Source organism: Barbatula barbatula, assembly GCF_947034865.1.
Source record: "Barbatula barbatula genome assembly, chromosome: 20".
Classification (NCBI taxonomy): domain Eukaryota; kingdom Metazoa; phylum Chordata; class Actinopteri; order Cypriniformes; family Nemacheilidae; genus Barbatula; species Barbatula barbatula.
Genome location: NC_136783.1, coordinates 19,359,409 through 19,503,587, shown reverse-complemented (window position 1 = coordinate 19,503,587; position 144,179 = coordinate 19,359,409). Strand labels below are relative to the sequence as shown.

General features: G+C 39.6%; 7 protein-coding genes across 9 annotated transcripts; 3 read left to right on the top strand and 4 right to left on the bottom strand.

Annotated features, from left to right (window-relative positions):
* Positions 1–20,008: 20,008 nt before the first annotated feature.
* epha8 (eph receptor A8) lies at positions 20,009–45,449 on the top strand (the record flags this gene model as incomplete). Its single annotated transcript, XM_079483814.1, has 16 exons — positions 20,009–20,065; positions 20,154–20,817; positions 33,084–33,239; positions 34,579–35,034; positions 36,189–36,313; positions 37,151–37,313; positions 39,056–39,152; positions 39,651–39,718; positions 39,901–40,026; positions 40,161–40,346; positions 40,780–40,841; positions 40,922–41,131; positions 42,182–42,331; positions 42,555–42,745; positions 43,224–43,379; positions 44,966–45,449. The coding sequence occupies 16 exons, from the start codon at positions 20,009–20,011 to the stop codon at positions 45,078–45,080; spliced, it is 2,982 nt and encodes a 993-aa protein (XP_079339940.1). The 3' UTR covers positions 45,081–45,449.
* Positions 45,450–72,879: 27,430 nt separating this feature from the next.
* On the bottom strand, positions 72,880–81,570 carry cldn19 (claudin 19). Of its 2 annotated transcripts, none has more exons than XM_079483735.1 (5): positions 80,835–81,570; positions 77,177–77,341; positions 76,687–76,771; positions 76,256–76,402; positions 72,880–73,789 (listed from the first exon to the last, which is right to left on the bottom strand). In XM_079483735.1, the coding sequence occupies exons 1-5, from the start codon at positions 81,055–81,057 to the stop codon at positions 73,741–73,743; spliced, it is 669 nt and encodes a 222-aa protein (XP_079339861.1). In that variant the 5' UTR covers positions 81,058–81,570; the 3' UTR covers positions 72,880–73,740. The 2 variants fall into 2 exon arrangements, with proteins under 2 accessions (XP_079339861.1, XP_079339862.1); XM_079483736.1 differs by having other exon boundaries at positions 72,880–74,154; positions 80,835–81,526.
* Positions 81,571–90,301: 8,731 nt separating this feature from the next.
* Positions 90,302–96,459, bottom strand: p3h1 (prolyl 3-hydroxylase 1). Of its 2 annotated transcripts, none has more exons than XM_079483927.1 (15): positions 95,937–96,459; positions 95,072–95,224; positions 94,636–94,819; positions 94,390–94,521; positions 94,108–94,247; positions 93,667–93,756; positions 93,524–93,576; positions 93,323–93,444; positions 93,037–93,197; positions 92,838–92,933; positions 92,599–92,749; positions 92,003–92,096; positions 91,847–91,922; positions 91,500–91,640; positions 90,302–91,044 (listed from the first exon to the last, which is right to left on the bottom strand). In XM_079483927.1, exons 1-15 carry the CDS (start codon positions 96,390–96,392, stop codon positions 90,538–90,540), a joined length of 2,556 nt encoding a protein of 851 aa, XP_079340053.1. In that variant the 5' UTR covers positions 96,393–96,459; the 3' UTR covers positions 90,302–90,537. The 2 variants fall into 2 exon arrangements, with proteins under 2 accessions (XP_079340053.1, XP_079340054.1); XM_079483928.1 differs by having other exon boundaries at positions 93,043–93,197.
* A 951-nt stretch (positions 96,460–97,410) lies between these two features.
* On the top strand, positions 97,411–99,746 carry cUnh1orf50 (chromosome Un C1orf50 homolog). Its single transcript, XM_079483624.1, has 5 exons — positions 97,411–97,604; positions 98,172–98,287; positions 98,533–98,619; positions 98,791–98,922; positions 99,060–99,746. Exons 1-5 carry the CDS (start codon positions 97,556–97,558, stop codon positions 99,243–99,245), a joined length of 570 nt encoding a protein of 189 aa, XP_079339750.1. The 5' UTR covers positions 97,411–97,555; the 3' UTR covers positions 99,246–99,746.
* ap5b1 (adaptor related protein complex 5 subunit beta 1) lies at positions 99,591–103,596 on the bottom strand. Its single transcript, XM_079483623.1, has 3 exons — positions 103,264–103,596; positions 102,985–103,146; positions 99,591–102,418 (listed from the first exon to the last, which is right to left on the bottom strand). The coding sequence occupies exons 2-3, from the start codon at positions 103,126–103,128 to the stop codon at positions 99,776–99,778; spliced, it is 2,787 nt and encodes a 928-aa protein (XP_079339749.1). The 5' UTR covers positions 103,129–103,146; positions 103,264–103,596; the 3' UTR covers positions 99,591–99,775.
* A 986-nt stretch (positions 103,597–104,582) lies between these two features.
* Positions 104,583–117,884, top strand: cdc42 (cell division cycle 42). Its single transcript, XM_079482877.1, has 6 exons — positions 104,583–104,665; positions 111,689–111,831; positions 112,047–112,119; positions 112,461–112,570; positions 112,706–112,903; positions 116,624–117,884. The coding sequence occupies exons 2-6, from the start codon at positions 111,727–111,729 to the stop codon at positions 116,711–116,713; spliced, it is 576 nt and encodes a 191-aa protein (XP_079339003.1). The 5' UTR covers positions 104,583–104,665; positions 111,689–111,726; the 3' UTR covers positions 116,714–117,884.
* Positions 117,885–122,961: 5,077 nt separating this feature from the next.
* wnt4 (wingless-type MMTV integration site family, member 4) lies at positions 122,962–132,006 on the bottom strand. The gene is made up of 5 exons (XM_079482876.1): positions 131,479–132,006; positions 125,275–125,510; positions 125,066–125,197; positions 124,564–124,706; positions 122,962–124,479 (listed from the first exon to the last, which is right to left on the bottom strand). The coding sequence occupies exons 1-5, from the start codon at positions 131,553–131,555 to the stop codon at positions 124,009–124,011; spliced, it is 1,059 nt and encodes a 352-aa protein (XP_079339002.1). The 5' UTR covers positions 131,556–132,006; the 3' UTR covers positions 122,962–124,008.
* Between the last annotated feature and the right edge of the window lie 12,173 nt (positions 132,007–144,179).

Genomic DNA, 144,179 nt, shown 5'->3' with positions numbered 1-144,179 from the left:
GACAGCTAGCTAAAATTACTCGCGTACTTTAACAGCTCGGCATTAGTTAGTGTACCTGTCTGCTGCGGCATTCCCAACTGAAATGAGTCACGACAAATGCGTCTCATTTACACGCTCCGTTTGATGCTAAAACTTGGCCTTGTTTCACTAATAGCTGTCCTTTATGTAACTTCACGCAGGCTCTCGATCAAACTGGAAAGTGAAACCCTAAATTAGATTTTGTTAACATCTCGATTGTCTCTCCTAGACTGCATTAAACGTTAATTGAGTCAATTTGATTTTTCTTCTGATTCGTCTTCAGATAAAATACACTAATTTCAGATGTTTCTCCAAAATGATTTCAGATAATGTTCAGAAAATCAAACAATGTACTCCTATTTGCCAAAATAATAGTTCCAAATGAGATCTCATTAAACGGACATTTCACTGGCAAAAATTCCCGTGTTTTATTCACCCTCAAGGCATCCTGACTGAATATAACTTTCAAATGACTTTCTTATTCATCCATCGATCAAAGAACTGCTCAACGCGGCTCTGTGGTCTTAACAAAGGTCTTCTGAAACTAATTGATGCGTTTGGCAAATGATGGTAACAAAAGCGTTGTTGGAACAAAACGAAAAATGTTGCGTTCTTCACCAGAACTTACGACACGCCTCCATCATTTGGGGGGAAAACAAGCCTAAGGTTCCCGTGCAGTCGATGGACAATAGAAGCTAGACATCAACGTTAATAGCGTATTTCTCTTAAACAAACGCATCGATTCACTTCGGAAAAGCTTTGTGAAGACCACATTCTCCTGAGAAAAACCCAACAATCTCTACAACGTGAGAACATCTGATACAACGTTAACACCTCTCTTGAGCTTTAAGAGCACCATCTGAGAAATAAATGCACCTCTGGGCAGCCCCAGATTCCAAACACAGCTTTAGTTGTTTGTCCAAACGATTTCACATCATGCCGATCACGTAGAAGGTAAATACAGTTTGTTTGGTTGTCACAGGCAACCCTGACCCTCATGTTAAAGCACTACAGCGCTGTCTACACGGCCGGTGGAATCGGTATTGATGGATTAAATACTTCAGCCTTCTTTGTGCCCCATGATTCCCTTTTACAAAAGGATTTGCTGCATGGACACTTTCGTCTGAATCCATCTGTCTTTTTCAAGGATTCTGCAATTCCATTTCCTTAAAATTCCATCTCCTTCTAAATGCAACGTGACTTCAGCCAAGTGCGCTGTGCCACACAATGCACGAGACGTTCGGGAACAAAAAGAGCCCAACACAAAGAAATTACAGTTTCTTTTCTGACATTTCTTTATGGCGTGTACTTCTAACATATACCCTGCCATGGCAGATACGGCGTCTCGCCTCGTAGGTCCCGCGGGTTTGATGATGGCAGATTGTGTCACGCGAGGAGGGCGTCTGCAGCTCCAGGTTGCTTTACACAGTCATCGAGCACAGCTACAAGAAAATGTCGCGTACTGTTGAAGTAAAATCTGTCGTCGGCTTTATCATGTGTTTGGATTGATGCTTGTTTGGTCTGGGTGAGAAAGAGGATGTTTTAGGCATTATGGGATGACATATTTGGTGTCTGCATAATTTAGATTTCATAATGCATCTAAATTATGTGATATAACCAGCCAACTTGAACTAATTTGATGTTATGCATTATATTAAAAAGACATTACAGATTGTCATCATAATAGATTTTTTGCTATATTCACATTCTTGTTCTGTTAAAATTAGATATACAGAACAGCATGGAAGAAACGCACATTTTAAATAGGTAAATTAAATGTTTATTATTTGAACTGCTTATCCTTTCATTGTGTAGAAACAGGTGTTCGGCTAGCATGCACTGAAAGTTTTACCTCACTCATGATTGTGACAAATACCATATTGTGCTGTCTCTGACAGCTACTCAACACATTTCATTCCTGTCTGAGTCTCGGGTCCTGAGAGGCCTGGAAGCCTGTCATATCTCGCTTTATCGGCCCATATTTTAAACCGGGTTTAGTGAAAGCCTGGACTTTGATGCTGTAGGAATGAACCAATTGTCCTTTGTGAACCAATTGAATATTGTGATTGAGCACATCATTTCCTCCAGTGAATGCCATAATGGACATGCAATGACATAAAGCTGTATCCAGTCAGATAAAATGTGAACCATTTGTCCTACGATTTCCTATGAGATTGAAAATGAGGGTTCGTTGATGAATGAATTTGAATGTATGAAACACGGTAGGCAGTCGGTGGATGAAGAGCTTGGTGGATATACAGATGTGTTTTTTCTGTAACAAGTTAAACGAAGAACAAACTTAATTACATGAATATACAATGGTTTCACAGCAAACATATCTCAAACACTGAATAGCAACACAATTACCATATAACAGTATTAATTCTGCATATGAGCTAATTATACTCTAAATGTCCACAAGGGGGCCCTAGCAACATTCAAATGCGGTATAGCGGCAACTTTCAGACTAAACATGGATTCCCGTGTAAACGTTACATAGCGTTTTGGACACTGAGTGGATTAGAGTACAGCAGTTGAACTTCGCGTCTCCTCACGTGCGCTGTGTAAACTATCTAACGTCTATTTCCGCATCACCGGATGACGCTGCTAAAGCGATGCGTGCTCTGATAGGTCCATATCATCCGGGGCATTGAAGACAGCCGGGCCTTTTGTACAGCCGCCCCCGAATTCAGGAACGGAATTCGCTCATCTAACACGGTCTATATCCTTACCTAGTCGCCCTCGGGTAGGGCTGGAAGCTGGATGAGACGGGGCACAACACAGGTGTAGATCTTCCGTTTAACATATACACTGGCAGCACGTACGCGACCATCTGCAATTGGGAACACTTAAGATACCTTGCCTACCGGCCAAAGAGCACGAGGAAGTTGGGGATCAATGATCATGACTACATCTCCAATTTCTACTGTCTTCTGTTCCGTCCTCCACTTCAAGCTTGGAGGTCTGGTAAGTAATATTTAAGAAAATGTTTCCAGAAGTGCTCAGCAAGCAATTGACTGTGGCGCCAACGTCGTTGACTCAGGATCTCTGATTCCTCGTAAATTACTTGAGGCAGCGATGCATCTCGTCGGCCAATCAGGAAGCAGAATGGGGTGATTGGGTCGATATCCGCAACATCAGAAGAGGTGTACCCTAAAGGCTTTGAGTTAAGAATACCCTCTACTGCAATCAGGACTGTCCTCAGTACTTCTTCTGTTTCAGTCTGGGCTCCAATAGTTACCCTGAGGGCTTCCTTGATCGAGCGTATCTCCCTCTCCCAGCAACCACCAAAGTGAGGGGCACTTGGCGGGTTGAAGTTGAATTTGATCTGCTGACTGGCGAGATGGATCTGTATCCTGGAGGGCAGTGAAGGAATCATTCAGTTTGCGCTCTCCTCCTTTAAAGTTTGTCCCTTGGTCGCTCAATAACTCATGTGGTTTCCCTCGCCTTGCAATGAACCGTCGAAGAGCCATTAGGAAAGAGTCGACATGGATCGCCCTTGTTGTCATACACTTAAAGACTATGCCCCACCTCTTCTCGTTTCGCCGGCCGATCTTGATGAGGAAGGGGCCAAAACAGTCCATACCAGTTGAGTAGAAGGCCGGGAGGAAGTATCTTTGTCTAGAGAGGGGTAGGTCAGCCATGAAAGGTACCTCTGGTCGGCCTCTCCATTTCTTACAATTAGCACACTGTCGTTGGTGTCGATGGACGGCTTCACGGCCTCTTAGTATCCAGTACGTTCTTCTTATTTCGGCAAACAACCGTTCCGTACCTGGGTGATGCAGCCGCTCGTCATAATCCTTTATGATTAACGTTGTAATCGGATGTCGAGGGTCAAGGACGGCTGGATGTACTACATCTGCTTCGAGTACTGCACCGTGTCGTAGACGTCCTCCAACCTTAATCAGACAAGTAGCAGTGTCAAGCTCTGGAGAAAGTGTGATGAGTCTACTTGTAGATGATACTGGTTTCCTAGACTGCAGAAGTTTCAGCTCATCTGGAAAGGACTCAGCTTGAGCTTGACGGATGATTGCATGTCGAACATCCTTTTGGAGGTCAGCACTGGAGGTGTAGGCCGCCCCGTGAAGCTCTTGACCGTAGAAGTCTAGACACTCTGCCAGTGTGTTGTATTGCTGCAGATTAACTGGGGGTGTGGTGGTAGTAGTCATTAGCCCGGAGAAGGCTGACTGTCTCAGTTCGCAGTTCGGCGCTTCCGGCGACGAAATAGGCTGCTCTGGCCAACTATCTGAGTGAAGCTTGAGAAAAGCTGGTCCTTGATGCCATCTACTTTCCTTGGAGAGGAAACTAAGAGGCTTGCCTCTGGTTATATCGTCGGCTGGGTTGTCTGCAGATCTGACATAATGCCAGATGGCCAACTCTGTCAACTCTTGAATCTCTGCTACCCTAGTTCCCACAAACACTTTATAATGACATGAGTCCGAGGTCAACCATGTGAGTACGGTGGTGGAGTCAGACCAAAGTGTCGTCAAGTGAATAGGAAGGGTAAGTTCTGTGTTCAGTAGCTGGGATAGCTGTGCTCCATTCAGTGCAGCACACAACTCTAGGCGGGGTATGGTTTGTTGCTTGCGAGGGGCCACGCGTGATCTGGCGGCAATGAAGGCTGTTTCGACTTGACCCTCCTCATACTCCATGCGTAAGTAAGCCACTGATCCATACGCTTGCTCAGATGCATCACAGAAGACATGAAGGTCATATCGACAGAGTAGCCGCTCTTCCTGTGACTGAGAGTAGCACCTTGGTAGAGATATTTCTTCTAATCCAGCAAGCTCCTTCTCCCATCCTTGCCACAATGTAATAAGATCCTGGGGTAGCTGTGGATCATCCCACTCACGTTTTTTGTCCCAGGGACGCTGTACTAGTATCTTAGCCCGGGTGGTGTAGGGAATGATATATCCGAGAGGATCATATTGGCTTGCTACTACTCTGTAGATGTGACGCATTGTCACCGGAGAGGTACGGATGGCTCGATGCTTGTAATGAAGCATATCAGATTGGCAGTGCCACTGCAATCCGAGCGTCGACTCGTTGACGTCTTGTTGGCCTTGACTGAGCCAGAGGTTACAAGTACTGGATCGGGATTCAATGGGGAGGTGACTAATTACAGACGGGCAATTGCTGGCCCATTGTCGAAGCTCAAAGCCTTCAGTGGTCAGAAGTTCGCGGAGCCGATCAACTAGATTCTTAGTCTCTTGGGGGGAGTTAAGGCTGTGTAGACAATTGTGGACGTAAAATGATTTCTCAAATACCTCTCTGAATTGGTCTCCAATCTGACTGTGATCCGTGATGTGTCGCTGCAGGGCATAATTAACGCAGCATGGGCTACAGGTGGTGCCAAAGGGGAGAACTTGCCACTGGTACACGTCGGAAGGGCACTCTGTCTTAAGATCTCGCCACAGAAAACGAAGTAAAGGCATGTCACCAGGAAGCAGCCTCACTTGGTGGAACATGCCATGGATATCACTGCTTATGACGACTGGATGTTCTCGAAAGCGGAGCAGGACGGCTACTAGTGAGGGGCTTAACGTGGGTCCAGGTAGAAGGAACTCATTCAAACTGAAAGGAGCAGTTGAAGACAATTCGCGATTTGCCATTTTGTTGTACAATATGGTGGGGAATATACCAAGATTCTGTGGAGTCCTCCACTTCTCTAGAATCCAGCTTAGTCACATAACCTGCTTCTTTCAATCTAGTGATTTCGGCCTGGACGCCTGGTCTGGGTTCTTAAGCAATCTTCTCTCAACACTCCTAAGCTGAGGGAGAACAGCTTTTTTGGGCATAGTCAAGCATGGCATGTTCTGCTTACGAAGGAGCGGGGTAGCATACCGCCTGGTCCCTTCTACTTCCACTCACACCGTCTTTTCCTGTAGGAGTCTGATGGCTTCTTGATCTAGTTTAGATCGTGTCGCTACTTTGTCACTGCAGCAGGGAATCACATCCATTTGCCACAGTCTCTCAACATGAGCAAGCAAGTCTGTGTGGGGAAGCACAGAAGTGAAGAGACACTGGTTTGTGTTCAATCCATGAATAACTTCATGAGTAGGACCCTGAATATCATCCGGGGCATTGAAGACAGCCGGGCCTTTTGTACAAGATACATATAGATCTCATAGGAAATAATACTAGGCAATACTAGTCTAAATATAATATTAAAACTGATTATTGTGTAGGGATCCCCATTCAGTCTGTAAACATAATATTGGTAAAAGTTTTAAATGAATAGTTAACTATTTATTTGACATTTAACGTGGTTTGTCTTGCAAGATTTCTGGACGATATCACAAACAAACACTGTGTCGGTTCTTTTGAATCATACGTATTTACAAATCTGTCCGAATGAGTTGTATATAAAATATACAAAATGTATTTCTATTGAGATGTAAACATGTGCTAGACCGACGTCTCTAACCTCTGCACCGTGTCTCGCGCATGCGTGCTTCGTTTGAAACTCCCTGTGGTAAAATTTGACACAAAACTTCACCGTCTAAAGACATGATTTGATCAACTCACCAGTGTTGTGCCGAGAAGTGCACCCCTGCCAGATTATGCACCCATTTGATAACGTGGCTGTTTGATTGGTTGATTCTAATCCCTCCCAAATCCTAACCCCTCCCCTAACACTTAATCCTCACCCTAACCATTGCAGGCAGGGAGGGTGCATAATCTGGCAGGGGTGTCTTTCTCGGCATTACATTGTGTGCTTTTGATGCCCTGCGCTGTATCTTATCGTAACTCCAGGCCAACAAAAGTTTGCGTATCACCGTCACACCTTCCGTAGAAAAGAACTGAAAACGACAGTCCAAACTCGATTGTGGAAATGTGCCACAAATACCTAACGCGCCTTGTTATAAACGCCCCAGATAACTTTAAGGTTGTACTGGTTTGTCTGTAAAATAATCCTTAAATGTGGAATTTAGGTAAGGGTCAGGAAATGCGATTCATACCTTGAATGAGTTCATATAAATGCCTTTACAGATTTTAAAGTCAAGTTGTAGCTATTGTAATTAGAAATTTGATTCCAATTTTATCACCATAAAGCACATGATTATTAAACGTTAGTTTGCTTATTGCTAATGTGTTGTTGATGTACATGTACTCATTTTTGTGCGCATAAGAGAAAATGGTGAATGAGATGCGTTCTCTGTAGGAACCTGACAAAAGGGAATAAAAACTCATCTCAAACTCGAGCCCAGAAAGATGGATTAAAATTGGATTAAAGCAGCACCTTGACTTTGAAATCCATCACATCCTTTCATGCAAGTAGGAGGCTTATGGAGGATTGTGAGCATATAGCTGAAAGGAGTGATGAAGAACTGACATGGTCCGAAAAGTGAGAAAGATGGAAATGGTGCTCTTTTTCAACCCCGTCCTTTTTTATAAAGCTGTCTATATTTGTCTTGTACTTTTGAAATGACCCCAGTCACCACATGGGTTATGGACACCTCTGGTCCATGAGAAATAACAGCGCTTTGATTAGTTGTGTTGTACTGCTAGCTGCTACAACAAATTCCTGCAAAGCCAGAGGAAAATAATGACAATGCATTCTGCCCCTTCATGACAGATTTTCAGGCATTCTGTTCTCTGCAAAGTTTGTGACACGGCTGTGCCTTTACAACACCGACTGTAAACGAGGAGTGAATTTTTTCGAAAGAACCACAGAACCGTGTGCAGCTGTTGGCCGGATCCTCAAATCTCAAGCACGATCCTGATGCGTCGAGTGATTAAATGATAGCTGTAATTGCTAATTTTACAGCCCACCAGTTTGTCAAAGTTTCAGAAGATGCAACGGTGAGCAAATCTAAAACTTGCTTTGACCAGTTTATGATAAGTTTTTCATCGAGACAAGCCAATTTACGTCTTATTTTAATCAGTTTTGACACCCAGGGGTCACAGGCAAGGTTATGAAATGCATTTTCAAAGAAAATGATTGCCTTATAATTTTTGCCTTTCTGAAACTGTCATATAAGGGTTTTTAGATGGATGCCAGGACTTTGCTATTATCATTGCTATGATGTTTTAGGCAGTTGTTAGTCCATTGCTAAGTTTCTGATTCTGATCACTCCATACGGAGATTAATAATAGCAAGCCATGGGGATTGAGAAACCATTAAAGTGATAGTTCACCCAGAAATTAAAATGTTTGCATCATTTACTCACAAAAAGTAGTTACTGTAGCTTGAGAAATGCCTCAGTTGTTTTGTGTCCACACACAATGGAAGTCAATGGGGTCAATTGTTGTTTGGTCACCCATCTTCTTCAAAATATCCTCTTTGTGTTCTTCAGAAGAAAAAGTCATACAGATTTGAAATGAAATGAGAATAAGTAAATTTACTACTTGTCACATTAATGCCAAATTTGCAATACTTAGTATTTAATGCTAAACTAAGATCTGGTGACAGCAGTATGAATTTATAGCTGCCATTACTATTTTCCCTGCTTATAACAGTCCTCTGATGTCTTAAATCGATCACAAAATAAGACAAAATTAGACCTAAACAGTTTCATTAGATTAAATTTCCTAAATCCCAACGTATAAGCTCTCCCTATTTTTCATAAACATTAACTCAGTAACTTCAAGTCAAAGTCACTGAGTGCAGTTGTGACACATCAGAGGAGACCTGGCCCTCCCGGCTGAGTCTGGTCTCTCCCAAGGTTTTTTTCTCCATTTATTTATCTTGAGGCTTGCCCACCGTGAGACTGCATTTATTAGATATTATTTATTAGAATGATCTTGTTTGTTCTACAGTATAAACACCATGCACCGTGCTGTGTTTTACCTTTTCTGTTTTTCTGTTTTTCTTATTTTCTCCTGTAAAGCTGCTTTGGAACAATGCACATTATTAAAAGTGCTTTATAAATCAAATTGAATTGAATTGAATGATGAAAGAATGTAAGTGAACTTTCCCTTCAATGTCCAAATGGTGAAGAACAAGATGTTGTAAATAGGCCAACTCTTAAAGAGGATTTCTACACGTAGTATTAGCACAACATCTAGCTTTACTTTATTCTCACATATCATTTTGCAATATTTAGCACGGCTTATATAAACTATACTGCTAATGACAGATGCCAGCACAGACCGATCCAGTAATCGTGTCTGAATCCATTGTTATGGATCCTCACCCAGCCGGCACGACCTGAATAATTTATTCCCTCTTCATGAAATCATAGCGAAATTCCTTTTACTGTCCAATTCAAGCTGGCAGGCAGAGGAGTGACCCCAGGCTGACCCCTGGCAGATATCGCTTGCCTTCTGTACATTCCTGCAGGGCTGCAGTCGCCATCGGCTGTCACTCAGCCAAATCAGTCTGGACCTGACATGCAGCCGCTGTCCGACGACTTCATTATGTTCCTATCTCGCTCATGTTGCCTTGACATGTCTATTGACACCCACCTCGTTTCCACCCCCTGACACCCACACACTCACCGCAATCGATAGCGGCGATAAGACAGACGGGGACGTTGACAAATGAACTTTGAGAGAGAGATGATTTGACTGCATCCAGATGTCCGCCCACCCTCCCGTTACCACCAAACGTGTCTTGAGACGTTGACACGCCTGGCTGGCGCAACGAGGTGCAGAAACCCTTGGCGAGTGACTGCCGCATGCAAATGCGGTCTGTAAAACAAGTCGAGAGCGTTTCACGGACGTGCAATGATTGCATCACATCGCATTCGTGTCAGGACCGTTAGTGAAGGGCCGGGAGATCACCCCGGGGTGTGGAGCATTAAACTGTAAAACACATTAAAACTAAATAACTGGGGGTAAAAATAAGACTAAATTGAGGTTAAGAGGTTAATAAGTTGTAGAATTGTCTAATGATAGTAAATGTACACGTTTTAGATAATACTTATGTTTTAAACTTGTACAATTCGTTGCTTTTTGACTCAAGTTATGCAAATATTATTTAGGCCCCAAATGTGTGTAGACTTTTAGTTTTTCGACAATCGTATTGCATTAAAAATAAAAGACCAGGAATTTTTTTTTGTTCAAACTACATTTGAAAATGACAAACGCTAATGTTTTGCTGAAGATATGAGATTGTAAAAATATTGCTCTACAAGTAATTGCCATTCTGCTGTAAACAAAATTATATGATGCAAGAAAAGCATAATTCATCGCATACATTTGAGTTACGACGCCACAGTTCAGTTCTTTCTATAGTGTATCATTATAACACTCGTGTCTGTGGAGTTCAGATAGGTGCCGTTTAATAGTGCTTCTCAGTAACTTTTGGAGTAATTACATCTCAGGTACTTAAGGATAAAACCTTCTACTTATCTACCTGGAACAGCCTCTCCTTATTAAGAAAAGCGGGATGTGCTCGCCTCTCCTCAGGACCACAGGCACTTGAATAAATACTGATGTTTCATCACCTCTCACAAGGGGAAGAAAACGGCACAAGTCTTAAGCAGATATTTTGTAGGGCCCAGAAGATTTGTAAAGATTTACTGTCACGGTAATCTGTTTGTACAGCAGCAATATATCAGTGGATGGCGAAGATGTGTCCCCTGAGGAATATTTCATAGATGTTGCACTTTAATACCTCAGGAGACCTAATGGAGTTGTATTATTTGAGCTTGGACATTGTCTCTGATGAGATGTTTGAGGTCATATTGAAATTGAAAAAAATGATATTTTGAGCAATGTTGTTTTGTGTTCATTCAATGGAAGTCATTGAGGCTCAGTGTTGTTTTAATTCGAAATATCTTTCGTCTTCTGCAGGAGAAAGAAATGATGACAGAATTCTCGTTTGAACATGATTTTGGAGCTGAGCGATGGGAGATTACTCAAATCTAAGCAGAATGTTCCACCTGCTCTCCATTTCATCCCGTTGCTGTATGTATTAAAGAGATCTCGTATGTGATATCTCTGTCCTGTGAGTCTGAAAAATGGGACAGCCTAAAGCAAGAGAAGAAATTACAGATCAGCTCAGTGCATTTTACAATCAGCCAGGCGATCAAGAGCCGTCCAAAAACCCGGAGCTGAATCTGTAAAGAAGTGCCCACTAAATGATATGAATATTCGATCGTTACAGCTTCCAGGAATATTGCATAAGCTAAAATAGAAGAACTTAATTTTTGTTCGCTTGTGAAACGTTGCTGTCACTCGTTATACCCGTTTCAAGATTCAATGCTTTGAGACACTAAGCACATGTCAGGACTAGATGATGATTTTAGAAGATGTTTGTTACCTCACAGGCCCCGAGATCAGCGTACCACAGCAACCATTTACTAGACCTACAGAATAAACAGACATGCTTGACAAAGGTTATCGTTGTCGAAGTCTGTATTCCAATCAGCAGGTAGAGGATTCAATTCACATCCAGGGATCTCACACTTCAGTGAATCAGGGTCGGGTGAGGTGGGGAGGGTGATTGTGTCTCTCCTCGGGATGGCCAGTGGTTCTGCCGCTTTTGTCAATCCGGATTCAAAGGATTTTCTCATCCCAGCCACTAATCTGAATTTGGATCACCAAGAGACGAGACAAGATTGCATTTTTTTTTTGCAGTTATGTTTAAGTCTATCATGTCAGAATCTTTTTAGCTCTCTTTAATGATTGTTTGTGTGTTTACAGCTGTTTGAGGCACGAGGGCTCATTCCAGGAACAACAGCAGAGATTATGAATAGATGTGTTCATGAGAAAGTCATCCCTCGGTTGACAGAAGTTTCATGTTCCCCTTTAAAAGAGGCATATAAATGACAGAACATTTAGGGTTTTATTGCGGACTAAGACACTAAATGATTCCCTCAATGGAACAGAATGAATGAGTGGTGCCGGCAGACGGTATTGATGTCCTGCACTTATCTTGATGTACCATGGTCCAAAAAAGTACAAGGATACCTTTGCTCTTGATCCACACTTAAAAATGCATGAATGTCATTGCATTAGACTCGCACATCTCAAACCGTGAGGTTTTTCTAAACTTTACCTCGAGTTGTTTTTACTTTTAACCAGCTGGTTTCAAGGTAATTTTTAGAGGATGACAGTCAGTTCCTCTTAAATTGTGTAAACTAGCATCACACTGAACTACTGTGTGTGCATGTCAAACTAACGTTTTAAGTCAATATCAACACTAAATATACAAGCAAGCATGTAAAATGATTTTCATACATTTTTTATATTTTCTAGGACCACCCCAAATTATTCTAGATACTATAGTGATGTTGATGAATTCATAAACTTTATTATTTACTATGGTATAGAAAATATGACAGAATACTCACATTTTATACTAGTTTACAACGTTTTTTCAATCAATGTATGTGACCTTAATGAAATTAGATATGTATCAATAATCGAAAAACTGTTAATATGTTAAAATGTAAAATATTGTAATTTATATTTTAATGAAAACTTTAAACACAGTTCATAGCTTTAGTAAGGACTTTAATAGTAGCTGTATACATTTAATTGGCTGTAAAAATATTTTCAAGTTTATAGTCTAAAGGCACAAGGTACTGAAAAGAACAGAACATTGAAAATCTCCATGCAAAAAGAATAATGCATTTTGGACACAGAGATTATGTAGATCAGCTCGATTTACACATAAAAGTGTTTCAATTAGATAAAAAACGATCTGAACAGAAGGATTTCCATTGTTCTTCACTGAAATATCATCGCTTTGATGGATTTCAAACGTCTAATATGTGACAGAGCTAAAACAAAACAGACATTTTATCATACACCTCATAAAAGCGCTAAGTCAACCTGAATAAACTTCAAAAGCACCAATGAAACGTATTGCTGTGGATGTGTTCGGCACGCTAGGTTTTCTCACATCTAATCATTAGTCCAAGGACAAATTCAATTTAGGTCTTAGTTTGAGGCCGGTGATGGAATAAAAACATTTTAATTACCGCAGCAGGATTTTTGTGGTCCCCGTGGGAAGCGAGAGGCAAGGATGAGGCCAGGGAAATCTGCCGCTTTGGAAGAACTTCTCGTGAACAGAGGCCAAGTTCACTGTGGTCAGGCTGGTGCTCCTCTGAGGTTAGCGTTTTCCCTTTCAATTAGACCGGACAGATTCGTAATGTATTCAAGGCCAGTGGAGCTGAATCCTGTTTTAGATTTGCTTAGGGGCATAAACATGTCGTCTTTTAATCACTGTTTATACATTTGTGTTATACCTTCTTGCGATGGCGGATCCGTAGGTTTCATTTGTAGATTATTGTCCGTGTAAGTTTTTATTTCCAGGGAAGTGGTGCAAAAGTGTGGTGGGTGGTTGCCAAGGGGTTGCTAGGATGTTCTTGATGGTAGCTATGTGGTTATTTCTCGTCTCTTGGGTCCACCCTGGTGTCTTATTCTGGTCAGTAGATATGGCTTAGATCGTCTGTCATGTTCTTGTAGCTCAGTTGGTAGAGCATTGCATTGCATTGCATTGCAAAATGTGTAAAACATTAAATCAGTGCATAAATCAGTGTAGGGTGTTCTTTGCTTGTTTTATCATCAACCGGATGTAAATCGCAGCTTAGATTGTTGAGAAAAGCGATAACGCAACCTCTCCTCAACAAGCCACGCATCGTTTATTTTGTGTAGGAAGATATACAAGCCGCTGTTTACTGGTTTGTTTTAATCGCAAGAGTGACTTATAGCAAGCACAGTTAGTACGATTTTCGTTTGAGTTACAGCCAGCAGGTTAGACCCGCTGTAGGTCACAGTACAGAAATCTCTGCCCTGTGATGCTTCAGCACTCGTTATATCTGTTCAATCATAAACCTTCTGGCCTTGTGGTCACGGTTGCTTGTTGTTAGTCTGTGCCTGTATCGTGTAATAATATTCAGTGATATCCATCCAGCTAGCAGAATGCAGATGCAAGAACAGCCTTGAGAAGCTGCAGGTCAATGCTGACACACTCCACATTAACCGACAGCCTTGAAATATATTGTTCACATATATATAATAATGCTAGTATATGGCAGCATACGTGTGTATATACTGTATGAACATGTGTTCATTACACGTAAAAATATTATGAATGTACATCGTGGGGCTGTTAAATTATTTATAGCGATTAATTGCATCAAGAATAGACGTTTGTGTTTACATAATATTTGTGTCCATTTTAATTTTGTATTTATAAAAACATAAACATACATGTATATATTGAAGAAAACACATATGTAGGGATGCGCCGATATATTGGCCGATATACAGTGTTAGGACTCTGTCCTTCCTGTCTCGAGTTTTCTAGCTCCCTGGGCAGAGTCATGACATTGCCACGTCTTTCGTGTTTCTGTTGTGTTATGTGTGGAGACATGTGGCTTTATGTTGTTACTTAATGCCACGTGTCTTCCTGTTATGTCTCTCAGCCCCACCCTCCTATCTCCTGTAATTATATTAGGGTTTCATTCCCATCGTCTGTTTTGTAATTCACCTCGTTAGGGTTTCATTCCCATCAGCTGTCACCACTCTCCCCATGTAATCACTCCTCGTTAGTGTCTCCCTTTATATGGTCTCAGTTCCTCTCTGTTCAGTGTTGGTGCATTGTCTTTATCTTTGTCTGATGTTGGTGTTTGTGTCAACGCTCACGGTAGTATCCCCTGTTTCTCGTCTTGTTGGACTACCCTGTTTCCTGTTTCGGTTTTGTGAAGTGTTTTGTTTCTAGTGTTTGTTTTCGTTCTTGTTTTTCCCCATTGCGGGTGTTTTAGTTAATAAAGTTTTTTGTTATACCTTCGTCTGCCTGCATCTGGGTTCTGTCCAAAACCATTTTGTGACAGAATGCACCAACCCATAAGAACCCAGCAGGCGGCGATTTTCCCTGCAAGCCCTCGCCAGCCTGGTCCCCTCTCCAGCATTCGCCAGGGGAACTTGGACCGGGACGAGTACCTGGACAGGTTCCTGGAAGCCGCAGTGGAGGAGCTCTTCGGGGAGGAAGAGGTGACGGCGGCGTTCAACAGCGGACTGAGGGTCCCCCTATCGCCTGCGGAGATGATGAGGCTGAGACCGCTTGGCTTCGAGGGTGTGCTCCAGTTCGCCATGAGCCGACCGGAGACCAGTGTCTCCGTCTGTCCGAGGTTGTCTTCTCCGTTGGGCCCCATCCCCGAGGATCACACCCTGGAGCTTGGGGTGGTGACCACCACCGCACCATCAGCCTCGGACCCTGCAACCTCTTCACCACCTACCAGTCTTCAGGGCAAGCGTGGAAGGAGAGAGTCCTGGGGGTCCTCTTCGGAGGCCTCCAACGCGGAGCCAGCCCCGTCCTTCACCTCCTTCCTCCAGCCGACTACCAGGAGATTGGCTCGGCAGAAGAGGAGGAGGCAACGGAGGGGGGCACGTAACCTAGCCCAGCCGGCGCTCCTGCCGGTTCTCCAGCCGGGTTCACAGCCAGCGATCCAGCAGGCGTACAGACCTGCCTCTCCGCAGGTTTCCAGACCTGCCTCTCCGCAGGCGTCAGGACCTGCCTCTCCGCAGGCGTCAGGACCTGCCTCTCCGCAGGCGTCAGGACCTGCCTCTCCGCAGGCATCAGGACCTGCCTTTCCGCAGGCGTCAGGACCTGCCTCTCCGCAGGCGTCAGGACCTGCCTCTCCGCAGGCGTCAGGACCTGCCTCTCCGCAGGCGTCAGGACCTGCCTCTCCGCAGGCGTCAGGACCTGCCTCTCCGCAGGCGTCAGGACCTGCCTTTCCGCAGGCGTCAGGACCTGCCTTTCCGCAGGCGTCAGGACCTGCCTTTCCGCAGGCGTCAGGACCTGCCTTTCCGCAGGCTTCAGGACCTGCCTTTCCGCAGGCATCAGGACCTGCCTTTCCGCAGGCATCAGGACCTGCCTTTCCGCAGGCATCAGGACCTGCCTTTCCGCAGGCATCAGGACCTGCCTTTCCGCAGGCATCAGGACCTGCCTTTCCGCAGGCATCAGGACCTGCCTTTCCGCAAGCATCAGGACCTGCCCCTCCGCAGGCGGCCGGACCTGCCCTTCCGCAGGCGGCCTTCCAGCCGGTGCCTCAGCCGGCCTTCAAGCCGGTGCCTCAGCCAGTCCTCCGGCCGGCATCACCTCAAACTTTTTTTCCCCTTGGACACACACCTCTCCCTAGCCCCTTCAAGTCCCCGCCGGTCTCGTCCGGTTGCTTCAAGTCCCCGCCGGTCTCGTCCGGTTGCTTCAAGTCCCCGCCGGTCTCGTCCGGTTGCTTCAAGTCCCCGCCGGTCTCGTCCGGTTGCTTCAAGTCCCCGCCGGTCTCGTCCGGTTGCTTCAAGTCCCCGCCGGTCTCGTCCGGTTGCTTCAAGTCCCCGCCGGTCTCGTCCGGTTGCTTCAAGTCCCCGCCGGTCTCGTCCGGTTGCTTCAAGTCCCCGCCGGTCTCGTCCGGTTGCTTCAAGTCCCCGCCGGTCTCGTCCGGTTGCTTCAAGTCCCCTCAACCTGTCCCACCCTTTTCTGGTGTCCCCAAGGTTTGGCCTCCCATTCCCCCACCCCCCCTCCCATGTTTGTTGTTTTTGTTGACCCACCCGAACCCCTTCATAGCCTCCCTTATGTTCCCCTTAGTTTGTTCTGTGTTGTGCTTGTGGTGTTTGTCTTTGTGCTTTGGTGTTTTGGCCCGCTGAAGTTTCTCCCTTGAGACGCCATGGGGCGTTTCTGGGGGCGGGGGTAATGTTAGGACTCTGTCCTTCCTGTCTCGAGTTTTCTAGCTCCCTGGGCAGAGTCATGACATTGCCACGTCTTTCGTGTTTCTGTTGTGTTATGTGTGGAGACATGTGGCTTTATGTTGTTACTTAATGCCACGTGTCTTCCTGTTATGTCTCTCAGCCCCACCCTCCTATCTCCTGTAATTATATTAGGGTTTCATTCCCATCGTCTGTTTTGTAATTCACCTCGTTAGGGTTTCATTCCCATCAGCTGTCACCACTCTCCCCATGTAATCACTCCTCGTTAGTGTCTCCCTTTATATGGTCTCAGTTCCTCTCTGTTCAGTGTTGGTGCATTGTCTTTATCTTTGTCTGATGTTGGTGTTTGTGTCAACGCTCACGGTAGTATCCCCTGTTTCTCGTCTTGTTGGACTACCCTGTTTCCTGTTTCGGTTTTGTGAAGTGTTTTGTTTCTAGTGTTTGTTTTCGTTCTTGTTTTTCCCCATTGCGGGTGTTTTAGTTAATAAAGTTTTTTGTTATACCTTCGTCTGCCTGCATCTGGGTTCTGTCCAAAACCATTTTGTGACATACAGTATCTAGATATTAATATAAAATTTCCTAAGACTGAAACGAAAGACAAAAAGTGGAAAACTGCTTTTATTTGAAAACATTCACTACAGAAAACAAGGTATCCGTTTGTTCTCTTTTTTCCCCTGAAAATCGTGTACCAAGCCTACTTTACACTAAAGATTCTTTAACCTTCAAACTTTTCTGGTATATTTTTTATTCAACAAACAAATTAGAGATGTTCCTCCCAAACGAGTCTCAGTCTAACAGGTCTCAAGACAGAAAGCATTCAGACAGCATACTGTACCTACATCAACAATGTTTTGCTTATAGCAGTAAGTAAAAGATCACGACTGAAAGACTGTACTGTACAGTATTTTAACTGTGAACAGCGTACAGCTGAAGAAGTTTAACCAGAGGAAGTGATTTATCGGCTACAATACATCAGCCTAAACTGAATTATCGTCCGATAACATAAAAAACGCCATTTATCGTCCGATACTGATAGGTGCATCACTATATATATATATAACATAAAATCAATAAATGTTTATAAAGCATTTAAATCATCCAGTAAATACAAATAAATATACATGCAGATATTTCCTAAATATATGTATGTGTTTATTAAATACAAAACAAACATGCACAGCACACAGACCTTTTATGTAAACACAATGTTTTATTCTGGATTATTGCGATTAATTATTTAACAGCCCTAGTACGTACAACATGTCCAAAAATGTGCTTTGCAGTGTGATTGCAGCATTTGCAACAATAAAAATGCAGCATTTTTCCTACATAGAATATTCAGTTTTAATGCGATTTCGTTCACTTTTTGGGTGTCAATCTGTTTTTTATGTTCAGACCTGCATGCATATAATGTTTTTTAGGAATATTAAACAATTTGTCCACTCTCCTCTGTGCCAGCTTTCCGCAGCAAAGATTCCCCCTGAGTTTCATGCGTCCATTTCTCTTATCATGCAGTCCCCTGCTTTTAATTACAGTGGAATATTCAGCGCTCGCTCGCGGCTCTGTGTGTGTGCCATCCGTAAGGCTTGGTGTGAGCTCAGAGTCGGAGAGATGAAAGACCTGCTGTGTGGCAGCACGTAGCAGCCCCTTCTCCAGAGGCTTTACCATACTCAGCTTCGAGGTCTTTCAAAGTGCAGCTATAGCCTCCAACTCGCCCGTTTCAGTATTCCATGAGCAAGCCGAAGGAGAAGAGTTAATTGCCAAAAGACAGCTTGGTCGAGACCATCACCGCCGTCATATCGAGCCACGAGACAAGATACGTATCTCAATCTGTTTGAAGGGAGAACAGAAGATGCTCTTCAATTGAACTTGAGTGTTGTTGTTTTTACTGGTCTCCCTGAAAGACACGGGGTTGAAAATTGTATATCATACTTAAGCAGTGTTTCAAATATTTATAATGATGGTGTTATGTGACCGTTTCTTGGTTCCATGGTTTCGTGTACTTTTAATAAGCATGTCCAAATTTCGCTTCCAACTGATGATTTGAAGCATTAAGACGGTTCACCTGAAATAGAAAATTCTGGAGATCTTTATACAATATTTGTTTTAAATGCCCCATCAGGTTACAATAAACTAGGACTGTTTGACGATTAATCGCGATTAATCGCATCCAGAATAAAAGTTTGTGTTTATATAATATATGTCTGTATACTGTGCATATTCATTCGGTAAAAAATATAAAAAAATAAAATAAAACATAAAACAAATTCAATGTTTATATATGATTTAAATTATGAATAAATATAAATACATGTTTGTACATGCAAATATTTCCTAAATGTATACATGATTGTCTACGTGTAGGCCTATATGTTTATAAATACAAAATTGTGCACACACATTATTATATAAACACAAACTTTTATTCAGGATAAGATTAAAGTGTTGAACGGACATCAGAATATGGTACATGTATGGTACAAAATGGATAGTATACCAAATTTTGAAGGTATTTTTTGCACACAACTACTTGGCAAACAACAGCATATGAAGGAAGATGGGTTTTATTCAAATGCATAGAAAAAGTTTACTAAAAAGAAGCAAACCTTGACTACAGTTTTATTAGTTGTCAATAATTTTTCGTTGATTCTGTCTCGTTGTAATATTTTGTTGCAATAGTGCTTGGCTCGACTCAATAATCTTTTCACATGTGTTGACATTTTTTGCCAAGCTTTCTTTGAATTCTTCCCCTAAATTTACACACTTTTTAAACATGCAACATTCATGCAAACGTTTCAGTACATATTTATAGGTGAATAAAGAGTAAAGAAATAAATTTTCCAAAGTTTGACATCACATTGAAGTGTACAATGAAAAGGGATTGGGAAACAACATATTTGCAGTTCTATGAACGCATTCGAAACATTTGTATGAGGAACAGTCTAAAATATAACTAGTTAGTGTCGCTTGACAGGTGTGGTCGCTGTTCTCTTTCATTGTATGCAAAAGAGCAGTTTGGATGTTGTGCTATAAATTACTGGCTTGGTGTTCCACAGAAGGAGTTGCAAAAGACATGAGGGTTAGTAAATGATGAAATATTATGTTAAACTATTTATTCCTGCCTGATTATTTGCATTGCATAAGAAACTGCTTAAATTGCACAAAAAGCGTCCGAGAATAACAATGTATTCTTAATGTTGTTTGGGAAACGTGGGCCATATTCATCACGATATGAAATTAATCTTATGCACGGAAACGCAACGCAAGATATAATTGTTTTAAAGAAACGCTCAAGCACATTCATAATGTGCCATTGAAACAATAATGCACTGATTTAAAAAATCTTCACACTGCAAATATGTGTAGATGATGGACCGTGTTGGAGATGTTCGAGACCCCGAGTCTCGGCAAGGCCCAAAAATACGATCTCTTTTGCATTAAAGTTTGTAGCAGAACTTTTTGGGTGGGCAGACTCTTATTCTGTCAAAACCTGACACATTTATAATCTCTCTCTCGTCTGTCTTTGCCAGTGGGATGCAATCAACGAGATGGACGAGTATTTCAGCCCCATCCACACTTACCAGGTGTGCAACGTCATGAGCCCGAGCCAAAACAACTGGCTCAGGACCAACTGGATCCAGCGAGACGGCGCTCGGCGCATTTACATCGAAATAAAGTTCACGCTGCGAGACTGCAACAGTATGCCAGGTGTGCTCGGCACCTGCAAGGAGACGTTTAACCTCTACTACTGCGAGACCGACCGTGACATTGGGACGACCATCTGGGAGAGTCAGTTTTCCAAGATCGACACCATCGCGGCCGACGAGAGCTTCACGAACGTGGATCTAGGCGTGCGTAGACTTAAGCTCAACACAGAAATGCGCGGCGTGGGACCACTCAGCAAACGGGGGTTCTACTTGGCGTTCCAGGATATAGGCGCGTGCATTGCCATTGTGTCGGTGCGGGTTTACTACAAACGCTGCACAGGCATGGCTCGCAATCTGGCCATCTTCACAGACGTTGTGACGGGGGCGGACTCGTCCTCGCTCGTGGAGGTCAGAGGTCAGTGTGTGGACCATGCGGAAGAAAGAGACACGCCCAAGATGTACTGCAGCGCTGAGGGGGAGTGGCTTGTTCCTATTGGGCGGTGCGTGTGCAGCGCTGGGTTTGAGGAGCACAGGGACAACTGTATTGGTGAGTGGCAAAGTTTGGCTTGTTTAAGTTGCACTCTTTCTTAGGTTAAAAATAACTTCGCAGCTTTCTCATTAACTTTGCAACGTTGAGTTAACTTGAACCGTCACATATGAAATTTGACGTCTGTTTGATGTCAGTTATAAAGTAATTTATCTCTAACCCACACAAAGGGGTCATATATAAAACAAATATTACCGTTTGTTTTACAAGTGACGCAATGTATATACACAATTAAAGGTTAAAAAACGTTGTATTGTATTGGCCATTTACCTGTGCGTAGTGATTGGTCGAAGTATGTGACGAAAGTAACGCCTCTAACCATATTTGGAACATCAGGCACCAAAGCAATTGTACTGATACTTTTACGAGTCTAATACATGCATGGGCAACTGATAACACACCAAAGACACAGAAAAACACGTATTCGCGCCATATGACCCCTTTAAATACACCTGTAATGATTAGGTTTAAAACAGATAAGAAATAAAGAGGCAAAGTTACAGATTACATCTTAAAAGATTTGATTAATTTACTTATGAATGTGCGTGTTACCCTTTTTGGCTTAGTTAAATAATTTAGATAATGCAAAAAAAATCTACATTTTGCAGAGATGAGTAGCCAAGAAGATTACAGCTGAAATCTCTTTAAGAAACCTCTCCAAGACAGCTGTGAGATTAAATGGAGAGCATATCGAGACTTATTGAGCCTAGAAGTCTTCTTCTTCTCCAGTGTTTCTCCTAAAAGTTTACAATATATTTAAATATGAACTTACATTATTTAAGGGCCCAGTGAGCTGTGCAATTCACATCTGTTTTTAAGGCTCTTTCTACATAATTTTATCCGCTTCAAAATCAGATCTAAGTCTAAATCTTTGCAACTTTTGCATGCTCACCCATTTGTAAAGAATAATTCTGGCTTTGTATTGAACTCTTTGAACGAAAGCGCTCATTATAAGGCTATGAACAGCTGCTGCGTCTATTTCAATAGATTCATGACTAAATGCTGTGCGTTTCTTATTAATTCAATTTCCCTCTTGTTGCCGATACTTAAGCGTTCTGTTTTAAACATATTACTCAAACCATCACAAACTCTGTCAGGTCATTTTCTGCTCGATCTGTGGTTAAAAGCACTCCCAGCAATCCATTTCTCTCTGCCCGCGTGTCAGTAAAGGTTAAATGTCTGAGCTACAGAGTCTGGCTTTTGCCGACTAAACTGGGTCGCTGTGCTAATTCTCTGTGAGCGTGCTCCTCTAGTCACGCACATCTCGGTAAAATACCAACCAGGCTTCTCACGGACGTTTACAATCCATGCAAACCAAACCACTCTAAAAGCCCTGGGCGCTGGTCACGTGAAAGGGTTGCATGTCGTAGCGATAGAAAGGTTCTTCGTTTCCGCTAATGTTTTAAGTGCCGATCAAAACAGAGAGTGCGCTTCACATCTCAATCCTGTCAGCTCTGGTTTGGGTCTTTCAGTTTTGGCGGTGGCTTCGGGCCTTTCGGTCCTGTGTCAAGATGTAGAGAAAATATCCATTTCAGAGGAGATAGGAGGAAGTCTTGTCAAATGCACTCTGTTTGGCAACTTGATTTAACCTACTTGCATTCAAGGGAAAACGTCTTTCTCACATGTACAGTTGCCAATGTGTCTTAACTTATTCATCAGAAGCTGTAAACTGACTTCCGTCAGAATAAAAATAGAGTTTATTTTACTGTCATTCCACAGGGTACAATGAAATTAAGTGTCCTCCTTTTGGTGCATATAAAATAGAATGAAAGGAGTCAAGATGAACATATGAAAGAGCATAAATATTAACATTGATCATTAGCAGTTATCTTATATTAAGAAATAATAAACTAGATTTTAATAAGCAAAAATGTAAAGTGGAGAGCTATAATTAATTTGTGTTGTGGTTTTTATAATAATAGGAAAATATGATTATAAGTGTGCTAAATTATGTTGAATTAAAACAAACTCAAATTGTCATATTTAAAATATCACTTGTAATGCATTACTTTTTCTTCAATTGATGCTTAAAGATTGAATAGGTTTCCGAAGTGTGTTTAGTCTGCTAAATGACTAAATGCAAATGTAATTGAATCAGAATTTGACTAAATTTGATGAGAAATGTTTGAGTTCATATTGAGACCGTCAGTAATATTGTCATTAGATTTAAGACTTGACAAATCTGAGCTCAGGTTGAGACATAACTGAGATCTCTTCTGAACCTCTAATGAAGACATTTGTGAGATTCCTGCCTCTTTAAAGTAAAATGTCTGAGACACAGGAGACTAAAGCACAATATTATATGTCCTCTTCATCTCATGGATGTCTAGGAGAAATAATTGACATATTTTTTTTTTAGAAAAACATTTGTAATTATATATAGATCCCAAATTGTTAAGCTTCAAAAGCCCATACATATCTCACATGAGGGTCATTTATAATGAAGTTTAATTCCTTTGTAATATTATCCTTTATTGTTGAAATGTCTTTAATTATAAGACTATGCTGTTGTGTTCTTGTTGTGTTTACTTGGTTAGCAAAGACCTATTACAAAAGTATGTTGGAATCTTGAGACCGTCAAACCAATGTTAGAGAAATAACTCTACTAAGATGTGTGTGTCATAGCTGTAGCCTATAAATAACTATACCAATGCTAAGAATGGTTATAATAGTGTTATCTGTCTCCCGTCTTCTTGCAGGGAAAAGCCTATTTTAATGGTAGCTAGCTTCAAGTGCATCACTCTGAAGTTCTTGCTCACGTGTTGTCTTGTCCAGTGTTTATAAAAAGCGTAGACAGAAATTGCAAAGAGAGAAATTACAAAGACAAAAAGCGAAATTGCTGCACATTGTCCCATATTTGCCTTGACAAAATAATGTTTCTTGTGAAAAGTGCAGAGAGTTCAGAGTTGTTTATTCGAGTCCTTTGTTAGTCGTGGACTTCATAAAAAGCGTACGAGCTTGACTTGCTAACATTTTCTGACATTAGATGGTTTCAAAGGCAGTCAAAAGCTACATTGTTCAAGGGGCTAGCTGTTCACAAGCCCAGCCACCAATTTTCACATTTCATATTCTCACAGATTATAATTATAAACTCCTCCGTTCAATCTAGTGTCTGCTTGTGATTGTTAGACGTCTCGCTCGCCCTCACCACGGTGGAATGAGAGAATCTCACAGCCCTTTAGTCTGTCACTCTCAGATAATGATATTTATTTCCCCTCAGCACACAAAAAGAAAAGATGGAGAACTGAACGTGTACATCTTACATTAGATCATAGCCCTGACATCAGCCAATAAGACCTCAAACTTAAAAGACTCCTTACAGACTTTCTCACAGAAACACCTGTCAGCCTAAATGACGATTTGATCAAACATGTAATATTCATGTCTATTCATCCATCTTTCTATCTATTTTTTGATATCTTAAAAAAGACTGCTCCTAAATGATGCTTGCAACACCAATGTCAAGAGTTCACATTTCTAAAGTTGGGCAGATTTCGTATTTCTAGAAAGTCATACTCTTTGCTGCATTTGAACGGATAAGGGCACCATCTGTTCCTATACTGTATAATCAGGCGTATAAATGTATTACCAAGAAAATGAGTTGTCACAACATGAAAACATCCCTTTACTAAAGAACAGAGTTTGCGTTGCTGGATATCAGCTGTCATTGCTGTAGATTCATATTTCTGTCATGCAGGAAATGGTTGTAGATCTATAGAGTCTGGAAAACCGGTCAAGTGAATCAACTTTATTGACAATAGTTTTGTCAGCATACAACATATTTTGTTTCTCAGTATTTTAAAGCAGTTACGCTAAGACACTTGCAATGAAGGTAAACAAGGCCTAGAATTAAAAAACAAGCTTGTGTTTTGATATAGACAGTACATGAAGTTTTCTGTGTGTAAATGACCTGTGAAATTATCCTTATTTGCATTTTTGAGGTTGGATAGTGAAAGTTGTAAATGACTGAATGTTTTTGACAGGTTGATAAGTGATTTTACCACATCAGTCCAATGTTAACCCGTATAAAGTTTTGTGGCTGTATTTGAAAACACCGTGGATCTTTTCTTGTATCTTTCTTTACGTTTTTTCGTTCGTCTAGCTGTAACCATAACTTTTTATTTATGTATTCTACATTAATAGTCTAGAATGAAGTCAGTTAAAGAGTTTACGTACATACACGGTGTAAAATCCCTTTTATTTTCTAATAATAGGCAGTTCCTATTACCTTACTCTCAAATTATTCGTTCGGCGATTCATCTCTCTAATACCCTCCTTTCTGTAGGCCTATTCTGATCCCATTGTTCAGATGGTCTAGTCTGTGATTGCTGTGATTGGTCTACCGCGTGCAGCGTCGCAAATGGAACGTAGGCGGGCATTACACGGAGTGACTCAAATCTGACCCAGAACTGGAATGAGGGCGACTCGTTAGCGTGATTCAGAGTCAACTCATTTTTCCCAAGCCAATAACTTTTTTTTTCGTTCACTTTCGGTGACTGCTTACATTCACACACAGCAACATTACACATTGCATGAAATGTAATTTTAAGGACATTCTAATATTTACATTCACAAGCCATTTCGCATATCTCTGCTGTCCCTTTGAAAACCCCATATTTCCTTTATATTTTGCCATAAACTCTTAAAAATAAAGGTGCTTGAAAGGTTCTTCACAGTGATGGCCTAGATTCTATTACATACATTGCCAGTCTGCTAGTGACTGTCATATGGCCGACATCCGACATTCAAATAATAATCCATTGTTTTACATTAGCATCAATGTATGACAAACAAAACAATGCTAGCCAAAAACACATTGGACGCCCCCGATAACACAACCAGATATTGTGTTTGCGAATGCAGAGAATGAGGATTTGCGCAGTGGGCGTAGAGGTTTGGTGGGCGACTAATTAGCCTTTTTTGTGTCCTAGCTGGGCGTGCATTGTGTACAGCGTGAGGGTTCCTGGCCAACATATTACACAGGGATTAAAGGAGCAAACAGCAGAGATATTAAAGCCCCTCACGCAACTATGCCATTGTGGTGATGCCGGTTTAATCTGTCAGCCCACCGGGCAGGCAGACGGACGGACGAATTGGTTTGCGGAAGGCAGGTGGGGGGCTTTACGCGACAAAGGAGCAAATTTTATCTCGGCGAGACTTGTCAGTCAAAATCTCGCTCCCCTCCCCGACCATCAACATTGGCCCTTGTGTCAGAAATGGTCTGAACAATTATGACCGGACAAACAATAGCTACATTCATCTATTCCGGGCTAGCGGTATTAATATTTTATATGCTAATACGGGAGTCTGTGGAATGTGTGTGTTTGTCCATGCGAGATTAAATGACACTGGCAGGATCGACAATGCAGAGTTTATAATACGGACAAAACATTATACAGTCTGATTTTTAGAAGATATCTCACATTCTTTTCATCACTTAATTTAAACCAAACTTTGAATGGGAAAATCCAGGCCCACAACAGAAAACATAGCGTCTCATGAGCTCATTTGCATCATCATTGTTCTCATGAAACAAACGTTCCATGAGATCAAATCCACAAAGCTGTAGAATCACAGCAACTTCATAAGACTTTTCCTGTAAAGCCGACAAAATAAAACGTGCGCGATCTGCTTTTCTCTTGTAATTGCAGCGCACACAAAATCACAATCGTCTTTCAGATGGCTGCGTTTCGTCAGCGGCGGTGTAAACATCTCGCTGGCCACAGAGACTCGGCTAACTTCAATTAGACACGCTCATGTGACAGCAATTCAATCAAACAATTAACAAGTGTTAAATGCTCATTAACAGACATACGTTTGTCTCATCTGATGTGTGCTTACACAATCTTTTCTAAAGACAACACCGATAGATCGTTGCCCGCTGTGGAGACCAAACTGTACACACTCGATGCATAAATGTGTTGTGTTATAAGCAATCCAGCTTCACAGTCATAAATACAGCGGGTTGAAAGGTATGTAGTTTAAGTAAAGAATGAAAGAAAAATTCTTATTAAAAATAAATGAATCTTTCTTCAACGTACGGAATGAAAGATCAGATTTTGAAGCACACAAGAAGCTACTTGGATCATTCTCAGATTAAAATAATGACAAACTTATTTCATAGTGCCTTTCTGCAAACTCAAGGTTGCTTTACAATAGAGGACCAGAAAGACTACAGAAATCACAGAAATAAACAATAAACATGATAGCAAACATAAAAACAGGCACAAATGTATAGAGCAGAGATAAAAAAACATACATTAAACTAAGAATTTGTAAAACAAGGTTAAGAGGTGTTTTAAGATGATGCTGGGGGAACATGGAGAATCGTGTTTTGCTTGTGAAGTAACCCGAAGAGAAAACTTAACGGACACTTTTTAATTTTCTCATAAACCTTTAACACTTCACTCCAGTTATTCTGGAATTGCTTTTAACCGTTTGTAACGAGCAGGAAATAGATGAGAAGAGAAGCAGTCTCAGAATTGTTGACCCCATTTTAGAAGGAGGAAATAAATTCAAGGCTCAATTGACCAGTTTTTAAAGTCTGTTGCTTCAGAAATCAAGATAAATGCATTGAATGCTCTGTGCTAACTGGAGCGGCATCTAATCACGACCTTGCTTTACTGCCACGCATACACGCGCTCTTGTGCGGGCTAAAATGAATGCCAGCGTGTGAAGTTTTTAATATCCCTGCTAGGGTCCATTCTTCCGCTAGGATTTCCTAACATGGTGCCATGTTTCATTTCTGCCTATTAGCGCATGTGAGAGACGTTTTAGAACGTAATTAAAGTGCTCGGCCCCTGTGGGAGTGTTCAGGTAGATTAAATGACTTCATTAGCGTTACGCTACAGCAAGTTCACAGCGTTACCACCGGACACAGGCACCGGTCTGAAGTGCAGGGCTTTCCCTGCTGGGAGTCCACTGTCAAAGATTATACAGAACGTGTGTGCATCACATTCGATGGATGCTTTGGTTTCCATGGGTTGGTAATCTGTCTTGTTTCGAGATTCAAACTTTTTTGGAGTTATCGCATACGCGTTTAGTAAGCACATCAGGCAGCTGTTTAAAGGGATAGTTCACCCAATGTTATTTGATTATTTACACATCCTCATGTCGTATCAAACCTGTATGACTTTCTATCTGCAGAACACAAATGAAGATATTTTGAAGAATGTTGGCAACAAAACCGCATTGGACCCCATTGACTTCCATTGTATGGACACAAAACCACATAGACGTTTCTCAAAATATCTTCTTTTGTGTTCTGCAGAATTCATATGAGTTGATTTAAAAAATGTCTTTTTTGGAAACACTCAATTTCTTGTTTTGAATTATACAAAGTGTTAACTGTCTATTTGCTAATCATGTTTTCATCTGATTGGTTGAATTTCTGGGTCGCATAGGTACATCGGTTTTACTTTTTTACATCCCAAAAACAAAAAAAATGAAATGTGATTGGTTGCCCTACATGTCAGTGTGCTGGGTGGTCCTGAAAGAAGCTATGGAGTCCAGACCTTTTGCCATCAGTCCGGGTACGCAAGACAATGTTTGACTGTTTTCGGTCGCTCTTCAACTGACACACCAGTATAAAACAGCAAAGACCAGCAAATGATCCTAGACTGTTGTAAAGGTTTTCTTAAGCAGGGGTTTTGTATGGATGTTGATGGATGTGGTCCAGCCAAAGCCTACTGGTTATTTCAGTAGCCAGTCACCAAGTGTATCGGATTAACTCATCTTGGCTTTTTTCAATCGGAGAAGATGTTAAAACCGCATTATGACCTTCATAAGGAAGCGACAACTAATCGTTGAAATAGAATTCAATACTTTCTTCATTCGTTTTCCATATCAAGGAGCAGCCGAGCCTATCTGTGCGCTCGCAAAGATGCTCCAAGTCAATAAAGTCACCGGCTGCTTCTCCCCGTCTGTTGTTAATGATTCTTCAAGGTCGCCCCCAATTTAGACAAGTTGGTCTCCATCTATCAGGCACTTAGAAACCGGCAGCACTTTTCTTGAGTAAATTGATCTGATAGCAATTACCCTTCTGCGCTTAGAAAGTTTAAGATGAGATCTTTGGAGGACACAGCCTAACCACAACTACACACAATAAGATTAAAGGGCAAAACAAGCAAAATTGCATCCACACACACACAAATATGTATATGCATGTTTAAGTACCTGAGAATGAGAATAAACTGAATAATGGACTCTCACGCTTCGTGCTCATAGTGAAGTTAATATCAGATTGCCGTTAACTCCTTACGGTCCTCTTATATATCCATTAAAAGCCTCCCTCTGGGATAAACAGACATTTTTACACATGGCCTGTTTCAAATGAGCCCGCTTTCTTCAGGCCAACACGAGCCATTTGCGCAAATTAGGATATGCTGGGATGTCAAAGGTATATGGTTATTTTGTGCATGGGGGGTTGTGTTTGTGGGTTTAGTGACCCGTGCATTTTTTCTTGTGTAGGCTTGGGATCAATTAAAGGAACAGTTCATTGAAACTTTTTTCGTTTGCTCGTGGCGTTTTCTTCAAAAGGAGATGTTAAACAGACCCAGAGGCAATGGTTTTGCTCAGAGGTGACTCTTTTATAGCTCAGCAGGTTTGATGGAGTTTATTTAGGTATCGACTTACTATCATGTTTCTCCTAAAATGTGTTCTGGAGGATTAAAAATAGGCGAGTGTGGAGGTGAGTGTGGAGGTGTAAAATAAATGTCGATTGGAGGGGTAAAATAATCTGGTAAATTTGGTGAGAGATGTTTAAATATCATATTGATATCTTTAGTCATATTGACTTGCAGACTTGACAAATCTGAGCTCAGTTTGAAACATTGAGATCTCTTCAGAACAATAATGGAGACGTTTGTGAGATGTCTGCCTCTTTTTCTCAGGAGAATTTAAGCAAAAATTTGCATTAGCTCTCCGTTTAATCTCATTGATGAGATTACCAGATGACGATACATGTAAATAAGTGATGACAAAAAACATTTTATTTCAGTGAATTATCTACTGAGAAAGCAATGAGAAATATTTCACCACGCATGCTGGCTGAATATCTATTAAATACAGACGTTATTATGACTGAAGACAAAGTTTAATATGCAGGTAAATCCCGGCATTGTAATGCAAAATATTCTCCGTGCCGTTAGAAATCAAAGGCCCGTCTGTTTAATGACAATAAAAAGGTCATGTCTGTGTGCGTGTGTTATTGTGCACTCCATTCATCTTGAATTTCATGCATGAATTGGCATTTTGATAGTCGAAGCTCGAAGGCCTGATCATTCGCGAGCAATTCATCATCTCCCCTTCTTATCCGTTTTTATTTATTTCTTTATTTATTTGTACCCTCTGGATGTTCGATCTCGAGACGCTCTCCCTCGCGGGTTGAGGCTCAGTCGGCATTAGGTCTTATCATGCCCGCGCGGCTTTTGGGAATCTGGATGGTGCCAGTCACGGCCAGTATCGCTGCTGCCGGGATTTTTGCCTGAGGACAGATTGGCCGGCTCCAAATGTCACTAACCTTGATTAATGTCACCCCTAAAAGTGCTGCTTCTGCCCTCTGTTTTGTCCAAAATATAGTGGAGGCTTGGACAGAAACACCTCTGGATTCTTGTTTGCCTTTTGAGGATTAAATAGATATACCGTTATAATATCTACTGTTATAACACCTACATGAAGATATCTTAAAGTGACAGTAACAGCTAGTGTAATTTAGTAAAAGATAAAAAATAACCCTGTGAGTTACTTCACATTTGCAATTCTACAAAACTGTTGAGGCGATGGAGATGCTACCATAGAAATCTTTCTGCACTGCATAGATTATCATTCAAAAATCACAAAGGTCTTGCATCATGCCACATAAGAGGTTTATCCATCGTGTATTATACAAACAATAGGACTGAAATGTTTACTTTGTATATTTTAGGCTGAATTGGAACATCTGTTGGGGTTTACAGTCATTTCCTGGAACATTAGCCTTGGATATATTAAAATTTCTGTATTGAGGAAGGCGTGTACAAGATAAATGACATGTTCAAGTAAAATTAATCGTATATTGTTACACAACGATGCCAGACCAATAGCTGCTGATGAGTTTGTGAGTATTTAGGATGGTCTTCAGTGGTCAGTACAGTACAGGTCAGAACGTTTTTAATTCTTTAGTGGTTTTACATGTGTTTTTGGTAGCATGTATTTAAGAAAACTGACTGTAAATGTAGTAATTTTCTGGTCTGACTGCGGAAAAATACATTAACATTTCAAATGATTATTTATGGCCGTTACTTTCTAACAGTGGTTATTTTAAACAATATCTGTTGTGTTTTGAGTTGTGTTAGGTAACACCACAAACATTGGATTTTTGGACAAAAAAATTACAATTTATACAAATAATAAAGAGTTTAACAATACTTTCATGTAGATGTTTTTCTTTTTTTATTAGATTTTACTAAATATTTCCAGTGTATTTGTTAACATTTATTTCATTTATTAATTTAACTGTATTTATTGTAATTTGTTTGTATATAAAATGCATCTTTTTTTGTATATATATTTTTTAAATCTTTGTTAAAAGATGTGATATGTTAGGTAACACCACAAACATAATAGCTAATAGCTCAAAACTGGTTTCGGTAGATGGTTTTTATCATTTTATTTTGCTAAGAATTTTTTGTTTTGAATTTGAAATTCGTGTTTTATTGTTTGTTTTTCATTTTACTTAAATTTGTAGCGCTTTGTTGTTATTTGTTTTGTATATCAAACGTATCTACGTTTGAGTGTATATTATTTATTTATTTTTATGAAATCCTGACATCTGCTTTGCAAAATTTCCAACAGAAGTCCAGCATGCAAAGTTCAAGGTCAATAAAAGGTTCCTAAAAACTTTTCATCCCTAAACTTGTGTTGCAGATGCTGAAATCTGAAAAATACCTTGTTCTGCTTGCATAGTCCGGTCATGAAGAACATCTTGCTAGTTATTCCTCTCAACCATATTTATTTAACTATCTATACAGGGAGTAAAAATCAAGGTCAGCATACAATTGGTTGTAAATATTCATTAAAATTCATTGTAATGCAAATTTTGCTGCGTGGGGCGCTGCGTTCTGACAGGCGCTGACAAACCAAACAATGTGCCAATGTGCAAAAAAACCCACACAGCAGCCCTAATGTACTGTATGTAAACACCCCTGGATAAAGTGCTTTGGAGTCTTTGGCTTTTTTACCGTGGTATTTACTCCACTTTGAGACGAGTGATACCGAAAGAGCCATTTCAAGGCGAATGGAAAAAGTCACCGAAGTTCATCGTGATTAACTCATCACAATCCTCAAACGCGTGGACTTCCGCAGGTGTACACGTCGGTTTTTTGTTTCTGATTGTGTTGGCGCGGGTAGTCTGTCAAAAACTTCAAAGCGTGTAGACGTCATGTACTCGATGAGCATACAGGCCTGATGTTTATCGTGACCCGCTTTTCAACTCGGGAGCTTTTCAAAAAAACATCAAGGGAGGGAGGATTAATCGGAAAGCTAAAAGAGAAAACAGACGAGGATAAATACTGCAGTAGGAATGCTCTCTGGACTCCCTGGGGTTTCTGGTGCTGGAGATAAAGACCTTGCTATCGCCCTTGTGTTAATTCTCAGCTTCTCTTTTTCCCTAAAGCTCAGAATCTTCACCCATATAGTCGCTGTCCTTTTACAAACGGGGAACTGATCGCAACTTGTTGGGTTTGATTTGTTTTTATCAATTTCTGTTCAACAATGTTGTACAATCTGTGCCTGCTCCATTTCCAATCCTTTCTAGACATGTGCTAGATGAGACAGTCAAGCTTAAAAAGTTTTGTGAATGTTTAAACCTGTATGAAATGTAGATGGTGTTGATGTTCATTGAGGTGAAGTCCCAGACATACGCCATTGTTTGTTGTGTCTGCTTAAACAGACCAATAAGATTAGCATCCTTAGAAAATCTCTCTGTTTTTAGTAGTTCATCCAGAATAAGCCAGAATAGAAGGTGAACCTGATCTTGTTTAGAAAACGTAACCAAAAGGTGGCCAATGTTTAAATTTGTGTTATTCTTTAAGTATGAAATGAATGGATGACGTTCCACTCATAAGCCTAACATCACTGGGGCAAAAGCACATGCTATAATGTACGAAAACATACTCATTCGTATGAATTATTACAAGTTGGACACCTCGTGAAATAGTTATAAACTGCGTGAGATTGTGTTGGACATAGATTATTCAACTTTCCTCTATATCTGTTTCACCTGTCAGCTTGTGAGGTGGGTTTCTACAAGCCGGTGGCGGGTGATCAGCGCTGTGGGAAATGTCCTCTCCACAGTCACTCGGAGACGAGAGCGGCTGTAACCTGCCCATGTGATGCAAACTTCTATCGCTCTCTTACAGACCCGCCTGCTTCTCCCTGCACACGTAAGTGTACATGTTCACATCTGATAATGTCTCACTGAATACTGAAATACAAGGTCCCAAAAAGTAGGTATTGTGTTTGCATTAAACAGCTAAATTTTAAACCACTTGTTGTGTATTTAGTAAAAAAAATTACAAGCAGGCAAATTTAAATGTGTTCATATGATGTGGTATGTACCAAAAAATTATATTTAAAAACATAATAAGGTCTCACCCCTAAACCTAACCATCACTTTTGCGAATGCAGATTATTAGCTTCATTGATATTGTAATGATGTTAGACAGTATTGAATTACTTTTTGTCTTTGTTTTGAGAATCTACTCTACTTAAATTGTTCTGCCTAAAGTGATCTTGCACTTTCTAGGGAAAAGGTTTGAAGTTAGGCTGTCAAACGATTACTTTCGAGTAATCGCATCTACAATTAAAGTTTGTGTTTACATAATATATGTCTGTTAACTGTGCATATTAATTTTGAATTTATAAAAACATGCAGGTATTTAAATATATATATAAAATATAAAAAACAAACATTTATATATAATTTAAATGATTGGTAAGTATAAATAAATACCTGTAAATATTTCCTAAATATGTTTACATGTACAGTATATGTATGCGTTTATAAATACAAAATGAATGACATACAGTATATTTTGAAAACACAAACTTTCATTCTAGATGCAAATAATAGGTTTACAGCCTTGCCATAAAAATATAACTACAATATTAATATTAAAACTATACAAATATGCTTTAGGAAAGCGTTTGTACATTTTTAAGAGCAACTTAAAGTAAGTTTAGTTCATCCAAAATTTTTATTATCCTAAAAAGAAGATATTTAGATAAATGTCTTGAGTTCATACAATGGAAGTCAATGGCGGCCAATGCTATATTTTTCAAAATATATTCTCTAGAAAAAAGAAAGTTTGAGATGACATGGCTGAGTAAATTATGAACGTTTTTTGGGGGGTTTGAACTGCTAAAACATGTTGGGTTGCGTAAAAAATAGACATACCCAACCGTTGGGTAAAATTATCCCAGAAAATGTTTTCACCTAACAATGGGTTAAAACAACCCAGCATATTTGGTTGAAACAACCCATTTTATTTGGGTTAAGATTACCCATTTTTGCGAGTGCATCCATTTAGTTATTTGTATAAATCTTTGGTCTTTTACAAAACGAAAAAATTCATGCCACGATAATCGGTTGAACTACAGTCATGTGGGCACTGAAGCGCAAATTCAATCTTCCCCTTTTAATCATCAGCCCTGATAACCATAAACACCCTCAATCTAATTAACCTGTAATTAACAACTGTCTGACTCCCGACCGTCCCGCAGGACCTCCGTCAGCTCCTGTAAATGTCATATCGTCTGTAAACGGCACCTCCGTCAGTTTGGAGTGGGGTTCTCCTCTGGACACAGGAGGCCGCAGGGATGTGGTCTACGATGCGATGTGTCTAAAATGTAACAAAGAGGGGACACAGTGCGAGGACTGCAAGAGGTACGCCACGGGGACCAACGGGGTGAGCAACATCCACGGGGCTCCTGGAGATGCCAGCGCACCAGCTGTGGGAATGGTTGGAACCGTGAATGGGGTCGTGGTGGCCCGGTCGGGTGTGCTACCTTTGCGCTTTATCCCTCAGCAGACGGGGCTGACAGAACCGTGGGTCACGGTGTTGAACCTGGCAGCGCACACCAACTACACCTTTCGTATTGTGGCGCTGAATGGAGTTACACACCTGAGCAACGAGCTGCCCCAGTCTGTGATGGTCAACATCACCACAAACCAGGCAGGTAGGAGACACAAAAGTTCATCAATGCTCATCGAATACCAATGCCAGTGATTTTTTTCCTGTCATAATTCCTTAAACGTCCTGGGTGGAAGATTCTGGGGCTGAATTCATAAAACATTCTTAAGTAGAAAATGTATCTATCCGAAAATTCAATTTTCAGAAAAAAGTTATGAATGTCTTATATACTTATTATATATATATATATATATATATATATATATATTCTCTGAACAAAAGCTGTGGTAAATAACATCTTACAGTTAGTGTAACCTCACAGATGTCTTGAATCTCAAAAGGTAAGATGTTTACCGTAAGATGTTTTTTTATGTCGATACTTTAGTTTGTGTTCCAATCCAGATGGATACTATGGGCAGTTAACAGTTATAGAGATTGATTTTTAGTTTTTCTTTCATATTATATTCATATAGGGTAAAAATAGATATATTATATTAATATATATATATATATTTATAATATATATATTTAAAAAATGAACATTACTGTAAAAAAGGGTTAATGGATACATACATTTATTGATGTACCTCATAAAGAGACTAGAATATTTAAGTCTGTTGTTTTATTTTTCAAAAAAATATTTTGCAAAGAAAAAGTTTGTGAACTTTAAATAGAGCGTTCCTAGTTCTTGTCATTTCTATTAAAGATATTTTAGAAACCATAGTTTGTAATATTCCTAGTTGCAATTCTTTCGAATTGAACACTAAATATGCTATTTAGTATTCAAATATTACATTTTTATTTAAAAAAAATGTTTTATATATAAAATATATTAAAAAAAAAATTATTGAAATAAATTATACATATCTATTATGATTTAATTTACAAATGTATTTCATATCAACATTTTTATTTATTTATATTTTGTTAAATGTTTGTGACCCCTTCAATTTTTGTAAACAAACGTATGAAGAGTAAATATTTACAACTGAAATTTTTCTCAAGAACTTTCTTTCAGGAAGACTAAAATATGCGTAACTTTTATCTTAACTTTGCATTACAAATGGCAATTTTTTTTAAGAATGTTTTGTGAATCCAGCCACTAAATAATCTCCGTCTGCAAAGATAAACAGCATTTCAATTGTAAAATGTTTCTCATCATATAACCGCAAGGATTTTATGTTTGTCTTGTTTCCACAGCTCCATCTCAAGTGATGGCTATACGACAAGAGAACGCCAGTCAAAACAGCGTGACTCTCTTCTGGCACGAACCGGACCAGCCCAACGGAGTTATTTTAGAATATGACATCAAGTATTATGAAAAGGTAGGACAATAACTTCATCCAAGCGTCTGAAAGGTTTCGATATTTATTCATTAAGCTAGAAGGTCTAATCAACATTACAAATGAATTGCCATTCAATGACGGGTCACATCTGATAGACTACCCTGGAGTCAGATATCTCCATTTAACATCTCGCCTTCATCGGCAGCCCGGGCTAAATGAAAGGAAATTACCAACCAATAGCACTTTCTGACTTATGTGGCGAGATTACTTCAAGTGACATTGACAGTGAGCTATGCCAAGCGCCGATGGGAACTTAATTGTTGCGTGAGCCGGGAGCTTTGCTGCCTAATGGTGCAAAAAAGTCTCAGCTGTGATGAGGAATTAGTATACAGTGGCTCTTCAACAATGACACTGTGTAAATATGATTTACACGCAAGCCTTGTTTGTCGAACCGCTCTCCCCGCTGCTGATTCGAGGGGGAATGGAGCTTAAAGTCCACGCGTTGGTTTTCGACCGATACGCGATGCCTGCGGTCTCCTCTGGGGACTGGACGGCATCAAAGGCCTTCTAACAAAAAGCCAATGAAAATACTTTCAGACCGGACGGAGTTCACGAAGGCCTTGGGGCGGCGTGGGGAAGGTTTATAGATTAGAGAGCTGTGCGATTGTTGGCACTGGGGTTTAATCTCTTCAATCCCGGGTTAAAAGACGATTTCAGTCCCTGTTTTGAAGTCACGACTGTCTGTCCGCCCGCCTCCCTTATTCATGGGTTGTATTTACATAAACACCTTAAATAGATGCTTTACTGATTAGAATTGTCCTTAAGGACACCGTAACCTCTCACGGTTTTGTTTGTCCCTCCGGGACGTTTTCACAGGACAATGAGCAGAACATTTATGCTACGCTGAAGTCAAAGAACACCAGCACTAAAGTGTCAGGGCTGAAGCCCGGCACCAGCTACATCTTCCAGATACGAGCCAGAACCTCGGCCGGCTGTGGACGGTTCAGCCAGTCGGTGGAGATACAGACGGGCAAAGCAAGTAAGTGTTCAGTTAGAAGTGGTAATGTCTTTAATTCGACTTCAATTGTGTCTATGCTGTGTGTCAGGTAGAGTTCACCAAGAAATATCAATTCTGTGCCGTGTTTTTGTTCCTTTTGTTATTCAAAACCTGTATATGACTCTTTTTTTTAATGTGGAACACAAAAGAAGATATTTTGAGAAATGTATCAGTGGTTTCGTGCCCACACAATGGAAGTCAGTGGGGTCCATTGTGCAACATGCTAACGGTGGAGAGTTTTTCAAAGGCTATTCTCTTTAGAAAATGTAGAAAATCATGTAAATCAAAAATCATATAAATTACTCTAATTTACATAGAAGATCCAACATTGTGGCTTCCCCGTTGGTTTTATGTAGCGACATGTTCATCTGACATTTTGCAAATCTCTATAACATATATATTTAAATGACTGAATGTTTGATTTCTATTTTTTTTATATAGCTCTGAGGCTGATGTGTCGCTAACCATATTAAATGAATGTACATTTCTTATTGAGCAAGTGTTTTTGTTATAGACTTATGTATATGTTATGCACTATCGACCTTTAAAAATGTTACACAGTTATTAAACTTTTACTGTACAAATTTGGATCTGCTTTTATACACTCTTTATACTTTCTTTATACACTCTTAAATGTAGATTTGCTACACAGCGACATGGAGGAACTGTTTTTGGTTGTCCGTAGGATATTTCACAAAAGGTTCTTTATAGTGGTGAAAGGTTCTACTATAAAAAGGTGAGAACGTTTGACTGAACGGTTCTTTGGGAAACCGAAAACAGTTCTTCTAAAGATCCTTATGAAATATCTTTATTTTAACAAGTATGTATGAAGAGTTCATTTGCACGAACTCAAAAATAAAAAGAATTCAAAAATCATGTATTTTTTATTGTGTATTCCAAGTAATATAAGTAAAGCTGCGGTTGGGTTGTTTTGATTGCGTAATAATAACTCAAAAAGCCAACAAACACAATAAACAACAAAAAATAATTTCTGAAAACATTTTAGTAATCAGTTTTTTTGCAAATTTACTCTTCGTAGGCTATAGTTCAGAAATAAACTCATTTGTGTTTCTTGTTTTGTTTAAGATTTTTCTCTTTAAAGTCATTTAAATCACTACATGCTTAAAACTTCTCTGTCTTCACGAATGATTGATGGCTGAATGATTTTAATGAATGTGTTCCTGACATTCACACTGACAGTGATCAAATGTCATTCAATTGCTGTTCCGTCTATGACTATTAGACGTTCATCAGAATGCCGATCACGCGCGCGCCGCTGTCTTCACTCCCATTGGTAGTCGCTGCATCATCTCTCCGCTCATTTGCATAAAGTCGAGCCCTGCGAGCGGTCGCTGTCGCTCATGTCACCGCGCTTCAGATCATGAACCCTCATTGAAAAAGGACTTTTGATCACATTCTGTCTGTAAAACGCTGTCAGTGAGAAAAGCGCTTTAGGTTCAGACACCTGAATTGTTTTTACAAATAGCTTCACGTTACGCATTATACATGAAAAATCGATAATTTATAGCGTAAACTAGAGACTTCAAGGTATAGACTGAATGTCTATAACATTCAGATGTGAACAAATATAAAGATCCAACATACTATGTATTTGCACAGCGTTCTCTTTACGGTCCAGTTTCCTCGCAGCGGCGAATCTGATGGTGATAGAAGAGTTTAATGATGCGTTCGTGTTGATTCACGCTTTCTGTTTTCTTCTCCAGTTCCCCGGCGATACACCAACACGACGATCTTGTGGGTCTGCATGGTGTCAATAACAGGACTGCTGACGTTTCTGGCGGTTGTCATCTGCAGAAAACGGCAAGAGGAGAACTTTGAATTGTGTGCCTTCACATTCCCCTGCTTTATTCTGTAATATATGTTAAGAGATACTCATGCTAGCTTTCTTCCCTGATGTATTCACACCCAAACACCGTGTACATGATTCATGCTGTACTTGTCTAATTTTTCGAGGAAATGAGAAATTCCACTTAATGTGGGAACACTGTATTTCGGCACTTGATCTAAAACATTTTATTGATGCAAATGCAACACTGCAGATGTAAAAAAGTGTTGGGTTTCTCATCACTTGCTTCAAACTTTTTCAGTTTGTTTGATATATAAAGCCAGCGGATTACCACAAGTTTGTTATCCCTGCGTGAAGCAAAAGTCTTAAAATGTATTGACGTGCTTCAATAATTGTTTGTTTGTTGAATATAATTCCTTAATATCATAAACGTTAGGGATGCATATTATAAATGATGTCTCTCGTTTGCTGTGTTTAAAGAAAGATATTTCTGTTTCTGGTTTGCATTACAGACGATGTGGATACAGTAAAGCTTTCCAAGACTCAGACGAGGAGAAGATGCACTACCAAAACGGCCACGGTACGAGACGCGCCGTTCCCCGATGATTCCCCTTTTAATGAATTTTAGGCAGGAAGCGATGGCTGTTTTTTGGCCGATATCACGCTGTAGCTGCTGTCTGAGCCCTTCAGAGATCGTGGCTGTGACTGAAAATTGCTTTCATGCCGCAATATGTGACCAAATGCTAATTCTGTTTATTCTAGTATCATTTCCAGAAGCCAGATTTTATATTGATCCGCACACATATGAGGACCCCTGCCAGGCCGTCCATGAGTTTGCCAGAGAAATCGAAGCGTCCAGGATCAAAATAGAGAAAATCATTGGTTCAGGTACAGCCGTCCGTGGCGGTCGGGTGAAATACTTTCTGTGGGAAGATATCAGACATTCATAATTGTGTCTGTGTTGATATACCTGTATATACATGTCATTTTAGTGTCAATGTCTTCTCTCTGGTTCACTGTAGGAGAGTTTGGTGAAGTGTGCTACGGCCGGATGAAGCTACCGGGTAAACGTGATGTTCCAGTGGCCCTGAAGACGCTTAAAGCCGGTTACACTGAGAAACAGAGGAGAGACTTTCTCAGCGAGGCCAGCATCATGGCACAGTTCGACCATCCCAACGTCATCCATCTGGAGGGGGTTGTTACTCGAAGTGAGCACGACATATACTTCTATTGATACAGTGCGCTTATGATTGCAAAGATTGCTTGTTTTAGGTTTACTTCAATAAAAGAACGAATAGAAGAAAACTGTCCCCATTAGATTTCATACTGTATCTTAAGAATGGCATGAGACAACTTTATTTTAAACGATTTAGTTGATAGTGTTAAGTTGTTTAGTATCAAATCGTACAAAAATGTACAAATGAGATTGAATTCATATGAAATTAGCCACATCGTAAAATAGTTATATTTCTGCAGTGAGACCGTGTTGTACAGTCGACCAGAATGAACGCCTTTTGTCACGTATTTAGCAATACAAATGATTCACGACAGCTCTTCAACTAACCACTAGCTGATACAGACTGCGACATCTCTCCAGTCTCTTGACAACTAACTTTCTCTCGTTTTTCTCATTCTACCAAGGCAAACCGGTAATGATCATCACAGAGTACATGGAGAACGGCTCTCTGGACTCGTTCTTGAGGGTGTGTAAACACGTGTGTGCTTGTGTTTCGCCTCGCTGCTGGCCTTCACAGCTTCAGCTTGTTTTCTTTCCCCTGTACAGAGACACGACGGTCAGTTCACTATTATTCAGCTGGTGGGTATTCTCCGTGGCATCGCGGCTGGCATGACGTACCTGTCTGATCTGGGGTACGTCCATCGGGACCTGGCTGCCAGGAATGTTCTGGTCAACAGTAATCTAGTGTGCAAGATCTCCGATTTCGGATTGTCACGTGTTTTAGAAGATGACCCGGATGCTGCCTACACTACGAGTGTGAGTGTCGGTTTTATGTCTAAGTTTACATTTATTTTCATCTCAGTTATTCTAGGCCTTGTTTCTGTTTTTGGTTTTGTTAATGTTTTCAATGAGCTTTTATTCGTAATTTTTAGTTATGTTAATTTGACTTACATTTTTAACTTTTTTGCGTTTGTCGGGTTATTACAATTTTTTTATATTGCTATATGTTTAATTACATTTTATTAAATTTATTTTATTTTGTATTTATTTTATTTAATAATTTTTGCACCAGAGCAAACTTATTCCAGTTCAAATTTTAATTTAGTGTCAGTTTTTCAAGTAATATTTAGCCCTGCGTTTTATTTGATTTCCATTAACAGAAATGTTTTAATAGTTTTATTTAACTTCTTTAACTCTGATGCAAGTACTCGTATGCTTTGCCATGTTTTTACAAGCACACAGCCATCCGTATGTATATCTGACAGACCTCAGTATTCAGAAGGAGATAGAGTTATCTTCAGATGTCTATGCCATTAAAGCACATGTTATTATTCAGGTAGCAAGCTAGACATATGTTGACAGTTTCACTATCTGACAGCACAGGAAGACTAGTTATTCTCAGCTATAAGCAAAGCTAAGAATGATTGACACATTTCAGAGGACAGAAAAGCATGAGAATGACCTTGGAAGATGTTTAAGGCATTTTACGATTTAGAATAATATTAAAACCTTCAAAACTTTGGAATAACACAAATGTAATTATGGGAATTATCCCCAAAACCGCCAAATGAATTAAAACTTGTTATATTTCATGAACACATCTTTAGTGTATTAGTGTAACTTCCAGACGTGTTTTTCTTGAGGTCTCACCCTGATATGATTTTTAAGCTGTATTGAATTTGTTCCCGTCTTTTCTAAGCTCTTTGATTTTTCTTCATTATTCATTTTAAAGAATTAAATAGTACTCAATGTAAACACATAAAGATTATTATAGCATTTTTGTTTGTTTCATATGATAGTAAATGTTTTACCTTTTTTATTGGCATGCACAGTCATGTTTCTATCATTTTTCTCATTGAATTATAGGGGGGAAAGATTCCCATCCGCTGGACGGCCCTGGAGGCCATCGCCTATCGAAAGTTTTCCTCCTCCAGTGACGTGTGGAGTTATGGAGTGGTGATGTGGGAAGTGATGTCATATGGAGAACGGCCATATTGGAACTTGACCAACAGAGATGTGCGTCACAGACACGACCACGACAACATCATATGAGCTTTGTTTTTCAAATTGACTCAATATTTCTTCATTTGTTTATTTTCATAAATCATTCATATGTTTGTCTTGAGAACTTGAGCAAACATTTAACCAATGGAAAGTATTCTACCGTGTTTTTTTCTCATTTTATGTGCAGAATCCTATTTGAACATAGCAAATAATTGCAAGTTTTGTGTTTTCGCAGGTGATTAAGTCCGTAGAGGAAGGATACAGACTTCCTGCACCCATGTCCTGCCCGGGTGCCCTTCACACGCTCATGCTGGACTGCTGGCAGAAAGATCGCAACGAAAGACCCAGATTCTGCCAGATCGTCACAGTCCTGGACAAGCTGATCCGGAACCCCGAGAACCTCAAGTCAATGGACACATTGTGCAGGTGATCCATAACATTGCCTTTAAAGGGATTTGCCCGACAAATGTACGTTGCCGTCGTCAGATATGATCCCTTTGAAAAGTATCGCAAAGTTGACGAAAAAGTTTCGCCCGAGCACTCGGGAATACGACGGGTCGCGAGCGTGCGTTTTCCAATAAACCCATCTCAAATAGATGTGTTCTCTGTTAAATAAAAAGGCCTCTGTGCTTTATTGACATTGATCCCGGTGAACCTGAAAAAGAACGCTTCTGCTTTCACAATTGGACTTGTATAAATTGCTCGGCTCGGAGCGCGTGTCCCATCGAGCCACTGGTGCATGGGGAGATTTTATCCCGGTATTAATCTAGCCAAACCGGTCAGATCTACAGCCCCTCTCACACCTTCTCTATCATTTTAACTTGTATTGATTTTCTGCCTGCGCTTAGCGCATTTCAAGGTACATCTCGTCTGCGCTTTCTCACTCCTCCTGCTCTCATTTCAGACTAAACAGTCCTTTGATGAACAGAAGTATTCCTGATTTCACCAGCTGCCGGTCGGTGAATGAGTGGTTGGACACCATTAAGATGGGCCGTTATAAGGACCGCTTCGCCGCAGGGGGGTACCTGACTTTGGGCCATGTGATGAGCATGAATCAACAGTAAGTTGATTGAGTTCTTACTCCAGAAAATGACAGAGTGCTTGTAATGGCTGAACGACGCCCTTCAGAATCGGCGTTGTGCGCTCGCGGGGTTTAAGTGTAAAATAAACCCAATCTTAACGTGAAGATGGATGGTTGGATGAGAGATTGGAGGAAGCTTTATTGCTCGATTGATTAACTCCTCAAGTCGGCTGATGAATTGACTACAAAATGCAGTTCAGTGGATTTAAAACGACTGCACCTTTAAAACCACGTTCACCTTTTACTACTTTCTCTTTACAAAAAAATTTAAACTTTCAGTGTATTTCATGATAGACTTCTCTGTCAAGCGTGTAATTTTAACTATATCTGATCTATTTGAAGAGTTCATTGGCAAAAAACGATAACTGATTTTTAATAAGTAATATCAATCAAACCGCAGCTGGGTCAAGTAGTAACTCCCAAAATACAGCTAACCAACAGCGTAAAACAACATAAAAATCATAACATGATAAAAACATGATTTTGAACATTCAAAAGCTCTTTTTATGCAGTATTCTAAGTATACTAGGCTTGCAGTTATGATTTCTCTTTTGATTGAGTGGCTTTTCTTATAGTTTTATATACTTTCTTTTAAACGTACATGTTTAAGTTTATATTGCAACAATATAATATAAATAATATTCAAATAGTTAAGTGTTTTATGCAAAGTTTAAAGAATACTGACAAGTACACTTGCAGTATAAGTCGGTTCCTGATCACACTGTCAAGGTATATTTCTGCCATAACAGAAGGCTGCATGTACATTATCCCGCTTATGACACGGCTACTTGCCACATGAGAAAGAAACTGGTCATGAAATGTGAATTTGAAATAGTTTATTCGCTCATTTGACCTTCGGCGAGGAAAAGCACTATACTTTCGGTTTTAAGGTAAGAAACGGCATTCAAATGTCACAAACAGGCCATTATTAAAAAACTAGTAGTTTACTAAGAGCATACCTTAAAGTGTACTTTTAACAAAAAACGTGCTACAAGTATTACATATGTGAACTGTCAGTGTGCTTATACGGTGTAAAAAGTATACTACTGGTACATTGAAATTAGTAAACTTACTATATAAAGTACACCCAAAAACTTAAGTATACTTATTTTTGTGGTATGGGTCGCTTGGTGGAACGTTTCAACAGATGATTTCCCGGCCATATCAACTTTTGTAGAGTTTGTGTTAGAGACATTTCCAAACAGTTGCAAACTGGTTTGTCTCCATCATTTTGAAGAAATCGTTCTCCCAAAAACGAAATTCTATCACCGTTTACTCGCCCTCGTTTCATTTCAAACCAAGATGACTTCTGTGAAATACATTACAGACGAAATATTCTACAAGTGCTCTTTCCCATAATGTGGGCTTGTGGCCAAAAATGAAAAAGCATAATAAAAATAGTTTTGTGTGCCGTATGCCTGGACTTCTGAGGTCATATAATGTTTTTTACTGATAACAAATGACTTCTGCATTTTAAGTGTTTTTAACTGAAAAAAAATCATATTTGAATTCAGATTATATTAAATGTGAATTAAAATGTGTATTAAATTATGTTTTTGTGTCAGGGACATGCACAGGTTGGGTGTGACATTAATGGGTCATCAGAAGAAGATCATGACCAGTGTCCAGGTGATGAGAGCCCAGGTACTCAACCAGAGCGTCCCGTCGGTGCACATATAATCACGGACCTTTCCAAAATATAAAGACATATTGATCCGATATGTGTTTGAGTCTTGTGTATGAACTGCAAAAGACTCTTACTGAAGCGGAACCATGCGTGGACTATATACTGAGAAACACGGACGGTTTTGTTGTTCAACGAGACGTCTCTTTTACCTTCTTTTGTAAATGTATGGACTGCCTTAAATGACACAATTTATTTAAATATTGTTGTACATGGATACAGATTTTATGAATAAGAGTCATGAGTATGTAGAAACTGGACCTAATGAATATTAAAGAGTTGGAAATGAATATGAAAAGTGTAAATGTTTTGCCACACACACAACAGCACCTCAATGGCATGGATGAAACGACTGCCTGAAACGCAAAAAAAATATGACACAAAGATTTAAATGAATGAAGAATACAATGGGAACAACATTGCAAAAGTGATGATAAACCAAGACACTCAAGAGGAATGTTTGGGCTCTTGACAACAGCTGCGTAATGCACACAAATATGGACGAACACTGAATTAGTCTCTGTTTGTACGAAGAGACAAAGGTAATTATGTATGTCATGTGTTTGATTAAACGGCCAAAAACTCAACCTGCTGTTATTTATTGCTTACAAACAGCATTTTTCGTATGGATCCCTCTGGAAAAGAGAGAAGTGAACATGTGTAAATGCTGGTCTATGGAAAATAACAAACACTTGAGATCTGTCGCAAATTAAAACTGTGCTTGGCAGGTTTTTAAATATTCATTTTTGCCCTGAGAAAATGTTATGCTCTTATCATAAACTTGGGAGTCTTGAGGTATGTAAACGCGCCTGTAAAGGTGGGAATGACACTTCTGAACATGACGAATTCTCCTCATTTAGTTTCCTATTGTGCACAAATCTTTTTTTATTTTCAAATGTTTGTCCTTTTATCAAGATGCAGTGTCCAGCTTTCTTTTACACGAACATGTCATCACAGAAGTACAGAAAATGTATTTCATTCCTGTTGATTTCAAAAATGTATAAAGTGTTGGTCGTCCTTTCATAGGCAATGACGGCGTGTTTTAAATATTACGTGAAATAATCAGATTGTTAATCTAACACTAGATTTATTGAATGAGTTCTCAGACATGTAAATATCAATAAACATTTCTTTCTCTCTGGGGAAAATAAACAACCAATCACTGCCTTCGAAGCACTTGTCTGGCAATGAATTCACCCAATCATAGAGAAGGAATTTTATTTGAATTATTATAATAAGTGAAGTCATATATTCTTGAAACTGATTTAATTTATTAACATCATAATTGTGCTCATCACAAGTCATTATTTTCATGTCGACAAGATATTCTCTGGTTTTACCATGATACACTTTTTACAAAAATGAGAATAAGATCTTTATTTGGTATATATCATGATAGTATATAATACTGCCTTTAATTTATGCTAATTTTACAAAAATCGTATTAATCCCTGCAATAGGTTTTTTTTATTAGATTTTTTGACAGTTGAGACTCGTGTTTCTGTGATGTGATACCCGAGTATTCCGTCCGTTCTTTCGGTTTATGAACGCCCCACTCGCTTCCATCCAAACCATGAGCCATTGACAGCCCAGCAATTGCTTTTACATCCGCTGGGCTTTAACGCTCTCCTCCGAGAGGTTTCCTCATCACTTTAACATTAAAGCGTGAATTTAATGTCTTAAAACATATTCATGACTAAGTTACATATATCAAGAGACTGTCAGCTTTCATCGCCTCTTTGTGAAAGTTGTCATCTGAAGATAAAATGTTGTGTTTTGTTGCCTCTGCCAAAAATGTAACGTGCCCATTTGGGTGGTTCTCTGCACGACGAGAGAAAGCCATTCATGCACAAATGTCACCTTGAAGAGGATTACACCCAGAAGTCATTGCAATTGAACGTACACACAGAATCTGTATGTGCACAACATTGACAGACTCATATGTGACTCATGCCTCTGTGGAACACAAAAGAAGATATCTTGAGAAATGTCTCGGTGGTTTTGTGTTCATACAATGGAAATCAGTTGTTTGGTTACCAACGTTCTTCGAAATATCTTATCGTGCAGAAGAAAGAAAGTCATACAGGTTAAAAATGACACGAGGGTGAATACATGAATACGTAAGTACTGTATTCTTATACACACATCAAAGATTCAGCTCATCGCACACACCTTAAAAACACGCAGCATTAAATTCAGACTCGCCCTTCACAGCTTCAGTCTGTTGGAGATAAGAGTTTCACTCATGTGTACTGTAGATGTGATCAGATGCTCGTCCAGCATCACTCCTCTCATTCACCGTTGAGTGAACACAGTCAGATGTGCTGTCTTACTACACTACAGAATACAAGACATTATGAGAGGATTGTGCAACAGATGTGTTGAGAGTCTCATGTAAAGTTTCGCAGGCTTGAGGGTCCTTCTTAAAGAGACAGATCACCCAAACATTAAATGGCCTCCGATGGCGTACTTTCTTCTGCAGAACACAAAAGAAGATATTTTGAGAAATGTCTGTGATTAGGGGTTCATACAATGAAAGTCAATGGGGGCTGATGTTGTTTGGTAACCAACATTCTTCAAAATATCTTCTTTTGTGTAGAATGCATGAGAGTTATCTAATGTCATTTCTACAATACTTGATACAGCAGAGACGATTCATAGGGTTTTTGCACATTTTAAAATAAATTCAGTTGTCAAACTGCGTTTGTTTCGTCTGAATATGTTTCAATGTGAGTGTCCGTAGTTTTCCGAACATTTGTGAGACGTGTGATCAACACAAACCCCGATGAAACATGTTTATGTTTTGTTTAAACAGTGTTTCTGTGCGTGTTTTCCTGTGTCCGTATAGAAAAGTAAATAAAATTGGGTTCACATGACTCAATTCGAGCGTGCAATATATTTCTGCGGCAACAATAAACGCTTTAAGCTAATGTTCCAAAAATAATTTCAAGCCAGGAAGATGAAAACGAAACATTTATGAGCTGCAGCTATATCTTTATGAACTTTTACTGTATGTAAAGCAGTTTTAACTCCCCTAATGAATCTCATGGCCGTAACATGAATCATAACACACTCATACATAAAGAATGAAAGAGAACCACCATGACTGACCCAATTACCTGAACAAGTCGAATAAGGATTTCCCCACCCCGAGATCCACAATCCACCAGCTACTAATAAAATGTAATAGTGCCCTCATTACCATATATGCAAATCATTGTGATTTCAATGCAGAACCTTTGGCGCTCTGGCCTGCGTTTGCACCCGAACCGCTCCAACTTTCCCTTTGATGTTAAAAGCAAAGTCTGTCACCGATGATCCTTATTTGCATGGATCTGATACCATCCTGCTCTGCAAATTATCACGCCTCTGGAGATATCAAGCAGACAGAGAAGAAATGAAGCCCTAATTCTGAAGATAAGATGTTTTAAGGGCCGGAAAATGCAAATGGGATGAAGTGAATGCTGAATCAGAGGCTTCCATGCTGTTGCTGGCCTGGATTAAACCCTGTTAGTCACAGTAAAGCCTGACCGACGATTCAACTTTGGGGTTTATTACCGAATAGAGATTCACACAATGAGGGTGAAAATGTTTCTGGGTCTCCTGCGTTTGGCCGTGAACTTTGAAAAGGAGCGATTTAATAAGTGATGTGCAATACCTAGGAAATCCTGTAGGGGGCATTTGCTTAAGAGTGATTTGTATCTATCTATCTATCTATCTATCTATCTATCTATCTATCTATCTATCTATCTATCTATCTATCTATCTATCTATCTATCTGTCTTCGTCTGTCCCTCCCTCCCTCCCTCCCTCTCTCTCTCTCTCTCTCTCTCTCTCTCTCTCTGTCTCTCTCTCCCTACCTGCCTACCAACCTACCTTAATAAAAATAATACATTTTAATATGATACTTAATATAATAATTAAATGAGTTATGTTAATAATATATATATAAATATTATAATTATAATGAATTATACTTTTTTAATATAATTATAATGAATTATAATTTCTAATTATAATTATAATAAGATTAAAAATATTTCTTTATTTATCATCTTTTCACATGCAAAAACAATTTTTGACAGCACAACATTAGCTTGCCAATATTCTCACGTTGCCATCTCTTGGTCATCATAGATATCTGTATGATGGTCGCTTTTTTTATTACTTAAAATCTAGTAATAAAATAATAACATTTTGCAGCATTTGCAAGAGACTGACAGTTTACCGACTGACATCTTCCTCCACCTTCACCATAACTCAGTCCATATATATTTACAAAACCTGCCGACGCTGAGATGCGATGTCTCTTTCAGATCAGTGTGTTCTCCTTCGAGGCTGCATGTTTAGAAAACAACGTGAATATTTGAAAAGCTCACAACTGTACTAGTTAACGCCTTGATCTCGCCCAGGGTTTGTTTACCCAGCATGCCGTCGCTCCCCACTGGTGTTGTAGGGGCAGCAGCGTGTGCACAGACACAGTGATGGTACCCCAGACACAATGTTCCTCTCCTCCTTCCAACACTTCTGTGATTCAGATGAATGGATGCGGGAGACTCTTAAGGGAATCCTACAAGTTTCCAATTTTAAAAATCAAATAGAAAATTTAAGATTTTTATATTTTTTAAAGCAGAGGGGTGCATGAATCCAGGGGTGTTGCTACAGTATGTTGTTATGCATGTTCTGGTACCTGTTTGTGAGGGTGTTGGATGAATACACCCTCAGATGTTTGTTGTTGTAATCTTCAGATATGACTTGGGTGCCTACTTTAATGTAAATCCATAAAAAGTTCAAAGTTTATTCACAAAAAAAATCAGTCTGCCTTTTTATTAAGACTTATAAGTAAACAGCAAGAATATTTTACATATAATTTATGTTTTAATATAACTAATTTACTAATATCAAGGTATTACTATACTTCCACTAGTTCAATATAAGCAGTATTCAATACTTTAAATTGCTTCTAAATTTTACTTCTAAAGTATAGCTTCAGCGCAAGTTCTGCCGGGAAGAATCAATCTCGCATCATACACTACCAATCAACACCTGACCAATCACCTCCCAACATGGAACACAAAAGATCGCCACTTACCCCTTTTCTACGTCCGCAGTCGAAGCAACAGTGATTCGCCCCCATCCTCCCCACCACCACCAGGAGGTCCCTGTCCATATAACCCCAGGGGGGTTGGCTACGCGTGGAGTGGAGGACTTCTTGGCCCTCTGGATGCGAGCCACGGACAGGGCCTACTCCAAAGAAAGTCAATATCCATATTTACCATAACCATATATTCTGTTCACCAGCTGTTTAATAAACGTTTAATACTCAACATTTTGCCTCCCGAGTCTTTCTGGTAGAACTATCACTTTAAGTGTTGTTTTACGTATTTCTGAGAAGTGACCCAAAAGACTCCAGATGCATATTCTCATACTGCAACAAATATGATTTGTCAACTAAATTTCACGTGCACTTCGCCACCTGTACTGTCATGCTTGCGTGGACAACATCCAAGCAAGACTGATTACCGGTCTGATTACTCTATGCAAATGAATGTCCATGCCAAAAATAAATCGCTGGGTATCAGCACATTTCAATCCGGCTCTCACTAAGCACCCGACGAGGAAGAGGGGGAAAACACGTCTGGAAATAGAGCACAGAATTTATGTGCATTGATCTCCAAACCCCTGGAGCCTGTGTTATGCCTTAGCCTGGTTTTCTCCTCCAGCCCGTCCTCTGGGCACATGTGTTCGCTGCTTGAACTTCTCACACTTTCCTGTGTGTAACCTAAAGACCAGCCTCATTCCTCCAGGGTGTTTTGCATCAGAGCTTTACGTCTGATAACATCTTCCACTTTCTGAAGGCAAATAAAAGTTCAACAGCTCGTGGATGAAAGCGAAACACTTTACGTCAATGCCGTTTGGGATAAAATTAGTATCATACTGTGTAATCCAAGCTGCGAACCTTAAAACTTTCTCACCTTGAAAACCTCAAAATGTCCTCAAGATAGACGACCACACCGGGAAAATGTATTGGGCGGCATATTTGTGCAAGTATGCCAACTGAAGTATCTGCTCCGTTTCTGTGAAATGCAATTTTCGATCACTGAATTGAATAAAGCACATAGTACGTTTATGTACTTTTAAAGTGCTTTTTAATAAATATAATAAACTGTTTATTAAATGTATTTTTGCTTTGGATGTCAAAGCAAAGTTATTATTCAAATGGATAGTAGTAGGTGGATCAGTGTTGCCAGATTGGGTGGACAATTTCCTGCCCAAAGCTTCACTATAACCCGCCCGCTCCAACAAAAAACAGCCCAAATTTGAACTGCCAAAATAACGTGATAGAAATGTATTGCAATGTCAATCAACGATGATAATGACCATTTTATCTCCTTACAACGAAGTACGACAAGATGACAAAATATAATAAAAACGAATCATCACATCTCAACGCCAATGGTAGATTGATTGACAGGTCTTCCTGTGCCAGACTGAAACCAAACCAATAAGGGCTGTGTTAAGGAATAATGTGTTTATGACTGCACAACACATTATTTTCCAACGTTTTAAAATAACATGACATAATAAAAGCAAGGAAAAGGCAAGCTGCTTCGGCAAGTTTTTTATTTCATAAGTAGCCCAAAGTTTGTCTACCGGCCCAATGCAAAGGACCCACAATTGATCTGGCAACACTGAGGTGGATACCAGGGTGTTTCAAGAGTTACGCCCTGAAGTTGGCCTACCCCTTGAGATTTCAAATAAGTTAATGCTCAAACACTTCAGAAAATATAATGAATGAGATCTTGAATGACCTTTCTGTTCTGCAAACAAGCTTATCTCGCCGGTGTGTGCGTATGCGCTTCTGTGCAGTTTTGTTTTTTACTTTGTATTTTTTTAGTTGGCTATAATATACAAAACTGTTTTATATTAGTATTTTTCATTGCTTTATACATTAAATATACAGTATAAATAATGATAATGTAAAAAAACTACAAAACATCACATCAGTGTAACCCATCAGATGTTTTGGTATTATTCCAGTAGGATGTAAGGGTGTTTCCATCCACCCTAACATCCCACCAACAGAACCCAACCCACCCACAGAGATCATTATATAGTTTCCTTTAAAACCAATACAATTCCCATTATAACCCATTAGAATTTTTCTGATGGTTTGTTTTTGTTCGACAGCTGAATCAGAACCTAAAACAAAATAGTTAATAAATAGACCCACATATGTTTTCTTTTGATTGTAAGTCTTAATTCAGAAAGGTTTAAGGTTTTTCTTAAGTAGTCTCATGTCTTCTTTTTGACTCAATGTTTTGTTAAAGCCAAGTCACGCCGAGGCACTGCATCATGGCCTCGTGGGCCGCCCGGAGCTGCACGCACATCATCCCGTGCTGTTTTATGCACGGAAACCACCAGACGCCGTCACTTCATCAACTGGTCTTATCATTCAGCCTAAACGCAGCCCCTCCTTCCTGCCAAAGAAAATATGCCACTGCATTCAGCATCAAATATAGATGCACTGCTCGTGCCTATTATGTCGTGCGAGAAGCGTGTTTGTGTCCGTGTGAGCCAGCTGAAGTAGAGCGCTTCGATTCATTAGCCTCAATGTTTCATTCATAAGACCGCTTTCTCCTCATTCTTAACCATTCAAGCCTCGGCACGGTCACGGAAGCAAACAGCCAGGAATTTAGACGCCCGACACTTTGATTCATTCCAGCTTTCTGTTGGTGGCGTTCACAGTGCTGATAGACCAGAAGATGAAGAGCATTCATCCATTGTACTAGAACAAAAATCCAATCTTTTGCATTTCTGTAAACATTCAACTCTTGTGCATTAACTTTCCTTTATCTCAACTGGTAGATCTTGGCAATGCGCCGATCATGGGTCTGAGTCCCAGGAAGTGCACATAATCATAAATATACAGAAATGTATTTTGGATAAAAGTGTTAGATTCTTCGATATACTGCAGACTGTATAAACCCCTTTTTTTGTAAACCCTCACTTTTGGGTGTATTTAAAAAGTCAACATGACCTGCCTTTTCTTCTAACAATCTAAGTTTCAGATTGTTCTCCAGTTATTCCCTTCAAGCGGAAAGTTAAACGAATGAGAACGTCAACAAGGGGGAAAAACAGAAGGATTTCTGCAGTGCCCCGTCTGCATATAGTACGGCTAAATTGAAGAACCTACGTGAATGCGGCGCTTGATTTGATTGCTTATGTAGATAGAGGCAGAAGAGGAGACGCGTGTGAGGTAGAAGTGCTCAGAGGGAGACTGAAACACATTTATCAGCAAAGAAAGTCAAACCAATTGTGTGCTAATCCTTTAATTAAAGGGATATTACCCTAATTCCTTTATCATTTATTCACCCCAAACCTGTATGACTTTCTTCTGTGAAACACAAAAGAAGATATTTTGAGAAATGTCTCGGTTGTTTTGTGTTGGCAGGCAGTGTTGTATGGTTACAAACGATCTTTAAAATATCTTTTGTGTTCTGCAGAAGAAAGAAAGTCATACAGGATGAATAAACGATGAAAGCATTTCATGACACAACGTTGAAAAGTAACAGACGTGTTTTATGGTAAGACACATACCTGGCAGATATTAGCATGCAGTGAGGAAGACACACAGGCTCAAGCTTGATGCTGGGACCACCAGATGTCCCTGCTGGAATGTCCTTGAAATGACTCCGGGACGACAAAATTAATTTGCTCACATTTGCCCTATTCAGGGGTGATCCAATTAGCAGCACATAATTATTTAAAACACAACTTACTGACTTCTGACCGCTTGCACTTTGACCCTGAATGGCCATTATTAGGTTTATGCTGCCATTAGCAACAGAAAATAATCCATTTCATTTATTTATTTGAGGTATTGCAGGCGAATCTTATGATTTCGAAGGTGCTGTGATAAGCGCAGCTTCATCTTTGTATGTAAGTGGTGTTTCACATTTTAAAGCTTTGTTATACGTCTTAACATGTATAATATAATATAATATAATATAATATAATATAATATAATATAATATAATATAATATAATATAATATAATATAATATAATAGAATATAATATAATAGAATAGAATAGAATAGAATAGAATAGAATAGAATAGAATAGAATAGAATAGAATAGAATAGAACTGTACTGTAACTGTTTAGGACATGGAAATGCTTTCCTGCAGCTCAGTGGTAAGAGCATGGCACTAGCAATGCCAAGGTCTTGGGTTCGATCACAGGGGGGATGTAAGTCGTTTCTGCCAAATTCATAAATGTAAATGCAAATATAATATATGCAGTTAAATGTAAGAGCACTAAAATATAAATCCTCTGAGGTAGTGCAGTGACAGTGCAAGCAAAGGGGAGGGTTTTTACACTCTTGTAGGAGTTTTTATTGCACAGTTTAGTTTGGTTGGGAGTGTGTGAGTGATCATGCATTTAACCCTCTGCGACACTTCGTTTAGGGGTCACACAAAATCTAACTTCTTTTTTTTCAGTAACATGAATGTAATCAAATGTTTTTAATAATGTTTTTTATTTTGCATTTGTAGAAAATTTGATGGTAGGCTACGAATTCCTATTTATGTAATAATTATTACCCATTTTACCCACTGAAAACAATAAACAAATATATATATTTTTAAAGAATTTAAAAAGGAATGCATTATTTGAGGTTGAAACAGAGACCAGGCTATTAAAATAGTTTTATTTTTTATTTTGATTAGAGCCTTCTGGTTGTAAAAAAACACGTGGCATGTGTAATGGAGTAACCAGTATAGCCCTCTATATAGAATAGTACAGATATGATTTAGGATTTGTGGATTTTAAGGTACATTTAGAAGATCTCAAAGATACATTTTAATCTAACTTTTAGATATTTTCGGTTTGATAAGTACCAAGTTTTGCAATATAACTACAGTCAAACATAAAACAAATTAGAAAGGGAACACATGGAAAAGCCTTTTTGTTACTTAGTATTTGATAATTAAGTTATCTAACAAAATAAGGAATGGATAGTGATAAATCAAACACTTTACACAAACATTTTGCAATTGATATTTTCTTCAGGTTACTGGGCCTCTTCATTCAGGGGTAACACTAAGCTCCTTGCAGTCACACTTGGCTCCTGTAACTTTTTTCAGGAAAATGCATGTAATATATTTTTGTTCAAAATATTTCTTATTTTGCATTTTGAGAGAATTTTATGTTACTAATTAATCATTTTTTATTCCCATTGAAAACAATAAAATGTTTGTTTTGACAATTTTGTCAATTTTAAATATGATTTTTCAGTTAATGCTTTATTTCAGGTTAAAACAGATACCAGGCCGTTCCAATCTTTGAAAAGCAGATCAGTGCCATCTGGTTTAAAAAAAGTAAAAACAAGTGTAATGGCAACTGTGTGTGAGTGTGTGTGTAAGTGTGCGCGCACATGTCTGTTTCAGAGAGAGAGAGAGAGAAAGAGCCTCTTTTGATTCCTGTGCACTTTTGGCTGATTTGCAGTTTGTACCACCAAAAGTTGGTGACCGGAGAGTCCCAGAGGGTTTTAAGCATCTCAGCGACTTAAATATGATTCAAGTGGTTACTTTTGAGGTCTGATGGGCCTGTGCCCTTGAAGAAACCACAAAATGGCATCCACAGCTTTGTTACTACTGAATGTGATGTACTTCAGTCATTTAAGAGGCAGGACATGCAGGACATAATTTCTAGATGTATTGTGGTCATTCCAATCCGGTGTCTGTTTAATTTTGACAAAATCAAACCTCAGGAGTGACATAAAATCATCCGACAGCAATGACTCTCAGCATGACAACTGTGATAAAAATCCAGGTTATCACATACAACTTTTTTTTGCAGTATTTGAGGTCTGACAATGCATCTTATCTGTTATTTTGACATGTTTCTCCAGTTTTCATTTTCTGCAAATCGAAACAATCATTTTATTCGGAATTTGGTGAAATATTGTTAGCAGTTCACTTCCAATCATTTCTTGTTTTCTTTCCATTATGAAAAAGTGACAAAATCCTTAAAAAAAGACATCTGCTTGCCTAAACTCTGTCTCTACCAAAGTTATGCAAGAGTTGAGTAATACAATAGTCTGCAATGTTACCTGCCCTCATTTGCATCTTTTTCAGAGCACCAGTGTGCCACTTCTGCGTCTGGCATACGCTCAGCTCAGCAAAACTCTGGAGCTCATCCAGCGTCTCCGTATGCAGGGCCCCTTGGAGTCAGATCGTGTGATAACACTTTGAAATGATAGTTTAGCCCAGGAGAGCACTTGACACGCAATCTATTCCCCCCTCAGATCGACAGGCAAAGCAAGCTCGGAGCAGGGTAAACATCAGCTCGGGACGCAGAGAGATCCTGGGGAAAGTGTGCCCATCACACGCCAGGATGAAGGAACGCATCCGGTCCAGCGCACAATTACCACTCTGTCCATCACGGCTCTCATCACCGGGGGCCTTTCTCACTCAGCGCAGACGCATTTATTCTCTGCTTGCCCTGTCTTGTGTATTCAGACCTGACAGCTGTAAATAGACATCGGGTAATGTATTGACAGTATAATAAAGAGTGTTGGCACTGGATATAAATCAAGCGCGGCTGTATGTTTGTTTGTTGTGGGTGACTCTCACCTCTCTGTCATATTAATAGTTTCCCAAATGAGACGGTGAAGGTGTCAGGGGAAGGACGTCTGGTGTTCCTACACACAAAGAAAACAAAAGTAAGCTTCTGTTCTTTGATCTGTTTGAGCTCACAATGAGAAGTTTACCTCACAATGAGAAGTCTGAGATTTACTCACCGCACTTGTGTGGCATTGTTCTCTTTCTACACAAAATGAGAAAGACGTTTATGCAGCCCTTTACTATACAGCATCATTAAACGCCATAAAACACGCACACAGCTCTAAAATGTATGGGAAAAAACTGCATCAATATATTTCAGATTCGCCTTTATGGGCGAAAAAAGAGCAGACGAGTTTGTAATGACACAAGGATGAATAAATAATGACGGAACTTTCGTGTTTTGGCTTTAAACTTTCAGCATGCTTTTTCACTGATGTTTTTATTCAAGATGGGTCTGTCTGAGACATCGGTTGACCTTCACAACAGAGAAACAAACGCAGCAGCGGTGAGGGTGGACGGAGAATGCTTGACAGCTTACATTTAAGGAGATCACAGCAACCTTGGATGTGTGCAGTCATCACACCAAGGACTTTACAGATCCAGCATCCATACGTATGTTTAAAACAACTCCTAGAGGAGACTGAATGTTTGTTAGACTATTGCAATACATTGGAATATATTTACTGGCTTTGAATTTTGGAAACGTGTGATAATAGAACATGCCGCAATATTGCTACTTAAAATATGTGTGATCATATAAAAAAAACAGTAACCAAACTACAATTTGCAACAATACACAACTTCTACAGTACATGAGTTATTATTTATGAAGTCTCAACTATTTCTCATAATGAGATTCAATGGTGAGCAAATGGAAACTTTTGTCAATGCCTACGTATTTTCGGCTACAAAAAACGACCCAGAAATCTCAACAATATCCCAGATTTTTCAAGTCTGCATCAAAAGTCAACATTATCGAAGATCTCAATATGAACTCAAACCTTTCTCACCAAATTTACCCAAATCCAGATCATTTTATCTCTACCATCTACCTTTGAAACCCTAATGTATTTGAACAATTAATCTCATTTGTTTCTGTTTTTAAGTCTCCTAAACAATTTTAGGAATAACATTGATACTTTAACTCAAGTCTTCAAAGCAATCATAGTTTCTATTCCATGATCTTTTAACACTTCAGATTGTTCCCCTTTGGTCTGTTTTACAGCTGTACTGTTTTTTTGCGTCTGTGTACCGGAGACTTATGTATTATTAATGATATTCACAGACTTTCCTCTTCTATTTGTATGATTCCTTTAAAGTGTAGCTAAGCAACCCGTTATTTAGAAAGTCCGGCGCATAACAGCTTTGTTGACACCCCCGACAGCTTATTAGCGCCATAACCATGATTTGGAGTATATTTGAAGCGGATTCACCGTAATTACATCGTCTCGCTCTCTCAGCCCCCTGTTGTTTTATCTGAGTGAACGTTAGGCTTACACACTTTTCACTTGTTCCTCTTCAATCCATAAATATGTTATTAAAGAGATTTTCCTATGCAGTGTCTTAATGTGATAAACGGCTGAATATTTGCCAAACCATTTTCTGCCAGAAACACTATAGCAGCCAGATGGCTGGCCTTTTTCAAATGGAAATGGATTGAGATGTAACAACATGACAAGGAACCAAAATGTGTGAGTTTTATTATTATTTAATATGGTCTGTTAATTGAGCGAGGGTTTTTAGCACGTATACCTGATTTTATAATACAAGCAGTAATGGTGTAACCTGTCTGTGATAACAGGGTTGAGTTTTGATATCTGTCTGCCTTTAGCATCTGCACTGTGTGATGTATAAGGATCATGTCAGTTTTATGTTTGTTTTTTATTATTTTAACACTTGGGTACTTGACAAATATACCGAACATGTGTCCTATGGTGCGACTAAGCAAACATTTAGAAAACAAGCCGTTAATAATATATTATTTTATCAAAGTTTTCACCATAGGACACACTTACTGTTGTCCAGCCCTGGGTACAAAACTGTCTATTTCCATACTAATGTAATATGCAACATGGTGGTCTATTGCGTCCAATGAGATTCGTCAACATGCATTGGATGGAGGCGATTTCATCCCGTTTGGCCAACGTTTTAACCACAAAATGCAAATGTTTATCAATTTAAAATCTGTAACTGTAATCCAGGTACCAAGAAATGAGCAAGAACCCCAAAATAATCTAGTTATTTGGAAATACAGTGTTTTATAGAGACACTAACATTATTGTGAAGTTGGATCGGCAAACGAAATGTCTATTCACTTCCATATATATAAAACACAAGTCGTTAGATTTCTTTCCTGTGTTGATGTATTTACTTGAGGCGAAGTTTTCTTTAAACAGGTTTTTAGCTATTTCCTATCGGAATTAAGCAGTACGGGACACTCGAGGGAAATGACATATTATTATAGAGAGAATTATATAACACAAAAATAGACACAAGCTTTGCTTCACGTCGTCCTTAAGCAGCTCTCGTTCTCAAGCTATTTCCACACTCTTGTGAGTATCATCCAGCTGCATCGTTTTTATCTTCTCTTTCCAGTTTTAGAGGACTCCAAGCTGCGTTCCCAGCATCCACAAAGCAGCTGTCCCGAGATGGCGCTAAACTTTCCAGCGTTTCAGTTGAAACCATTTAGAAATGACACGTGGCTGGCTTTAACCGTACGCGCTGAGCTATGTAATGAGGCGGCTGTACGAACGACTGATTGTCTCCCACAGTAAATGTATTCCATGGGGAGGCCAGAGGGTTAAGATCTCCGTACCGCAACACCTGAGGCAGCTGGTTGAACCCTCTCGGCTGTGGAAGTTGCGACAGGAGTTTGCTCCTGATTGAGCTGAGCTTTCGTGCTCCATCATTATCGTTAAGCAAACTGCTGTCTCCCGGCATAATGAAGATCGAAATCGCTCGAGCAGGACATTATGAATGAGGCAATCAAAATTGAAGTGTCGCCCTCTTTAAACTGATTTCACAAACGGGTCACATTTATTTGTGGTTGTGAATGTGGCAAATTAACACGCTCGTATCTTCGTTCCGTCGCGTTATTTTCCTTTTATGGCAGGTTGTTGTAGCAACTCAAAGCTTTGCTGTTTTTGCGTAACGCAATATGCAATTTGTCACATCCACTCCGAAGACGTCTTAACGTTGATTAATATTTGTTGGAAGCATACTTTCATGTTCCTTGACATTCTCTTGTTTTGTCTGCTGTATGTTTACAATCACGATGCATCCTATGCGAATAATATACTCGTCAGTGCTCGGAATAAAACTACTTCATAAATACTTCAGATACTCGAAAGCATCTGCCGACCCCAAATCGACAATCTGTGGAGATGGGTTTGGGGCACTCGAGTTAGTATTGTACAGTGTAAACCCACATTCAAGTTGAAGTGCCACATCTAAAGTTAAGCTTTTTGTGCAAATTTCTCACAAGGCACGGCTTAATGTGGCCAATAGAGTTAAAGAGGCACGCGTAGAACTAGCAAGCTAAATAATAGCACATCCAGATTATTAGCACAGAGATTCCAAGGTAGCTCTATTGCCTACTTTGAGTACTGATGTCAGTTATCGCCACAGTAACACAATAATGCATGATAAATATTTACAGCGTAAATATTGCAAAAGCACGGTCCGGACAAACCTGCATATTCAGTATATATATTTCCACATCCTCGTTTTTTGTATTAATAAAGATGAATAGAGATTCGATTCAATTAAGCTTAAATAGTGGTCATAGAGCGCTCGATGCTCCAAATGGCTTTTCCCAGGTGTTTGTCGAGAAAAGAACACATATTTTCAAAGACATGCTAATGTTTTGGACCCTAGAGGTATTTTCTGTTACTCTCTCAATGTCATAATAAAAGAAGCTCCGGCTCCCTGCTTGGTTTGAGTGAGAGTCAGGGGTCAAGTGTTTGAAGTAAAAAGCTGTGTGAAAATCTCTATTGCACGAAGAACGACAAGGCAGACTGTCACTCTTTAACAGTTAGCAGAGGTGGTTCAAGGTCGCTCCTTGACATCTGAAAAGCCGGCTGTCTTTTTTTCATCCAAACCAGGTGAGTAATAGCATTTCAGACTGTGTTGTTACATAAAATATTTTCTTCTTTTAAGACGTGCAGAAATGTGTCTTAGTTATTACAATGTTATAGCTTTATTATAGGGTTAGTTTAAAGAGCTGAAACAGAAGCATTATTCATTTAATCGGAAGGCAAGGTTTAAATGACATGCAATGGTCTAAATACATTGGACCTGACTTTATATGTCACACCATTCATATAAAGTAAGCAGAAAAAATATCACTACACGGTTGTGTTCCACCTTCTCGAAGTTATTTATCTCACACTGCATCATAAAAATGACATTTAAAGCAATGCAAAAAAAAACCTTAAAACTTTATATAGTTTGCCTTTTATCCTTAGTGAAATTTACCTGAATAAACAAGGATTTATGATAATAATCACCTTCTGTATATCACACTCCGAGCATGCACAACCGCGTCAATCTTTACGAATCACGTGAACGACAGCGTCAGACAAAAATGTAATGAATTTAATCATAACAACATTTTAGAGTAAAATTGATGGAATTTTTCAATTCAATATTTTACAAATAATGATGTAAAGGCAACATGTTGTCAAGGCGACGGCTCGAGCCGGGTTAGTAAGTCTTTAAATCACCGTAAACCAGCAAAATCACACATTAATGAGGTAAGTTGCTTTAAAACATTTGTATTCGTAGTTGCATGTAACGATTTTTAACTTTATTGCTACATACGTAGTGTTTAAGGTTAATGCAGATTTAGGTTAAATGTGAGGCAAACGACTGAATGTGTCTTCTGAAGTAACACCATCTCCATTAAAAAATCGAGTTTGTTTTTAATCACATTTTGTCTGTGACGTAGTGTAGAGTGTTCTGTTGGGGAAGGGACGTCATTAATGTATGTTGTACATTTTTACATTTAAGTTCTGTACCAAAGGGATTGGTGACATTTTTTTATGTGACAAAATGTATTGTGCATAGAAGCACACCTCTCAAAAAAAGGTGCTTTACCAAACTTTGACAAACATTAAACTGTAAGTGCATTTAATTCAGGAGAATATATACAATGCTACAGTAAGTACTGCATACAAGATAGCGTCTTAAGAAAGTTTAGAAATGTCTAGATTTTTTTCTCACGTTTACAATGGCATGAGAAACCAGCTTAACCCCTGAAATGAAGGTGACTGCCTCAGAGATTTTCATTGATGTTTATGATGTTCCTCGTGTGCAATGAAGCTCGCGTCCATGGAATTGACTCCTCAAGAACAGATTAGTGTGGGTTGACCGCTTTGGAAAATTGCTGACCTTTCCCACCTTGTAGCGACTAGCATGGTAACATCTGAAGTGGCCAATGAAGTTTAATTGTCCAAACATTCATTCTTCCATTAACAGAGCCGTCTCTAATGGAGTGAGGGTCAGGAGGACTGACAGTCTCTTTATGCAGGAACTCTCTTCAATGCAGCGACACACACACACACGTGACTTGGTCATGGGTAATGGTTGCTCTGCTTCATTGACAAGCATCAGAGATTCTTCTGAAATATTAAATGAAATCAAATAAACAATCTTATTGCTATGCAGAAATGGCCCTTTAATGTGGTGATGAACACGACACAAAGCAGGTTATAGACTGTTTAAGGTCATGGCAATGTTTTTAAAATGCTTTAACAAAACATCTCCTCTTTCTCAATATTTATAGTGCTTCTCTCTCTCTCTCTCTCTCTCTCTCTCTCTCTCTCTCTCTCTCTCTCTCTTTTCTCTTTCTTCCTCTCATGCTTAATCAGTGTGCTGTTCAACCATCCATCTGCTGGTCTGAGGTTTTGTTAAGCTGGCCACAGCCAGCCAGAGCTGCGATGGAAACGGTGATTATCACAGTTGGACGCCCTCTTAGATCAAGTCATACCGAACCTTTGGTGACCTAGCAGTTTGTCTTTCTCTCGCTTTTTCTGTCTTTTCTCCGTTTGTCTGAGCCGAGAGGAAGGGCAGCTGAAGTCCGTCTCCATTGGAGGAGAAGAGAAATGATGGCTTACTGAAGACCGCTCCTTGACTAACCTCGAATTTACACACGTTCGCCAGGGGTTGACTGGTGTTTTTTGGCTTTTCTGTGGCTCAGTGGTTAGAGCATGGCGCTAGCAACCTCCAAGGTCATGGGTTCGATGTCTTTGCTGTCTATTCCCTTCTGTTCATCTTTCTATCCATTCTTTTCTTTAGAGGGCAGGTCGAGTTAAAAAAGAAAGAACTTGTTTTGTAAAACCAGGTTGAAATGCAGGTCGGTTTTTCTGTGCTTTTGGAGGTGCGAAAAACTCACACGGATGAGTTGGGCTTTGGCAGGCTGCCTTCGGGGCAGAACGGTGATCAAAGACCGGACGACGGGTCAGGAGCAAAAACAAAGCTTGGAGCATTGAAGTCAAAAAGTGGTTAGTGGAATAGACAGACAGGGATGTTAAGAGAATGGGGTCACGTGGAGGCCACGGATATCAGGTGTAGTTTAATATATGGTCCATTTGTGGTATATTGCAGAAATTGAGCTCTAATCTGAATTCTTGACATTCATTGTCATTCTTTTTTAGCAGATTATGCTAATGTTGTGTTATTAAATTGAGTTTACAGTGAGCACTTAGACGTTGATTTGCAAAGTTAGCAGTTTCATATCTCGAGCATATCTTTTGGCTTTACTAATATTTATGTAGTCGGTACAAATACTAGTAAAATTCCTCGGTTCTCTGTTCCGGTTTCGGTACCAAAGCAAAACACCAGTACATGCTAACTGAAACACAATGGCATTTTGTGTACATGAAGAATACAAGTTAATTGTTGCTGAAACGGTTGTGTGCTCACTGGTATCTTTAATGCTAAATTTAATGTAAAATAAAAGAAATTCAGTAATGCAACTGACTGAACATCCATGCATAAGCAATATTAGAACAAACCTCACTTTGCATTGCATTTACACAAGATTATTTACATTAAGGTAACTGTATATTCAAAAATAAATGCAACAGATATATTTTTCTTTAGTTAAAGTTTACCTTTTTATAGATTTAAAAAGCCACAGGTTTTTTTAAATCGACCCAAAAATATATTTTTTCTGACTCAATGATATTAACAGCATACACATGCAGCTATTGTTTTCTAGCACATTTCTGATGTATAAAATAAGTCGGCCTACGTAAACCCCATCACCTCCAACCCCTTTTTTTTACCCTGTTAATAAAAGCATTATATGGCTCATAAGGACACTTGACTGAATTAGCATTGGCACTAACAAATTAACACGCAAACAGGGATGTTTATTTTAATGTAACCTTGACATTCTACAACATTGATAATGCAACCGCTTACAGAATAAAGAAAAACGGACCGCTTGAACTTATAGATATTTCCTCCTTTCACTGTAAAACTCTGTGCACATCTCTTGTGGAATCAGAGCGGACTTATCCACACATCACATCTTGCGTATATGAAAAGTTTCCGGTCGGTGTGGTGCCGAAATTTACTCCAGCCAAATTATGACTCCCACACACCGCATCAGTACCCGGTTGTGAAAATTAGGTACCGCCAACTTTTTTATTTTTAGGTACCAGCTTGGACACAAAGTACCAGGAGTACCAGCACTCCTTCAGAAGGGTCGACACTTTTTGGAAATAAGTGTACTGCTGTATCCATCTTTTATAGATGTGATCGAACTAAATACTCTTCAAAGATATGAAGTATGCAGTATTAATACGTGCGTCCGGCACTCATTCACATGCATTGAATTTTCTTTTGTGTTCTGCAGAAGAAAGAAAGTCATACTGGTTTGAAATGACAAGATGGAGTAAATGATGACAGAATTTCCATTTTCCAGTGAGCTATCACTTTAAGTACCAACAACTATCACAACCTTTGAGTTATCAGCCCAGATCCCTGACCACCAATCCACATACTGGATCATCGATTCAGTGATCCAAGTGTCCTGTAAAAATGTTTTCAAGTTCTCTTCTCTTTCGTACCCCAGTGTGTGTCAGAACTGTCCTTTTTCAAGTAAGTGCCTTGCAGTGCAGCCATCTGCTACGAAGACCTCATCATTCCGAGACGCAGTGGGTTGTTTGTTAAAGCTACATTTTGCAAGGCGAATTATCGTATAATATATTCAAAACACCCGCAGTGTTATGGAATAACCAGATAATTGAGGGCAAAGAACAAAACTACATCCTGTGGTCTGGAAAAAAACACATTGTCACCTACTGCATCGCTTTGAATTAATAACACGTATAAGATGGCTAGTATGATATTCAGAGCAGTGTTGTCTAATTTCGGTCTGATAATGTTTTCATTGGCACATTCTTATAGATAGATAGATGAGTTCCCCCTTATGTAGACTAATTTAATGCTTTGAGAATAAAAGGTACGCCTACATGAAAAGACTGTCAGATGGTTTGGTCCAGGGGTTAGTGTTTTGGGGGTACGGATGATGTGATCGCTGATTTCTGTGATGACTCTGAAACAATACGGTATAATGAAAAAACTGAAATCAAACAACGACCATTGTTATATTGATATGTTAATATCATTTCCTTGTGTTTTCCAACAAAAAGATGTCACATTTTCTAACCAAACCCGGCTGCTGTTTTCTGCGATGGGTGTTTGAATACCATATTGTCTGAGCGTTTCTGTCTGTGTACATCCTTGTCAGCGGAGCTGGAACTAGCCGGGTCACGTAGACGCGCCTGCGCTCGAACCAGCTGTCAGCTGTGGGGTTTGGCTCCAGCTGCCGCGAGCCGCTCTGGGCCCGAGCTGCCGAGATTTTTCTGCCGATAGTGCCTGGAAGCCGCAGTTATTCTCACAGATGCATAACTAGCTTCTCGTACTGCATTGTCTTTCTCACATTTGGGCGACGTCTGTGCTGCTTGTTAATTACAAATGTTTATTTTCATCACAGGGCGATGTATAATTATGTTTTTTTTTCTGTTTGGATTGCACTCGCCGTTGTAGACAAGATGCTTGACTTGAAATGATTGACAAATTATTTTAGTGTAAAGCGCCGTGATGAATGTGGCAGATGTTTCAGGCTACAGCCGTGTCTACACTTCAAATCTAAAAGCTTGTATTTTATTAAATAAGGGTGAAGCTTGTTTCATATTACACCTTAAAATAAGGAATACCTAAAGGTCCAGTGTGTACATTTTTGGAGCATCTAGAAACAGAAATGCAGTATAATATAAATAGCTATGTCTTCAGAGGTGTTTAAGACCTTACATAAAGAAGTGTTATGTTTTTATTACCTAAGAATGACTTATTTCTATCTAGATGCACCGCGGGCCCCCTTACCGCCATGTTGTTTCTACAGTAGCCCTAAACGGATAAACTGCTCTACAGAGCGCGTTTCGTAAATACGTTATCTGCTTCGGCACAAAAACGTGAAGAAAACTTAGTTTGGCGTGAGCCACCACATTGCTTTCGAAAGAGGGAGCAGTGGGGGGAGCCATTGGTTGCAATTCCGCAGCCTCACCACTAGATGCCACTAAATGTAATGCACTAACCTGTTTTAACACTAGTATTTGGGATATTTAAGCCAGTCTCCATTCGTTTTTTTTTTGTGAGTGTTCTTATTTTATATTCTCAATGATGATCCTCATTAGTTTCCCGTTACTGTCATACAGATTGTAAATTCAGCATACATTTTATAAAGCACAATAAATACTACTACACCTCATGTTCTTAACATGTTTTGGGATATTCACCTGTATATGACTTCATATGCATAATTATATGGATATATGATGGTATTTTTTGCACACTTACTGTACTGTTTCTTGGACATTCAATTTTTAAGTTTAACTTGAACTTAATCTCACAGGAGCCACAAAGAAATGATTTGACATTTTTTAAACTATGAGACAGGTGCGTCGATACAAAGAGGAAATAGTGTAGGAGCAGTCCTGAGAACCTGGCCCTGTTTTGTTTACAACGTTTCCAGGTTTTAAACACAGCGTGACAGGCATCCCGCCAGGAAATTTGCTAAAGATAAACGCCTCGGCAAGCAGGTGAGCAGTTTCTCTCCGAGCTGCTTGATTAATGAAGCCCGCACCGAGATCAAGCGCAAAACCAACAGCTCTGAAAAATAGCACACAATAATACAGCAAACGTCATTAAATGCCAGATTCGTTCAAACTGGGCTGAAATATGGTTCCTGGTTTTAGATGCCTGGTGGGAAAAATACGTCAAAAATAAAGACAGAAACAGTATAAAAAACTTCTAAATAAGTTTAGCTGTTATGGGATTTCCATCCAAACGTCAGGTGTTGGTCCAGTGATTTCATCTTGACTTCATGTTACTGTATAATTTCTATTACTGTTAACTTTTGTCACCCAAAAGTGACAATTCTGTCATCATTTGCTCACCTTCAAGTTGTTCCAAATCTGTATAAGAATTACTTTGTTGTGATGAACACAGAGAAAGATATTTGGAAGAACGCTTATAACCAAACAGATTTAGCCCCCCATTAACTCCCATGGTGGGAAAAAATACAATGGTGGTCAGAAGTACGATAAAACTGTTTGCTGTCCTACATTCTTCAAAATGTGTGTTCAACAGAACTAAAACATGTATAAAGTATTTTTTCCTACTACGGTAGGAAAGATCTGTTTGATTATAAGCATTCTTCCAAATATCTTTCTCTGTGTTCATCAGAACAAAAAGAAACGTATATAGATTTGGAACAACTCGAATGTGAGTAAATGATGACAGAATTTTCCCTTTAACAGCGTTGTTCAAGTTAGAAAATTTAGATTTTGTGTTTTTAAAACTGCGTTTGTCTCCTTGCTTGTTTTCTGAATACAACAAATAAACATTCAAAACACACCCGTAACACTCATGTATTCAGGCATTAGGGATTATGGGAAAAAATCCCAGCGATTTTTCAGTCCAAATCCAGCCAACAGCAATCAAATTTCCAATTGCAGTTGGTAGCGAGCGCGCTCCTCTCCAGTGAGTTTTGAGTTAGCCGTTCGCAGCTGTTTACTGTACGATTACTGTGGGCCGCCACAGATGTTCTTTCCAACCTGTGTTTTGTCAGTGTGTATGCTGTGTCAGTGTTCAGTGAACATGAGCAGTGAGAAAAGCTTTGATATTCTTAGATAATCAATGCAGCTTCCCTGAAGATTAATATGCAAGTTGTGATGTGACCCTCTTTCGCCTTTAGCTTCCAGTCGGGCGTCCTGTGCTCTTTTCACATGCTCATTCGCTCACATACCATAAGATGTAGATCTTGAAAGGAGGGGAGTGATTCATTAAATATGACTGAATGTAGGAGTTGAAGGTGCTAGTAGAAGGTGCACACTTTGATGTTTTTATTATTCTGGGTTGAAGGTAAGCTTAAATTCATGCATTTAAAGGCAATAGTTGCATTGGACAAACACCCTGACAGTTTGTTAAAATGCATTCTGTTATTGTAAAATACAGCAGATGCAAAGTTGCTTTTTAATTATGGCAATGTCACATCCAAGTTATTTATTTTAAAATGTACTAGTGGGTAGTTGACAAGTGAATCGTACGTGTCCTATGGTGTGACAGCAAAATAAAACTTTCTTATGCTATTTTATGATATATAAAATAATATATTAATAACAATTTGTTTTCAACACTTTTGCTGTCGCACCATAGGACACAATTTAAAGGAGCAATGTGGAGATTTTAGGGGCATCTAGTGGTGCGGTTGCGAAATGCAACCAATGGCTCTCTCCACATCTCCTCCTTCCTTTCTAAGCGCTATGGCAATAGCGATAAACGCATTTTGGCATGTTTTCGCTTCTTTGCGGAAGGAGATAACATATTTACAAAAGGCATTCTGTAGAGAAGTTTGTCCGTTTAGGGCTAGTGTTGAAACAACATGGCGAATTCCATGTAAGGGGACCCGTGGTGAATAAAGCTCATTCTAAGGTAATAAAAACATAACGCTTCTGGTTGTGAGGAAGGCGAGACGAGGGCCGTGAGGCGGGGCCAGTGGTGTGAGTGATAGTTGGAATCAGCTGTGTGCGGTCCCCATATCTCACAGAAGAGATCGGGAGCTTAAGAGGAGGAGCGACAGGACTGTTGACGAGAGAGGGCCGGGCCCGGACATTTGTTAAGTTTGTGTTTATGTTCTTGGGGCCGGCAGTGGACCGTGAGGTAGCTGCCGGTCCTTTACTTCCGTGTTATTGTTTGTTTATTTTTATTAAAGTTTGTTATACATTCGACGGCCCCGTCTCACGGCTCTCGTCCCGCCTTCTTCGCCACAGCTTCATTATGTCTTTATCTCATAAGTCTTTATCCTCTTTATCCTCCTCTGAACACACAGTTTTATATATTAAAAAGCATTTCTGTCAATAGAGAATGTGAAGCTGACGTCACGCCCTTTGTTGCATGTTGCAGTGGTGCCGCCATCTTGGGAGGATAATACACCACTACTATAATTGTGTTGATATGTACCTTTACTTGTTTTGTTTGATATATGGAGAAATCTAGAGGAGAAGGTTCGTTGTTCATGGAAATGTTTAATTAATATTATACATTCATTCACCTCCATATAGTATGCAAAAAAAGTGCATCAGGCAAAGACTAAAAGAAAGCAGTATGGGGGACTGAAATATGTTTAGAGGAACCCATACGTCTGGTAAGATTGTTTTACTTAAGTACAGAATATGGGATGCAACATGTTAGAACAATACAGTTTTTATATTTATAAGTCAGCAATGATTATTAAGTGAGCAATGAACGCTTGTGATGCTGTTTTATGTCTGCAGCAGACGCTCTGTGACCCATTTCTGCCTCAACTAAGTGGCACGATGCCTCTCTTGACTGGCACCGGCTCAGAAGTGCCTCCTACCCGCTCATGAGTCACAGAGGATGAGAGGAGGCAGAAGTCTGACAACCTCATTTCAACCTCACCTGCTTAAAAGAGTTAGCACGGTCTCTTTATACCGATGTGAGACAGAGTTCATCACACCCGCTGTAATGCCTCGGGTTGCGATTTACACACAGGAGACTCCAAACCACAGCTTGGTTTTTAAGTGTGACGAAAAAAAAACCCATGGGATATAAACTTGGGGTATCGGGACGGTCTGTGGATGCTGTATGGGCAAATTTGTTTTGCGTTTCACGCTGTTGTCCAAGCACAAACAGGTTAATGATGCAACCGGGGTCGTGCAGGGGTCACAGACATGATATCAGCACTAAACTCAGACGAGGCTCAGAACGGGAGGTGGAGATTTAAGGCTACGAGCGCTAATAGGATTTCAACTTCTTTTCATTCAGTGTAAAGAGTTCTGTTTTGAGTGTGGGTGAGCGTATGAAGCCAGACACACAGAAGGCGTATTGTGGAAGATTTTCTGTAGGTTCTGCTGGCTTTGAATAACATTGAAAATCAAGTTTATGAAACGTGCGTCTTAAAGGCAAGTGAGCTGATGTGCTGTTTTCTGCTCACATTAACAGATGCTTTTTAAAGGATTTGTGCAGGGTTGATAATATAGAAACGAATATGCCAGACATATGAAACTTTAAATAAAGCAAAAAATTGCAATGCATGTCAGTTTAGAAATATCTAACTTTTATTTGTTTCTTATTTTATCGGATAACCGACAGCAATTATCGAAACATCTCTACATCATCGACTACGGCCCATATTTCATAAGCGTTGTCTCATTTCTGAGAGCACAGTAATGAAATGCTTAATTAAACTCTCGTCTCTCTCATTTGTCAAAATGAGCAGCTGCCGACTGTCTGACAGGCTTTCGCCATAAAATTATTGTGATCTGCAAAAGCCGTCTTGCTTCTCAGCTCCGGGAAATGGGGCATTCCAAAGGTTAACCTCCACAGACTGCGCAAACTTTATCCCAAGCCAATTCTAAAAATGACTACTGTCATTTTATACAGACAGACTTGATGTCTTTCTTTCTGTCACTATTTATGCAATGAATAATCCACACACTGTGCCGAAGAAGTAGGAAAATGCTGCCCCCTAGAGAATTTAAGAGATTGCGATTGATCAACCTTCTGGTTTATTAAGTTAAATTGTTGGGAAACGGTTCAATATTTTCACATTATCATTGAGGTTTTAAATATGAACAAATGCAACAGAAAATGATAATCTAACTAAATCTACTAATCGTTACCAGCGTTACAAAACATGACATGTGTTATGTTTAAGCCACATAATGGCGTTCATTCATTCATTTTATTCGTAGGAAGTTGACTCTGAAAGTCCTGCCCCACAAAACACGGCAGTAATGGAACCGCGTTACGCTGCCGACTGGCTCCGGGCGACAGAAAGCCAAACACTCATTCAGTCATTACTCTTAACAGGAGGGGGTGCTCACACAGATGGATTGGCAACAACACAAACCAAAGGAAAAGAAGAAAAAAACAAGCAGAGTTCAAGCATGGCTAATGTGTTTGGTGCACACGCTATACTTTCAGGCCAGACTCCCTGCTGATGGCATAATTTTAAGATCCATTTTCAAGAAACAAGAAAACACTTGAATGTCAAACATATAAAATGGATTATGGAGCGCTGGTTATCGCTGGTTGTTGACAAGGCCGTTGTTTACTGAAAGAAGTGAAGTGTGTGCACACGCCGCCTTAATGCACTAAAAACTGTGTTTACAATCGCTTGTTTGTGATTCGGAATGTGATTTTAATGACCCATCACTGGCCTTATGATTTCAACTAAGAGCTACGATTGTCAGATATCAATCAAATGAAAAGAGGCTAATAAATGATACCAGGCCTAGTATCAGTCGTAGCTTAATGGCATTCTTATAGAACGAAATTAATTTGGCATCTGTTTATTGAATTTGTTTCATACTTAAAGCTGCGATCTGTGATGTTTTCTTCTTCATCACCATCTCTGTTCAAAACGTGAATTTGCAAGTAACTTCATGTGCTTTTTCTTATTTGTAAAGCACTTTGAACTACCATTGTGTATGAAATGTGCTATATAAATAAACTTGCCTTGCCTTGCCTATTTTACATAAATTGAAGTCTAATGACATCAAACTTGACAATTCAGCCCAAATACCCGGCAGCTCGAATTAAAAAATATTTATATAATCGGTATGATCTTTTTTATGTACTTGCACAGTAAATATTTTATATCATTATAGTTGAAACTTTAAATTTAAAGACTGTCACACAAGCAATAGTACTGTCATCTGTTAATGACCACTAGGGTGCAGCGCAGCCGTAACATCAGCTGCAAGGCTCATATAAACTCATTCTGTGGTAATAGCTTGTTTAAATAGGTACCTTATCTGGAGCAAATCGTTTTTGTAACTCCCCTTTTCAACAGAATAGTTCCAGAATAGTTGAGGTTTCACCCCTTTTCTCCTCCACATCCATCATCGTGTGCTGAAGTTTACCCCGTCGTCTTGTTTGTTTACAGGGTCTTTCAAAATTCCGAATCATCAGCTATAATTAAACTCGCTGGATCAGCAAACAACCAACTACTGCGGAAAGTTTTGAGAACTGAATTCACATGTGTGCCGAGTAGACTACTGATGATCCAAATACGATGTTGCGCAGTGGTCAGCGTGCTTGAGTCCGTCACAGAGGCTAAGGGACCTCATGACCCATGATAGTTTGATACTATCCTAAATGGGACTGACATGCAAACAGCAGTCAGGAACACAATAATGCCTCTGAATTCACGCCAAGCCCATCCAGACGAAATGGACGCGCAGTCTTGGCTATAATTGAACAGCATCAGGGGTCCAGACGCCTGGTCAAGCACAGCATCCACGGGGAAGAAATCATCCAGGTGTAAAGGAGAGGTCTGAATCACGTTGAGATTTCTCGTCTGATAGTTAACTTGGTTTCACATGGCCTGTGAGTTTGTGTGCTTGAATTTGCGTCTAACTTTTGTATTTGGCCCTTTGGTTTTAGTGTTAGAATGACACAAAAAGAAAATCATCTTGGAGATGGGCTGAATCACCTCGTCTGACTGCCAGATCGCAGCTCCAAGGAGATGTTTTCCTACTTTTGCAACCAACACAGGTTGCGAACATCACAATTCTAATTTACACACAGGAAACGTGGAGTCTTCTGTATAGTTTATTTTATTTTAAAACAGAAAGGTCATGAGATGATACATAGTTGAATATTAGGTAACATAACCAGTGGAACATGAACTAAAATATATCTAATAATAACATCCTAGCGACTGGCCATTAGCTCGGTACCCACTTTTAAAACAATGTTTGTGATACAGTGCCTTTCAATGCATGCTGAATACAATTCACCAAGACAAATCATCTGTGCACTAAAGAGTTGAACTGCTTCACAGGTGGGTCTCTTTCTACTAGTTTTTCCTCAAAGCAAAATTAGAAGCCAAAATCCGTCACGATTTCTATGCAGTTTACAAACCAAAATATGAAAAGAGGAAAAAAGATCATTTGATTTTACAAGAGGCTTTCGTTTACAATGATATTCATTTCACATACGGCAAGGTAAAATATGCTTTTAACTTCTATTAGCAAACTAAATGACATGAGTGAGTCAAAACACAGTTATAGCTCAACGTATATATCACTGCAAATGTTGAAGATTTGCATAATTATTTAAACGCATTATAATGTACCCTGAATCAATGCTTTACAGATGAGTGATACCATTTTCGGCAAGTATAATGAACTGAAACATAGACAAAAAAGGAGACAATATTCTACAATACTGTTGTGGCTCACTTGACCTCGACAAATATATTTTCTGAAGGTTATTTACTACAGTACAAAGTCATGTTGATGGAATGCATTGCTTGGCTTCATGGATCTCTTAACATTGTCTGTATAATAGAGAAACATTTCAGCTGTCCGTCTTAGGTTTTTATTTTGCTAAATGTAATTTTTTTTACTGCGTTTTTACCTAAAGAGAGTGTCTTGTCTGTTGCCAAAACCTAACAGCTCGTGACCCACGAAGTCGCCCAAACTACAAGTACTGCTCCCCTTTTTCTGGTAGAGAACTTTTAACATTTGCTCTGTAATTTAAAAGAAAAACAAAACAGGTTTGAGTCAAACAGGAACTGAAAAGAGAGAAGCACAGTGTCGCTGACTTTGTACAGGCCGGTTTCACGGCCAGGGTGATTTATGGGGTCACAGACATTGGTCAAGCACACAACAGATATTGGGTGACAATTTGTCAAACACATTTATTGATCAGATACAGACACAGATTTTAAGAATGAAGGGTGACATTTGTCGGTTCAGAGAGACAAGTGTCCGAATTTGGAGTCTGGGTGGGAGTAAAGGACATAGATACAGAGGGCGGAGCTTGAACAGTCCTCGAGTAAAGGCAGGGAGGGTTGGTCAGTCGGGGAAACTAGTCTCACTCAACAACTCATCCCTGAATTAGAGAGAGAAGAAGACAGTCAGAGGACAGAGACAATTCACAAGAGGTTTTTGCGTCGTGTGGTTCTTCAGACGTGTTATGTGGCGCCACAAAGACACTTGTGCATGTTAGGTGACATGGAAATGAATTAAAAGTGTTTTGATATTTTACGTGATTCAAGTCAAATCAGATGTGTTTGAAAGGAAATGTACAAAAGATGAGTCTTGAGTCATGCACGATAAAGCGATTGTTAGTAAGTGTTAAAACGATGAACTTGTCAGCTGAATGAGGAACGTCTGGAGACCAGAGATAAATCTTTCAACGTCCACCAGTTCCAAATAATCGTAAGTGCTGACGGTGTGTGCGATGCACATCAGTGTCGGACTTTCCCTTAAAGGTGTTTAAATAACGTGTTTACAGCTCGATCTAAAAATATTTGTTGAAGTCAGCCAATTGCCACGTTGGTCAAGATGGTTTAAATACAGTTCTCTGTGGTTTTAGCGGAATTCTTTGTATTCCAGTGGACGGTGGAAGTCTATTAACTCACGGTCTCCTCGATGCGGTTTTGTACGGCCACAGCTGTCAGGAACACACAAAGCTGGCAAACAGAGCTCCCACCATGCAGAACGGTCCAGCCAATCAGGTGAGTCGTACCTGATTTCTGACATATAAGCTGTCTTCAGAATTCGGACTGAATACTGTGTAGTTTATGTTTTTTAATAGATTGTGTCACAATGTATCGTACAGAAAACAAGTCGAAGGCCCGGTTTCACAGGCATGGCTTAGCTTGCACCAGAACCATGCCTTATTTGAATTAAGATATTCATGTCGCTCTTTTAGAAATGCCTTGTACATCTTGAGACAAAACAATGGCTCTGAAATACTTGAACATATTTCAGGGCAACTTATATTCAGTTCAGACAGCTCAAACATACATTTTTGTCTGGGACTAGACTTGAAGGGAAAGTTCACCTTAAATTCACCTCGATTTTGTGACCAGAATACTATATTTGTGAAAAACAAACCAAAATAATGACTTTAATCGATATCTTCTCCTCTGTCTTGTCAGTCTATGGTGCGCGTTCACGTGAGCACTTCGACGCATGGGCATTTGGTTTAAGAATACGTATATCCATTAAAGTCATTATTATACTTTTCTTCTCACATAAAGTATTGTCGTCATGTCAAAAAAAATCAATTGAGCCACTAAGGGCGGATGGACCAATTTAATGATGTCTTTAGTACTTTTCTGGACCTTGACAGCAACTACTACCATGATGTCTAGGAGGAGGCCTGGAAATCTCTCGGCTATCACCTAAAACATCTTTATTTGTGTTACGAAGATGCCGGGAGATCTTAAAACACGTTGAACGTAATGTTGGTGAGTAAAAAATAACACAATTTAGATTTTGAGGTGAACTTTCCCTTTAAGGCTTGTCCAGTTGCATGCTACATTGCTGTCACATGACTGCGTCACATCGCATATTTAAATCAACAAACGGCATTCTTTTTTGTATTGAATATGTCAAATGAAAGTCAAGTGCGTTGCATTGTGGGAAATAATATTTAAGTCAGCGTGCTCTTTGTGTACATTACACAATTTCTGTGCAAGAAACCTGCATACTTTGCGCAGTGTACATGCCATATACTACAGAAATACTAGTATGGAAGTACGTCATTCTGAAAACAGCCAGTGTCTACCACATGAAATCTTGCTTTTGCCTTTCTGTTTGATTATACAGTATCACAAAATCAAATCAAAAAGTCAGGTGTAAATGCTCTTTATAATGTCCCGGGGAGTTTATCTGTTGATTTGTTGAAAGATAACGCTTATTTACGGCATATCGGAATAAACATACACAGTTTCCACGTTCTCAATGAAAACACAAGCTTGCATCTCTCAAAATGATGAAAATCAAATTTTTTATAAGCATAGAAAATGAAAGTATTTGTCTGTGTTTAGTGTCTGTGTGTTTGTGATTGTTTGCCCCTGATAATTGTTCAGTGGGAGTGAGGTGTACTCATGGTGGGATGTGCTCTGTCTCTCGTGTTTGCTGTTCTTTACAGTTACAGTCTTCACATCTGTTGCGCCGTTATTGTTTGTATTTAGACGTACTCCCTGGCTGTAGAGGGTTGAGATTGCCGGTAGAACTGTTGTCCTCTTCTTTCATCGTTCACGCAGGAGCAACAGAGGAACGACCCGCCCAACATCATCAAGATGGCTGCCGCCCATCCTATAAACAGGGCGGGGCCAAACTCATATCTAAAAGAGAAGCCACACCTTCTTTATACCGTTTCAGAAGACAGTGGGAAATTCCACGAAGACATGTTCGGATCACGCTTCTTCCCAAATTAAAAATAAAGCCTCTTTGAGAAACCATTTAGATATTTTAAGCACATTTCTCAATTATTTTCATTGCTATAATGTGCCAGACATTTGAGGGTATCACATCATTCAATCATTTGAATCAGCATCGGTTATACGATGAGTTGGTGATGAAACTGGTGAAAATGTTTCTAGTTTTTGTCATGCGTTTATCGTCCTACCTGGCGTTGATTGGCGTATTTGGGTCGAAGAAATGGGAGGACACCTGCGTGGCGTACCACGACACAGACACCAGCGTGCACAAACCTGAAGGATTTAAAGATCACACGGTCCAGGTGAAAACCCTTCAGCTTGTTTATCAGAAAAAGGAAAATAGCCGTTTCATGTTTACTACTGCATGTTTAAAGTCAGAAGAAGAAGAATGTGGAGACTAATGAAAGAATGTGAATGTTATTTACCAAATTGAATTGACACTAAATGATTTACAGTGCTGGGGCTGGCATGTTCGACCTAGACAACATTATGTGCTGATTCTTAGCTCGATGACACTAATCTAGATAAATGAGATCAGTTCTTTTCTCTACATCCCTAAAGTTGCATGTTTACTGGTAAGAATTTCACAATACAATAATTAACAAACTACTACTTTTGTCTTCATACAGGACTGTAATAGGACATTTTTAGCGTTTGATCTGGTCACACAGGTCTCACCTGAGAGGAGGAAGAGGCTTCCACCAGAGATGGCGATCTTGCTCTTGGTAGACGGGTTGTTGTCACCCACTTTCGTGCACTTCATCCCGACGACACTCACAATGATCGCGATGAATCCCATCAGCACAGAGATGACCATCAGAGCTCGACACGTCTGAATATGCACTGAGAAAACACACATGAAGGTGCTGGGATTACAATTCATTCAGCTCTCGTTTTCTCTCATCAGCTCTCATGGTTTTTGACTGTGATCAAATAGGCAAAACTGATGGCGTAATGACTTACTTTCACCCCAAATTAAAATATGTTTTGGGCCATTATTTTATGACAGTTAAAGATATTTCTGATTAATTCCTGATTAATATGTGAACGAAATAATATCCGCTTGAATTGTAAAACATTCATACACCATGATATTATTTTTGTTGTTTTGTATCAGCAATACAAAAAAGGGAAAAATGTGACCTGTTTTCATCCGATTCATCCTCATATCTTCAGGATATCCAGAATAATCTGCATTGTTTTCACATCACGTGGTGTTGATTTGGAGCGGCTCTACTACATCAGAATTCCAAAGATAACCCACACGGTGTTTATACTTCATGCATAATGCTGTAGGAGGGACATTTATACATGTTCCATACAGAAGGAATCAGTGTGGCTTTATCCACAAAGAAGAATTGTTTTCGATGCTTTTGTGTAATGGCTTTGGTCTATAGAATGACAGAAACTGAGTGCTCAAATTCACACTTCAGAGACCACCAACTTTCTTAAACTCTCCATGCACTCGTCTGCCCACCTCCTTAAGGTTCAACGTGGGATATTTACAAAAGTTAATTCACACTTCCCACACGAATCACCTTTTGTACACCGATGTTCTGCTTCTCTTCAAACACCAAAGTACAATCCACACTATTTCATCCAGAGCTTTGAAACAGTGAATCAAACATGAATCAGAGCCATAAAATACACTTAACAGCGAATCAAAGCAGGCGAGAACCAAGAAGAGATTGTCTAATGACTTTTGATGTATGATTTATGTGCGAAGGAGTCGGCTTTGAAGAGTTTTATGGCTTTATAAGAAAGGTCTTATTTTCTCATCTTTCATCCTTGTTTTCTTGATTTATAAGGCGAGCGAATAGAAGCGCTTATGGAGGTCCGCTGTAAACCCCAGGTCAGGAGTGAATGAGGGTAGTTAGACTCGGGGTGAAGCGGGGGCCGGGTGTCCTCCTACAGTCCTTTGCCCAGAGCCAAGGTTGGCAGTGCCTGGCACGACAGAAGAGAAAGCGAGCGTGTCCACAGTGGTGGAGGACATTTTCAAGCGAGGCTGCATGTGAGGCACGGCCATTGTCTATTGTTTGCATGCTTGTGGGATGTTTCACGCGTCATTGAAAACATCTCTCAATGCATTCCTCACACAGATTAGTTATTTATGACGTCATGATAGTTTTTGACGCCCTGAACGATATTGTCTTGTTCTGAAACCGTTATCAGCCATAGTATGTTCAAATCATGCAGTGCAAGGTTTAAAACGAGGTACAGAGATGGCGATACATTAGAAATTTGATATGCATATATTTTATATACAGTATTATTATTATATAAAGGAAATTAGTCAATAATGTTTGTCAATAATTTACAATAGTTATAGTGTCATTTAACTTGGAATATTACCATGTATTTTTTATCATTTTCCTGTTTTTTATTACATCATTTCGTTAATTTTTTTCTTGCGTCTTTATTGCATTGCAACAATGCAAAATTAATGTTTTGATTTTAAAGGAATAGTTCAGCTAAACATTCAAATTCTGTCATCATTTATTCGCCCTCATGTCATTTAATACCTCTACATGACTCTTTCTTCTGTTGAACACGAAAGAAGATATTTTAAGAAACGTCTCATGTTCATGCAATGGACGTCAATGGTGACCAGTGTTGTTTGGTTACCAACATTTAAAAAGATATCTTCTTTTGTGTTCTGCAAAAAAAGGTCATATGAGTTTGGAAAGACATGTCAGTAAGGACATAAGTGTAAATAATGTTTGATTTTGGGGCGAACTGTCTCTTTAATTGGTTTGTTGACGGTGTTTAGTTGACAGCACATAATCTAATAACAATTATTCAGCCAAAGACATCAGAGCCACTGCAGAAACGGCAAACAATGCGAGCTTGTGGGAGGCCGTCTGTACATACATAAGCGAGAACATTGCAGTCACTATCCGAGCAGATGACCTAAGACTGAGGGGGGCGGGGGACAGTGGAATCAGATGGTACTGTCACCCGTTGTGGGCCGAGGGTTACAGATTCCTCCATGTGCAGTACAGTTCTCTCAGAGCCGTCTTTGTACGAGACATAGACACGCTACTGGACGAAAGCCAAATTATATTCGGCAAAACTCACAGTGATGAAGCGTGAAGTGGGAGATACCTTAAATCTGCTGTCGGAGGGTTGAACTTTACTTTCAGCACTCAGCTGGGACGTTCGGTCAAAGTTACTGAGACACATAGGAGTATGTGTCTGTAAATCAATCTTTCACGATGCGTTGCTTGTTATTGGTGACTGAACAGAGTCTGGGTAGACACGATGGATGCTTTTAAATGAGAAATGCCTGTGGTAACTTAGGTTGAGCATTGCGTGTAAGATATATATTGCATAAGTGGTTCATAAACTTTTTGGTATTATATTTTGTCCATTTCTCAGATTAGTTGATCGGTTTTGGGTATTTAAAGCAAGAGGTATAGGATAGTGTACATACAGTTAGCCAACCCAGATATTCGCCTGTAACAAATAAGAAAGTAAATGTATTTGTCTTTAAAAGCACTCATGACAGCTATGAGCAAACATTTGCTTTTCTGATCTCCGCTAACCAGCGTTAAGAGTTGTGTTGTGTGGGGATGTGCATTCACAACATTTCTCTAGTGTTTGTCCAAACACTGGCCTTTTATTCTCAACAAAAACTGTCATTCATCACCCCAACACAATACACGGATATATGAGATGATGCTGGATATAAAAACTCTGAAAACTTTCATACTGTATATTACTATGATCTATATTACATTTGAGGGTGGCATTGTTGTTTTTGCATGCAGTGTTGACCACAAATCCTTGACAGATGTGGATGCGGTGCCAAAAACCTAAATCAATCGAACCGAACGCACAATCATCGTTCATCCTTCATCATTTTAAGGATGTCATCTCAAGGCCATCTCAGTAGACAGAAATAAACCAGAAGTGACTGCCTGTGATTAGACGTAACAAGAAACCGCAAAACTGACGGTGACAGTGGTGCTAAATTTTGATTAATCGCTATGTAATAGCATTCCACAGCTTTGGAATCAACCTCCGCGCCTCCACGAGGTTTGTGTCACATACGACTTAAATTACCATGTCAAAACTCACATATTTTCATTTGATCGATTAAACCCATTGATTAAATCCATATGTACACAGCAGCTCGTGCAGTCGAGTGCAGTCTTGCCCCCAACTTCTAGCCAGAGAATCTAAGTATTTTTATATTTGAGTCATCAAACTTTGGATGCTTTAATGGTTGAAATTAAACATTGTTAATAATGTGGATCCATGCAATGGCTATTACGCTTTTCTATTAAGGATCCCCACCTGTTTTGTGTTAAGTGTTTTATGGTTTGGTACTTACTATCCAGGGAAAGCAAGGAGTCAAAGATCTTGCACTGCACCTGGCCTGTACTTTGAGACGCACAGGACATCCAGAGGCCCTCGTACAAACCCACGGCCATGATGATGGCGTCCCCGGCGTACGACGACTGCTTCCATTGGGGCAGCACCGTGGTGGAGATGACACCAATCCATCCACCCAAAGCAAGAAAGTAGCCAAGCAGCTGAAACCCAGAGTTAGCCATCGTTTACAAATGTTTGCTTTAGTCTAGAACTAGGAGTTAAATGAAAGTTCTCCAATCAGGATGCAAACTTGGGTTGCGGTTCAAAACCACCTGAAACAATTCCGTTAAGAAGAAATCCCCCTGGTGTAAACTTTCCAACCCGACAAAACTGTCCTCAGCCTTCTTCAGAATGAATTTAACAAGTAATCAGTCAATAAAGTCACTCTGCTTATCACTTGATGTATCCTCTTATTGCTCACGGCCACTTCAATGTCTTTCATTTGGAGGCTTCCAGGTACATCCCTCGATCCTGTCCGAAATAAACCAGACCTTGGTTTTCCCAGATTTGTGATCAGCAACAGTTCTTCAGTCTTCTTCAGCTTCTGGAGGTGGAAGGAGATCTTGGGATTGATGTTAGGATGTGGCTGATGGCTGCTTTACGGACCGCATAGCTGTTCTTGTCACACACCAGTGCGTCTGGATGGTGCTCGGGGGGCAGAGCAGAGGGAAAGGGTGAAAAAAGGAGAATACTTCAGAGACAAAAAAGCCTTGACATGCTGAATGCAGTGGGAGGGTGGAGTTTCAGGCCTGTGATTACTCTCCGATTGGTGCTTGAGCTGAGAGCAACACCCCCCTGAAAACAGTGCGGGAGGGACTAATTAAGCCCAGATGTCACTTTTGGAGTTGACCTGCAAACTGAGACGTGCAATGTGCCACAAACCCCAAATTCTATCAAATTCTCAACTGTGAGTGCCTGAACATTCGCACGTCTCGTGGAGTCATTGAAAGGTAAGGCAACCGCATGCAAACAGATGTTTGAATTCATTGCACCGTGACAGCGGTGTGGCATCTGCTGTTGGGTAAAATAGTTTCTCTCATTTTAATGTGTTTCTAGATCAACGTTTTTGAAGATGCTTGGAAGCAGTAGAGAGGCACATAAATCAGTGTTTAAACTGTGCTCATCTGAAAGGAAGTGTCACCCTCACACAAAAAACTTTTACTTCTGGTGAAGATTTAGGGGTCGGCCGGTGACAGCTTGAAGGATCTCCATGGGAACCTGTTCAGTTTAATCACTCACAGCGGGTCTTGCTGCGTCGAATGGAGGCGCCTTTCGGGTTTGGTCTCAGGGAAGGACCAAACGTAGTGAAACTAGTAGATAGGCCTACTTATCCAAATTGCCTTGAAAAGAATTTGGAATTGAGTTATGCATGGGCCGAAAAAACAAACTATAAATAAAGGTGCTACTCATTTAGCATACATGTTGATTTCAACTTATTTCATAAATGCACATGTTTCAGCCCATTGTTGGGTAAATTTGGTTTAATTTAACCCAGAAAGTGTCCATATTTGACCCATAGGTTAAAACAACCCAACATAGATACATTTAAACCGAATTGTTGGGTTTGTCCATTTTTTGGGGGTTGATAGATGTGCATTTAGAAAAAATATTTTAATCAACATGTATGATGAGTAGCGGGTTTATATTGTTTTTTATTATGTAATATATTGTTTTGTGTTTGGCCCATGCATATCTGAATTCCACAATGCTTGGATGTATCTCGGGATAATGTTTTGGCTGATTGTAATGGCGAATTACAACGAAGGCGAACTACAAAAAATCTGTAATCAACTTTTTTAATTAGGTAATTAATCTGGCGTCTGGAAAAGCTTGTTGCAAGGCTGTGAACATGGACTTATGAGAAACAAGTCATTATTTCATTGACCTCAGAGAGGTGGGGCAGTTCTGTGTTTTCCAAAACGTCTCATTAGGTTTTTCTTTGAAGCAACCTCTCGAAACAGGATTAGCCCCCGCAGACCATCCTCGCGTTGAGTCAGGGGTGGAACAGGCACTCGGGAGCCCCAGGGATTGGTGTTATTACAGGGCAAGGGGTTAATTATTAAGATATCATTGAACCTTAATTTTTTTTAGACCATTCCATTCATCCACAATTTATCCTGTAATACACAATAAACACACGTAAAGATGAATATATAATCCGAGCCTGTGTCCATAACGCAGAGTTCCGCAAGGGTGCTGTTCACATTTGAGTGCGTCTCATTGAAAGCCTTTTTCAAACATCTCATGCGTCCATCTCCCTGCTTGGATTAAAATACCACGCAAGCATGCTTGTGTGCAGCTGCACAAATCCCACAATGAGCAGCCAGATAGAACTGAAGATCATTGATCTGCATTGGGATAGACAGACAGACAGACAGACAGACAGACAGATGGTGGTATATCAGACCGAAGAACACAGTGAAGAGACTAAAGTGTATTGAAGTAAAAGCTCCCCCCCTTCACAGCCCAAACTTCAGCAGCTTAGGAGCTTTCTGGGAAACTTTGACCATTGAAAAGACCATCTGGTCAAGTTCACGGCTGGCTAATTAGCGATGAGACATTCAAGCGTTTTTTCTTCATCTCTGTAATCAACAGACTCGTGTTTAATGTGTTTTTTTCTTCATTTCAAAACATTTACTGTACATAGATGTCATGGGGCTAAGAAAGATGTTGACAGATGTAACACATTGAATGTAACGCGTTGTGCAAAGTATCACATGACCAAGCATCCAAACAGGAAACTGTTTAATAAGGTTGATGAACTAAGTACATTTGTTTGTTATCAAATTGTCCACAAATTTGCTCAAGTGTTGTTGTTTTCTCATGGTAAGAAGCGTGGGAATCCACTGGGAATGATGTGTTTATACCGGATGTTGGGATTTATTTGACAGGTAGACAATGGATGTTTACAGCTGTCTGGTACGATGAAAGATTCCTGTATACTCAGTTTTATATCTGTTTGTTGATTATATTGTATAAAGAGACACATTATGACAGCAGAATTGGATATTAAAATCTTTAATAAGTTGAAACCGTTTTTGCTTTTAGCTCAGACTTTGTAACAAACCAAAAACAGCACCAAGAGGATTTACTTTTCCAAAAGCCAAACTGCCAAGGGACTCTCTCGAATTCTGAAGTTCTAGTGTCAATGTGATTGCCGAATGAGCCAAACCAACAACGCTGTATATTGTTTGCTGTGAATTGGAAAAAAACACAGTTATGCCAAGCGTAGTAAAACTGGTGTACTGGAAACAATTGTCAATGAAGCATAAACAGTGTTATTGAAAAGAGAACACGATCAAAGAGGCCATCTCATGTGAAAGTGTCTCATCTCATCATCGTTTTAAAACTCTTCCTTATGTTGCCGCATGACCCGATTCCAGACCTGCCCTTGACGTTCATGCACAAAATCCTTCCTTGCATTAGTGAAGGTGGTCGTACCCCGTCCGTTTTTCCACTCTTCTGTCCAGGTGCTTACAACGCTAAGCTGAGCTTACAAGTCAGCTGACATGATCAAAGATACCAAGTCATATTCCAGCTAACAAGAAAAGATGCGTGGAGGAGACCTCCCAGAGGACGGGGACCCGGTCTGTGTGCCCTGACATGGGAAAAGAGTGACTTTTGTTGGCCATGCAATAGGGAGCCCCCATTACTTATTCTATAATTGCTTTTCTCATTCTCATAACAAAGTTTTCCTCCTTTGCTTTTATTGTACTCGCATTCTTCTTTCACCCTCTTTCCATACTGTAATGTACATTTTGAGGGTCTGCGTTGCGTGTACTTCCTGCTACGTCGGAGTGCACTCAACGCTAGCACAACAGGAGGCCCTCTCTGCTCTTTCTGAAATCCGGATGAGGTCTTTGTTATCTGTGGCCCTGAATTACCTCTTCCACCTGACTTATAGAAAGTTTTCCTGAAGAGTTTTCACCTGGGCCAAAGAAAGGCACAAGGTCCCCGCAGATGAAGAGGTACGAGAGGGAGAGTAGCCAACATCAACATGCCCCTTGGGGGGGCCAAGCCCCGGGGCAGAGCAGCTATGTTGGACACAGAAAAGTGGGGTAGATTAGGAGGGGAATGTGTTGAGCTAATCCGCCATTATGCTTCTCCACTCGGGTCTTTAGTAACCTCAAAGACAAAAAGGACATTTTATTTGTAGACCCACGTCTGTCTCAATACAGCAACTCAAGTGATGCTAAATATTGATTTGGCTTGTTTCTAAAATTGTTATAAATGACGTCATAACTCATAGGTCTCTACCTTCTCTTGATCCTCACCTACCAGCAGCTGTTTGAAGTTATCGTCTCCAGTAGCTTGCCCAGCCAGTAAGGATGAGCTTCACACGCTTCCCTCAAGCCTGAGCACAATCACAGTGACTTGGAGCCTGTCCCGGCCCGGCACCGGAATGATCCAAGTCTTATAAGAAGACAGTTCATTGCGGTAACTGCTGAAGTCGTCATTTAGGCATCCATCAAAATACATCAACAATACAAGCCTGTGTTCACAACCAGATTTGATTAGGAATGTGACAACTCAATTAAAAATATATTATTGACATTATAACCACTCTTGCAGTGTTTGTTAAGTGTATTTATGATACTTGATTTGTGATGTCGAGCTGTTTAGACAGCTGTTTAGTTATTGAAATAACATTTTGATGACGTCCATTGCGTAATTCAGCTTTGTCCTTTACAAATTATTGCCTTCTTTGTGTTTATAGCCATATACTGTAGTTTATTATTATGAACATGGAATTTACTTTTATGTCCATAGTCATTTTTTATTGATTTTGTCTCAGGTATGATGAAGCTGGAAAACATTAACCATTTGATAATCTTTTGGGTCAAATGAAAACTGTCAAGAGAAAAAGGGTGAAGATCTGACAAGTTAAATCTTTTCGACTGATTCAAAAACTCTTTAAAGCTCTCCGGTGTCTTCAGAGCATTTATATGTGATTTCAAGTAGGAAAAATGATGTGATTACAATGAAAAACCGAAAGTTTGCTCCTGTTGCTCCCATCTCATGGAAACTTTGGCTGATTTCATGTCAGGTCTTGTTATCCTGCTGCTTTCCCTTCCTGTCCACCTTTTAAAGCCGAAGAGTTGGAATTAATTTGGTCAGGGCGCGTCCTGCTGCGTCCAGCTAAATCCTGCCCCGCCGGAGACGTGCCGAGTCGGTCTCCGTAGAAATGGCTGATGGATACTTTAAACCGACTCGCTTTCATCTTAGTTTTCTTCTGTGAAACCAAGGGGGGACGTTGTCTGTTTAACTGACACATTTCACTGACACTTTGTGAACAAATGTGTTTATTTTGTTACTCTTTACTTCTTTTTAAAGGAGCGATTTGAGATGGCTACATTAATGACTGTTTTCCCCAATGGTCTACACCTTGCAGTAAAACCAAGAATGTTAAAGTTTTAATCACATTTATCAAAGTTTGCAGAGAAAAGCTCCCAAATAAAAGTATTTAAACTTAACATATGACAGATATGCATTACAAAAAGTGGCTTTTGAAATCATAATTTTTTCTTCTTTCTTTCTCCTCATATCAGTTCAGTTTCTTTGCATTATTTGATTCATATTTTTCATAGTTGCTGTATATAGATACTTTATTTTTGTCTAAAAAAACAATGAACTGAGCAAGATCTTTTACACAGGGTCAAAGGCCTCTCAGAAATTCTTCACAGGGACCTTTTGACGCATTATGTCGTGCAAGGCAAAGGGGGCGAATGTCTTTATAAACGTCAAATAATAAACCAAGACAAAAGCGTTTGTATGTAGACAACAGAACATGTTTCATACTGCTTGGTACGTAGCACTGATTTCTTCTGTAAAGGCGTGGATATATGCAGTCCTGTTTTGTACTCAAGCCGCAGTATTAATGCTTTGCTTTTCTGTGTGAACAATAGCAAGTTACATACACCACAATCCCTGAAGCGGACAATGTGCTCTGTGTGTCTCAGCGTTAAACAGAGTTTATACAACACGGCAGGCGGCCCCACACAAAGACGCCATACAGCACTGACACACGCCCTGAGAGAAGGACAGTAAATGTCTCTGGGCCACTGTGATGCTTTACAAAATGCAAATACACATCAGTTTAACCACAATTTGGTCACGAATGTTATGGAAAGTGATGCATGCCACGGTTTCAGCTGAGCGGGCGATGCCAACCAACCCTGGCGAGCCCTTTGGCACACTGACTGTCTGTCCTCACATACAGGGTCAGATGTAGGCTACACATGTGGGGTGTGCAGATGACAAAAGATGTAAAATTACCGAAAGTGTTTCCAAAGCCACTTACATGGAACTCTGAATTGTTTTGCATTTGTTTTACATCTCATCAGCTCAAACAAAAGACAATGGATGAGTTGAGACAGTAAAGATCTACACTGAGCATCAGAGCACTTAGCAGTCATAACACAAGTAAGTACTTCTTGCTTATGGCTAATTTGCAGTTACAGAAACTAAAGTCAGTACTTTAGTTTATACCAAATGCAAACAAAAGACTGTGTAGTGAAAACCTTGTGTGTTTCTTACAAGACAAACTTTCAAAACAATGTAGAAGGAATTGCCATCTTTAAGCCGATGTGGGTGCCACTGCCGCTCACAAAAAGATAAAATATTTTTATCTTCAACTGCGTCTGCCATAAGTACCGTGCCCCTGGAAGTTGCAGGGGCTTTGCCAAAGATCGCGGTCTGCGTTTTGCCGCTGTTTCTCTTTGAAAGTGAACTGGAAAAACGCGACTGCCCCGTACTGTGTGAATCCACCATTGCATAATAAAAAACGGAAACGTTTTTCCTTTGCGTTTTTTAAAATTGTCACCTACACACGACAGCGTTTTTTAAAACTACCTGCATTTGCTCGGATCCAGGAAATTGAATAGGACAATGCATTGTGTTGAAAGGATAATGCTGTGTTCACACAAAACGCGAACCATCGCATCGCGTCCCTCGCTGTAGTTTACTCGCAGGGTTCATATAGCATTATTCGTTTATCTCGCGCGATGTTTCTATTCATGCAAAAGACGCGAAAATAATGCTGTGTTCACACCAAACGCGAGCCAGCATAGCTCGAGTTGAAAATTGTCTTGATTTGACAATCGCCTGTTTTGCGGCAATCGCTCAGCCCGATTCGCGTATGCCTGACTGAAGGCGTAATATGCATGCGTACGACGTCATCGTTTTTTGGAAAACGCCACCTTCAGAGTTTAAACGGATGAAGGGTTAATGGTTTGTTGTTGAAGAAAATTTGGAAACTTCCTCATAAATACTTGATTGCAAATAAAGTTTAAGAAATCGCTCTTAAAATTGATTTACAGATATTACCCGTACAATCATTATCTTGTAAAAAGGTTTTATTACGATTTATTATGTACATACATGTGCTTGAAATGAAGAAACTAGTTGTCATTTATTTTGGAGGTGTCCTTAAGCAGCTAGTTTTCGGTCAGACTTCTGCTCTTTTATTATAAAGTGTATCTATTTAAAATATCCTATTTGTATTTTTCTCTTATGATATGCGTTTCACGAGGAGAATTATTCAATTTCGAGGAGACAACCCATTATTTCTAATTCTATATTTTAAAGGCGGAAATCAAACAATACCTAAATTCAATACAATATTTAGCAAATAAGAAAGCTGTTAAAAGGGTTTCTCTTTGCAAACATTTCAATGTGTTTATTTAACTTTTTTTATTATTTTCTTCTTTTGTTATTGCTTTGATTGTGATATTATCTTATTTGATATTTTTTATGTATTTGCATAAGATACGTGAGAACGTGCACTTTCAGACCAGTTTCAAAAGTTTGCATTTTCAACTCCCTAAAAACCTGTTTCCGTGTAAATGAACAGCCAAAATGCATAAAAAGTTACAATTTTAAGTTGAAAACAGTCTCGAGTAAACAGCTACAGGCCGTAGAGGAGCGTCATTGTCCCCACCAGTCTCTGGCATTCTGGTTCTACCCACCTCTCGGCAGTGGGAGGTGCACAAAAGGACCCGTTTGTACCAGCAGAGATACACTAGGGGTCTCGCTGCAGCTGTCACAGGTCACCCTTCACTCTCACCTCCACTATTCACCCGCCAACACGGTCCAGGTGGTCCCTACAGACACCCAGCATCAATGGATGTGGCCTTGTGTTTGCATTAGAATGCATAGTAGCTGAATTATATAAAGAGCAAACTATAAGAATGATTTTGAGTTCTCTTAAAGAAATAAAAAGAAGTCTTGCAGTATTAAACTGAAAGTAGTAGCTAGGAGTGTACTTTGAAGTGTGTACCTTGTAAACAACTAAATGTGTATCGACTATTGAACTAAACTAAATCAGTATATATATATATATATATATATATATATATATATATATATATATATATAGTAGATTCACTTGGTTTAATATTGTTAGGCTACTGTTATACTTCAAAGTATTATTATTTTTTGCTAAAAAGTTGGCCAAGTAGTATTTAAATGGTACACTTACAAGTTTACAATTCACCTATTTCAACCTAAAAACTAGCATTCAAAAGCTGATGATTTAAATCAAATTGACTTTACAAACATTCATTATTGAACTGCCTTCAAAATCTAGTAATATTTCTAAATACGACCAAAATAATTCCAATTGCCAATTTGATTTGACTTAAAACATTTAAGGCAGCTTTTTTCAGTGTACTAGTACATTGATATTAGTATACTTAATACAATGAACTTCACGTTTTTAAGAAGATACTTTTTGTAAGGGTTGTCATTAACATGAAGTGAAATATGAAAATAAGTGCATAAAACACTGCATTGGGGTCTTAATTTGCACACTGCGCAATGCGCAATGCACACTGCGGTCTGGCATCATTGCATCATACAGCACCCACACAGATCTGCTGTGGTCGCTCTGTTGTCCTGCTTCTATCTGTTCAGATAACATCAGAACTCGAATGCTTCCTTCACATCTATTGGCAGCAGTTAATGACTTTCAATTAGACATAAGAGGCGACTCTTGAGTACCGAGGAGTAATACTAGCTGTCGTGAGCCCTTGAATATAGTGCACATGGGCATTTGCCTAGAAAATAGTTTTGGGTGGTTCAGGATTAAAGAGCAGACAAAACCCTTCAAATCGAAGAAGAAAATAAATAACAACTTTGTGCCAATTTAGAATTCCTATTTTATCTAAAAAAGCACTACAAGAAAAACAGCTTGTCCTGTAATTTGGTCACTCATGTGGAATATCCTCTCAGATCTCTGCTGCCACCTAGTGCAGAGTTACAGCAGTGCATGTTCATGAACTATAACCTCATGGGTTTGATTGTTTAAAGGTATAATTGAAAAATTATTATGACTGCTGTTAGATGTAGATATGTATACGTAGATGCCACTCCGGACATGTCTCTTCATGAACAAAACTCTAGTGTAAAAATCTAGTGCACGGATTTAATGAAACATGTCATTTTTATTGGGGAATTGATATGGAAATGCCAAGTGACACGTGAAATGTCTGAAAGCTGCGTTAGGTCTGTTCCTGAGAATTCAAACAAGGCAAAACAGAAAATATGACACTCGGCTTGATTGTCACCCACAAGGTAATGATCCTGTGTTACGCTTGTCATGTCAATAGTCTTTCAAATCTTTATAAAAACAGTTCACCACCACCGTAAAAATGTCAGAAAGCTCATAGTTCAACTTTGTATTCCTCTGCTTTGGAGTTTTGAGACTCTGTGCTCTCTGATTTTGTCTTCTGGTCATTTGTAGTATTTTTCTCAGTTGCCTTCTTTTTGGCAGGTGGTTTCTGTTTTTGGTCTGTCGTCTTGGGTTTTGTTTTGTTTGCTGTTTTTGACTTCTTTTTCTCTGTTGCTGTGCTTTTGGTTTTGCCTGCTTTAGCTTTCGTCTGGCCTTCTGTTTTGGCTGGCTTTTTGGAGGCTTTGGCCTTTGGTTTCTCACTTTTTTTGTCCGCTTTGTTGGGGGTCTTTTTCTCAGCGGCTTTGGTGTTCTGTTCATCATTAGTTTTGCTGGTTTCTGGAGGTTTGTTTGTCTTATCGTCTTGCTCTGATGTTTCAGCAGGTGTCCTTACTACTTCTGGTTCTGAGGTTTTCGTCTCATTGTTGTCTTCTGTTTTCTGGATGTCAGGTGTTGCTGGGTTGGAAAGTGTTTTAAGAAGTTCTTCCGCCTGTAAACGTTCCTATGGATGCCCAAAAATGCGTAGGTTAGTAACTTGAGAAACATTTGATGATCATAACAAAACAGACCTTTAACTCAAGAGTTTTCTCTTTTGTATTAATGCATTGAAACAAAAGGTTTACTACCAATAGCATAACAAAATACTTAATTTTCCCTTACATATATATTTCTTTTATTTATGTTGATAAATTGGCCCACTTTTTAGATTATGAAAGTGTACTTTTAAGTGTAACAGTGGTAAACGTTTAGTTCACAACTGGTTTACAAAAGTACATAAAAAATAAACTTATTTCAAGTTTAAAATAAGTTTACTAATAGCTCACTTGAATCAAATTATTTTTTGTTAAAGAGATTTTGCTTCAACTTTCAACATGCAAGCTTCAACCTTGATGTCATGAGGTCTTTAATACATCTCTTACAAAACTGCATTGAAACAAAGTGTTTAAGTGTACATGCCTTTTCACTGTTGTGAGGATCCAGAGTGAAGCGAATGGCTACAGAACACCTCTGGCCTTTAGTTAGTGATGTCACTCCGTGAAGATTCTCCTGTCCAGCTCCAAACGCCACAACTCTTCCACACTGAGGTTTGACCACAGCCTGGACACACGATGAAAGAAAATACAAAAAACTATGCATTTAACGTTCACATTTGCTGTAGAAGGACATTGTCGAAGTGTTGAAAAATGCGAAAAAGTGAAACCGTATAAATACTACAAAAGACAGAAAAGTGCAGTTAAGTTACAAGTAAGTTACTACTTAAGGTTAGTTATATAGTTAGTTTGAACAAAAATAGAAAACCTTACAGCGACGGTTTTAGCGTCCGGCCCAGTGAAGAAGAAATCGCCCCCTTCAAAATCTTTATTCAGGTACAAAACAGCACTGAAAGCGAAATTAAACATCGTTAAAAACACGACAAACCGCATACCCATAATGCATCAGGCGTTCTGTGGGCAGCATACCTGTAGTCACCATGTGAGAATGCTGATGGATCTTTAATGCACTCGTTGAGCTCTGAGACAAGCAGACAGCCGTTCTCATGGCCTTCTTGTTTCCCTGCACATGAAGAGAGACGAAAATAATTAAAATACTCATAAAACAATGTTTGCTTTTGTAAATAGGAGTTTTCACGTTTTTGATTGTGCTGTGTGCAATATTTTGCAGGATCTATCATCTACAGTAATGCGATATAATATGCACAACTATGTCTTCAGAGGTCTTGCATAAAGGAGCGGTATGTTTTTATGACCTTTGAATGAGCTATTTAAATCTACATACTCTGTGGGTCCCCTTACATGGAATTCACCATGTTGTTTCTACAGTAGCCCTAAACGGACAAACTGCTCTACAGAACGGTTTCATAAATAAGTTTTTTCCTTCGGCAAAGAAGCTAAAAAAGTGAAATCTTTTCCTGTGTCAGTCACCGTAGTGCTTTGATAGGGAGGGGGTGGAGTGAGCCGTTGGTTGCAATTTGCTACCTCACCACTAGATGTCGCTAAGATCTCGACATTGCTCCTTTAAATCAAGAGTATCCTGTCGAATTTCTATATATTTGTACCTTCAACGACAGACCGGCACACCAGATTGGAACTGGAGAAATAAAGAGGCGATTGCAGACCGAAGTGAGACTCCAGAATCTTGCGGATCTTCTCAGTGAGGTTAAAGAACCCCTGAGCGCTCTTTACAGGAACCACACCCTCCTGTCCAAACTATAAGACAAAAACTCATCATTTTAATTTGTACTGTACTTGTAAATCATTTAAAAGTAAATGAATTGAGCTCAACAGATGATCGTACCTGCAGAGCTTTAAGAACTGTGAGTTCCTGTAACATTTCATTCTGAGAAAGAGGCGAAGGTTTCGCTTTATATTCATCGCCTTGTAGAGCTGCCGCCTGTAAGATTGTATATATTTTTTTAAAACACTAGGAAATACTTTTCATTTACTAAAATAAGTGTTTTTTCTATGAAAGGAGAGAGTTGAAGAGGTTTTAATACAGAGACTTTTGAGAGGCTGTGAAGCTCCTGACACTCATCGAACGTGGTAACACCATCCAGAACGACCCGCTTTGAACCGTTCAGGGCTGTGGATGTCATGGATATTGTGATGTCATCAAACGGGAGACTGTTGCTGACTGATGTAGGTGCTGATTTGATTTCTGCAATGAAACAATACTGGAACTTATTGTTGAATTAGGACAGACACATTAAACTGAAAGTCGTGTGAACAATTCTTCCTTCCATATACATTCAGAATGTTATTGTCTTGTGTTTTTTTGTCTACCGTCTTTGGCCATCCTGCCGATGTCGAAAGATTCTTTGCTCTTTTCCTCCACAAGCGTCTCGATCTCTTTCATCAGATTTCCGATCTCTTCTGTAATCCTCGCGGCGGTTTCTTTATCTGCCCTGCAAGAGACACAACAATGAGTCAGACGAGATTTTAACCGTTTGAAACTGTAATGTCTGTAAGAAACGTGTATTTTACTTTTGTTTGTCTCTAAGTTTCTTAGGCATGATGTTTTCTGGAGTCCACGTGTCCTGAGACAGAATGAGATAAAGATGAGATTATCACTGGTGAATAAAATCAAATACATATGTTAAATGCTGGGCACGCATTAAGATACTTACCGGATCAACAAAGGTTTTACCAAATATCTCATAGCCGAAATAAAGAAGCTCTTTTTCCAACAGAGACCTTTTAATGTGCTGCTTTACAATCTGAAACAAGAAGAAACACTCACGATGGATTTCTATGTTAATTTCAAACAAAATTTGTTGTGCTTTTGTTGTGGTTAGGTTCGGTACAGCAAACCAATATTGTGATGTTTCTGACCATCTAAAACTGGTTTTGAATGAAAATGTGTATACACTGGTGAGCATTCTAAGGCGACACACGGTCACATACGTCCAGGATGTATAAGATGTATTTTATTGTTGTGTGTTTCTTAATTTTCTTAATCTAAACTACTGTTTATAATTGTTGAAATGGCTCGTGTTGACTGTGTGTAGTGTCCGTTTGGCTGTGAAAGACAAGCACGCTCATGCAACAGGATGGTGTGTGGTGTGTACCTCTCTAGCTGTGATGTTTGGGGCTTTATCTTCTGCCAGCACAGCAGAATAGTACGCCAAGTTCTGCACCATCACCTCATCCTCAGGGTGAAAGAGCAGGTACGTTTTGGCACATTCGATGGCTTGTTCGTATTCTTCACCTGGGCCAGAAACGAACAGAGAGTGAATTTAAATGTCCCCCATTTGAGAAATGTTTGCGAAATGTCTGCCAAACTGATATTTTTGTTTGCAATACATGAATATGTCATATGACTCATATATGGGTCAGATAATGGGTCGTACTGTTATAGTAGGAGAACTGAAGGTAGTTAAAGTGCGATGGGAGAAAATCTTCGAAAGGTTTCTCTCTTCCAGCGTTTGAAGCCAAATCTACAGCGCAGTTCTGTTTACAGTTCAGACCATGAAGATAATGATCTGGAATCGAAGAACATTAAAACACATTTTTGCAATAATATTAGTGTGACATGAAGTAATGAAAATAAATGTCATCCAAATGTCTTAGGTGTGATCGCAGAGAATGGCACCTACCTGCAATAGCCTGAAAGAGGTCTGCGTTATACTCCATGTAATTGTCGTAGCTGAACGCTCCCTCACAGAGAACCCTGCACTCCTCATAAGCGGTGAAATATTCTTTAACCGCCGCCTCAAAGTGCTCAATGGCTGGTGCGAACTTCTCCATACTGTACTGCATCTTGCCTTCTATAAATTCAGTCTGAAACAAGAGTCAATTACAGTCCAAGTATATAAACATATTTCACATGGATGGTCATATATATACCTAAAAATAATAGATTTAAAAACCTAGCAGAAAGAAGACCATATGGATACTTGAAATCTATACAATACATTCCGTCGTGAATTTTGTATTTATAATGGCATGCATTGCAGGTACTTTAATATTGACTATAATGTGGCATACAGTTTGTATCTATCCATCCACCCAGATTCATATTAGTATTCTTACCATGTGTGGTTTCTCCTCTAAATCCTTGAAATCCGCAGGCTGCACCCCAGCCATCAGACTGTAGTACTCTAAGTTCTGCTTCATCTCTACATGGTCGGGGTTTGCAATAAAAAATGTATTTGCCGCTGCCACGGCTTTGTCAAGCTTGTTTATCTGCAAATGCACAGCGATGAAAACATTCATTCAATTTATCAGTGTCAGTTCAGATCACCCGAAGGGAAATTGAATAATAAGCATAGTAAATGGCGCTTATTTGAAATGTAACCCTGTGAGGGTTGGGGAGGGGATACCATTTGGTCAGTATAAAAACAATAGAATTTATTGGCAAGTCGTAGGCAAACGTGTGCGTTTACTTTTCACAGGGGTTTGTTAAAGACGACAACTTACAGTCTAAATGTATCTGCAGCCTATGTACTGTATTTTATATACTATCAGACTGAGGATTGTTTAGAGTATTATCATGCATACACTTAACTCGTAAACTAAAAGCCTGTTTTATAGGAATCCACTAAAAAGTGTCTATTTTGCATCTCTCTTTTGGTGTTTTAGTGCGCCTAGTGGGAGCTCTGGAAGCACACGAGAAGGCTCCACCTAAAGACGTGGCACAGTGATGTGAGTTTGGGGGGGTTGGGGAAGCCAAAGCGCTTCTCATACATTTATCCATTCAGTCTATCATCATTCATTATAAAACATTTGCACGGGATATAACTTGATATGGCGTCACTTTACGCGCAAACATGCAATGCAACAATGTAACAGACACGAAACTCATAGCTAGGATGCAAAGTGACGCTTCCAACAAGACGCAGTTGTCTTTATCTTTATCATAATACACTTTTTTTGTCATTTTAGTACACCCGTTTACCTTAAAATAAGCCACTTGCAGGTAATTATAAGGCGTCCTCTTCTTAAACTCCAACTCTACAGTCTCGCTAACTTTATGGAGGGTCGGTGGTCCCAGTTTCTCGCTTTCACACGCATTCACGCATTCGGCCCGTTTGAGAATCCTCTGGAAAAAAGCTAAATCCTCCACGGGACCGGCTCCGGGGATCGGGACACCGAGACCTGGAAAATGATCCCCGAAAGCGTCCCGATCCGCGCAGGATAAGCGGCACTGCGTCTGGACTTTACGCACCGTTTCTTTATTCCGCAAAGCTTTCTCCATATTCAGAATCACAGCCAGCCAGTCCTGTTTGTAATACGCCTCCAATGCATTGTCAAAAAGCAGATCGTGTGGCTCAAGTATTCCGCTGCCTTGGTTTTCACTGGAGGTGAATTGTAATATGGACAGGATTATGATCAGGGACAGTGCGCTCCGCATCTTGGCGACAGAGGGCCCGTGAGGTAGAGCTCGGTTTGCTGTCCGACGCTCGGCTGAAGCCCGCAGAGAGGGTGGAGCTTCGGGATTGGGATCGGATGCCTTTGTGGGACTTTGCAAGTGGGAAGCAACAACATTTAGGTCTCAACCACGTTGAGTCACAATTGCAACAAAAACACAAGGCTGTAAAACATTTTTTACTCTTTAGAATAACACCTTACTGGGTTAGACATTTTATAAGTACATATCTATTGGTTACAACTTAAAAATACATAATTAGCTCATTATCATGTTTTTACAAACCTGAATGACTTTATTCTGCAGAACACAAAAGAAGATATTTAAATAAACAAACGAATCAATGAATGTTTTTGTTTTGTTTTAGGTGAACTCGATTCTTAAACGAACACACTACTCGAAAGTTCTCTTTCAGATTTCTGAAAATAAATCATATAATTATATTGATATTTATCATTAAAAACATTTCGTGCTATAAGCTGCATGATCTCTTAACGGTTTACAAGGCTGTGACATTAAATAGACTATTTCATATTAGTAGGTCAGATTTTTGGATATTTTTGGATTTGTGAATACAAATAACGAAATGAAGGTATATTATATCTGTATGACTAAACGTGGAACTGTAAAACTGACTGATTCAACTGTTGCTCTGACTGTCCTGACATTCCAGCAATGGTTTTAAATGTAGATGATTTTGTTGCAAACATGTCCAAAAAATAACGTATAAGGCGAAACGTGTATGGGTTTGCGCTTTATGGTTATATACGTTCAACGCCTGTTCTTTCATAACTAGACAAAAGTATAGTATAGACGAGTGACGTAACGGTTTAAAGGTACGCGATCTCTTAACATGCGCGATTGGTTTTGCCTTTTGACTTTCGATTTGTTTGCCTTTTAAAAGCACTCTATTTTCCGAAATGTCAAATATTAATCGAGTTAGAAATAGTTTTGTGCCCTGCGAAATATTTCTATAAAGTTATCATGAATAAGGGACATTTTTGTACAGGCATCTATTAGGACTACCGCTTGAAGAGGAAAACACAGTAGGACCCAGGAACGCCCCCTTATGTTTTGTAAGAGAACGGTGAAGCTGCTCGTGGTGATTTCCAACAGTTTACAAAGTTTTAGAGATATTGAATTAGAAAATGGATAAAACTGTCAGTTTACCACATCAGACCAATAAAACTGCAACAGGTGAGACAAACGAGTATTAATCCGACGAGTGTTCTATCCTTAGCTTTGTATACTGTGGTGGTGGATTGAGACAAGTTTTACTGCACTTGTGCTTTTTGTTGTCCAAATGATTATTTTGTTTACCTCATTTGTAGGTCGCAAAGCGTCTGCTAAATGACTAACTTAAATGTAAATGTTATCGCTAAATGTCACAGTAAAACATCCGTGAATCACGTCAATTCCGTTGTAATCGAATTTCACGTTTTGCTTAAGCTTAACCATTCAACCGCGTTATTGTATTTATTTACACATATAAACTTAGATGAGTCTGTAAAACAATGACTAAAAACAACGATAGTTGGCAGCATGTGGTTCTGCTTTAATGTGAGGGAGAACTTATAACCGAAAGCATTGACTTTCTGTATGAACGCTTACTTATCCAACCTTGCATAAATTCACCACGTGTGTAATTTGCCAGCTGTATATTGCAATGGTGAGTAGGTGATAAACGTTATTGTTTACTCATCTTTACAGAAATGTACATTAACAAACTGATCTGAGTTAAATGTTATTATGTTACTATTATAGTTACATTGGTGGAGAGCAGCACTAATCCGAGTGGAGTAGTGCTAGTTAGTCCCTATCAAACTAACCGAGTGGGGGATCCCATGGATCTGGTTGCTCTTGCACAACACGTACAGAAGGTAAGTGATATTTAACCCTGTATTGATCTTGTGACACAGATCATGTGTCTGAGAATTGAAACTGCTCCTTGAACTTTTTTTGTTAAAAATTGATTCGTTTTTACTGTTTCAAAATCATCATCACATGGCACAATTGTTTTGGTATTAAGGGTTTTAAATGATTCAGAAATATTCCGAATATTCATTGTAGTTTGTTTTTGGGACCCCATTTCATACGGAAAACATATAGTCTCGTGTTTTTTCAGGGGGATGAGTTTACAAGAGCAAACGCTTGCAACAAACTCACAGTCATTGCTGACCAGATAAGATACCTTCAGGAGCAAGCAAGAAAGGTAAATGGCCATCAAAAATCAGATCAGTTTTATTACAACAACAATTTCAACTTTTGGCAGCAGCACTGATGATATGTATGTAAAAAAGTTATGGTGATGTTGTATTAAAAAAAGAAAATCCAGTTGTTGGTGAAAACGTCTCTAAAAGAGAATTTCTTTAAAACGCTTTAGGTGTTGGAAGATGCCAAGAAAGATGCTGAGCTTCACCATGCAGCCTGCAATGTTGTGAAGAAACCAGGAAACATGTACTATCTTTACATGCGTGAATCTGGACAGCGCTACTTCTCAATTCTGTCTCCAAAGGTGAGTTCATTGACACATTAAGAGAATGTCTGAGATCGTCTTTCAGTTGGATTTATCAGAATATAAAACAATTGCACGGTAAATGCTTAGGTTTCTGTATGGTAAAAATGAAGGACATTTGTTTCAATGTTTTGCAGGAGTGGGGTTCCAGTTGCCCGCACAAGTTTCTTAGTGCATACAAACTTCAATATGACATGTCTTGGACACCACAGGAGGATGTTGAAAAGAGGGACGCAGAAATTGGCATCATGGACAAACTGTTGAACAGCCAAACTGCACTTCCAGCTGCAGCGGAGCCCAACTTTGAGGGTCTTTCAAAGTGAGAGGACACAACTCACTCTTAAAGTCTTATGTGGTCATGGAGGCCACCTGCTCTTCCAGGATACAGTTTAATGAATACCTCAAAAAAATTAACTGCTTTACGGTTTCAGAAAGTGCATTTTACCTTCAGTCATTGGTTGAATGTTTTGCTGGACCACACAGTGTGGAAGACCAGGATGTTTTAAAATCAACGATTCACATAATTTATGTGGTCTTAAACTTATGTCAATCAACTTGAAATTTAATTCTTGTTGTTGTGTATATTGCTTTCTTAAATTTAAATAGAAATATTATTTTGATCCTTGGTTTTCATTAAATAATTGTTGAAAATACCTTGTATTGATTTTGTGAGCAGCAGAAAATGAGTGCATACACATCACATCACACTTTATTGGACTTTTAATCAAAAATGATTTATGTTTATATACAATGATGTTATATACCTATATACAAGAAACAACATTTTTTTCAATCAAAATAAATGCAATAAAAGCATGTAAATGAAGGATTGCAAAGGTGAAATTATCCTCCATTACTGTTGTGCATCAGTTATGTTTTGTAGGTGGGAGTTCACAAAGGGTAAAAGCTCCCAGTTGTCTGTTGCGATGCTGACCTGAACTGTGTCCTCCGCCCGGCTGGTCATCAGCAGAACATGAAACATCGGTGGAAGGAAAAACAAGACTTTCCAGCATTTCTCGCTTTGCCTTTCCTCGATCAGGTAACTTCCAAAATGTGTCTTGATCAAATCCCCTAGACTCTCTTCTCCGTTCTCGAAGCAGAACAGACTGATCTCAGACCTATCAGGATTCCCAGAGGCAATGGACCCCCACATGCGGTCAAACACTTCTACTTTGTGTTTGCATGACGTGTTAGGCGGCACAGGTACAGGAAGAAATATCTCTGGGAATGAAACGCTTACATCCGGAAGCTGCGTGTGCCAGGAACGGCTGTCTTGTGTGGTAAAAATGGCACTGATGCACAGAGTTGTTGGGTAAGGTTGATGGGGTTCGAGAATGACGCTGACCTCTGGAGGCTTTCTGTCTCTAAACACACACGGGACATGTATATCACTTATCTTTCCATAGTTCGAGTCTTTCAGCTCAAAGTGCAGACAGATAGTAAATATTTTATCGAATAAAGCGTCGGCCTCTTCTGCATGAGTGAGATTGTACCTCAATGTGACCTCAGAACCAAAGCCAGGCTTTAAAAACTGTTCCTGATAAACCTCCAAACTATTTATATCCTCTTCAGCTTCACCTGATGACTCTAAACTTGTTAAAGTGCTCTTTGAGTTTTTTTCCTGCACTTTGATAAGTTGCAGAACGGGACGTTCAGTTTTGTGTACTGTCAGGTTGTTGGCAAGTCCTTCACTCTCAGCCATGATGGCAGAATGCGACCGCTCCTTAGCACGTCCTCCATCCGGTCCTTTGGCGAGAACCCCCGTCAGCTTTTCCCACGAGAGGTTGGTGAGCAACGTGTAGTAGAAGCGAGCGTGATCCATAATGTCCGTGTCGTCGTAGTGAGCAGACATGTATTGCAAAAGGTCAGCTAGCTCGATAAACACTCGATCGATGGAAGGGTGCTCCAGCAGGTTGCGACAAATGGCGAGAACCGCATTTCCCACTTGCCAGTTTCCTCTTTCGCACAAGTTGGAATTGATGAGAACATTGAGAAGTAGGTAGATGGTGTTCCTCTGTGTAATCTGTCCTTCTTTCGCTACTCTTTTCAGCACTTTTAGGTGCCAGCTCAAATTATGAATCGTTAGCTGCAACGGAGACATTTCCATAATGCGTTTCTGAAGGCCGCTCAGCAGCTTGATGGACCAGACGGGGTCATCCAGACGTTCCTTGATTTGGTCAGCGAGGCCGATCAGGTGCGGAGCCAGACGACAATGTCTGGAATACAGGTCGCACAGTTTGTTGATTAGCTTCTCGGCGAGTTCCTCCATTCCTTTGAAATGTGAGAGAAAAATAAACAACGCCCTAAATGAGGTCACCACTACATCTCTGCTTCCATCGTTTTCTACGATTTTCAGAAGTGCCATTATGTGATCGAACAAGTAACTAATTCCTTTGTCCGCTTCTCCTTCGTTGGCTTCTAAGTGTACCAGACAGAGAAGGTTTAGTCTGCAAAGCATGGTAGCGCTGTCATTGAAAACAGTCGGAAGAAGAGATGCGGCCAGACGGGGCGTAACCAGCACGGGTAAACTCTCCTCCGAGGTGCTGGATATGGGTCTGTTCTCCGGAAAGTGAAGGATGCAGTCCATATAAAAGAGTTTCTCTGGAATTCGAAGGAGCGGGTGTTGCGCCATGCCCACCAGACGCTTGAGCAGAAAGTACTCATCCTCGGCAGTGAACAAGCTGTCGGTGAACGTGTCTTTCATGAACAGCGTAGCATGCATGAACTCGACCTCTGCAGTACCAAAAAGCCGTAGAAGCTGAGATTTGAATAACGCTGGAGAAAGTCCTGGCACCATGGCTACGATTTCCACGAGATCCCTGAGCAGGGCGGACTGGGAAATGGGTGCTAGAAGGTAAGAATCCTCTAAAAGTGAGGACATAATGGACTTGAGTTCTTTACAATCCAGTCCTGGTGGCAGGGTGGGCACCTGCACCATCATGTTTATTGGCAACAGGGTTAAAGGCGTCGGAATATTTTTCCACGCAAATCCTTCGTTTCCTCCTAAAACACTCTTAAACTCTAAATCAGTGACATCATTCTGGTTCGTCAAGATCCTTATGGCATTCTTCAGCCCTAATGTATACAGCATGCAGTAGGATTGATGGAGAACTGTTGTTTCTTGATGTTTCAGAAGATACAGGACCTCTAATTTTTGAGAGAGAAGACCAGGATTGCATGTCTCCATTTCTCGTAGGCAATCACATGCGGTGGTTCTAATAGGCTGCTGGCTTAGCCCACATCTGTAATCGTTTGTGTCCTGAATTGTTTGTAGTAGAAGGTCTAACCAATCCTCAGCCATCTTTGTACGGCTGGACAGGCAAGATGTGCATATTAGGATGTTAGTGATGGCCAGCATTACATTGCACTTGAGGTTGATGGATTTTTGCGCTGTGTGGGTGAAAACTGACATAAGTTCCAGGGCAGTTTCCTCCCCCACAGAGACGGAAGGACATAGGATGGTTGGATGCTCCAGTAGTACCGACACGAGGAGAATCTTGTGAAAATGAAAAAAACAATTAGTTAACAGCAAATGAAAATGTGCAACATTTCAACAAAACTATAATAGAGCTATTATAAATACTTTTCTTAAATAAGCAAAAAAGAATAGAAATCATGCACGCTCACAGTGCTTTCAAAGAGATAATTTTTACAAAATCAGTTTGTAAATGCCTGGTGAAGGTCACGAGACGAAACGTTGTTATACTAATTCAGTTGACCTCTTTGCAAGCACTGGTAGTGTGGAGTTCCTTTCTTTTTTGCTTATATTTGGACCTGGTGGTCTTTTTTCCTAAGCACCTATCCATTAACTACAGGTGCGCAAGATCGACTGTTAAATATACTTTTCTAAAATAAAATATATATTTTACTGTACATTCTAGAAGTAAACAACTACATTATCAGAATTTAGCACATTGAAAAAACGTGACAGTGTAAACAATCTAAGTGTCAAATATCAGCTTGACATGTTTTTGTAAGAATCACTTCATCAGACTGCAATGTTAATTTATGTAATATAGAAATGTATAATAATCATATATGTGTCTGTTTTTATTTTATTACCTTAAGTTGATCATTGGCCTTATCATTTCTCAGTTCTCGTAACAGCTCAGCCAGGAAACTTTCAGCAGTAGTGGCAGACAAAAACTGAGAAGGGCTCAGTAGAAATGCAGATATTCTCTGATCCCACAGGCCTCCAAATGTCATGATGGAGATCAACTGTGACTGCAGTTTACAATAGAAGAGCTCACGTCAACAACAAGAACGCTGTTTATTGATTTCCCCATACGTCAAAACCAAATAAAAGCAGACAAGCAAAGTATTCGTATATTTAAAACGCACCTTTTCAATGAAGTATTCACAACATAAATGTTATAAATTACTATAAATCTTCACTCCATTGTCGTATCCGTTAATCATGTGTTCTCAGACTGTCACATGATAAACCAGGTGCTAGTGAACGAATTTCTACACTTCAAAATAAATGTTTGACAAATATTTGGTCATGTTTAATTTAAGCACATCACTTCATATGATGGCTTGAAGTGGCTTGTGTTTTAGTTTTGTATAGTATACGGTTTTATCATATAGATTAGCTTTCTATTTTGCTACATTTTACTAATCAGGACTATTATTTTGGTACGCTGGAGGGACCGTGGGGTGCGTGCCATTTGGATTGCCAAGTGGACTTAACAGGGTGTCCCGCCATCCAATCCGAAGGGAGAGAACATGTTCAGTTCGAAGGGCACTGCGCGAATGGTGTAGGGAATCAGGGAACATCGATACATCCCTTCCGCCGGAAGTGGAAAGGGAAAATCACCCAACTGCAATTAATGTTTTCACGCGCGTGTAAGGATTAATCCAATGTTGCTATTATTATACAAACTATGTACGTGGTAAGCAGCAGCTGTTCTTTTTTATAATGTTATGTTATTTACCAGAGGAATGTTTACGGCCGCACCACATTGGGAAAAAGGCGAGATGAGAGCACTTCAACTGATGTTCCGTGCTCAGGGAGTAGGGAGCAGTGAACACTGCGTAGGAACCCTATCAGATGGAACGCAACTCTTGTTTCTGTTGAGCCCTTTACTGCCATCGTGTGTTTCTTCGAAAAAGTTGTTTAAAAATAAGCTTAAATTAATGCAATACGACTATGTACGTCTTTTAAACAATGTTTAAACGTCTGTTAATAGTTTATTGCTGTCACTGTCCATTAACACATATGTTTTTTATAAATCAATACGTTTTATTGTATATTAAATACATGTATTTTGTATTTTTAAGAATTTGTGTATGTTTTTTTGTTGTTGTTTCCCATTCTCATGTTTTTGATAATAATCATGATAAAAGATTATATTATCGTTTTCATTACACCATATAAAATTGTGAATTACGAAAGAAAAGCCATTACAATGATTTGTTTCCCATTTCTGCACATTTTCCTTAGTTCTTCCAAACTTTTGTAAAATATAAATTATGTTTATAACATTCTGCCTATTAAATGCAAACATAATTATGCACATGAGGGTAATCCATATAAATAGCAATAGTCCACATGTATTCGAAGTGTTTTCAGCTCGAAAATCGTTTTGTTTTTTGTCAGTTTTGTAAATAAAACACTTTATTTAAAAAAATATAATAGTGAGATAAAGTGACGCAGCGCGCCCCTGCTCTTCAGTGCGGGAAACCCCGAGCTAGCGGACCTGCCAACGCCCGGCGCAGAGAAATAAACAGAAAGGATACGGTGAGTGCCAAACGACTCTCAAAATATTAACCATGTTTCTGTCACTTTAACCAATATAATTCCTAAATGTGTTGGAGTATCGATTTATGATCGTTTACGTTACGAATAAAGACATTTTTGAAAGGAATTCAACGAATGAAACGCGTTATATGGTACCGTAGGGCAGTTAGCACAGGCGGCTAGCTGAGGCGAACCGCTAAGATTTTACCTCAGACACTTTTTCAGCAGCGATCATATTATTTTAAAATGACTCGATTACTATTCCGCAATAATACTTAATGCACAGCACATCTGTATTAAACATAAAGGCCTATGCTGGCTTTGAATCTGCATCCGTTATGGACAGACTGTTAATGATAGATAACTGTCATCATTTGTTATTATTATGTCGCATTAACGTATTGTATTATTTTGTCAGTCATACTTTGCTTTTTGTGGTTGTCATAAAGAGATTGCGCAGTGCACCGCTGCACAGTTAAAATATGGTTTCAAGGTCTTACACAGTTATATAGAGCAGCATTCTGAATTAAAATATTCAGGATTGATTTATTATTAATTGTTTGGCCTCGAATCAGTGTTTGTTTGGCATGGATGACAGTGCAGAATCGTGTTATTGTTGTTTTCAGCAATCTAACCCTGACTCCTGCAAACAGAATTCGTATAATATATGTATTGGACATATATATCTATCTATATATATATATATATATATACCTGTGTCTTTGTCTCTATATATTGCTGTGTTTCTCTATACATTTTATGTTTTGTAATCTATGCCTTGTCACTTTTTTAACTTGTATGTGCACTGGAAGCTTCTGTCACTAATGGCTGGAATACACTGCAAGACTTGAAATCTGCACAGATTTCCTTTAAACTATCATACGCTTGCAGACTTTTTCGGATAGAAACACACTAACTGATCAAATCTGCAGACTGAAATCTGAGCAAACGTTTAATTTATTTTAGCCTTAAGACATATTCCTTGTGTCCAACACTTGGCAATAAAGCTATTTCTGATATATGCATTTATGTAAGATTATTTATCGCATTTATTGCCTCTTTGTAGTCATACAAAATTGAAAGGCCACCAACTTGTTGTTTTGAATGGTTAATCCGATTTGCGATTGCTGGCAGTTCTCACAAACCCTTTTGTGTTAGGAATGATCCGACCTTGTTTTATGCATTCATTCAATAGTCAATGCCTTTCAACACTGATGTTTACTTTCAGCAGGTTTGAAACATGCAAGAAAGGTATTGATGATGGATACTTGCATCCACAATATTGCATTTAGCTGGAGCTTCTCTCTGTAGACCCAATGGTCCTAGGAGACTTCATTTGAATAATGACAAGGCGGAGGACGTTTTCCTTGCATCATAATGTGTTTTGAAACAAGTTCCTCTCGCTTGTGGTCATTGAGGAAATGCTTTTTCCGGCCAGATGAATTGTTGAGTGTCAGAAAGGAAGAAGGTTGAATGAGAATCTTGAAGATTGAACCAGGGCTGTGCGATTTGGTGAGAATATCCAATTGCGATTTTATTTTTTATTTTCCCAAGCTTCAGCTCAATATTGTCAATAGTGTTAAGCACAGTCTGGGTATAGTAACCCTGCTGAAATAAAACAATAAGAACCATTTCAGAATTTTAGTTGTTTCCTTAAAAACCATTACAAAATTCCCTTTGAAGTGTGTTTTGCGGATTATTCAAACAGGAATTACTGTTGTTCTATTGGTTGCCAACAACCAGATTACATCACACCATTAGAATCCAAATACCAGTGTACACTTTTATAGTTTCCTTTAAAACAAATACAACTCCCATTATAACACTTAAATCCATATAATTTTCTATTGTGTTAGTGAATTATTAAAATAGTACATAGGTTACATATTTGGGAGTTTAAGTATTTGGGATTTTAAAAACCAGTGTTTTGTGTTGAAACAAAATGTGTTGAATGTTTCATTTTCATCCAAGTGAAATAAGCAAAACCGTTAGATAGAATTTACATTTGTTTGAAACGCGGACCCAGACGTCAAGCTTCGTCCATATTGCCAGATGCGCTTGTGTAGACTTGCGGTGTGGAGCCGGACTAAAGTATAAACGAGGATTATGAAACGGGTTGTGTGTGCACGCTGCACAGGGCAGAGACGCCCGAGTATGACACAGGATGTGTGCGTGTCAAGTTTAAATGGCTCTTCCTCGAGGCGCGCAACGTGGGGCACAGACACACGAGTGTAATAGAGGCTGTGTGTGCAGTCTTCTGAATGCCACTCAAAACGGAACATTTTTCACATCGTGTCCACATCGCAGACTCTTGCGACGTCTCACATCTCGATTGCGATTTAGATTAATCATTCAGCCCTAGATTGAACACATTCAACAGCACAAATCAGTTCTTATGGTTTTACACCCTGTCAGCACCAGACGCGATGCGACATGACAAAATACATTAGTAATGCATTAGAACACATCATCATTTTAATAATTTTTGTCCACACTGGATGCGGCACGACACCCATGAAGAACAAGCAGGTTGTCATGTCACATCATTCCTGTCGCGTACGGTGTAGACACAGTGTTACACGTGCAGTGCAGCCCTAATATTAGGCGTATATAAATTAATTGGTGCAAATGGTTTCTACCCTACAAGTCAGCTTGGTTTAAGCAAAACAACAAATTGGCGTGAGGTTGACTACTTGCAGCACAGGCTGATCCAAATCCACCCTGATTTTAAAGAACAGGGGATTTACTGTCTGTGACATGCACTTGGTCGTGGATGGCATTGCTTTACTCAGTCTGTTGCTGAAACTGATCTGAAGTTTGGCCTTAATCCAGTCAATTGTGCTACAGATCGTGGCACTCGCATTTGACAAAAATTGTCTCTTGCCCTGATAACTGTCAATATCCACGATTTTGGCAAATGTCATTTATTGTTAAGATAGTTAACTATTGTTATAATTCAACTGGAAACTAAAGATGTATGTATCAACAGCTTGACATCAATGAGGTGTCTTAGATTTAGGGCCTACATATTATTCAGATGAGTTTTGTTGGACAGGTAACAGCAGTCACCAGAGGACCTTGAATATTGTTATGCTTGTGGGCTTGCCACTAACTGTAGATTGAGGTCAGGCCTGACTTCCGCAGATTGCAATTTTTGAGAGGAAGGAAACAACCGGGATGGGCTACCATCTCCTCGTCCTGACCATCTGTGAGCTTGTGAATGCTCAGACTGCTGCAGCCACCTCTCAGGCGGGGTGTGTGAACAGCAGGAAGTGGCAGTCTCACGTCTCTTCTCTCAGTTTCCCCCACATCCCCTACCTGGCGTATTTCCTTTTTCCCATAGTGTGCTATCCACAGGCTAGGGGTCTTGGTTTAGTGTACTGTTGTCTCTTTTGTATGTGATGCGACTGAACCGGTGACGTTATGCTTGAGTTTAAAGCCGCAGTGACCCACAATCAGAAGGGGGAGGGGGCGGCTGTCCCAACGGGATGGTGGCAGTTAGGGTTGTTTGGAATGTAAAATGTAACAGGTGAAAGGTTAGTTATTTGGTTTTATGCTTTGTTGTTGTTAGAGATTTTGTGTTTTATTGCACCGTATCATTTTAATGTTTGTGGGTTTCTGTTTTGAAGAAACGGTGGCACAGAAAAGCTCCTCCAAACACATGAATGTATTTTGTAAATCCACGTAACGAATTACATACTAAATCCATTAAATTCTTCTGGAAGCATATACATACCTGTCAAAGGAAAGAACGCATTCATGTTTTTCCTCTTTCATGATCCAGACGTTTTTTCGTCTCTGCTTTTTCAAAAACGGACTTTCGTTTTTTTAGATTTACTTGATATCGGTTCCGCAGGAAAGTTTGATTGTTGCTGATTGTCCGCCATTCTCCCTACATTGACACAGTGGACGTGAGCACGCTGCGGCGCTTATGACGTATGATGTCTGCGTGAACAGGGTGTGAAGTGATATCCAAAATACGTTGGCTGAAAATGTACACATGACCAGTCACAGCGTTATGCCAGAATGTTTTGAGTGGGCGAATGTTTTTTGGGCCTACGCCTTTCATAGACGATATATAATTATAAAAAGATTATTTGACCACTATACATCTCGATTGCTATCAGGATTTTTTTTAAAGATGTGTAAACTATTAGACTGCTAATTAACTTGTTTGTGTAAAGTGATGTTTCCATTTGATATATGTTAGGGTTATGGTGCATGCATTAGTGCTAAAAATGCATTAGTGTTGGGTAGGGCTGTGGCGGTGATGCTACTTCCTGTGCGGTGATTTTGTGTGGCTCTATAGCGGCTCTGCCTTCATTCTTATTTTGGTTGCAAATATCCATAAAGTCTGTTGTTGGGCTATTACTATGTAGCATAAATCAATGACAGCGACGTTATAAAACAAATTAAATAGTTCTTTATATTTATTGGTGAATGCAGACCAACAAAGAGCAATGAGGTGCAATAAAAACGCAAGAAGACTACACGTCTTTTTTTCTTTTATGAAAGAAAAGTCTCAAGGCCAACCAGATTATGTTACATATAAGTATTAGTTATCAAAAGAAAATATATAATAGCAAATTGTGTAGGCTTGATACAAGGAAATGTGTGCAGCCTCAACAAATTAACAAATCTAACAGTGGAAATAAGTAAAATAAAGTAAAAATTACCCAGTATTTGTGCCACACAGCTGCGACAGGGAAACATGACAAAATTAATATTAGATAAAGTTTTTTGTGTCGTGTGTAGCCTATAGCCTAATTATAAACCTATAAAATGGTGGCACTCGAATAATATAATATGAAAAATGGACACGGTAAAATGAACACAATACAAAAGGCATTGAAAGGCAGGGCATTTTCTTATATTATAATATTCTGTTATTATTCGAGTGCCACAATTTCATAAGTTTACATTTAGTCATTTAGCAGACGCTTTTATCCAAAGCGACTTACAAAGAATTCAGGGAGCAATAAGCTATATGTCATACAAGAGCAATAGTACGATGGGTGTTAATAGAACGTTACTAGTTTCAATAGGCTATCCAAAAACAAGCCTGCATTATCCTGTGTTATTAGTAAAAAGTAAAAAGAACAACAGGAATTAAGCTCACGCAGAGCGAAAAACGTATGTGAATAAGCAGACTTTCAGGAGCACAATAATATAAAGCACAACAGCTACATAAACATTTAAGGGAGTATATGATCATTATATTTATATTTGGCATGTTTTTGAGGAAGCGATCTGAACGCCAGTGGCTGCAGGCGGCTCTCTCTCACTTCTTCATCGCGCAGGTGCTGCAGATCTGTGTTTTAAAAGTCGCTAAGCAATCAAGTTTATTTAAGTGCCATGTATTGGTATTTCTGTATTGATCACTTTGATTCAAATAATTTGATCATTTTAAAACGCCATTCTCTCATCCGATTAAATATGGGTGCTTGCGATTTTTAGCTAAATACGAATTAGTGCTGGGCGGTATGACCATAAAGTAATATAACAGTATTTTTCAGATTTTACCCTTTTCTTGTACATGATGGTATTTTTTACACCACATTTTCTAATGATTTCATTGCGTTGCAAATGGAATGTTGCGCGAGCCACACGCGAACATCCAAATGTCTCTGCTTAGACCATGTTTATATAGAAAGATTCTGATAAAGTAGTGGCGCAGCATAAAAAGACGCAATTGTGTGAATGGCCGGTCACAGTGTAACAGTAAAACACGACCCCCTTGAAACAGTGTTGCTCTTCCCCTCTGCCTGGCGTGGGTAGTTTATCTTTTCACCATAAGCCCTTGAACATATAGGATGGAATACATATCAACGATTAATGTGTTTATAGTTCATATATGCACTCCTGTTACTTTCACCAGCAAAAAAATCTAAATACAAAAAAGTGCGCTGATGACCTTAACACCGCGGTTTGCATCTCATTGCTGTGGTATTGCGGTTATCGTCAGTGCCCTAGTGTTGGGTGATATTCCCTATAGTCAGATCGTTCTATCGCCAGCCTGTGGATCACAAAACAGAAGCTTACGTGGCTAGTTCTTGGCATTTCTGCAATTAGCATTCTATCATCATTAATCCAAATGTGTCATTGATGCCTGCGTGCTCTTTTATTACTTGATTGTCAAACGGGAACAACTCGTGCGCTGGTTTTAAACCCTCACGCCCATAGCAATTCCTTCAAGGAAAAGCCTGAGCCGCATGCATTACAAGCTATCTTGTGCGCAAAAACTCAAACCCTGCACATTATAAACTCTATCTGGTGCAAGGAAAAGCCTGAGCCGCATGCATTACAAGCTATCTTGTTCGCAAAAAACACAAACCCTGCACATTACAAACTCTCTCTGGCGCAAGGAAAAGCCCAAGTCTCGTGCATTGCACGAAGGAATGCGCAATGCGCGTTTGTAATATTCATTTGCAACATATATCGGCAGACAGCCAACTATCGTCTAAGGAATCAGCTATGTCTGGTGATCGTCGTTACACGATAGTATTGTCAATCGGAGCAACCCTAGAATGCATACAGCGTGATCTCATTACCAATCACATATGAGCGGGTGTGAATTTGTGCGTGACTAATATCCTGTCTGCAGTAGCAAGGGGATAGATTCATTTCTCACATTTTGTAGATAACAAGACATGTCTGTCACAGTGTCTAATGCTGAGTAATTCAAGCACTTTTAGACACTTCACATTTAGTATCAATAGGTTGCCTCAAATGTGTGAGATAACAGTTTTTACTCTGAACAAACAGTACAACAGACTGAACAGAATAAAATGTGGATTAGATGATTAAACAATTTAATTTTCATTTTGTGGTATAGTACTTTTATCATGTTGTATGGTTGTGTTTACTTTTACCTTTCACCATTGTTTGTCCTGTGCACTCAATCTACGTGACAGTGGTCAACATTGCTATGTGCTCTAATTATTTCTTTATGCTCCATGTGAATTTGAAACACAATTTGTGACAGTGTCTTCTGACCACTTGTTTCTTCTCCTTTGTTTGCAGATCTTGAATGAGTACAGTGGATTTATTAAAGCACAGCTATGCAGACGATCAAGTGTGTTGTTGTTGGCGATGGTGCCGTGGGTAAAACCTGTCTATTAATCTCCTATACAACTAATAAATTCCCTTCGGAATACGTACCAACGGTGAGTAGTGTTTTTTCATTTCTTCCCATATCGGATTGTTTGATTTTGTTTGAATGTCTTGTCATGCCTTTGCCTGTCTACAAATAGCTGTTTCTGGAACTGAACTTTGTTCTTTGCTAAAACTCATTGGATTTAAAGATTAGTTTTATCCTTGTGGAAAACATAAGATGTTATTTCCCCATGTACAATGGTGACTTTCTTTGCCTTCATTACAGGTCTTTGATAACTATGCAGTCACGGTTATGATTGGTGGTGAGCCGTACACTCTTGGACTTTTTGACACTGCAGGTACAGTAAAAATTAACAGTTTCTATTCACTTGACACAAGCACGTTCTCATGTGGTGTCTGCTGTATGAATTCATTGGAGGGTGGAGTTTGTAAGCAGATGTGGAAAAAACATGGTGATTGTCGTTGTAATGGAAATTAGATCTTGGGTGCCTTGTCGAATTCCACACATTCCTGTGTAGGGTGGTTGAGCTTTAAAATACTTTTTTCGGGAGTACTGTGAGACCCAGAGTCTCCATCTCTGTGCATGCTCATTTGCACCCTCAGGCGTATGACCAAACAATCTTCCTTAGCTCAGGCTCTGAAATACAAAACTTATTATTTTATTTCCATGTCTCTGCAGGTCAGGAAGATTACGATAGATTACGACCCTTGAGCTACCCCCAGACAGATGTCTTCTTAGTCTGTTTTTCCGTTGTTTCACCTTCTTCGTTTGAAAACGTCAAAGAAAAGGTAAGCTTTTATCCTGGTTTTACTGCTGTTACTAAAGTACATACATGTGTAAAAATGAATGCTGAAGTAATGTGCTTGGTTAGAAAACAATGTTTCGGTCGAAGCATTGAGCATAAAACTGATGTACTTCTTTAGTGGGTACCTGAGATCACCCACCACTGTCCAAAGACCCCCTTCCTGCTGGTTGGGACACAGATCGATCTGAGAGATGATCCCTCAACCATTGAGAAGCTTGCCAAGAACAAACAGAAACCCATCACTCCGGAGACAGCAGAGAAGCTGGCTCGCGATCTGAAGGCCGTCAAATATGTGGAGTGCTCCGCTCTGACACAGGTGAGTCTCACTGTCATGCAGAAAACATATATGGGATCATAAATGTGCATGAGCATATTTCATCTACATCGCCAACAGAAACTGCCTCTTTGGTTGGTCGTTGAACATGCTAACGTATCCTCAATGATATTGGCTGTTTATCTCATTAACTGGCAGAAATGAACTGTTGATGTAGACAACGAGTTACAGGTTGACACAGTTGAGAGAGCTGAATCTAAATCCTATTAAAATTGTGTTTTTACCTCTTATGTATCCTTTGCCTGCTTTCACAGACTAGGCTTAAGCCTAGAACCAGACTAAAATTAAAGTTTGAGCTGTCTGAACCGAAAATAAATTGCCCTGACATTAGAAGTGGGAATTTTTTGGTACTTCACGATTCGATTCATATCGATTTAATTTGTTTAAAATAACGGTTCATAATTTTATTACATTTTACTGTTATGGTTACTTTTTTTATTTGACTGCGATAGACGGTTAGCTCTTGAAGAATAATCTAAGTGTACCAAAACCGACTGTCTGGGTGCTGCACCGCTCTCGCAGTTGAGTTCTGCCTTTTTTTTGTTCCGACAACATAAACGATTGTTATATCAACGACAAGAATCGCGATTCATATGTGAATCGATTTTTTTTCACTCACCTAACATATCTTAAAATATGTCAGTATCAGTGTTTTGTCTCAAGATGCACACCAGTAATGTGTTTATTAAAAAGCCATTTTAATAAAAGCATCTGAAATATCATTATTTAACTAAGGCAAAGTCCTGGTTTAAGATAATCCTTCGAAACTGTGCCCTTGTGTCAAAACAAGAAAGTGGAAGCATTATAACATTTGGCTCAGAGACACCGTTAGGTTGTTTCATCACCTGACATGCGATTAATGTGTCTTGGAGTAAAACCGAAAATGTGAAAATAACGCAGGCTGATATTTGAATGGATTGAAACATTGGGTGTGTCATATCTGTGGTTCGTTTCCCCAACCACATTGCCTTTTTAATGTTTTTTATACGGTGATAAGTATGTTTTGATGAAATCTTTCCCTCATGTTTTCGTCTTTCTGAGTGGTTCTGGTCCTTTTGAAGAACTACTCTAATAAAAACAAACCACTTGTTTACAGTGTATTATTAAATGTGGCTGCCAACTGTTTTGGATGGCTGATTTGTATTGTTTATTTCACAAATGGACATATGATGGCTGTTTAGATTTAGAGGATTGTGATTGGAGGGTGTTTTCAGTCCATTTATGTCTTGCAGTTGGCATCAACAAATTTTGAAATGACAATTCTGTTGCTCAGTTGCCAGTATGTGGTTATAGTTATTTTATTACAGGTGGGCCTACATGGGATCTATGCATGCAGAGTTTCATTAAAAGCTCTAAAAGAAAACAAAAGTTTCTATTTTTAAGTAGATCGATCTAGAAATGACTTGATGTTGACTCTGGTTATCAAACTGGGATTTACTAGTACTTTCACTGAAACCTATAAAAGTGCCTAGATGTCGTGTGTGCCTATTCTTTTACTAGTTTATAATCGTACAACAAACGCTTGATTCTGCTGTTCTTCGTTTCCTCTCAATGAATCTAGCTGCTGTGTTCTTATAAAATGTGCTAGTTCCTCTCTTACATCTGCTCTCTCCTCTTTTTCACCTGATTTCTGTAACCGCTAACCTTGCTGCTTTATTCTCTTTCCCTCCCCTCCTGTCTTTGTAGCGAGGTCTGAAGAATGTATTTGATGAAGCTATCCTAGCCGCCCTCGAACCTCCTGAAACGCAGAGAAAACGGAAGTGCTGTATATTTTAAAACCTCTCTCTCTTTCTAATGCCCCACTCCTGTTTGCTGCTTCCTTTAGTTACCTCTTGCTGCACAGAAGTGACAAGTTTCCCAATCTCTTAAGTGACGATATGTAACTAATTTCACAAACACTAAAGAGTTGTTTGCTTATGCCATTGAATTTTCCTTTTTCTGCTGTTTCTGTTGTATTGAGGATGCTAAAGTTAGACCTGGATCATGGGTCTGACATTTGTCTCCCTTTTATCGTAATCTCTTTTATTTATGCACTTTGTTTCAAAATAAAAAAAATTGTGAAAGTTTACAACCATGGGTTGCATATGTAGATTTTGCTCTAAGTATTAATATGTTGCTTTGGACATTTTATCATTCATAGTCTTATTTATTGTTATTTAAGAGCAGAATAAACTCAAATGAAGCTGCTCAATTTTAATCCATTCTTAACGATCATCATTCCTTATGTCGGTGTATTTATTTTGTACCACATCAATTGTATTATAAAGGTAACTCTAATCTAAATAACCTATGGCTACAGTTTACAATTTGGTGCCATTCTTATCCATACATCGTCTTGAGAGTTTCAATGGCTTAAAATAATCTTGTGAAATTATTTGTGCCATTAATAAAGGAGAGCTGCAATTGCCATTACTTAAAGCGTCTATCTCATTAATGAAACACTGATGCATTTGAAACAGAGGAATATGATCGGTTCTGGAGGGCGTGTTTATTTTTTCACATTGTTAATTATCCACAGTGTCTTTTTGTACAAAGTGTACCTTCCAACAGTTTTTCACAGATAAATCCTTCTTTATGGCTAACAGTGCGACCCTGTTACAGCCCTCATTGAATCCTGCTTACAGCTTGGGACTTAACAATATCTTTTCAGTCTATTCTTCTCAAATAAATGTCCTTCATACTTATTGTTTCTCAGACTGAGACTGGCTCCTACTTAAAGCACGTGCACAAAACAGTGATTCTCTTGCAGTCACCTGACTTTTGTCAGCAAACAATAGTGATTGTGATTGTGTAGTTTTCACACAACGGCTTACATTCTCTCAATATCATTTGTCTGTGTATGTTTGTTGTTTCACCCAGAGGCTTGAGTTTCTGTTTGGCAGGCCCTTCACCTCACCAACCCTTCGGTTTCTGAGCCTGTGTTTGCTTGCTTCCACTTTCTTGTTTGACATTTGGTCGTCAGATAACGGCTCAGCATGGCTATTTTACTTGGTTTTAATTTGAACCGAGAGATGTTGAGACTGCATTAAATTTGGCCAACCAGTTGAAAGTATTTCGGTTTATTGTTTGGACACTGACTGATATTGATTTGCTTTTATGCCTCTTTAGTTCTCTAAAAGTGATCCCTGTGGCATGTGAATTTTCTTTTAAATGTTGCATCCTCCATTTATTTTATGCCAATTTCTTGGATATGCCAATGTTTTTTTTTACGTTTCTCATTTTCAGGTGTCCGTTGTCCTTGTGGTCTTCGTAACATAAATTTTCATTTTCAGCTAGGGCTGGGCAATGCATAGAATATTGAGTAATATTATTAAATACCTGTCTGAAAAGACCATGTTTCCAAGTCTCTGAGTTAATCATTTGTAGTAAATAATACAATTGTTGAATTCGATTATCAGTGAATCGATTCAAAAATTTGTTTTGGTTGGGTAAATATTTGTTTACTGTTTATTGTTGCTTATAAATAAAAATCATTCCTAAATCATTTTGAATCTACAGTGAATGTTTAGGGACCTTTATTATATAATATTTTAAGCGGTTTCGCCCAGCCCTACTTAAACAACAGCCCTTCTATAGGCAGTCATGTTACCCCAGCATCAAAACGTTTCATTTCATTCCCAGTCCTCATTCAACTAATTTGGCTTTTTGTCTGTGTGCTGACCCACGTTGAGTGTCCATATCTCCCTTGCTTTGTGTTCACAGAAAGGACTAAAGAACGTATTTGATGAGGCGATTTTGGCAGCCCTGGAGCCTCCCGAGCCCAAGAAGAAGCGCAAATGCGTGCTTCTATGAGTTCTCTATTCCCAATGTCCCCTCCTCCCTCTCTCCCCTCTGTGCTCTCCTAAGGCTGGTCCACAGCTGTACACTTTAAAGCAATGTGTAAAAAAAAGTGAGTTTCAATATTTGCTCCGCAATAAAGATATAAAGACTACCCAACCATGCACATGTACACGTAAACACACGCAAGCAACTCACATGCCCGTTAATATAAAAAAAACCTACAGGGCCTTTTTAGTTTTGATCCCCGGGGTCTTACTTCTGAACTTCATGCTGAGATGCTGCCAGCTGAATTTTGTCACGTAAATGGGTGAGTTTTACAGTAACGCTTTGCAGACGCTCGGTGACCCGTCTTAAGTAGTTTTTGGACGTATCTGTTTCCATTGTGCTGTGCGAACAGTTGTCTGACCTAAGACACGTCACTAGCCGAAACGTAACCGTATTTTGAGACATGCACTAGAGTCGTTTGTAAGCTTCATCTCACCCTTCAACAATATCACCTGAAGTGCTTAGAAATGATAGCTCCTTTTTCTTTGCCAATATTCACTTTAATCTGAGTGAAACTGAGACAGTAGCCCCCTATACGGCTCAGTTGTTTTCCATGGATAAATATACTCCTCGCAGTGATTGGCCTATCTCAAGCAGGGAACTTTCTAACAGTGTTAGCAGAACATGTGGCGTGTTCGAATGCGTCGCCCGGGACCATGGATGCGATTTTTCCAGAACTTGTGATGCATGTAGGTAAACCTCCTGGTTCCTTTGGATAGGTTAACATTTTATTAATAATAATGTAAGCTGACAAATTGTCGTAGGCTCAAGTTGTTTTTACCAAATGTTTTTCGTTTGTTTGTTTTTTTGTCGTTGTCAATTTTATTTTCTTACATTTCATTTGTTTATGACTGGATCGCTGCAAATCTCTGATCCACTTGTGATTTTAAGGGAGTACATACAATAGGAATCCGTTTGAAGTATACATATATATGCTAACCTCTCTGACGGACGCAAGTCTTGCAACAGAACCAAGTGTAGTCGTGCAGCACAGGTGGATCACAGGTTTTGGATTTCCAGTCCTCACCTCTTCCTAGTTTTTTGTTTTGTTGTAAACCAAATGCTCTGTATGAAGTCTCTCCTTTGTACTGTATATGCATTCTTTTGAGAAAAATATTAAACTTATACCTTAATTGCCTTTGATCATGTTCCAGTTCCTGTTTTAATGTATACGTCTCAAGGAGGTAAAATATGACCATTTTTATCAATCTAACGCCTCTCCTAAAATGGTCTCGTTTTTAATGGCAGTTTTCAGCAGTCCTTTTGGTAAATCCACCAGTTCCATCAGACTTTGTCTAACTTCTGTTAGTGGTTATTTTTTATCATGAACATCAGGGATACAGTATGGTGTTCAGTATGATAACTTGATTCAATGGTAGTGTTAAGCATTCTCTGCCAGCAGGGTGTGCTGTAGGACAGATAGTTGTAGGAGAGCACCTAATATTAGTTAACTGTCATTGGGAAGGTTTTTATGTTCAATGTTTCCCATTGACCTGTGTTTTAACACTTTATGCCCACAGGAAAGAACCGCTGGATTATTTGTTCTTGGTGAGTATTCATGATTTGCACCTTTCAAGGATTAAATCCGTTTTCTGTTTACCACCCATTATCTGTGAATAGATCACAGCACCCTTTAAAAATATTATATAAATATTTACCGAAATTCTCGAAGTTGTGCTTAAATCTTCACCCATCTGTCTTTGATATTTGGAATAGCATAGTTATTTAGTACTCAATACTCTATAATGTAGTATTAGCTAACAAACATAACAGAAAATCTGCATGTTTTCCATAAGTGATGTAGTTTACAGTCAATTTCAAAAGGTTTCATATTGCTAATTCATTTCAACTCCTGACTGAAGGTTCTTAATGAAGAAATGACATCATTATTACACAAATTCATCACCATGTCTAACACGTTCTGCTCAAGTGCTATTATTTTACATTCCCGGAGCGTTTAGCGGCACGGCTGTAAGAGTACACTTGTGTTTAACAGCCGCAGAAAGCCATCAATTATGTGTGGAATGGCAGACATTCCTGTGTGTGGTTGGTGGGGGTGTCCACCTGCAGAAGTTTTTACTCATTATCAGGCTACAGCTCCAATCTAATTGACAACTTTGCCAGAACTGCAACGCAAAAGCCGTCTGTTATGAAAACATCCCCAGCTGTGCTGTCGTCATTGTGTTCTGTAAACTCGCGCTCAACTTCTCGGGTGAATCGGGTGTCAAGAACATGCCAGGGTCACATTTCACTCCAACATCCAAAGACGGATATATTTAAAAGAGAAAATTATTTGGTACATTCAATGATGTATTGTTTTTGTTTATCTCTGTTAGTCTTCATCGTACGTGTTTACACATTTCTTTATCCGGACTATTCGTTTTAGTGGTCTTGTGGAAGATCTAATTTTTAAACATATAACATTTCATCCTTTCTTTATACCATGTGAATCATCAGAAATGAGTTTTAAGGTCAACGTGATGTTATACAGGTCTACCTCATGAGCTGCTCTCCCATCATGCTCCTCTCGCAGTTCCCAGGTGGCTGATTCTTACTTATTAGAGAATATTTGTCATCTGGGTAACCCTGAAACCGATTGTCCAAGCTGTCCAACACTATTTCTTCTGGTTTTAATCGGTTGAGTTGGTTGGAGGATTGCTGATTCCAATCCAAAGCAAACGTTGCTCTTGACATTCATTTCATAGCTTTGCCATGCTCTCCGTGCGATGCGATGTTTACCTCGGGACGGCATTTCTCTTCATCACGCCTGCAGGCCGTGTCTTTAGCGTTGCCCCAGGAAGGGACGATAACATCCAGAGGTAAACCGTGAGGGCTTGCAAAAATCACAAAAGCCCATAAATATCAGGGAAAGGTGCCACTTTAAATCTTAAAGGTGATGTTAAGCGCAGGTTTGCATGACAGTTGATGTAGCCGCATATGTGCCAGCCGAAACCAAACATGTCGGGGATGTGTTGAAATGTGAGGCTGTGGACTGAGACGGCTACGAGCGTTGAAAAATCAATGAGTCTTAAATCAAAATCCCACATCGCTTGCTCCCTTTGGCCATATGTAACGTGGCAACAAGCAGAACTCAAACTCAGTCTTGCATACCTGCCATGGCAGCCCCGTAAGAACACTCAGTCTGTCTTTATATTGGATCGGCTTTGGGAACATTTTCCACTTTTTCCCCCTGAAATAAAGCTGCTGATGTTTGTTCTACCCCATTTGCGTCTTCTTTAGTGCTACTAGGCAGCGATTGTGATTATTTTTGTAGAAATAATACAGCCGCTGTGCTACATGAACACAAACACCAGTACCTTAAACTGTTTTTCATTTCACTTGTGAAATGTCCTGTTTACTGGTACCCGATTTCCAGTTTGAATGCGTTTGATTCCATTTCATATTTTTATTCAATTATAATTGTCCTTGAGAGTTTTATTACTTATTACTGGCTTCTTGCCAGGTCCGTAGTGCACTCACAGCGAGGAACGATGGTTTAAACCAGAGAGGCCAAGAGTCACGGTTTTGATCATATGTTTGGATTATTGTGTCACTCCTTCAGATACATTTATCGCATCCCAGGGCCGTTTCCGATGGTCATCACAGATAAGAAACCCGTCAGGTGTGTTGGGATGTCCCGGAGAAACTTCAGCTTATGTGTTGACAGCCTGTCTCGCTCGCTCACCGAGCCTCGCTTCCATATCACAGATGCAGGACAACCATGTCCAAACTAGAGATACCAGCATGCAGTATGAGTGCAGGTGGATGGATTTCGGTTGGCGAGTTAATAAAGAAAGCATAGGTCTGTAGTTTTACTGTTTAGAGACATTTATCTAACCACCTTTAATCTTTTACTACTGCAGCCTCACATGAATCAAAAGAAGAATAAACTTTGGTATGTGAAATACTTATGTTGGTCTTTGCCACTAGGGTGAGCCAAGATAACTTGACATCTATTGAGGTAGTTGAGCCCGGTTGATTCTAGTAAATCCATTAAAAAAAGAATGCTAGCCGGATGAATGCTAGTCACAAGCTTCTGCGCTAGGTACCACAATAACATCTTAGTGAGGGCCTGGTAAGACTGTTGCACAACCTTTGATGCTTTAAGGAGGGGGTACGGCAACTGTCATCACAAACAAGAAACATGTGTCCCATTTGTGTTACTTGTTTTCTTTTAATATGAGAAGTATGTTGGTGGAGATCTGTGAGATCTACGAGTTTTGACAAAGGCCTGGGAGCAGAGAGGAGCGCTTGACGTGTCATGCATTTGCAAGACACGTCTATCCAAAGCGTGTTCCTTGGGAATTGAACCCATTATCTTGATAAGGCTGACCAGACAAATCTACATTTCTATAAATAATTCTGTACATTTTGGAATTCAATAATTCATAATAAAAGCCATTAAAGAACCATTTTGGTTCCCCACAGCACAATTTACTTTTTTTGTATTTATTGCATTTAGGTTTGCTACATGAACGATCTTTTTTTTGTATAATCTAAAATACTTTTTACACTACAATGAACCTTTGATGCCACGGAAAGGTTCTTTGGATGTAAAGGATTCATTCAAAAATTTTTCTTCCATGGCATCACGAAGCACTTTTTTAAGAGTATAGCTTTGCCACAATAAATATGCATCGTTGCTATCGATACTGTATCTAAAAAGTATTACGCCAACCATTGACATTCACTTTCATGTGTTGGTCTTAACAAAACAAATGTTCCCGTGATGAGTTCAGAGACCAAAGTCATATTAAAAGTAGCTGAAAGGCTAAAGCCTCCGATCTTCGAGTTCCTTTATTGAATTGTAGCTTGATAATTATGTTACGTCCCTGGAAAGGCCTTTCCAAATATTAAATTACTGTGTGGTATTTTCCATCAAAGAGGCGGTGACAGGGCCATTCTTTTGACAGGATTAGATTTCTCATAGTGAAATCTCCCTCAAGCACATTTTAGATCTATTCTCATACACGCCGATTCTTCCACATTCAAGCATTGTGTCCTACATATTTTCCTCAAATAGCCGTCGGAGAGATTATTATTATTATTATTACTAAGGTCAAATGCACGTTGTCCTTGCTTTGGTATGGTATAGAGTCACCTTTAGACGTTGTGTTTTTGCACGCATGTTTTTTAAACATCATTCAGCAAGCTGCACAAATCAACAGTGAATAGAAACACTTGTGTTTTGGACTTCAATATCTCTGATTCCACAAATTCAGGATGTGCTGGATATTCTGAGGATTTCTTCACAATTCCTCCAGCCTGCATCCACTGATAGGCCCCCTGCTTTAATTTCCCGGCGAAAAAGCGAACCCACTTCTTTTCTAAGCGCCTCTTCCCGTTCTTCAATGTGCCTTATTAGTAACAGTCTTCAGTACAGCCAAACTTAAGCAGAGAAGGCGTATAAGCAGAGTAATATTTGGCTGACACTGTACAATTTCATGGTGGGTTTGTGTTGGAGCATATGCATAATGTGCGGGATTTGTAACAACTGAAAAAAGCAAGATGTGTTTGGATGACATGTACAACATAAATTAAAGGTGAAATTGTGAAAGAAACCGCGGGGCGTAATCTACCTGTCTCACAGATACAAAACAGACCTGTATGGTATTGCGTGGTATCTGATAGCAAGGGTAGTAAAGAATCAGCAGGGCGGTTCTCTCCAAAATATATCTTAATAAATTCATGCACATAATGGACCTGTATCATATCCCACAAAAGTAATGTTCAATTTTGAGTTGGATGCAAAAATAAGGCGGACCTTCAAAATGTGTGGAAAATGCTCCCCTTCTTACAAGCTACCGGGCACCGGTTTAGGAAAGTCATGGCTGGGGCGGCTTTGTTGAAGCACCGATACCACATTCACGCGTGTCCAACATCCTTCATTCCTGCCATTATTCCATGAATAGTTTCTATAAATATTTATTGTTCTTGGCGTGATGGCACGACTCTCTGGGTGCAGTGGAAACCGTGTCACTGGGCAGCTGTGTGCCGGATTGGTACGACCAGGGCAAAAGTGTTTATGTGTGGCTAATGCCGTGATAATATAATGACCGTGTGGATGACATTGCTCTTTTAGACTGAAAGACCGTGTTAAACCCGACTTAAGAAAGTGTCGATATTTCAGTACAACTTGAATTCTTATTGTAGGTTAAATTGTAAAAATAATGTCTATATGAAGTTTAGTTCAGTAATAAACGGCACAAGGATGTCAGTCTTTGACACAGCATATATTTCAATTTAACATACATTCATATGAAATATAGTCCTCTTCAGTGTATAAGTCTTTACAAATCTATGTTTCTTTACAAGCGTACTGGATAACAATTTGTATTAAAGGAAAGCTCGGATTTACGGTATTGTAGATATTCACGATAAATAACTCGCTTGGTCTGGCTAACGGTGCAGGGAATGCTTGGAGATTTGTTTATTTGTGGTATGTAAGGAAAAGTGCTAGTGTTATTGTGCACAGAATCCGTGATCCAAGCACCCCGAAACGATATGTGGGTCAATTTCCCCCCCCCCCCAAATGCATGATTATAACTCGTTGGGTGTCAGTCTGCATCAATAGTTGGTCACCTAATTGATGCTGTTTTCAGTCCCCATCTTGTTTGGAGTTTGTTTACATCCCTAGAAAAGCAGGGGGGCTTTAATACTTGTATACAGAAGACCAAAGCTGTACATTATTGTGATTCTTGAATTCAAGCAGCATCACAGCTATATAGGAACGAATGGCCAGCCTTAACTTTCTACTTGGTAAAGCTGATGTACACCTGGACTCCATTCCAACGTGTAGTGTTCCATATTTCTGTAAGTCCAACGTCCATCATTCAAGATGAAACCCTTTAAGCAGCATTAACAATGGAAAGGTGTTTGGAAGCGACGTCCCAACCGTGACCTATCACCATATTCATGTGCCCCTAATCTGTCTGGGTCAACGTCTGTTAATAACCTCGTTCCCATTGGCACTCTGCGGTGCATGTCACATTAAAAATTCACTCTCTATTTCATTCCAATAAGTTAAAAAATATATATATAAAAATAAGAGAGCGACCACATTTTAAAATGCAATATGGAGAAAACGGGAGAGAAAAATACTCTCAATGGGGAACCCCTATATTTTAAAGTGTCTCATGTATGACATGTTCCTCTAACATTGTTTGAAATGCTCGGGAATGTCCGTGTCTTCCCTTTTATTTATATGTGTCAAGGAAGCGATTGGGAAGGAGGAGGCCATCTCCGAAAGTTCTGACGATGGATCACCGACACGTGTGCATCTCAACCATCTTGCGACACTGTTTGCACTTGACGTAGCAGCACCAGTGAAACTTGCAGCTGCAGCGGTCCACCACCTCCACCTCCTCCGTGTTGAACCCTCGACCGCAGCACATAAGCTCACAGCCGTCGATGGCCTTAGAGGTCTTGTTGCAAAAGCGTCCCGTGGTTCCCAGTATCCCTGGCGTTCTGGGGTCATGTTCGCAGAAGTCGGGGCTCGGGTCCAGGTACACCAGATCTTCATCTGTGTGGGGCTTGAACTGTGAGTTCCGTGGAATCAGGACCTTGGTGGTACCGATTTTGCGCAGCTCCACCTCTGTCGCGCCGTCAAATTTCTCCTTGATGACGTTGCCCACCTTGCGGAACGGTGGCATGGCTTTCCAGCAGGTCCTCACCTCGCAGGAGCCCGACACGCCATGGCATTTGCATTCCACCCTCATGTGATTCAGAATTGCCTTGGGACGGTAAAGGTAACATTGTTAATCGGAAACTATTGTATAATGTTGAATAAAAAAAGTTTGCTATAAGATTTCTCTTACTTTTCTCCCTGCTTCATTGTTATGTAGATTCATAAGGGCACGGTTGGATGACTGTCCTTTACTTCTTTCTCTGACGTCCACAAAGGACTGAGAAAAAGCAACTCCATAGGCGATGTTGTCAGAGCATCCTGACCACTGGAAACCTATTGAAATATATGATAAGTTCTTATTCTGTTTGCTTGTCATTTACTCATGTCGGACATCATTGCTGTCGTTTGAAGAAAGTTGGGAACCTAATATCATTGGCCCAAATTGACTTCCATTGTATGGACACAAAACCACCAAGACATTTCTCAAAATATCTTCTTTTGTGATCCACATAAAAAAAGAGTCATAAATAGATTTCGAACACCTGGGGAGTGAATAAATGTTGACAGAAGGTTTACGTTTGGGTGAACCTTCACTTTAACCAGGTTTCTGTACCATACTTTGGAGACTGGGCGTTTTAAGGGCGTGCCATCTGAAGCACAGACTACAATTACGCAATCCAAACCAGACGTACCTTCTGGACTGACACCGTGTACGTTGCGGTCACATCCGCACTTATCCAGCTCCCCGCTGCTGCAGGCCCTGGTCACAGCGAACGCTACACTAGCAGCTGATATGGCGTACACAAAGGCAGCTTCCCTAGTACCTGTGACCAAAATAATTTTTTAACAATCAACACAACTTCATATCCAAATGTTCATGTTCAAACAAGCGGCTAGTTACCTTGAGTGACCACTTTGCCAAACACAGGAACGCTCTCTAGCGTGGAGCAGTTCCATCGTCTGTTGCGGAATTGAAACTGGCACTCATCGATGGCGAGCTGGGCGCCCCTGCGGACGGCGTCCATCACCTCCACGTTGCGCTTGCAGATCTGAACCTGCCTCTGTATGAGCCCCCGGAGCTTCTCGCACGTTTCCTCGTCGGAGATACTGCCCACCGACGACAGCTTGGCCAGGTATCTGTAAAAACCAGGTGCGAAACGATCAATGTACGTTCACACTCATTTTAAATACAAAAGTTTTTTTCAGTTTTTTATCTACAAGCTGAACGTTTCTGGGGGCGATTAGCGAACTGTTTGAAGGAAGCAGTCGAGCAGCGCATCATTCTACAGGTTCGACGACCCCACAGATCGCTGTTTGTTTAAGGGACTCCAAAGCACAAACAGCAGTCATGTAAACGCTGTGGCGTTCCTGGAAAGCTGTACTAGATGAGGTAAGGGGGATGTTGAGAGAGACGGATAGATTATCTTCCCACATCACCTCCAGGGCCATGGGGTCGTGGCAAGCACTCTGAGATGTGAGGGATGGAGGGTAACACTTTTTTGAAAGGTCCAGCTCTCTAAAAATAGGCCTCGCCAGCTGGCAAATAACACAATGAGATTGAAAACAGTTTATTAAGGTACAGTCGGTTACCATCAAGAACGGCTGGAGATCAAAGCCGCGTGTGTTTTAGGAGCCGGCAGATTACTTTGGCGGGTTGCGTGCAGGTGCTGTTTACAGGGTCGGTCACGGATGGATTTGCGGTCTGTCAGTTGCCTTTTGTTTCTAAATGTCTTTTTGTGTGGTGTGAGTCATTTAAACCCGCGAGTATAATGGCAAAAAGACCTCTAGACGGCTTTGAAGGTGCGCTGTTCTGTAAATATTTAATTAAGTGTAAAGGAAGAACAAGAGATTGCACAGTTTGTTGACTCGGATCCTAGCTTGCGACTCAGAGCCGTGGTCGACGTTGTCACGAAACGTCTGTCACGTTATTGCATGTATTTATAGTAGTGTCTTGAGGTCTGTTTTGTTTCAAGGGCTCATCTTAACATCGCCGTACGCTCTTTACATGCTTATACCCCTCCGGAGTTAAAAACGGCACATGTTAAATCCCGGCGGCCGGCAGCGACACTTCCTCTCTCTCTGCTGTTGACAAGAGCTGATTTGGTGGGGCAGATAAGAAACAAACACCTCCTTGTCCACAAGACCCTCATCTCTACTCTCATGAGCTTTGATAACCTTGATCCAAAACCTCCTGTCTGATCGGCATGACAACAGTGACATCACAGGCCTGATGCACACACGTACGTTTTAGTTTTCTGTGAGATTATTTGACTCATGGCGGAGTACGGCTCTTTTCCATTATGTTAAGCATCTGTTGACTGTTGCGTGGTTTTGCGTGGATGTTTACAACTTTTGTTTGTTTAAGTTACTTTGTAGATCCTGACCTGATAATGAATCTGGCAGCCAAATGGTTTCAGAGGACTGCTCCTTCTAGGATTTGGAACGGGAAATATCAATGCCAGATGCTCTCAGAGGACAAACACCTGTAGGAATCCCACTGGATATTTGTTTTGAAAGTTTTTTGTCTGGGAAAAAGATAATTTCAGACCTTGAGTGAATGTGGATCATTTTGTTTTCATTTCTATCACCCTTTCTGTTTCCAACTCGCAAAACTAAGATAGGACAAACAGCAAGAGCTTGCACCGGCTAGAAAAGAATAGTAGTCGCTCTTCCTGGGAGGTTTTTGCTTTAGATTTCCACCTGGAGCCGTCTTTTTGGTCATGTTTGTGTTGAATTACACTGGCCTGGCCTCCGAGCGCTGTTGGCTCCAGATGGCTTAGCCGAGCGCGACTTAGCACGCAAACCTTTCATACAAGAGAAGTCGGGGGAGAATGAGAACTTGTGTACAGATGCCAGGCTGTATACATATCTAACCGTATAAACAAACTATGAGCTGCGAAAGAAGCGAGAATATACGTGTTTACGGATGTCCACGTAAAACTTAAAAGATTCATTTTCTCTCCACATCTTTCTTTTTCGGGTTTATTGAATAATCAGGCTATGGCTGTTGACCTTTCCTGTACTGAAGAAAAAACCTCAGCAGTGAATTGGTGAAGGTAAATAGCAGACCTGTCCAAGCTACCGACAGCAAATAAACATACTGTACATGCTACGGTGTCCAAGAGTCACAATCTTGTGATGTTTATAACAATATTTGCTATTTACATATTTGTCAACTGTGCGTCACAGCACTCATGTCTGCGTATCAAGAACTGTTTGTTTGACAAATGTATATTTGAACTATGGTGCGTTTGCGGGAATTGATGCATTTCGGCGTTTCACATTTCACACGTTATTTTATAGTCATTAAATGATTTACAATCAATGCATATTCTTTTGGCAACAAGGTATTGTTTAACTGTAGTTTTTATTCAATTTTTATTGTGTATCATAACTATGATGTGATGATGAAAGTCGTTTCCTTTTCAGAAACACATGTGTCATCCTTACACAACCATGACGTTCTCAGTACCACAGTGACTCACCGGTGCTAAGAATTCTTGAGAAAATCTGGAGCACAGTCTTGAGAGAAGCATCTACACAGACCCATGGCATCTGTCTTTAACTCTAGAGGGCAGTGTTATCTCATTTATCTATATCATCATTAATCAAATAGATTAGTTACTTTTTTATTTGCATCACTAAAGTAAACATGGTAGATAATTCCTTATATAAGATGGGATTCTTTTGATGTCCAAAGGGAAATCATGATATCATTACTGGGAGATAAACAGTGCTTGTTGCCAGTATGGTAATATTTATTTGTTAAACTTGTTTCCAAAAGTTCGAGCAGATTAAGTATGTAGGTACGTACATTGAAGTGAAAGATACATCGTTTATACTAAAAATCTGTCTTTGAAATGTTTTGACATGAAACGTCTAGATATGTTGTCTTCTGTTGCAGTTATTCTCAACCCTGTTGCTGGAGGACCACGAATTTTGGATATCTCGGTTAAATTGATAAATTAAGTTTTTACGATTAGTAAAACATTCAAATCGTGGACTGTTGGGGGTTCTCCAATGACAGGTTTAAGCATCACGACTACCTTTTTGAGTACAAAATTCAACAAGATGAATTTTGTATATTTAGTCTTGGAATGGATGTTCGGTTGAGGACATTCTAGACTTTAGCTAGAACACAAATAAAAAAGGACTGAAGAGAGGCCAACGGGGATTTTTACTTGTGGGTAGGTAAAGACGGGGCAAAGCTACAGTATTTCGGCCCTTACAGGCGACCTTATTTTTAGAAACCTGAGCAAAGGCTGTTTGATAACCAGATGGGCCATGAAAGCCATACAAATCTGAGAAATTCATCTGCACATTATAGTTGAATGTTTTGCAGAGTAATGTGTGCACAGGCCCCATCAGACTGACTCTCTCTCTGTCTTTATTTGCAGAATCGTCCCTGGAGTAAAGCATCAATACAAGAACATGACTTTGGCATCTAGATTGGAGTAAACAATTGTCTTTTTCGCGTGAATGTTTACAAACATTTACTTTAATAAAAGGATGAACTAGGCCGTTTTATTCAATTAGTCTTGTAAAAGGAAGCTATAGGACTGGAGGTGTGTGACAACAGGTTTTACAACTTCATTACTCTGTTGTCACTGGTGTTATTTGTGTTATCATCGCTCGGCACCAGGATATATTTTGTGTTAGGGGTTTCTCTCTTCTCATGTTGCTCAGCTGTGAACTATTTATTGATCGACCTGTTCAAACGTTGGAAACACTATTCTTTTCATCCAATGCAAAATGTAATACTGTATCACTTGTACAAACAAACAGGATATCTGACCACAGAGATTTGTGACAAAGATTTGCCACGTGCCTGTCATGGCCTGTGCACTTTTGTGACCGGAGCACATAGACCAATTCAGATTGTTGATCAAATGTTTCATCTGGCTTGATCTTTATCCGAAGCTAAATAAACTCGTAAGCTTGAAGGATAGACAGACAGACAGACAGACAGAAAGAACTGTCAGGAACAGATTTCCGAACCATTTGTTTTTTCTGAATTAGTGATTCGTTGTTGACATTTTAACACAAAACAACCCAAAGTGATGACTAAAATATTAAACAGCAGTGTAGTCATCTGTCGGTGTTGCGAGCTTATATTTGCGTGAATAAGCGCGTGATGTTGATGGAGATTTGGAGGCGCGCAGGTGCAGTAGAGCTGCTCTCGTGACCTGCACCTGCGCACCTCAAACCCTTCACACAGGTGCTGATGGACAAGCTCAGGTTTAATACACGAACACATCTCACAACTAAAAAGGCTTGAGCTACATTTCCGAACACTTCGCTGTGGCTGTTGGGTAAAGATTGAAGTGTAAAAATTTATGCTGGTGCGTTTACAGCATCAATTTTATTTCATATGTTATTTGATTTAATTGAATGTATTTTATTCGCTGGACGAACGAGTTTCAGGCTGTATTTAAATTCGCACGTTTAATACAATGTCTGGAAGCTATTCAATTGCACACAATTATCTTCTTTAAAAGATAATAAACGAATGCAAGAGTTGTGTACATATTCTTATGTTTATTCTGCGTTTATTTTGAAACGAATGAAGAAACACAAAGAGGCCTAAAACGTTTATTTATGTAGAGACATGATTAAAAGAATAGGTTTTTATATCATCTCAGGTTGAGATCAGATAACTGTTTCTAAATATGCCGGCAACATACTTGCTCACTTTTTATATTGTAAACTAAGATTTAATATAAGCAGTAAAATAAGCAAAGAGAGAAGTTTTATAAAATAACATTTATTCCGAGATGATGATGCTTTTCATCCTCATCCTACAACGAATTGATTCCGATGTTTGGATTGGCCTACTCGTGTAGATAATATAGAAGATGTAAATAATTTCGCCTTTATTATGAGGACCAAAAGTGGTTCAATTTGCCTGGATTTACCGTGTTTATTTGAAGTTTTCATGTCGGCACTTTAAAATTAAAAGATCACATAGTGCTTTAAAAAGATTCATTTATTTATGCACGTAGCAGGCTTTGTTTCCAGTTTCCCTTTAACTACATCATACACCTTTTATACCTGCAAGGTTTTAAAGCAACTTTTTGTACTTTAAATGTATCTTTCGTCTACCTCGATATGACCACAGACGTGATCCCTTTTATAAACCTGAATGAACATATTCATCATTTCTTTGAAAATGCTTGAGGCTACAGAGCTTCAAACCCACGTGCTCACACAGAACGTTCACATTTTCTGTTTGACAAAGCAATCTTGTCTAATGTCTATTTGGCTACCTGCTAATACCTGTCCTGAGATGGCAATGGAATAGTGTACAGACTCCTGTCAGAATGATCATATTTTGTAGACAGGCAGGAGGTTTTACTTTAGTGTAGCGTGTCTCTACATGCAGGAGACCTGTTACCACACCTTTAGTTAAAAACACTCTTCCATCGAAAACTGCATATGGATAGATTAAATGATGCCGTTTTTGCCCTGGGGATACAGATAAATATAATCCCAAACACTTTGAAATGCTCACATAGAAACAAAATCTTGATTTGTACGTTTTTCTGTTCGTTTATTTGACAACTAAAATGTCGATTATGGATTAAAATCGGAGCATTGAGTGTTCGTGGCTTGTTGCAAACTACTTTATTTATTGATTTATTTAATTATACACCTCACTTTAGTGCATTGAATATAATGTCCACTGCTGTCAATGCATTGCTCTCCGAGCAGGCTGTGCGTAACGAGCGCAAAGCGCAGCTGTGCGCAACTGAAAAAGTGGCTGACAGTCTTGATTTCACTCCCTAAATACCAGTTTCATTTCCTCATATTCTGTATCAGACATAAACAAATATGCATTTGTGTAATGTAACGTTTATTTACTTTTACACAAACCTCCCATAAGAATGGCTATCCATGCGCAGATTACGCTATTTACAAGCTTTTAAGAACGTTTACTAATTTAGTTTAGTCACATTTTTGTCAGGGAGTCTAAATGATGGCTGTCCGAAGTTTAAATCAACCAGACAGCTTTTGACATTTTCCCTCGGGAACTGGCTGACTTTTACTAGTCATAACATAACACAGAAGTCATAATATCACACGAATTAAATGTTTGTGCACTTACAGCCAGTTACTTGCGTTGGCAGAGAAGAGCGCTAGAAAGAGCACAAGCAGCGTCCTTATCAAATACCCCGATGTCATCTTGAGGGCAGGGGATACAAATCAGGTAAAGGTTGGTGATATAAAATCCTCAGGGGGTTGTCAGTGCGCTGCGCTGTTGGCTGCTGAAAGTCGCATGGGTCGATTCCTCAAAATGCGATTAATCCATCATTGCGCATCCATTGGGTCAAGACGCAGGTCTGTCTGTATAAACAGTTCTTGCCTCCTCATATAAACAAACGCAAGAGCTCAATGCAGAGCTGGCCACAACCTCACACGTGCAATAGCTATCCTCTGATGCGATCAAAGCGCATGCAATGCTTTCCACGGTCCACTTTTGCGCACCATCAGGTAGAGACGAGCGCAGCCTGTAAAGTGACTTTAAACCACACTGTCCAGTCCGGTTATTCGTCTAAAGCGAAGTGAAGCTCAGTTTGATGACCCCAGTAGATGCCACTCTGAATCCAGCCTGAAACTGAATGCTGGATGTACTGACTCCTGAAGGGTTGGTAGGGGCGGCGCGAAATTTGGGGGAGGTTTTGATGTGTGGGAAATGAGATAAAGGCGTGTTTAGTGCATATATATTTTTTTCTTGCACTTGGCTGCCAAACATTTTCGTAAGAGTTCTCCAGAGGGACTCAATACGGCAGCTATATAACCGCTTATACTTTTTGGCAAGGTGTTTTTCCCTTGGCCTCAGTGCACCCACACGCAAGTACTTTGTGGTTAAGATGCTATTTAAAGTCTGTCTCGTATTCTGACAGCTTTGTACAAAAATAGACTAGACATTTATTATTATTGCTATTAGCATCCCGTATTATTATATAAAATTGCCATATTGCCTGTAATTGGTTTGTGACATGCGTTAAGTGACATCGTTCCAGTGGTTGTGGATCTCACATGTCACTTTTGAGTTTCCCTGGAAATCTTTTCAGTGTTGCTTCTGACTTCCACTAACCTTCATTTTATGTACCAACCTTAATACAAATACATGGACAAGATAAATGATGGTTTGTGCATGTGGATTTTGAGCTGAAAGTTAAGCACGTGTTGTCATTCTCAACATGTCATCATGAGTAAACTGTCACTGAAAGCGGTTTTATTCACCAGAATATATGTGTGATTGTTTTTATCTCATAACTTTAATAGAATGTCAAAGAGTTTGCTCGGGTCACTCAGACACCTCGCTGTCCAACAGAGGGGGAAAGTGAGTAACAATATTCAATATTTGAAGACTGAATTTCACCAACCTATAAAAAACCACATCACTCTTGAACCAACTCTATGCCCTCATCCTTTCTTTTTGGCACTTTTTCTGACATGCACAGTGCGGAATGAGTGGGGTTGGAAACGTTGTGGCCAGACTTGAACTCGTAACTTCCACATAAGCTCCACATCAATGTTGTCCGTCTGAAACAAGCTTTGTGGGAGGACTGCAAAACCCTGTTTCAGGGTTAAAGATCAGCGCAGGAATGGCTATATATCGTTAACCAGAAAATATTATGTCAATGGTTTTGCACATTGTGCCAAGAACAAATGTGTTAAAAATAATTTCCCCTACCAGAGCTGTTATGCTGAGATTGATGAGAACAATGTTATGGAATACTGATGTTTCATAAAATATTAAGCTATATTCTTTAACTATATAATAAATGGTGTTAAGTGAGGATTTGGGTGATATTCTATTCATATATTGACCTTACAGTTTACTCTATCAAATAAAGTGTATGATTTGCGCAATATCATTTTTCTTAAATTATTTTTGGGACTTGGGGGGCACGGTTTAAATCAAAATTATGACAACTTAAAGTTAAATGTTTTGGAGGATCTATCGACAGAAATGCAATATAATAAACATAACTGTGTCTTCAGACGTGTATAAAGATCTTAATGAAGTGCTATATGAATGAGTTAACCGCTTACACCGCGGGTCCCCTTGCATGAAATTCGCCATGTTGTTTCTACAGTAGCCCTAAATGTACAAACTGCTACAGTGCGCGTTTTGCAAGTACTTTATCTCCTTCGGCAAACAAGTGAAAATGTGACGACACCTTAGTCCTGTGTCAGCCACCACGGTGCTTCGAAAGGGAAGGGCTGGAGTGAGCCGTTGGTTGCGATTCAGAACCTCACCGCTAGATGTCGCTAAATTTTATACACTGGAAATTTAAATGGTTTAACCGAGTTTCTTCGTTAAGCATATTCACATTCCTGTTAAATTTGAGGCTTGTAATCCCTATAGAAGGTTCATACATTGTTGTACTCACTGCATTTTTCCATTAGGCAACGCAGTCGTTTTGAAACCACAACAATGGATGTGGATTGATCCACTTACTCTGGTAAGCACGTGTGTCGGCAAGGCTTTACGAATGCTGCAACTCTCTTTCCTTCTTTCTTTGGTCTCAAGAGAGTTATGACATTTGTTTGTCACAGATAACACAGCGCAGATCTTTGATTTCTTCTGCGTAACTGCTATACAAACATGTCTGCGCATGCCTGTGGTGCCTTTTGTGCAATGCCGTACAGTATAATGGCCAGTTTCTCTCATGAAACCTGTTAAACATTTAATTGTACCTCACTGATTTTGTCGTTTGTCCAGCTCTGTTCAGGAACAAGACAACATTGACGCTCGAGGCACAAGTGTGTGCATGGCTGCATTATGTCCTCGTGTGTGGATAAACAGTCAGTCAATGACGGTGACTTACGACACACCACGCCAAGAAATTAAAGACATGTGCCACCAGTGAATGAATCCATTCTTGTGGCGTGAGTCTGCAGACGTCTGAGTGGGTTCCTCACAGCATGCGCTAAACATGCAAGTGCATAACAGTCATTGAACAGCAGACTGCCATGCTTGTTGTGCCTAGCAACACAAGACTCTTGAATAGCATTCGCTGTTAAACACGTCACTCCAAAAGCTTCGTCTGGAACCTTTTTATTATCTAATATATTTGGTTCGCTTGTAATATTAGGAAAAGTTTTATGTGTATAAAAAGTATTGTTTTATGAATTATGCATTAATTTTGCATTTGCATTTTTATAGTTTTACACACAAAAGCAGATATTTTGAGAAATGTCTCACTCTTTTTGTGTTTATACAAGGGAAGTCAATGGGGTTCTATGTTGTTTGGTTACCACCGTTCTTTAAAAGATTTTATTTCTTGTTCTGCATATGAAACAAAGTCATACGGGTTTGGAATGACACGAGGACGAGTATATCGCTCTTATTTCTTTTCTTTTTGTCCCATCATGGCTGTGTAAATGTTTGCATGTTGGAAAGTCATTCGATAATCATATCAAAGATTGTGTCCCTTTTTTATATCAAGAACATCTTTGTTTATGATTACCATAGCCTGCATTGACAAGAAGGGCAGTCGTGTTTCGCTGCGCACATCCATCGAAAGGTCCTGGAATGACAGATGAGGAAATGACTTCAGGATCTGTTTCCCATCTGCCGAGATCTCATGGAGTTCAAAAAAGGACGTGGAGGCGAAATTAAAATCAGACGATCTGTTTTCTCTTTGGTGAATACGTATATTGTTATCTTTTCAGACCAAAGCAAGCTGGCCAGAATTAGGCTGAAAACGACCGGACAGGTTGAGAGGTTAAGCAATAAATGACTCCTGGGAAAAGAAAAGGGCTTAGTCATGAAAAGGCGTTCCTTTGCTGACCCGCCCTCCATGGCAACATGGATTGCCACATATATCTGATCACAATGGCGTTTCCAGCTCAAACACATTTTATACAGCTTGTGCTTGCAGAGCTGTCGCCAAAGCAACGCCGTCCCAGTGGCATGTTAATGGTGCCGCGCTGGTCCCCTTTAACATTTACACTGAGCGCCGGGTACCATAAACATTTCCCTTTTGCGTTTCACTCGACATTGAGTTATGGCCGTTTTGCTGCCAAGGGTCCGGCCCCTTTGGAATCGCAAGTGTCATCACGCCGATGAGGCTGGATCTAATGTAATGATTGAGCACGTATAAATAGCATACAGAAAACATTCGCATTGACACTTATATCCAAACAGGATAGGACAAACAACAGAGAGGACTTGTTGTTCATGTTAAAAGATCATTACAAACGTTTAGACTTCTAGAATACTTGAATCTGGTTGGTCGTGGCATTTCATTGTCCAGTACCGTCAGTAGCTTAGAATCTTGACTTTCTTCATCTCACTTGATAAAATAAATGAAATCTAAAATCATTATTTCATGTCTGTCTAGTGAATGATCTTAAGCGTTGCTGAGTAATAAATTGGACACGTTGCGCCTGGTTTGGGTTGATTTTACGATATCTAATATCGATCCTGGAAACTTTTCAGTCTCCCGGGAAATCCTGATCAACACATGTCATGCGTGAAAGTGTTTCCAGGTTCCTCTATCTCAGATCACAACAGGTTATGTTTGTTCTGCATCGTCCTCTCGTTTCCCCTTTAAACGTAAAACCAGATTCTCAGTCAATACAGCACAAATATTGACTGCAACGTTTGTGATACTGGATTATATTACCGTCAATGCTACACATGAGATTAAAAGTTTGTTTTCTGGGTTTGCTATGATATATCTACATACGCTCAGGGCTCATCACACCATCACAACGCCCATGCGCGATCGTAATGACTTTGCTCCATTCACAGCGCAGGTTTGGTCTCCGTTAACAAGTCCACAGTAGCTGTTTATGTGTGGTGAAGCTCTGCTCAAACACTCCAAGAGTTGACCCTGGCTTTGCCCGGCACTGAGGCTGTGACTGTGGACTAACATTTACTCTACATGACACGTCCCGCTTGTTTCCGCTTGAGTCAATACAGAAATCCTGACTGCAGTGAGTGCACGATACATACATGGATCATGGGAAAACGCGACGTTATATACAGATCTTTTTTTATCTAAAGGTTTATGCTTGAATTATTACAAAATATATTTGTGGACAAATAAAAAACGTGCAAGCTAACTCTCACAATAAAGCCTATTTAAAGGGATAGTCCAGCCAAGAAAAACTTTTCAGTCACATTCAAGTTGTACCAAAATGTTTGTTCTGATGAACACGGAGAAAGATATCTGGAAGAATGCTTGTAACCAAACAGTTCTTGGCCACCTTCGACTATCAGAGTAGTGTTGAACACAAAAAAAGATAATTTGAAAAACGTAAGAAAGAAAGCAAATAGCCAAGAACGGTTTGATTACAATCATTATTCCAGATTCATTTCTCTGTATTCAACGAAACAAAGAAAATCAACAGATTTAGAACAACCGAGGGTGAGTAAACGATAACCAAATTTTTGGGGTGGAACTGTCCCTTTAAGTAAAGTTCAGGTACATTTTTAAGTGTTCTTTATATAGTAAGTGTACTATGTGTGTACTGTATATTTGACATAATGTCCTACACTACACTAATGTACTTCAGTACTTGGAAGTAAATTGGCCCAGTTTTTAGTGTATAAAAGTGTACTTTTAAGTGTGCTTTAATGTAGTACACTTTTAATACCCAACTATGGTCAAGATTATTTATCAAGATTTCCTGAGAAGTATAACTTAAATTTTTTTGTAAGTATACTTAACTGTGATTTCAAGTGTATTTCTGAGAAGGACGTAAAATGTACGCTGAAAGTATATATTGTTATTTCTTGTGTATACAGAAGTAAACTAATAGCACACTTGAATAAACTTCTTTTTTTTAAGGCTTAAGGTTTTTGCACATCCGGTCTTAAATGTTCGTGTGCGTTTTTTCATATTCTGGTGCTGGTTTGTAAGGTGTCTCTGAATTGTCAAAACGCCTCTCAAAATGCTTGCTACGGATGCGGAAAATGCAGAAAAGCGAACGCAGTCAGATTTTTTTATGACGGATGAAAATATAGGTGGCAGTGTGTAAATGCGATTGACACAACGTGAGGTCTTATTTATTTCTCGGAAATTTCGGACACAGATTTCAGAATGTGCAATGCGCAATGGCCTTAAAGATTTCCTTACATCATTTTCACGTTTCTGCTGCTATAATATTTAGAAAATAGACCAGGTGTGTCTTAATGTGTGACTTTTACTGTATTTTTGTCACCACACCGTGAGTCTGTATTGATGTCTGTGCTAAAGCGCTTATAGATCTGTCCGTGTGCGTGAAAGAGAGACGAGATGAAAATGAAATGAAGTTGGTATAACAGAACAAAACCGAGTGAAGTGAATGGAGATTTGCGGCGCAGAGCAGCCTTAGAAATCAGATCCTCTTAGAAACTGGAGTCATTTCTGTGTCTTGGTCTAATCCTGTTTTGGCCCAAAACCCTGCTGTGAGAGAGAAAGCGTTACTGAGTAACCCAGTTCACTGCTCATCTCCTACAATCTCTCGAGAACTAATGACCCCCGGGTGCCCTCACCCGCCCTCAGAGGTCACACCCCTCCCTCATGTTATCACTTTCACTCTCACATGCATTCACACACATCATGTACTAGAATGCTGCGGTGTTAAAGAAGGCGTGTATAATGTGCTCACAATTATATGAAAGTCTGTGCGGTTACTTCCCAGTTGGGGTACAAAAAGTGCCACATCTGAAATATCACAAATAAGACAAATACGAGTCTGGGAGTGTTTAAGAATGCCTGAAACCAATTTAAAGAATTGAATGATTAAGACATTCTGGGGCTTTTGATTGGGGACCATATTTTAATAATTGACATTGTTGAGATGTCTTCCGGAACTTTGGAGGAGACACGAGATTATTAGGGTCCTGTTTTAACGACAAAGTATGCATTTCATCTCCATTTAATTGGATTTCTGTCTGGGAAACATACTTGAAATACAACAAGATCATTTCGGGTAATATTAACTGGATCTTTTATGTGATTTGTCTTACCACAGTTAACCAACTCAAGACCCTACGGAAGGAAACGTTGGCGAAGGACGGAACGATGAAGACCCTTTATTCATTAAGAGGGATATTACAAGAGGCAGTTCGACACCACGTCTTAAACAATCAATGTAAGGACACCATGACAAAACACATTTCATGATGCCTTGCATTTCTCCAAGTGTATGTGGACAGCCGGTCGTGCAGTGACCACTGGTTTTGGGGGTTTTAAGGGCTTCTGTAGACACCGGGATAGGGGTCGATGGGGGTGTTGCGAGGAACAGCTGAGTTATTTTATTTAGTCTGTATAAAGGCAGCCCAACTGTCATAACAAAGGAGGAGAACAGCGGGGCCCCTTGACAGACAATGAGGAGTCAATGGCTCCAAAGAGCATCTCTAACACAGCTTTCATTTCAATAGGATTGAGGGAACGCACATAACAAAGCTAGAATCCAACTCAATCGGGGGCATCAATCAGCGCTCTCACACGGGACTCTGCACACCGGCCGATTTGTAGAAATTCAGCATTTGGTCAAATTGAAACAAGATTGATAATCGTGTCCATGTGTCCCGTATAAAGAGACAAAATCGCTTCAAAACGTCATTTAATGTGAGTGAAGTATTGCTGACCAGAGAATGTCATGGAAAAATAAAGAATGTGATTGTAGTTTCAATCGATCGATCTTTTCCGCTCAAGTTAAGGATCAGAAATGTAATGATTAACAGGTGGCTGTATGTTTTCCTTTCTCTTCACATGGGGGCGTTCTGTTTTGTGATGTGATTTATTAACGCAATGTGTGTTTTTCGGGATAAATAGTCATTTTTTTAAAACGTCAGTTCCCTTGCTGGTCCGAAACCTATTACCAGGTTGTTGCTTTCAGGATTTTGCTCAACTGTTCTCAATAGTGATGTTTCGGTGGTTGCCAAGTGGTTACTTATTCGTTCACACCAAAGTATCTCTTCTGTAGTTTGTCCTCCAAAACCAGGATGGACGCTCAATTTTTCGTAGAGGTTTTTCGTTATTTTTACCTGAACAATGTTTTGCTATTGAAAACAATTTTAGTCAAATGCGTAAATGTGACAAGAAACAATAGTGCCTTTCAAACATGATGCCAGCAAAGTGCTGTCAAGCAGATGTTCACACACATTGTCAAATTAATGATTAAGAAAAGCTAGACTCCCATCACTTTCAACACTCCCCCAGGTCTCTATTTCCCCCATATTCAATGTCATTGGGAGGGCCATATATGATTCACTTAAAGTTCAATCATCATTTACACATTCTTGACGTGCATCTTGTGGTTTTGGTAATTGTAATTTTAAGTAATTATAATGACAAAAGTAAACTACTACAATTAAAAGCATGTTAGGTTAACTGCTCACCTTGCATTATACGGTTTAAAAAGGATTTGTGTAAACTTGTGTTCAAAGTCAATCCGGAAAATGTTACTTAATGAAATTTAGGAAGTTCAATTAGGTCGATTGCCATTATATAAGGTAATTACTGTTCAATTAGAAAAGTGAAGTTTACTACACTGTAAAAAAACACCATGGTACATTTTAAGTAAAAAAGTGGCAGCTGTGGTTGCCAGATATTCAATAATGTATCAATGAAGTTGCATAATGAAACGCATTGCGCTGCTGTCCTTCGGAAACCTAATTTCCACATATTTCACGATGTACATTTTTTGCCATAAATCATTATAATTAGTCAACCTTTATATTTGTCACTAACAACATTCGTTTTGCGAATATCTAACCAATAGATATTCTATATGATGTTTGACCTGTGCTTTGACCATGTTTTGCTTATAGTCAATGTTTTCTATGAAAATTGTAAAAAGCGCTATATACATAAAGCTGACTTGACCTGACTCAATAAAAAGTATTGAAAAGTGCTGGTCAACTTTGACATCACAGTGTTTAATCATTCAAAAAGCACAGTGTTTTTTCTGTTTCCTGAAAAACAACAAATTTGGACATCCGAGGTTTTGGATATGTTTTTTTAGTTATTTTTAGACTTTTATCCAAATTTCTTTTCATCCACCAAAATGCCACATTATTCAATATATGGCAACCACAGCTGCCACTTTGTACTATAAATTCACCCCGATTTTTCACATTGTAGTAAAATCCACAGTACCCGTTCCAACCGTACAAGTAATTGAGATGCAGTTTCGCTCGCCAAGTGAATGCCTGTATGGCTGAATTGTGACATGATAAAGTGAGTTATTATTACTTCTGTAAACATGATATAAGCCTTCTGAAGAGCAGGAACATCCATTAATTACACGCCCAGCTTACAACGATCAGGGAGAGAACAGGTGCTGATTGTCTCAGAGCGAGCGCTGCGTGCCCGAATCACTCCCTTCTATATCCTTCCACCCAACGGGCCGAAGAGAGAGAACAAACTCCAGCTGCATGTCACACCTCATAACTCCTGATCGCAGCATTGTTAGGAAGTTTGAAGTTGGTATATATCAGTGGTGAGCATTTCAGTGACTGTAAGGAGTCATGTTTTATCCCCGTTGCTGTAATGAACTATTTGAAGTGCATGATTCAGAGTCAACTCATGAGTAATGTGTCAAGAATCCAGGATAATGAGATAAATCAATCTGTCAGGATTATATCTGGTGCTCGGATGAAAAGTACCGTAAAGTGGGCCTAAGAAGTGAGAGAATTTATTACACAATTTAAGTTGAAACATGCAAACTCTCAGTGAAAGATTAACAATGAGTTATTGTGTTGGTTCAAGCTGGTTTATGTTGGTTATGCGTCTTGCTTGTGTTGTAGAATTTGTCTTTATGTCTGAAATGGGCGGAAGGCAAATTATTTGAGACCTCTAGCACACCAGCAACCCGTATTGGAGACCAGTGGCCAAAACAAAACACGCTGTGGACCATCAATGCTGTTTTTTCAGCATGCAACATCAACCAAACTGCAATACATCAGTGGTGTTTTTTTATATATGGAAAGTTACGTTTAAATTTTAGTTTTATTTTAGTGTTTGTTTATTATTATAATTTTACTGCTTTAAACTTACTTCAGTTTATTTTTGAGGCAAGAAAAAATGTTTGGGTAAATATTTAATTTGATTTCAATGAACAGGAAAGTTTTCAAAATGTTCATTTTAGTAAACTAAAATAACCTTGTTTTCTTCTATACCAGAGTGAAATCGTGATTGGTTGAGCGTGTATTTTTTGACAACAATGTCAAGGACGTGCAGTTGAAGTTAACAGCAACGGGACGCATCCAATCGGTACATAATACATTTTAGAGATTTGCATTAATTTATATATAAACAGAGTTATGGAAATGTTGAGAGTTAGGGGTTTGTCACATGGTAAGAGGACGTCTCATTATTTGCTTACATTGCATTATCCATAATCGCATAAACATTCACCAAACCACACAATTACCCACAACAACTTTCAATATTCATTCACTGTCATTCCAAACCTGTATGACTGTTTTCCTCAGAACAGAAAAGAAGATATTTTGAAGAAATATTGGTAACCAAACAACATCGGCCCCCATTGACCACATTTCTCAAAATATCTTCTTTTGTGTTCCACACAGACTTAAAGCACTTTCTTCAAGGCTTTTTATGAATGATGGCTTAGGACTTCCACCTTATGATGCCCAAACCAGCAACCGGCCTTGATCTCTAGTCAGTACACAGGCCCATGCCGCAGCCCACAATAGCTCGATCGCAGTCTCTGATCCATTAGTTCATGGCTCTGGTATTCCCAGTGGAATTAGAGTCCTGGAAACGTGAAACAACCCAGCACTTCCATTCCATATTAAAGTGCGGCCGCGCGACCGGGGTTCAATGCAGCTCTCGCCGAGTCAACAATGAGGTTTGAAATGCCAGCAGCCTTCGGAACCCAGATGCAACGCTGGCCCCAAAATAGGTTAGGAGAGGCCTTTTAAAAGACCCCGTCAGGGGAGGTGGGAGACTTTCATTCACAGGAAAGATTAAGATACCATCAGAAAGAGGTGCCAAGGGGGATCAGGGTTGAGTTCACCGACGGTGAGGCTGCGTGTTTTAGTCCCCGTCAGTATCGGACCCTCTGAAGTGACACGGAGAGATGTGATTGACAAGGATGGAAGTCGTGGGTGGTTGCATGTAAGTTATTAATGCTTCTCTGTGCTTGTCATTCGAGAAGGTTTGTCACAGATTGTGACGTTTCCATTACGTATGTTGTCTCACTACTGTGTTTCTAAAAATGATGAAATATACCATCAAATATCCTTTGGGACCAACAACTATTTTTTCCTTCTTTGTGCCCTAAAGTTTGTATCCTTTCTTGGTTTCATCTCTCCACTTCCTCTGGCCACGGCGTACCTCTATTTTTGGTGTGACAACTTTTTTCAGCTCTCCCGTGATTGAATTAGAGAGAGAGAGAAAAAACCCCAGCGGGAACCGAACGAAGACAACAAGCTGTCTTAAAGCCAATGGAGTCCAGTGACAAAAGCCTTGTCATGCTCCGGTGGGGTCTTGCATCTAATCCAAAGGGTTTTAAGGGCTGCAGACACTAGCTGCTTGTTCTCTGGAGGGGATAGCTAGGCGCTAAGTAACTAGCAGAGCTACTGGCGACAGTTCCGTCCAGGAGAGATGGGCCGCTAATCCTAATCACGCATGAGAATGCCGTCTGGGTCACATGACCCACTAGCTTTCACTAGCTGTAATGGAAGGGGTTATAATTGGGATTTATCGCCGGCGAGGCTGCCCGCAGGAAAGGTGCCAGTCAGAGGGTTCTGGATCCTGGATGTCTGACGAGTACGGCAGAGAGGAATGAGTCATCGGAACGCTTATAGACGGGGAAGCCACGTGGAGAAGGACACATCGAGCATGTAGAAACAACAGACTCCATTTCGGTGGCTGTGTGTGGAGTTAATTAAAACAGGTTTACTTTAAGTAACATTTACTTGAAAACTAAATATATTTAATACGTACAATTTACTTTAGTCTGGTTAATGCGTTGTACTTAAATTATACCGTAGCAGAAAATTCACAAGGAAATTATTAATTTTTTTCAGTGTACTTTACGCATTTTATTTTAAGTGCTTTAAAAACAATTTACACTTCCTGCCAAATCCAAATATAAACGATTATTATAAGGATTACGTTGTAAATTGGGGTAAGGTATGGAGACTTTTTTTTTTTTATGTACTTTAACAATAACCGAATGTTTTCTTCTTAGCCAAAAAAGTTAAGAAATGCAGCTTTAAGTAATGAAGATTTATAAAAGCCTTGTCAAGTTTACTCATAGTATCTGCAATATTGTTTTTGTGACAAATGTTAATCTGCTGTACTCAACTGTAAATGACATGAACAATGTTCTTGGTCTGTTTTAGGAAAAGCTACGCATGTGCCACCGTAGTGTGTGTATATTGTAGATTTAGTTGTTACTCTCTATTTTCTGTCTCTTGTGGGAACTCAACATTCAGTTGTTATTTTGCAGTGTGTTCGAGACCAGCATTGTGTTTGTGGCATCAACACGTACAGACGTCAGTTGAAACACGAGCGGAGAATATGCCTGCCAAATCCTGTTTTGGACTTTTCTTGGTTAACACGAGGACCCTCTTTAAGTGCAGGCAGAAGTACAGATTGTTGGTGGAGATATGCTGGAGGGTCCTCTTCAACAAGAAGGCATTTTCTGTGTCTGGTGTAAGTCTATTCAGGGTGTCTTAATCCAGTTAACAAGATCCCTGACTGGGGGTGTCTGGGAAGCTGGATCAATATCAAATTCTCTCTCTCTCTCTCTCTCTCTCTCTCTCTCTCTGCCCTCGGCCGAGCGATATGTCCGCTTAAGAACGTCTGGCAGAAG

Bases quoted from the DNA above. Each gene is read 5' to 3' on its own strand.
- cldn19 (XM_079483735.1), bottom strand. From the start codon at position 81,057: ATGGCTAACTCTGGGTTTCAGCTGCTTGGCTACTTTCTTGCTTTGGGT. The intron at 76,772-77,176 runs GTGAGACCTGTG...TAAATCCTTCAG, and splicing joins AAGCCTCTTCCTCCTCTCAG to GTTTGTGCACGCTGGTGTCT. The intron at 76,403-76,686 runs GTAGGACGATAA...CTTCTCTTTTAG, and splicing joins AATACGCCAATCAACGCCAG to ATATGAGTTTGGCCCCGCCC.
- p3h1 (XM_079483927.1), bottom strand. From the start codon at position 96,392: ATGCGGAGCGCACTGTCCCTGATCATAATCCTGTCCATATTACAATTC. The intron at 94,820-95,071 runs GTAAGAATACTA...CTCTTGTTTCAG, and splicing joins TAGAGGAGAAACCACACATG to ACTGAATTTATAGAAGGCAA. The intron at 91,641-91,846 runs GTAAGGTTTTCT...TCGTGTGTCCAG, and splicing joins CGGACGCTAAAACCGTCGCT to GCTGTGGTCAAACCTCAGTG.
- cUnh1orf50 (XM_079483624.1), top strand. From the start codon at position 97,556: ATGGATAAAACTGTCAGTTTACCACATCAGACCAATAAAACTGCAACA. The intron at 97,605-98,171 runs GTGAGACAAACG...TTACTATTATAG, and splicing joins GACCAATAAAACTGCAACAG to TTACATTGGTGGAGAGCAGC. The intron at 98,620-98,790 runs GTAAATGGCCAT...AAAACGCTTTAG, and splicing joins TTCAGGAGCAAGCAAGAAAG to GTGTTGGAAGATGCCAAGAA.
- ap5b1 (XM_079483623.1), bottom strand. From the start codon at position 103,128: ATGACATTTGGAGGCCTGTGGGATCAGAGAATATCTGCATTTCTACTG. The intron at 102,419-102,984 runs GTAATAAAATAA...CATTTTCACAAG, and splicing joins AGGCCAATGATCAACTTAAG to ATTCTCCTCGTGTCGGTACT.
- cdc42 (XM_079482877.1), top strand. From the start codon at position 111,727: ATGCAGACGATCAAGTGTGTTGTTGTTGGCGATGGTGCCGTGGGTAAA. The intron at 112,120-112,460 runs GTACAGTAAAAA...ATGTCTCTGCAG, and splicing joins TGGACTTTTTGACACTGCAG to GTCAGGAAGATTACGATAGA. The intron at 112,904-116,623 runs GTGAGTCTCACT...TTGTGTTCACAG, and splicing joins AGTGCTCCGCTCTGACACAG to AAAGGACTAAAGAACGTATT.
- wnt4 (XM_079482876.1), bottom strand. From the start codon at position 131,555: ATGACATCGGGGTATTTGATAAGGACGCTGCTTGTGCTCTTTCTAGCG. The intron at 124,707-125,065 runs GTACGTCTGGTT...ATATTTCAATAG, and splicing joins ACACGGTGTCAGTCCAGAAG to GTTTCCAGTGGTCAGGATGC. The intron at 124,480-124,563 runs GTAAGAGAAATC...TACCGTCCCAAG, and splicing joins ACAATGAAGCAGGGAGAAAA to GCAATTCTGAATCACATGAG.